The 112887-nt window shown below is 38.8% G+C and overlaps 1 protein-coding gene, 2 long non-coding RNA genes and 1 other non-coding gene across 13 annotated transcripts; 2 read left to right on the forward strand and 2 right to left on the reverse strand.

The window, feature by feature from the left end:
- The first annotated feature begins 633 nt into the window (after positions 1-633).
- Positions 634-16954, forward strand: LOC127060172 (uncharacterized). The gene is made up of 2 exons (XR_007778871.1): positions 634-11805; positions 11861-16954. It is a non-coding gene; the product is annotated as an uncharacterized LOC127060172 (long non-coding RNA).
- Positions 16955-26872: 9918 nt separating this feature from the next.
- On the forward strand, positions 26873-91705 carry LOC103817716 (uncharacterized). 3 transcript variants are annotated; one of them, XR_007778870.1, is made up of 5 exons: positions 26873-29145; positions 31280-31370; positions 71681-71831; positions 82616-82703; positions 87985-91705. It is a non-coding gene; the product is annotated as an uncharacterized LOC103817716 (long non-coding RNA). The 3 variants fall into 3 exon arrangements; XR_007778869.1 differs by lacking the exon at positions 87985-91705 and adding an exon at positions 87765-87960; XR_007778868.1 differs by lacking the exon at positions 87985-91705 and adding an exon at positions 84701-85659.
- Positions 28601-28672, reverse strand: TRNAT-CGU (transfer RNA threonine (anticodon CGU)). The gene has a single exon. It is a non-coding gene; the product is annotated as a tRNA-Thr (tRNA).
- On the reverse strand, positions 32948-100790 carry MRTFB (myocardin related transcription factor B). Of its 8 annotated transcripts, none has more exons than XM_050980258.1 (18): positions 100736-100784; positions 97610-97653; positions 96653-96745; positions 82795-82968; positions 59567-59632; positions 58521-58576; positions 57899-57974; positions 57232-57393; positions 56541-56725; positions 52294-52434; positions 50629-50876; positions 48924-49077; positions 45785-46807; positions 44274-44429; positions 41800-41958; positions 41374-41511; positions 39973-40033; positions 32948-38317 (listed from the first exon to the last, which is right to left on the reverse strand). In XM_050980258.1, exons 4-18 carry the CDS (start codon positions 82946-82948, stop codon positions 37779-37781), a joined length of 3318 nt encoding a protein of 1105 aa, XP_050836215.1. In that variant the 5' UTR covers positions 82949-82968; positions 96653-96745; positions 97610-97653; positions 100736-100784; the 3' UTR covers positions 32948-37778. The 8 variants fall into 8 exon arrangements, with proteins under 8 accessions (XP_050836215.1, XP_050836214.1, XP_030085381.1 ...); XM_050980257.1 differs by having other exon boundaries at positions 96653-96796; positions 100736-100767; XM_030229521.2 differs by lacking the exon at positions 96653-96745 and having other exon boundaries at positions 100736-100790.
- Between the last annotated feature and the right edge of the window lie 12097 nt (positions 100791-112887).

A 112887-nucleotide genomic window follows, 5' to 3' on the forward strand; every position in this document is an offset into this window, starting at 1 on the left:
ACTCATTTTGGATGATAAATATGAGAGTAACCACTAATGATTTTGACTCACTTCTGATTTCCTTTCAGGGCTTTCTCCTTTTATTTTCAGGCTTAATCACTGCTATTGTAGAAATATTTGCTGTTTTCACAGAAGTTCCCAAAGGATTTTTGACTATGACTTGGGTGTGTCCTGTTATATATGATTGATCCACCTATATATTTTGCTAATTAACTGCCAGTCAAGTACAAATCTTCTTATTTTTTTCCAAATATAAAATACACTTTTTTCCTGTCATGCTGTGCCACTCTTAAAATTGTGTTTGAGGAATTTCCCCAATCTTTATTTAGATATGCTCATCCTGGTAAAAGATAAAAAAATATAATTTTGGTAGATAAACATAATAGGCTTTTAATTGTTCTGCTTTTATTACACTTAGTATCTGAATTTAGTGCAAGAATGTAAATCTTTTCCTGAGATGCCCGGGATCGTCAGGTTTCCATATTGAAAGTACTTAGAAGTCCAGACAAATTTCAGCAATTTTCTGTACTCTGAATCTAGAGTGAATGTTCTTTTTCCACTTTCAAATGTTTAGAAATAGTTTCTTTTTCTTTTAAAAGTCATTATCTTATTTACTTCTAACAGAATACTTACCTAATCACATAGTATTTACTATGACTTCTCAACAGCATGTGTGCTTCTGCAAAAGTAAGTAATTTATTTCTAGAGTAGAGGCTTACTATTAGTCTGATTATCTTAAAATTTTCTTAGAATAATGTGTGAAAAAAGCTTTTTCTGAACAGAAATTGTGGTCATGTATAGCTTACTTTTGACCCATTCTAGTGTAGAAAGCAAGCAAATTTGTTTCCAATTTTTCATAGAGTTAAGTTTTAGTTCAATTTATATTTTTCATAATCCTTTTCACATGTTGTTATCTTTTAACTGAGTTGTATTATTGCCATTTATAATATCAACCCAAATAAGTGTAAGGAATAGAGGACACAAAGGAAAAGTAAGAATAAACAACTTACAATCTTAATAATTCTTAATTAGCTGCTACTTTGGATCCTTTAACCATGGTGATAATTAATGTGGAAAGCTCTGGAAGCCTTGGTAAGCTAGCTTGATCATCTGAAGAATGCCGGTACTTATTAGGGAAAGTTCATGATTCATACATCAGGATTAAGCCAGGAGAATCTTGTGACCTAAGCAGCCTGGCTCTCCTGTGGTAAAAATGGGATTTTCTTATCTTACAAAAAATGATAATTGTGACAGACAGGACACGTTTGGCTTAGGGGTGAGCAACACGCGGGCTGTAGGAAATGGCTGGTTTGGCACATTGCTGGTACCATGACAGAAATACAAAGTTAAACTGCAGCACACAAAGTGTTCCACAGAGATGAATCAGAACATTTCTGAGAAATGGTAGTGAGGAGAATTGTAACATGAAATGTGTGGGGGGTTTGTTCTCAACGTCTGAGTTAGCCTTAAGAAATTTTTCATAATTTTCCTGATTTCCATGGCATCTAAGCACTTAAATTCAAACACATGAACATTTATCACAGTGTGGTAGGTGGACGATTCTGGATGTAAGATTTGGAGGCATGACATGAAAACTAATCCTTTGTCTAATAGTAAATATTGACTTGACAGAGTCAGTCAGCTTCAATACTTCAATCTCCACAATTGAGTTATTTATTAAACTTTTGATATGTATGTTTGGAGCCTTGGAAAAAAAGGCCTTTGAAATATGAACAATAAGGGATTCACAGTGAGCACATTGCAAACCAACTCACTGAGACAGTCACAGAAACACACTATCCTTTTGCAGGGCTCATTGACATAAACAATCTTGGTTATATTTAGAAACCTTGCCACCTCTATTCTTCTCTCTTTTTTTTTTAGTGCTCTCACTGCATTTGACAAATTGAAGGGGGAAATGGAGGTACAAAAGCTGTAACCTAAATCGTCACTTTTTAACTGGAATCTGCAGTCACAAGCATGAGAAAAGTAAAATACATATTGCTTTCATTTCTTTTTAAAAATGAATTAATATCAGCAGGCAAAAATGTAATCATTGTATGTAACTGATGATCCTCTTGGCTTTTTTTAAAACCACTCTGGCAAATTCCTTATAATTCTCAATGCTGAGATTTCTAGCAGGCATTTGAGGGTTTCAGTGGTAGCTTTTGTGGGAACCACAGGGGTGGGGTCACAGCAAACTCCTTCCTGTGCAGTTGTGTATCATACAAAGCAGTTATAAGGAATGATGATGCAAGGGACATACACAGACAGGCCACTCACTTTAATATTACATCAGGGCGTTGGTTTGAGTTCTGTGGAGGAAATACATTTAAAACTTCATGGAAAGAGATGATTTGTAGGAAAAATTTTCCATCGTTACACTGCTGTGCTTAGTCACAACATCTCACAATTATGTGTATTTACACTTTCCTTTTCCATCCTGTTGAGTTGTGGTTAAAATAAAAAAGTCACACCATGAAAACTCTAATCCATAGCAGTACATACAGCAAGTTCCAGTGCTACTATAAATTATATCTTTGGGACTATTTACTAGAGATGTTTTATTTACTAGCATCTATTCATGTAATCAGTCTAAGTGCCAGAAGGTGTCTGCTACAAACAAATGTCGGCCCTAGAAGTTTTGTGAGGATTATATAATCTTTCAAAAATCTGTACAGTTTGTATTGGGAAAACGATTTAATTAATATTTTATTCTCATTCCAAAGTTATACTCATTATGAATATCACAAATGTACAGAATATACATAATCCTGGCACTTGCACAGACATGAATCACCTCACTTTTCAACACAGAATAGAACATTTTACCCATAAGAAAAGAATAAGCAAAACAAGAATTATGACAAAATTTAGATTTTTAAAATTTTCCCATAAGCATTGTAAAACAATAGCAAAATATACTTTTATTTCTTTTCAGCTGAGTAAAAAGAATAAAAATTCCTCAGTTCTACATGGCATTGTATCCAGGCAGTCCTGTTTCTCTGTGGAGTTCCATCACTGAATTATGTTCAATGAAGATTACAGGGCTCCGTGCAAAAGCACAGTTTGCACAGGGAAGAATAACACATTTATATATAATAAAAAAACCCCTACTTCTACAATGTTATACAGGTTTAGGATTTAGATTTTGAGCCAAAGCCTATACTGATTGTCTGCTTCTTAATGGGTATTGCCACTACCCAGAACTCAAAATTATAAAGGATTTCTTCATAATAGGAAATGGGCTGAACAACTCAATTTTACAAATACCTGGAAAATAGAGATTGTGGTAAAAACAATACTGCATTTTGCTGAGTTTTACCTTGTAGTATTTATTTTGACAACCTTTAAAAATTTGATGTAAGTAACTGAAACTCAGTCTTTATCAACATTTTAGGAATGCGGTGTATGGACTCTGTAAATTCCACCAGTGCCCTTAAATTCCACAGAGTGGGGTTCCCTACAGAGTGCTCTGCAGCAGGCTTGTATCAGGAAACAGCTATTTGCTTAATCTTTTCTAAATAAATGTAACTTGGGCATTTTTGTTAGCAGTAGTTAATTTGGACAATCTCATTCTAATGTGTCTTAATTAGGAGAAAACCCATTTTTCCCAGCTATAAGTCATTTTAGATGTTGAACCAGTCCAGGTTTTCAAAGCTCTGACATTAGGCTGAAATGCATTTTTCAAATGGAGCAGATTTCATTAATGACAATTAATGAAAATGATTTCAATAATGACAATTAAAGTCATGTGGTTATTTAAATATACTTTTATTTTCAGAGTATAAATATTTTTGCAGTGAAATTATAGCCAATTCTCTCAGAAAATTGTTGTAAAGCTGATTTTCTTGTAAAAGCGAGAGAGATTTCTGCATTATTTATATACTCCTACACATGATAAATGGTGTCAGTGCTGTCTTTTTTATTAGCATGTCTTTCCTACAGTATTTATGACATTTGAGGATTAATAGTATTGGCTGCAGTCAAGTGCAGAGAGCACCATGAAGGCTTCTCCTATGTATTTTAACTAAACTCTTAGGCTAACAACTGAGTTTGCCTTTTCCAGTAAATCCTTAAAAGATTTTCTATTGCAATTTGTCCATGCTAGTAAAGACTTGAGGAATTCTGATGGAATTGTGTATGTGTACTTCTTTGTTTTCGTGAATAAGTGGTTATCACAATTAATTCAAGCTAGTGAACATTTTGCCAGAAAACTTCAACCCAATAATTGAAAGATCTTACAGTGAACTATAACCACATTGTTTTCTGTCACTAACCACTAGTGATTCATGTAGGTCATTGTATGAAAATGTGATTTTTACATTATTCATTCTAGTCAAGCAATTGCTTATGGATAAACCTTATGCTACAGGTAAAAATCCATTCAACAATAGGGAGTAAGGGTTACATTAATAATGGGTGTGTGTGAAGAGTGTTAATATTGAGTGAAAATGTACATTTGTATAAATGAAACATATTTGTTGTGCAAAGTGTGAAATAACACCCACAAGCAATACTTTCGAATGTTAGTTTTAAGGACAAAATGCAGTTTTCCTAGATAATTTCTAGATTATGCTACTCATTTGACAGTGTTCTGCAGCTCAAAGCAAGTACCTGAGATGTGTCTCTGGGATTACATCACAGCAGCTTTTTAGTTGGTCCAACTACTGGAATAATGCAAAAATAATTTTCCAGTTATCATGCAACATGCTTTTTTATATGAAAGTCAAGTAATCTCCTTCTTGCCTGAAGTCACAGCCTGGCCCAGGCAGTGTTTGCTGTGAAGAGATGTACAGATACATAGCCATGGGGCACTGCCCTCACACACACAATTATTCATTGCAGAGGCATCTCCCACTGCACCAAAGGAGCCTGTTTAAATGTGGAATTAAGCGTAGGATTTATGGTGAATTTGTTGTGTCCTCTCCTCCTAAACCAATAGGAGTATTCCAGAGGAATGAGTACAAAGAAATTGCCATTAGTAATATCTAAAAAGTCATCATCCTTATTTATTCAGTGTGTTAATCCAGCTTGTAGAGTCTGTGTTCCAGAGAGAACCTCCCCTGGGACAGGCACCAGCCATTTGTATCAACCAGCATTTCCAGTCTCCAATGTTTAATCACTCTGCATTTAATAGGAGAGGGACCTGACCCTTCCTGTTCAGTACAGTTGTACGAATTGGGATTTTAGTTTTATGAATATAGCAAAACCCTTTCAATTTGGTACCTAATTAGGTATGAAAAGGTTAGCATGGATAATTCCTTCACTTTTGTACTGGTTTCACAGACTTCAGACTTACTAATTCTCCAGATTCTGCAAGAATCGTGGCCAAAATCTCTTGAAGTTTCATGTTATTGCCTGTCACCAGTACTGTTTGCTTTGTTGAAGTGAAACCAAAATCAGCTTAGGCACACTGAATATGTTAAAGGGAATTTGGTCTGGGCTTCCAGTTGATTTAAAAGCAAATCAGCCTATTCAAACCAAGACTCTTTTCATAGATTGAGATTTGGTTTTTAATTCACACTGGTTTCTGTGACACTTGTAATTTATAAAAGTGATTTTTAGGATGAAATATAGAAATAGGGACTCAGGATAAAATGTTCTGTCAAAAGAACATTTTGCTGTATTTCATTACAAGTAAAATGGTCTCACAAATCTACTTATTTAAAGTACATTTGTGAGACCGTAAACTTATGCTTGTGCAGATCAGTTTCTGATTTCAAAGCCTTGTAGAGCTGTCAGATAATAGAGACACCTGTTTCTGCTGGGGTTTTTTTATGACTCATACCACAGGGATTTTTACAACACAATGTTTAGTGTATACTTTTATACTGTAGAAAGTTTTACCAATATGATAATAATGACATAAAATCTTAATGCCAGTAATTTCACAGAGACAATTACTGACTGTTTTGTCATTTAGACTTTATTTTTTATCATGTTACTTCCTGTGAGTTAAATGTCAAGTTGCTTTATTTTTTTATGTGATATTAGCCTTGTCTAGTTCAATTTAAAATGTGTTTATAGGTGGAAATTACTTCTGCATGATAAATGCATTATGTTTTCTATATTTATGCTCAATTTATTTTGTCATTTAGAGTATCTGTAGGTTGCAGATTTACAGATTAAGAGATCTGTGCAGTTTATAAAGTGGTGTCATATATAGAATAGGCAGCCAAAATGAGACAATATTAGAATACTTTTTTTAAGGATTTCTTCTGATCTTGTATGTAAGAAAAATAATGTGCTAAAAATAATGTGCTGACTTTTCATTTTTTTAATCCTCTAAGGAACATAGTGACTTTAAGGATAATTAATACCTCCTTACTTTGGATGTCCAAAATCTAGGGACCATGATAAACAAGAGGACTATTTATCAGTGAAGAGTAATGGTACTGTCAAGGAGTTATTCATCCCCTCACATGATAAGCCTCTAAGGTAGGTAGGACTCAAAGAGGAATTTGCTGAGTTTTGAAAGATTCTACTCTGAATCTGGATTTACCTAAAAAACCAGACACCATCCTTAGGGGGGTTAAGCTGTTAAGTCACCCTACAAACATTAAAACATGGGTTTTATAGAAAAGAGGTATTGCCTTTGCATCTCCTAAAGCAAACCACAAGTGTGTATATGAATATACACACCTACATATATACACACTGGTTAGGTCTTGCTCCTTAAATGATCATTTGTTGCTATGAGGCAGAACCAGGTACAATGCATTTGCTGCATTCTGAAATGTTTGCTCATTATTTTAATCACTTACATTTAGACCTTGGCTAACAATCGATATGGCTGTAAATCTAAAAATTAAGCAGAAATAGATAGTTCATTTATAGGACTACATATCATGTACTTCCCATATTATCAAAAATCATTGAATAAAGATTTATTAAATTTTTAAAATTTGTTACTTGACTAAGAACTAAAGTAGTCATGCCCTGTAGGAATGCTTTCTAGTACTCTCCTCAGTTTATACTCCTCTGTAAAGAACTTACCAGTCAGCTCTGTAGTATTTTTTCCACAGAGAAGGACTGTAGTCTTTTAGTTCCATTCATCGTTACATTCCATTTGCTGCTTTACTAGGACATCCTGGCTTAGGGCACACAGGATTACAAAGTGTTCCAAGTATTGTAACAGGAAAGTAATACATTCACAAAAATTCTCATTAAAGTCCTTATCTTCAAGTTACAAAAGGCTTCACTTTTTAATGATTAAAACCCACATACTGAAGCAGCACATACTTAGAGAATGATTCTGACAGTACTTGGGTTGCATGGATTTGGGAAGATCCTCTCTTTGCTACCCCATTCTTGTGCCTTGGAGCCCTTTTACTGCAGTAATAAATACTGAACTATTACTCAGGAATATAATATGTGTTTAGCAATGCCTAACTAACACATCTCTTATTAAAACAATTTCAATATGGAAATGTACAGTTTTAAATGTAGAAGATCAAATTATATTTGGGGTTGTACAAGGTGAGTAAGGCTACAAGTACAACTAAATAGCACCTTTGCATGAAAGGTGTTATTTATTTCTTGCAATTTATATATTGCAAGAATTATGTTTGTTTCATAATAATCTGTAAGGATTCTTAATTCATACTATATTACTTTTAAAATTCAGAAGGAACTCCATGTAATTCTAACCACAACTGGAATACATGATGAAGGAGCAGAATAAGTGCATTAGCTGGGCAGCGATATATATCAGAGCTTGTTGGGATGAATTCCTGTGCAGTGCACCACCTCCTAGCCATTACTTCAGAACAGCTTCTCCACCTCCAAGTTCCCTACAACACATTCTGAAATGAGGAGTTTCAGAATCAGGTCCTGCTTCCAATATGCATCCTCCAAAAAACAAACAAACAAACAAACAAACCCCCTGCTGGCCTATTGTTTTAAATGAAGGGGTCCTTGAAGTGCCCTTGTAGATTACTTTTGCAATGATGTGTGAAACCCAACCCAATCTAATAGAGCCTGATTTAAAAAAAAAAAAAAATCTCCTTTGGCCAGGAAAATGAGTCTAAAGTGCTAGATAAGTGATCTTTTATGATATACAAGCTTTATTCTACCGTAAACATTGAATCTGTCAGACCCAATGTAAGACAAATGTTATCAAACAATATTCCTTCCATTTTATCTTCATTTTATTAGCTCCTTACAGCACAGACTAAGCAAAACATTCTTAAACCTCAGAAGACAAATGCTATCTGTCTGTTTTCTGTTTTCTGCTTGCCATATGTGATCTATTCATCTTAGGAAATACCCTCAGCTAAGCTGGTGTGAAGTTGAAAGACAGTTGATTCTTTAAGCAGTGTGATGCTCCTGTAGGCAGCCAGTCAGCTCATCTGGGACATTTCTCCTTGTTCCTGCATTCTCACAGGTTACTATTTATGATACAAGCCTGCATAAATTCCCATAATGATCCATTAGTAACCTGCTTTCTTCATGCCACAGTCAAGGTACAGTAGTTTCATAAGATGTGTTACCTGCTGATTATCACGATACAGACTTTGACAAAATCTGCTGATTGTCACACAAAGGTCTGCTGCTGTTAAATACCACACCCTTTGAGGAATTTCATTGCACTGCAAGAAGCTTTTAACTTCACAATAGACTTAAATTGAAATGTACACCTTATAGACCATCTTCTCAGACTGCTCATGTTCTGAATCTTAGAACTGCTCTTAGCAGCAGTTGCTTAATAGTGGAACTGTCTCCTATACCAAGAGACCTCTAATTTTAGTGTCCTGTTTTATAAAGGCCATATCCCACCCCTGAATTTACATGTATGTCACTGTCTGGTCTGTTGTCTAACTTTTACTATTCTAGACTGGAGAACCAGAGGAAGCCAGAATAAGCAAATAAATATGCGAATTTCATAAATAACTGAGTGAAAAATAATTTATTAAATTATTGAACTTGTTTAGTTAATGGAAAATATGTAACATGCCAATAGCAATACTTCTGTGCTATTAGCCTCAGAGTAGTTCAGCTTCAAAAATAGTAACCCCCAGTCGACTAATATTAATATGGCAAATAAATATGCTACCAAGAAAATTTAATATTTTCAAGGAAGCCAAGCATCTGCACATAAACAATTTCTGCCTTTTAGCAGATTGTGATTTAGTGTCTAAGAATACAGAAGGGGAAAAAGCAATTGCTCTTTCTCCTTCAAAACAGACAGGAGTGTGTTTACTTTCATCAAATATCTGAATGTGCGACACTCTGTCATGAGCATTCAGTTGTTATAAAACTTTTCATTCTTTTCCATAAACATCCTGCACATGCATCTCCCATGACTGTGCCCTCAATAAAGGAGGAAGGAAGCCCTGAAAGACTGTCAGTGTATTCAGTCTGAGCTCCCAGTGGGAAGCCAAGGCAAAGGACACAATTCTTATACAATGGGCAAAGGTACCTACATTCCACAGTGCCAAGCAACCATCAAATCCAGAAGTTCCTAGTCCTTACCCTTGCCCTACTTCAGGCATCTGGGAATCATTGAAGTCTTGGAAATAACTGAAAATATTACCTGACTGGATGCTGATCACATCTTGCTAACGTGTACATTTAATCTTATCCTAATTTTCTTGTCCCTTTTACCCCATATTGTGAGACAGGATATTAAAGTAAGTTCTTATGCCTTTGACAAAGTGTAACAGTATTTGCCAGACAAAATGTCAGAATTTTCTCCTAGATGCGTTGTTATTATTTCTCTAGAGCCATAAAAATTGGCATACCACAAATGTCAACGGTGCCTTAAAGTCTGTCTTAGTGGGGGAAAGGAACTATAGCATAGTAAGAGAATAAACCCCAAAATTTTTCTAAAATAATTGTTCAATAAAACAAATTATACAAAAAAGTCATTACAGATATAGGCGTCTTCCTGCAATCTAGTAAGACCTTTTTGCTTATGTTTTTATCATCTGTGATTTAATATAGCCACATTCAAGTTTTGCCAGTACACTCTGATCCTACATTACTGAGTTATCTCTTTGTTTCTCCTTATTTATATTATATTGCATTGCCAAACTAAAAGTGCCATTTGGGATGTATGGCAATATTTGTTTTGGCAGATCTTAGTTCAAATACAGATTTGGTAACAATATCAAAAGTCAAACACTATCAAGAGTAAAACACTATCAATTTGTTGTAAGGCATGTATGCCTACATCAGAAAAATAATCAGCAAAAATTTAATTAGGCAACTGCTAAATTAAAGGATACTTAAATACACTGTATTTAGTTTTCAATAACTACAACAGACAAAAACGTGGAGACAAGATCTCAACATCTACAGTTAATGTGAAAAGACACCAAGCAGAAGAGACCATGTCACTAAACCAAATTCTGCCTGTTGTGCCATGACTTTAACAGAGTTCCTTGTGAGTGTAGAATTCAGTCTGCTATATCTGTACCACCTGAAAATACAGACCCACAGAGCAGTGGTGTAAGTTTACAAAGGAGGCAGACACATTGAGGAATTTACTACAAACAGAAAGAAAAATTATCTATAGCAATGAAAGCTCCAGTCACTAAGAATAGAAACCCTTTTTTCAGCAGAACTGTTTTTGGCATTGACCAGTCATTTTTCATTTTTCAGCAGCACATCAGAACTTTCTACCATGTTTATCTCTTGTTCAAATGAACTAATAAACTCCTGATACAACTCTTAATACCCCTTATCAAATTGTCACGCATGGCAGTGTTTGTTAACTTGCAACAAGAAAATGTTTATCTTTTTGCTACAGTCAAAGCAAGCAGCAGAACTGAAAGTTGATGTAAGGAGCAGCTGGCAAGTGGCCTGAAGTCTAGAAACTTTGCTTTACTCTTATATTTTTCAGTTCCCATGGCTTTTCTCAGCCCAAATTTTTCTGTATTCCTGATGCTAAAGATTGGCAATAATAATTTACAGCCTAAAACATAGTCCAAAATCAGGTACAGCACCTTGACTTTATTATTTGTTCTTTCCAACTTTTTAACACCTGAGTGTTAAATGCATACATCAGGACTGGGAGATGCAGAATCATCATACAGAACAAAGTCCCTGTCTCCCAAATATATCTTAAACTCCATGTTTTTGCTGTAATACTGCAATAGTCTGGTCCTTTAGCATAAAACAATTATTTTCAAGTGCTCTGTAGGCAGAATAGGAAAATATATTTTTCTGTTCTCCATAAAAAGATGAAAACTTGTAATAATGTCAATATCACCCAATATCGTGCTTCATTAGAAATGTTTTGGTTTTTTTTTTTTTTTTTTTGCAATGTGATAAAACTTGCTATTACAGGAATTGTAATATACTCTGTGGATTTGCTGTTCAAGGATATATACAATATATAATACTCTGCTGGTATTAACTCCTAGAGAAATCAGATAAAACTGTCTCATTAAAGCATGACTGTTTTGTTTGCCAACCAGAGTTGTAGGCAGATTTTCAGTTCCATTAGTAACAGTGATAAAGGAAATTCTCCTTGCGAGTTGGTTGAGATGAAACTCAAGACGCAGCAGTTCACCATCTTTGCTATCTTGTGGGTGACATCTGAGAAAAAGTCAGTGAAATGATAAAATAGCGGTGACAAAAGTGCAGTGTGCTGTGCCTGCTGAGCAGCCGCAGCTGCAGCACAAAGGACAGAGGCGCAGGGCAGCCCTGCAGGAGCGACCGGGGTCCCCCAGCTCCCGGGGGCTGCCAGGCACGGCCCCAGCCCCGCCGCATCTGGGGTGTGCTGGGACAGCCTGCTAAAGGTGGCCTTTGGGACACTGCCTCCACACTGCGGTGTGCTGGGACAGCCTGCTAAAGGTGGCCTTTGGGACACTGCCTCCACACTGCGGTGTGGGGGGACAGCCTGCTAAAGGTGGCCTTTGGGACACTGCCTCCACACTGCGGTGTGCTGGGACAGCCTGCTAAAGGTGGCCTTTGGGACACTGCCTCCACACTACAGGCACGGCCGGGTCCTGCTTTACAGGAAAATCCAGAGGCTTGAGCAGCCCAACTGGTGCCATTTTTCCACTGACACAGCCCCCTCGGGGATGTTTACAAGGGCTTTTATCAGGAAATTGCAGCTGTGGCTCCGTCTTTACTTACCTCTAGTTTTGGGTGGGTTTTTTGACTTCTTGGAACGTTCTGTTTATGAACTAGATAATCTGGAAAGGAGGAGGTAGGAGTGGAGCTGGCACAGAAAGATAGGGTGTGTTTAAGGCCAGAGCTGACTATTCCAGATCAAAACACATTCTGGAATCGGGTGGCAGCTGCATTGCTCCCTCTGACAGGTGAAGTGCTGGCACATGCCACCTGCCTCACCTGGGTTCCAGTCGGGGCATTTGGCAGCTCTTTGTCACAGGTCAGAGGGCAAATCAAGGCCTGGACCTTGAAAGCAGAACCTCCTGCTGAAACATTCACCTCCTGCTCAGACTGGAACCAGAACTCTGGATATAGTTTCATTTCAGATATGTTTGAAGAAGGGATTTGTTTCCCTTTTTGTTTTAGACACATCCAGAGTCTTAACAGAATAAAATGGTGGCATTCTGGTACAAATTAAAATAAATGCATAAAAAAGGATTTTATATGAATTATCAAAATATTAAAGCTAGACTATTTGAGCATGAGCCCAGATTATATCACAAAGTCCACGTTTGATTCAGACTACAGTCTAGGGATCTTGTGGGCTCACTCAGTTCTCCATATTGCCAACTTCAGTCATGGGATGATTTTGTTATGGATTGTTCAGCACTCCAAAATGACTAGCACAGATTCTCTGGATTCATATAGGAATATCTTATTGCTTCCTCTGAATCAAAATTAATCTGCTGCAATCTTGTTTGGTATTTACACTGTTCTCACAGCAGAGATCTCTAAAAGCTTCAGACAGTACTCATAGCAAGGCTGTAGATTTTGCTTTTAAAGGAATATACAAAATACAATCTGTCATTGGAAAAGTATGGAAAATTTTGAAGTGGATTTTCCTTAAAAAAACCCAAACCCCAGTGTCAACAAAATTAATTTTGGCTAGGAATTCCAGTTTTTTAGTAAATTATAATTTACTAAAAAACTGGGTAATCTCACCTATTAAGTCTAACTACTGAATAAATTAATAATCTCCTAACATTTCAGCTTCTATTTTAATTTCTTAATTATAAAATAGGCCCTATCTTGATGAAAGTCTGATTAAAAATATGTGGTTTCTTTTAATGATTTATATTCACTTTCATTGATTCCTTGTGTTGCTAAAGTGTATATACACAGTTTTCTTCCAGCTATAGCTGAAATTCTGTCAGCCATGGACTTCATAACTGACATTTGCACTTGTTGATAATATAGTGATAAAGATCCACTTTAGTCAGAATCTTGGCTCTAATTATTTAAATTTGGGAATAAAGTTGTATATATTCAAAAGTTAAGGAAAAATAAAACCATTTAAACATCTTTAATCAGCCATAAATGGCAACAAATTAACAAAGTCTGAAACAGTTTAATGTAATTGAGAAATGTGATAGTAACCATTTATTCATGGAGCTTATTTTTGTATGCACTTCTGCTTCCATAACTAAGCATTCAATGAAAAGCTCCATTGCAGGTTGTGATGAATCGTTCCTTCCCCTTCTGGCCACATTCTTCTGCTTTATTCTGTATTTTATATGTTATTCTACATTCTATATTCATTCTGTTTATTATTCTATAGACTTATTTACAATATGTGAATAGTGGTTTCTTTCTTGCAGTTGCTGCTCCCTTTGCTATAGCTCTTCCCTTTCCCACCTCTTTCTCTAGCCCACTGTGGAATTAGGTGGCTTTATCTGAGCTTTCCTGAGCAGCCTCCTTGTGCCACAGCCCAGAGCTGCTGCCTGTGCTCAAAGCCTGGCTCTGGAGTCACCTCCCCCCAGGTGACAGCACAGGAGCTGCACAGGGACCCCTCAGAATGGACTGGAGCAGAACTGACACTGTCTTAATTTGGTAACAAACTGGATCTAACACACTGGAAGTGAAATACCATAGCAAATAAATAAAAAAACCCACTATTACAACGGATCAGCCAAGGTCTGTATTCTGAATAATGTTTTAAATAGTCTACATACAGTTGAGGCAGTGTTCAAAACTTGAGATAAAAATGGGTTTATTCAATACATAAATGAGATTAATGTCTCGTATTCAGTCTCTTTAATAATTACATGTCATTTCTTCTACTTTTGTTTCTCTGTTATGAGACTGTTGGTAATCAAGAATATTATATATAATAAAAAACTAAAATTTTGTTAATGCTCTTCCATTTTGTAAAAGAATCAAAATATTCTCTCTTACTCATTTCTTGGCACATAACAAATACTTAATATCTTTTCCATTGTGGAAATTCTACTCAAAAAATTACCTACTTGCTACTGTTCTAACTTTTAGAGCAATTTGCTTGTTCCTGTTAATGTCTCTTGGCCCCACAATTAAAAGAAACTAAAATCTCTAAGATGAGGCTAATAAAAATATCTGCTTACGTAATATTTAAGAAAACAAACAGAGAAAGAATATTATCTTTTACAAAATGTTTGACACTGAAACCTGCTCACAGTCTACTCCCAATGTGCTGTTAGCTGCAGTGGACATTTTTACAGATGAGTTTTGCAGTCCTTCCTCTGAGGCTATATCAGATCCAAAGATTTTTGTGACATACTGTTTCATACCAAATTATTTAAATACTTAAAATAAACAATTTGAAGGAAGTATTTGAATTCAGAAATTTAAGTACACATCTCAAACCCTATGCTTGATTCCATTTTCTAATGCTTATTCTTCAGTAATAAAAATGTATAAAACAAAATTAGTTATATGTTATTTGCTGTTGTGTGCTTTTTTAAAAAAAACATTTTCTTTTAGATGGAGAGTCTTTACCTAGGAGTGTCACTTGGAAATCAAAAGAATGCTGAACATACACCTTGGCATGCTTAGAATAAAAACATGCAAGAAACTCTAGTGAGTTTTTGACTAATGACTAATATTAATAGTTCAATTAGTTTCATACCTTGTAAGTAACTGTAATTATAAAGGCTGGATAAGCCTCAAGCCAGTCTGTGTTATACCTTCCATTTATGTCAGAAGGTGCTAGGCATCAACTTGTGATCAGTAGTCCAAACAGGAGTGCTGAAATATTGATATGAAAATTTCAAACTAATGTAATGACTGTTTTCTATTCTCTGTCTGTACATTAATTTGAAATGCTGTTGCATCTTGCAGTGTTTTGTGTTGAAGGATATATTCCAGCATGTTTTGACCTGTGAATACATAATCGTTCAATACTGCTCATTCTATCCTTCTAGAAAGGAATTTTCTTGTTACTGTAGTATTTCTCTGGGCAGCAAAAGTTCTGAGCCTCAGTCATATCAGCAAGGCTGATTTGGGACCTGTTGGACATGACTTGACCTGTAAGATTTTGCTGAGTGAAAAATGAGACACATTCCTACAGCAGAACGAAGAAAAGCATCTCCCTGGAGATTAAACTTTTATATAAAAGTGGTATGGTGAATCTACCCAGTTAGTTTTTTTCCTATGTTACCAAATATTTTGAAGGGTATTTAAAGATATTAGCAGACCCTGTCAGAGGGACCATGTGACACCCTCTATAGTTTATGTTAAATGAGTCAGTGAAGTCAAGAGTACATTTAACACAAAACAGTGACAGTGCTGTGTGTGCCCCACACTCGGCTACTGAAATAAATGTTACCAGCACTGCACGTGTCAAACTGATGATGTATTGCTCTGCAAGACCAAGAGAACAACAAACCATGTTTACATGTGTATGTTCTGCCTTCTCCTTCCAGAACCAGAAGATGCAGGCTCCAGGGGAACCTACCAGCCAGCAGGAATAAGCTGTACCTGGGACATCCCTGGCCATCTCTCCCTTGCTGGGAGGAGCCACAGGGCAGGACTGCATTCCCAATGGACTGTGCCTTCCTCAGAAGCCTCAGCAAGAGGTACTGCCACACAAAGACCTTCTGAGTTGAGTAAGCATAGAATACCTGACAACCCACAATGTCTTCTTCAGGCATAATCGTAAGTTTATTTTGAGACTGTATAAAATATGATTTTAATATTTTGGTGCATTTAAATAAATGTACTGGACAGATCTATGCATTTGATAAATGACCTGATGTGTGTTTCCAAAAGCAGTAAATATTCTAAGTGAGGCTCACTTACAACAGTCATTTGAGTTAGCCTGCAAAACATCTGTCATATTTTCAGATACATAAATGCTAAATTCTTACATAAAAAGTTAGTTGTACCAAAAAAATCAAGCTCTCACTCTTAAGCCAAAACAGACCCCTCTTCATAATCCCATGCAGTTATCAGCATGTCCCTTGGATTTATGACTTATGACATTTATTTACCAACAGGTGGTTGCATATCTTGCCATTTATATTTTAAGCAACAGTAAACACAACTAAAAATAATATAAGACAAGCAAAATAAAACTCAGTGGTGTTTTTAAAGTGTTTTTAGAGAAAAGCTGTATTTATAAGCTAGGTCTTCAAGTAGTTCTCACCAGGCCCAGCAATACAGAAGAATACTGCAAGAGCAATAAGGATTTTTAGGGGCATTATGATAGTGTAATGGAAACACATCTGCCCCCAAAAGTCCCTCATTTTCCCTGCGGTTAAAAGCCATGCAGGAAGTGGTGAATGCTGTGGAACATCAAGAATGAAACTATAAAGAAAAGATTTTTAAGTTAGAACAACTTTCCAACAATACCTCAGGATTTCATCATTTTCTGTTAGTCCACTGGATGGTAAAACTGTAGTTTTTCAAGGATCCTCTAATTCATTAGCTCTGGATGTAGAAAATGGTTCTGTCCATGCAATAAAGTGAATTTTGAGGCAGCTATCTTAGAAATACTATTTTAAAATACATTTTGCATGAAGACAAGACAGGACAAGTTTTCTTCTTTCAGCTATCAAAAAAAAAAAACAACAACCCACAACCAAAAAAACCCCATCAAAACAAAAGCCCAGGATAATCACGATTAACTGTTGCCCTGCATTTCTCATTTTCAAGGATACTTCGTGACAGAGTGAACATTAGTTTATAGAAGAAAATTTTACATAATAGAATTATAGAATCTCTTTCATTTTAAAGAATTTTGAGATATTTTCCAATTAACTGTCTAGGCAGTTTTCCATACATACAGAAGGACCAGTCAGAGTGAAAATACAAAGTGGAATCCCAGTTTAGTAGGCTGAATTATCCATATTTATAAATATCATTAGTAAAACAGGTAGCACATTTGAACTTAAAGTTATGCCCATTCAATTGGCATGCCCAATGAAAAGTTACTATTTTAAAACAATCCACACTGCATAGCACCTAACAGGCATATTCTTCACAGATTCTTGTAGTACAAAGCATAAAATATAACAATAATATTGTTGAAAAAAAGCAATGCTCAGTTCTTCACGTTATTTACTAATATGTTCTGTGTAATACATTTGCCCTTTGTTCATGTTAAAATATGAAAAATTAACTAAATTATTTTCTCAGGTTCCAGAAATTTTAACATGATCTCACTTGCATTTTTTATGGATGTAAATCCAGTGAATTCAGTGGAGATACTTCTGACTTAGAGCAGTATCCAGGCACCTACTGACAGAGGTGTGTGTGCTTTGTGTGATTTGAAATAGGCCTTTGATTACAAAAAAAATCTTTAATACAAACAGCAGCAGCATCAAAGCAGAAAGCCAGATTTTGCTGACCATAAACCAGAAATTTTTAACAGCAGCAATGTGTAACATCTAGAAATGCCCTTTCAGTACAATTACTGCATTCACTTATTTTTCCTGATACATGTGGGCCAGTCCTGAAACATCCTGAAATTATTATTCTCACCTTGTCCTACAACCTTGCCTTGCCAATACATGCCTTGTTGTAGATGACAAAACACATTTTATATCTTTTGTGCAGGCTCTGTGTGTTCTAATTCTTATCCTGACCTACAAATGAAAATCTTTACTTAAAAAATTTGTGTCTAGGTACTATTTTATATTGGTTCATATAGAAAGGCCATGATTGCAGTAAAAGATTTGGACTGTCTTGACTGAAGCTGAGATATTTCAAATAGAAAAAATACTACTTTTTACTGTTGAATTCTAGTCTCCCCCATTAACAGCTCAATTAAATTTAACACTATTAACTGAAAATATCAAAATAGTTTTGTTTAAAAGTTTTTCATTTATATCAACAATGTAAGTATTCATACTAGTAAATCAGATAGGACTCAAATTTTTAAGACTTCTTTTGAACTGAGCTAGGAGCAGGTATACTCCAAATCGGAAAAAAAAATCCAACAAAACTCTGGAGCCTATCTGTAAAGAATTACGATTCCAATATTTAAAAAAATGTTGGTAATTAAAGAGCCTTATATCCAACAGGGAGTCAGAGATCGGGGGTAACCTCCTGCAACCAACTGCTAATGTGTAGTCCTGTCAGCTATCTCACAAAGCCAGTTACCTCACTAATGCACGGGGCTTTATTTCTGTTGATATTATCTTTATTTACTCTGCAGGTGTTGTAAGAAAGGTCCTGAAAAAAATTCCCAAGCTGAATAAGGCCTATCCATTCACATTTGAATACAGAATTATTGCCCTTGCCCCCAAACCTTGGAAACAGGAACTATTTGGGCATTTTGACAAAAGGCAAAACCCCCTGATTCTTTGTTTCTTTTTTCCATGTTTATACCTTTACCAAATTCCCTCCATGTTTGCACTGTTTGACTGAGAATAGCATATGGCATTGCAGCAAGGGATTAGTGTAGTTATTAACTGATGTGCACTGTGAATTGGGCAAATGATGCTTTAAATTAATTGATTCCACCAGAAGCTCAAGCCACAGGGTCTGAACCACTTTTCTACCATGTCTTCCACTGCAGGTGCAGCCTCCAGGTGACAGCAGCGCTTTTCCCCAAATCTCTTAAACCCATTTACAAAAATCCACTTCTTTGTTTTGTTTTTGCTTCATAGGCTTCTAAATACAATTTCCAAGGCAGGTAAAATTATCTTTTGAGTAATGTGCCTTAAAAAATATGCCTGAGCAGACTGGTTTGTGTTTGCATAGACCTTTCCCGTGGCATGAAGTCCAGGTTCTCCACAGGGAAGCAGTGCTGGTGTGTAACACTGCAGCAAGGAGCAAAGAACAAGGCAGAGTTTAAAGTTCAGACCTCGGGGGTCTGTGTTCTTGCCCTGGAAAAACTCTGGATAACTTCCTAGGAAAGGACAACTGATTCTGTAGCCTTTAGTAAGGCAAAATTTTAATTGTTCCAGGTCATGAGTTTCCAAACTTGGGGTCGTTACCTCTCTGTCTCTTTTTCTGTGGCTGGATCAGAGGGGAGTCACAAAACTCTTCTGTTGCAACACGAGATCAGGAGGTGTCAAAGGTTGAGGCCTTGCTTCAGAAAATGCAAGCTCCAAACCATGCCACAGGATTCCAGTGGAGATCCTGATCTTTTCACTGCTTTCAATAAAATTTCAAAAGTAAACAGATTAGGCCATTTGGCAATCCTCTGCTGATTCAGTGTGTTTGTGAGCTGGTTTTTAAAGGTTTGCTTAAAAATGCAGAAAAGTAATTGTAAAAATGCAGTTTTATATTTAATCTAAATAGAATGACAGCTAGTAGAACTTTCAATTTTGTAAGTTATAAATGCAATAAATAATTGGGTTTGATATTTCTAATTTTTTTCCAATAATTAATGACATTTTTATCTGAAGAAAATTTAAATTTTATTGCAAACATACCATCTACTCTATATCTCCTGTAAATTTATTTTTTCATATCAAATAGCAAGATAGACTGATCCCAGGTATTTAATTATTAATACTGTGGATACACAGTGCACTTCAGTAGTCTCAGCTCTGAGGCCAGCACCCCAAGCTGCACGCAAACCTGCTGGGAAAACCAGTGTGAGGGAAAGAGATCAAATTTTTATAACACAGATGTTGAGGAAATCTATCAATGTTTTGTCAAATCATCATTATTGAAGTAGCGATGAACATACTTTAAGTTTAAAATATATGCATGATATCTATAGCAGCAGAAAATTGTCTGTTCTACTGCACACCAGAGACAAACAGGAGCTCTTTCTTTAAGCTTATTGATGGGAAAAAAATGTGAATAAAAATATTGTATGAGGAAGGCCTACAGAAGCATAACTGTGTTCTTTAACACTGCTCATTAATCATTTAAATAGTGTATTAATTCTATAGCTAGGTTATTGGTGCTAGGAGCAATGCAAGTGAATTTTATATATCCTCAGTAGAGAGCCAGATAGAATCTATTTTAAAAAATAATCTAAAAATAGCTGATTAACAAAGTGTGATCTTCACATCTTAGTGGAAGTAGCTGCACAAAATTACATTTTAATTTAAGAGCTTTTAAGTAACAGTTGGTAAGAAGCAACTGTGGTATTTCAGCAGAGCAGAGCTGATCTTTGCTGATGTGTGGATGTGTTTCTCTTTTCCCTTAGAGCAAGATCCTCACATTGATCCACTTTCTCATCTCTGATTCTCTGCTCTTACATTCTCAGAATACTAGAGAAGAGACCACAGGAATTAAATAAATCTAAATCTGACAACTAAGAAGACTGGACAAGTCTGGAATGTATTCATAAACTAAGTACTAATATACTCTAGTATAAGTAAAAAATAAAAAATTTCTACAGTTATGTTTTTAATTTAATTGGCTAATGAAAATTTAACCTTTCATAAATGCTCCTTCTGAACAGTATTATTTTCATGGAAAATAGTAGCTAAAAAGCATATTAGCACCACAGTTCTGACCTAAGCTCCTCCAAATCAGATTTCAGTCTTAAACAAGTGAGGAATTTGTTGCACTGAGGTTTGGACACATCCTATTCCACTTTTGTTGCAATTATGTTTCTCTAAAATGTAAAACGTGAGAATTCTACAGAAAACCTTGATAACTCATCCTGATATTCATTTGCATAAATGTACAGATCCTGCACATAATCATCAGATAAATCACATGCCAACAACTCTGCTTTAACAATGTGTCACTGTCTCACTTCAGCTGAATTTCCAGGCCTTTCTAAAATACTGAAATTGATTCAGTGGGTATAGGTCAACAGTTAAAATTAACCTGACTACAGTGACAATGTGATCACAATGTGAATGTCTGGATGTTTATGTGTAGCTCAAGCAGGTGATTAGTTGGCATTAAATGTCAAAACTATGACAGACACATTTACACTAGCTGAGCTCCTGCATGTATTTTGTGTGAATATGCTGCATATATGAAACACTGTATAAATTACATTGTGTATCATGTGTTCATTCAGTGTTAAATATCTGTGCAGTATATTTGGAACCATGAGAAATTTCAGTACCTCTACCAGTGTTTTCAAGACTTTCTAGAGTCCCATGAGGAAAGTACAGCTATGTAACTTTTAAGTAAAAATAATACTTCCATTCTTTAGGATATTGACACCAAAATGTAAATAATAACTGATCTTAAATAGCTCTACCAAGCTCAGGTTTACACTGCCTTACACACAATAATATATTTCACAACTTTTAACAGTACAAAAATCAGCAGTCTTTAAATTGAATCATACACACGTAGACACACATAGACACACAGAAAGGATACATTACAACTGAATACTTCGTGAGCAAAAAAAAAAAAAAAAAGAGGATTGACAATACAAATGCTACCAGTGTTTAAAAGATTTTTTCCAGGTTTAAACTGTCTCTCTTTTCTAGGGACCATCTTTTCTCCCAATTCACCTGTATTGCACCCTTTGAAAGGTGACTTTTTCTTCAGCTTTTGCTGGCTTTTTAAGAGAAAAACACCAATAGTTAGAAAACTTCTATGTTTAACTTTTGGAATTATTTTATTTTCTATTCACTTTTTTTTTGCTAAAGACAACAATAAAGCTAGAACATGATTATTTATTTAAAGTGTATAATAGCCCTTTACTAAATGCAGCAGTTTACTACTAAGTTTACTGTCCAATGTAAGAGCCATAATGTGCTGTTTTCTTTTGCAGAACAAAGTGACCACCAAAAGCGGGACTTTGTGGGCCAGTTGGATAAAACATAAGCTCATCTCGCCCCCAAAACCCCGACTCTGGAACCACAGCCTTCCAAGATTCAATTTGTAAGTAAAGTATCTTTGTAAGACATGCCCAATCAACTGAGTCATTGCTTATAGAGTGGGTAATTTTCAGACTAATCAAAAGAGAACGTTATAGCCCAGTCACAATACATCCTCCTTTATTTTCTGGACAGCAGGAATTGCTAAGACACACAAATTGATTTTATTTATATTTTATGAATTATTTATCAAGCAGGTAAGAAGTGTCTATAAAATGGCACAGAGTAACACCTCTTAGACCCAGCACTCAAAATATCTATTAAGACTTCTTCTCAAAGTGTGCTACAAGTTATTATTTATCTGTTTCACTGTATTTCAGATTAAAGTTGACACATTCTAGAGAAATAGCTGTCATTATTCTAAATTTGTTATTGTACAATAAACTAGAAATTATTTTCACTTTACTTGAAAACAGGTCTCTTCCTGCTAACAATGATAGTCTCAAGTATTCAGCTCTACATCATCTTACTACCCTCAGTATTATGTTTCATAAGATCTTTCAAAGATGAGAGGAAAAGTAGAAATTCACAGACAAAAGGAACATATATTCTAAATCTTCACTTTATAATTCCAACAGAGCTTCTATATAAAATCCATGTTTAAAAGCATGATAGTTTACACTTGGATGGCTGAAGTAGATTAATGCTGTCAGTTACTTTAAAAGAAACTAATTACTGTCCTTGAAAAGCCACTATTACGTTCATTCTACTTTTGATAATCATAAAGCGGAGCTGAAGAATGCTGTCCTAGCTGAACTGCTTTATAAACACCAAATACATCCTGAAAGGAAAACGCAGAGAAGTTGGTGGAAATTCTGGCTAAGTAGAAATGTTTAAATAATTTCTCTTTCTACAGACTATACATTTTAACTGACTTATTTACGGCTGTGATGATTTAGGAGGTTTTTCTGTCTTTCACACGACCTGATCAGACGGTGCGTATCGACACCGCTCCGCACGCGCATTTGTAGTTATTTATGCCTGGCGAAAGTCACCGCAGAAGCCACGCGAAGGCAGCGGGACGGGACCGGTGGCCGGACACCGTGGGGAGCGGACACCCTGGGGAGCGGACACCTGTAGCTCCCGAGGGTGCCGGCACGGCGGCGAACCGCCCCTTCCCCGCGGGGCGCGGCGGGCCCGGCGCCCCGCCCGGCGCGCACCCTCCGCGGCCTGCGGCAGGTGGGCGCCGGGCCGCGCCGGGAGCTGCCCGGGGCCGCGCGCCCGCCGATGCGCGGCCCCGCGGCGCCGCCGCTCGCGGGGCGCCTTTCCGCGCCCGCGCTGCCTCGGCCGCGCCCGCACGCCCCGGTGCCCGCCCGCCGCGGAGCGGCCCCATCCCCGCTCAGGGCGCGGCCCCGGCCGCCCGCGGAAGGGGGTGCGGGGCGGCGGCCGCACCTGCGGCCTCGGCGGGGACGTCGCGGGGCCGCGCTGCTCCCCGCGGGCGGGCGGGCGGCGCGGAGCGGGGGCGCGGAGGGAGAGCGCAACTCACCACTTGTCAGTGCCCGCGGCGGTGCCCCGGCGAGCCGGGAACGGGAATGGATCAGCGCCCGCAGCGAGCGGGGATCCCGCGCACAGGCAGCCGCTCGCCGGCCAGGTCCCCGTTCTTGAAAGGAGACAGCCCTCCGGTCCTCGCTCCGAGCCGGCTCCTTCCGTTGGCAAAATCCTGACTCATTACATAAAAAGATCACCCTGCCAGGCGCCCTGAAACATTTCTTCATCACGGTCACGCCACAAGCTAAACAAGAGGCCACATCAAGGGGAGGGGGAGAGGGGGGAAGCGGAGAGGAAAAAAAAAAATCCAGAGGGTTTTATTCTTTCATTAAGATCCTCTTCCTTGAAAAAAGAAAAAAAAAAAAAGTGCAGGGAAAAAAAAACCTCAAAAAAAACCCCAAAGAGCAGCAGCCAGGGAAAAAACTAGAGAAGATTCACTCATTGTTGCCACAAAGACACCTCTCCCCTTCCCACTCCTTCTCCATGCTCATTCCTCCAACAGTGCTACAAAGACGTGCAGTCTGCGCCGGGAGTTGCGAGCCCGAGCCGTGAGCTCCTCAACTCCGCGGGGGCCGTGCCAGGAGACCCGGGGCGCACAGTCCTCTGCGAGGAGGTGTGGTGAGTCCAAGACCGTCCGAAAATTATTTTTTTTCCTAGAAACTACCACCAAATATAGTAACAGGGAAGGGGTATTCCTAGAAATTCGGGAGACGTCAGAAAGGGAAGATTTGTGAAATTCAGCTTCACTTCCTGCAGAGGGCTCCTAGCACAGGGATAAAAAAAAAAGGCAATAAAGTGCTTTTCATGCTTCTCTGATCAGATAATGGTTAAAAAAAAGACGGTAAAACACTTAACTCACATTTCTCCGATACAATCTAATAGTTTTATATGGGAAGAATGCTAATCAGTAACCTCCTTTCCTCATTTTCTAATAATGTTTATTAGATGGTTATCTCCTGTATTTATTTTCTCCACATCCTCATATCAGACATATGCACGCAGCAAATAAAAGGAATATGCATGTGAGTGAAAAATGGGCCAAATGATAACCCTCCCACATACCACAGAAACACGGAGTGCTTGTGTGTTATTTTAAACAGGCTTTGCCGTTTGCATCTTTCATGCTACACTGATGTGAATAATTCATGTCCCCACTGTAGATGTGTGCAATATTGTTACTCACATGAATCGGAATTTGTAGGTTGGCTTTTATTTAAGGGCTTTAACACTGAGTACTGCTGAGCACTGTCAGTCCCCATGGACCTAATGGTATCTTAGGCTCTTAATTAATTCAGCTCAGCAATTCACAGGATCAGGCCCTGGCCGACAAACGCAGACCTGCACGCTGTCAGGAACCACATTATTCCTCGTGTGTCTCCTAAATCTCTGTTTGCTTTGTACTAGTATCTAACACCCAATCCTGACTCATATTTTCTTTAAAAACACTATTTCATATGTTTCATAAGAAATAGAATTGGATGTTTGCAAAGCAGAGACAAATGAAGATGTTATTATAATCTTACTTATATAAAGATTTGTAGTGCATTTCTAATAAAGCATTATTTATCCAGGAATAGCAAAGGTTGCTATAAAAACCACAAAGACAGCTTTTGGGGGAAGATAATAGATTTCAATGTATGCAACTCTTGCAGGTTAATTGGATTTGCTTAATGAAATTCCCCTCAGCCACATGAAATCCTTGAGTTTGTTCTTTGAATTTCATTATGACTTGCAGAGTCTTCTCTGCCCCCAAATCAAATGCAATAAAAACACTGGAGTTGGCTTCACTTCAGTGTTCTATGAACACTCACATTACAGACACCTTGTCTTTCTGCAGCTTTGAAGGGGAATTAGCTGAGTTTACCTGACACTCCTGAGTGTGCTTTTACTCCTAAGTGTGTAAACTATTATTGCAGTGCTCAGTAAACAATTGCATCAAAATGCAATTGCATCAAAATGCATGCAGGTTTCACCAACATGCACCCACAGTGTTTCGTTAGCAATAATGCCTGGTTAGAAGTAGATTTACTTTAAGTAATCTCCTGGAATTCAAAACAGCTCTAGTTAATTGCAAAAAGGCCTTTTTAATCTGGCTGGCTTACTTAACGGCACACTGCTCCACTCTGCCTGTCACTCTCATTTCCTGAGTGAAAAAGTGAATGGCAGCTTCAAGCTCAGGATCTTTTAATCATTAAAAGAAATGGATGTGCTGTCCTCTGTTGGTCATACTGGTTGTCACAAGTAAAATTGAATTTAAAAGGCAGCAAAAGGCTGTTATAGCAGGGAAAAAAAAAAGAAAAAAAAAAGAAACTAAATTAAATTTGCTTCACCTGCTGCATTCACCAATAACACTGATGTTAGCTCAGTGTAAGGGATTCTTTGTTTTAAATTATGCAGTGACAGCAACTGGATTATGGAGAGGACTCATTTCACATGACTGTAGTACAAATTGTGCCCTGGCATTCTCTGATCCCTGGCTGCTGGTTCACCCTCTGTGCCCGGCGTGTGGGTGCCACAGTGAGCTGCAGGTGGCCTTACGAGCCATGGCTGCAGGGGATGCAGTGCTGGCCACAGAGGAAGTTTGGGCTTTAAATTTCACATTCCCCAGCCTGCTCTGGGACAGGGCCGTGTGTGTCGGGCAGTGCTCAGTGTGTGACCCGTGTGCTGTGGTGCCGTGGCAGCCGGGCAGCCCCTCGGGGCGTGGTGGCGATGGCAGCCCGGCCTTTGCTGGGCCGTGTGATGCATATTCCTGCTCGGCCTCTGCCGGGGTCCCTGGGAGCCCTGCTGTGCAGAAATGCCCTCTCTGAGCACTGCTGCTAAGCCTCGCTGGCTGCTCACTTCAACAGTACTATGTACATCTGGAGAGGACTGGGGGGATTGTAGCAAGGATGACTGGAGGTGTAGAAAACCTGGACTAAAAGGAGAGATTTTTAAATTTGGACATTGTGTTGTCTAAAGCAAATAGCACAACACTGAAAAAAAGGTTTAAGATCAAGTAAGTGACTCCATTGTGGCAGTAGACCCGTGTGATATGTTAATTATTTCTACCTCTTAACTGCTGCTGGAGTTACTACTTCTGGGCTGCACAAGTTTCTCCTAGGCTTTGAGTGAACAGATTGTTTTTTAATTACAAAATTAATTTCAAGTAGATAACCACAAGACGTGTCTTAAAATGTTACTTAGCAACATTGTTATCATGCTAATAGTTCAGCAATGTTACTCCACAAAATGTAAAAGTTCTGTCTGCAAACTGTGGAAAAACAGGCTCTGTGTTATCTGATTTCTGTGTCATCTAACAGACTTACAGACCTCAAACCATCATTAAGAGGGTTGGACACAGCCACAGCTCTTATGCATACCTGGCTTTGTCCTAGAAATATATTATTTCCAAAAAACAAGCACAAATTTATGAAAGCTTTACTCATCAGTGGCAAGGTGGCTCATCTCCACCCTCCCTGAGAGGCTTATCCTTGAGATTGTAGTAAACAGAAAGCAATATTTATTAGATATGTGTTTTGTCCTTGAGTTTGATTTTTGCATTTAGTTTTTACAACCCTCCTATGAAAGCAGTTTCAGGGACATGGATGTACCTCAGTGTCGTTTGTATCCCTAAGTAAAAATATCTAAGAATATTTACAAAATCCAGTGTAAATGGTTAAGGACATTTATTTCTGTTCGTACAACAAATATACAGTTTATATTCCTGACAGCAATGGTGCAGAATATGAGAGGAAGATTTGTCAGGCAGAGACCAAAATTGATTGTGTAGACACAGTGATCAGTAAAATTTCAAATGGTAAGTAAATATCAAACATGAATCAATAAAGATTTCCTTCAATTAGTAATTCTTTTCCTATTTACACTGGTAGGATGCGTTTAAGTGCTGTCAACCCTTTAACTGTGTGTTAAGGTTCGGTGCCTGGTCCTGTCAGTGTCACTGGGTTGGACCTCCCTCCTGGCCACTTGCAGTGCTGCTGGATCAGCTGTGTCCAAAGCACCCAGTGTTTGCTTCACCTGGAGAAGGGGAGCACTGCTGGGCTCCAGTGAGCGTAAACACCACACCCTTTCCTTACCCATTTTCAGTGTCACAGGGAGGTTTTTTCTATTAGAAAATAGGAAATGTAAAGTACACACGAATCAGATTGCAAATAATCCTTCTAAGTGATTAGTGATAGAGATGAAGAAACCTCATGGTTTACCGATCAGAAGAAAGAACCAAATTAATAAATACTTAATTACATGGTGGCAGGGTGGGGGTTAACCAGTGAAAGAGACCTGGGGGATTACAGGATGATCTTCATAGCTGCAGCCTCTGGAGAAGGCTCTCTTCAAACAAGAGTTTGAAGGAGCTGGAGGATCTCTTCAAACAAGACCCTGCAGAGGCTCCACTTGTTCCTCCCAGGAATGACTGCATGGTAGGGTAGGCACCAGCACTTGTGCTGTGTAGAAAAGGCGTTTGACATGACTTCCACTAGACCTCAGCAGTCATCTTGGCCTTTCACATTTCAAACTATTTTTTGTTTCTTCAGGCTGAGCTGAAGGTCTCTTGAAGGCAGGTTTAAGCTCCAAGAAGAAACGAAGAAAAACTGCTCTGTTCCTGTAGATGTGAGCAGGCGATCATGCAGCCGCTGAGGCATGGGCAGGAATGACAGAGGTGAAGGCAGGGCTGGCACAACATCCACCAGAGCCCTTCGCGGCGCCCGGAGGACCCGTGCCCGGGTAACCTGTGTTCGAGCAGGGGACACTCCCCGTGGGCATGGCTCTGCTGTTGCCGGGTGCGCTGCGGCGGCCGCAGCTCTGCCGAACCGCCATGCCTGGAGCCGGGCGGGTCGGGGCGGCCGCAGCTCTGCCGAACCGCCATGCCTGGAGCCGGGCGGGTCGGGTCGGACGCTCCCTAGAGGGTCTCGGCTGCGGGGCTCCGCCTTCCCCTAAAAAGCATGGGGAGAGCACCCGCCTGCGCGGACTCGCCAAGGCACGGACGGGGTTCGAACCCGTGATCTTCGGTTTACGAGACCGACGCCTTACCACTTGGCCACCGCGCCTGCGTTAAGGGCTTCTCCTGATGCCTTTCTATCGCTGGCGCCACTCCCGCGCGCCCGCCCACGACCCGCCCTCGCGCGCGCCTGGGCTGCCACCTGCCGGGGCGCGCGCTGCCCTGAGGCGCTGAGGGCGCGGCGGCGGCTGAGGGGGCGGAACGGGAGGGAGGGACGGATTGGGACTGCCACCGCTCCCCGTCTCGTTCTGGCTCTCGCTTTCCCTTCGTCTCCCTCTGGCTCTCCCTCTCTCCCTTTCCTGGAGCTGCCAGGAGTCTCCCCTCCGGCCGTGGAGGCGTTCTGAGGGCAGCGCCCTCTGCAGCGGCCGCCCCGGGGCTGTAAGGGTGCGGTATCCGGAGACGGCACCCGAGGGGCTGCCTCACATCAACCAGCACGGCTGAGAGAGGGAGAAAAAAGCGGGATTAAAGTTTTCCTCCTCCAAGAAAAGAAGCAGGAATGCAAAACGTTGGGCTAACTAAATGGTAAATATTGAATTAAACACACTTGCTGCCTGGTACTGTTCCCTCAAAAAACTCAGTGTCGTGAATTGCAGAGGAGATACTAGATGTTTTCTAGACGGGATATCCTAGATTTTTACAAGTGTAGTTTTTTACAACTAAAACAAAGGTTTTAGTTTTCATTTAATGCGTTGTGGAGGTCTGATTAAATTCTCCATGAAACTGTTGCTTGATATCCAAGTTTTATATTCCTTTTGGTGTGGTTTTGGTTTCCTTGTGGAAGGCGGACGTGAACATATTGCAGAGGTGCCATTGTAAAGGGTTAGATCCGAGTACTGATTTGGTAATGCTGTAATGCAGGTGTGTTACAGGGTTGATATAGAACCAAAATAACTCGGCTTGGAAGAGACCTTCAAAGGTCCACTAGTTGAACCACCCTGCAGTGAGGAGGGAAATATTTATGTATCCTTTTGAGATGTTCTTTAAACTGTCATCATGGAAAGTCGTGCCTGATGCCTTGAATGTATGAAAATATTTTAGTTCTTTAAAACTTATGATTTGTTAGTTTGTCTCTGATAACTCTATGCCTGTCTGTATTTCAACAAAGTAATTTGAATTGGCTTGCCCTGCAGTGAAAAGTGTTTAATTTAAATTACCTTACTGGATAGTCAGCCCTTGTAAAGCTGCCCTGAAAGTCACCTGGTTTTCCAGTCCCTATCAGCATAACTGATGGCCTGGCAGTCTGAATGCTTGCTGGAATTGATCTGCTAGTCTTGTTCATCACATGCCCTCATCTGGATTATGGAAAGCTAGGAAATGAGAATAGCACTGTTGTATTCTGCTTTTGTCTTGTCAGTGTATCACGGCAGCATTTCAAAGTGGGATGGTGTGTAGGAGTGGAAACTGCCTCCCTCAACTCTCACACCTGTAATGCTTATGCACGGGTGACCTCAGAGAGCCACTTATCTCTCCTGGTTGAAGGAGTTACTCTTAGTATTACCAAGCTGGCAGCAGAAAGAAGTTCAGTTTTAAGCATTCATGTTTGGCTGATGATATGCCATTTCTGGCCTACTTGCTTATTACAAAATATCCTCTTTTATGTGCCATATTTGCCAGTTGTAACTTGTCATCACAGTTCCTGTGCAGCTCACATCTGTGTTTATTAATGGTTTTGGATCCTTTTAAGCTGAGAGGAAAGTTTGTGGTGAGTGCAAGGGCTGTTTGAATTGTTGGTGGAATTCATGTGAGTTTTATGTCTTCAACACACTACATTGTAATAAATGTATTCGCTTGGCATTGGAAATAGTATTTAATGGTAAATCAACTTCTATTGATCAAGTTCTTCCTTAACTCTATGGGGAGATGGAAACTTCAATTTGAATTCATAAAGATCTCCTAACTAGATTAAGAGGAAATTCTTGATAAGGTTTAAAAAATTTGTCTACTTTCTGAGCATAACTTCCTTAGTGTGTCTGGAGAAACTGTTTCTATCTAAACAAAGTGTTGTTTAATGGTGAGCTGATTTGTTGCAATAGTTTTTATGATTAAAAATTCACTTGATTTTAAAAAACTGAAATTGCCCTTTTGGTGTCTGGATACTTTGGTCTGGAAGTGTCTTTTATGCTGGCCCTTCCCCTTGTTTGAGTTGGGTGTTAAAGCCCTTCCTCCATGCTGAATCCTCCTTGTGCATTAAGGGCCGTTCTCTTCTGACCAAGCTTCTTTTAAATACGTGGCTTTTCAAAAGGGATGTCTTAGAGGACTCTGTTGCTGAAAAGATACTGTCAGTGATTTTGTTGGATGGAGAAATAATCACCAGTTGCCTTTTTTTTCTTTCTTTCTTTCCTTAGTCTCGCACATATGAAATGGAGGTGTTGCTTTAGGAGAGGCTTTAGTGTCTGTTTCCATGTGCAAAACAAGGCCTTTCAACACATTCCCTGACTCTTCTAAGATACATACAGGGGGACAATCCAATATATTTATGTATATATGGTGCAATTGAGTTTTATAAAGACTTGCTATGGGATGCTGAGTTTTGTATAGACTTGCTATGGGATGCTGAGGAGCTGAAATGCTCCTCAGTTGCAGCTACTTGAGCTTTGACTTTGTCTTAGCTGTATGAAAGAATGTTTCTGTTCACTATTTTACTTTCTAACCCCAGCACTTGTCTTGGAAGGGGTTCAAGAATGATGCAGTAGATGGCAGAAGGGCCCCACAGTCCTTTTTCTGCACTGAAGACTGGAGACTCACAGGTAATTTTTTTACATTAAGGGAAGTATTTATCTTAGAGTTTCTCATTTAATTTATGGATAAACACTTAAAGAAAAAAGCCCCAGCCCCTGGCTGTTGGTTCTCAGAAGCTCTAATTTGTTACTTTGATTTTGGAATGTCTTGGTGAAGTTGCAGACTATACTTTGAGGTGTGGGGAAATCCATGTGATTTCTTTGCCATCAAAGAAACATCTCCTGCTTGAGAGGCTACAAATACTCTAAGAAATGTGTCCCTCTAGCAACATCTGTACAATAAACAACAAGCCAACAGGCAGGAGCAAATGGTATTGAATGTGGTACAGACAAATGTGCTGATGGCCATCTGTACAGCATGTTTGAATAAACTGAGTTTTTATTGAAAATCAAGGTTTAGCCTGTGGAAGTTCACTCAGCATAATCTCAAGTTTTATCAAGCCTTGTTTTGTTTTTACATCAAATAGTAATATGAACATAGCTTGTGAAAGGTTATGTGTTTATATTTTGTCACTGTAAAACAATCAAGCCCCCAGACTGTCAGCTGGCAGCAAAACAAGTGCTTTATCTTTGTTATACTCCAGCTGTAATTTCTTTAATGCACAAATACATGGTCAAAAAGTGCTGCACTTGTTTTGCAATATTTGTGTTTGGTGTGTGATATCAAAGGTAAGTTTGTGGCCCATACAACCTACAAAATTTTACAATGGTTAAAGTTCACAGAGCAAAGGTATTATATGAAATTTACAGTGTTTATTAGTAGTTTTTAATTTTTTTTCAGTTTTACTCACTTAATTACTACTTACTGCTTTATGGAGTTTTTAATATTTGGCCAAGTATCAAAATTTCTGATGTTATCAGTGTAGAACAGACTTTAATGAGGAAAGGGTGGGTGATTAGTACAGGACTGCCTTCACAAGGGGAAGTGTAACACTAAATATTTAAATGAAACAGCTTCGTCTTTAAAAGAAGCTTGTGCAAACAAGCTCATTCTCCTGAAAAAATGCATTCAGGTGTTCCAGAAGCTGAGCAGAATGCAAATCAAAAATAAAAAATCTCACAACCCAGCACATCTTGAAAACCTTGGAAGAATTTGGGAAAGTCATGTATTGAAGTGCATTACAAGAGGTTTGTAGTGAGATTGGACAAGGAGGAACGGATTCAAATGGACAGTGCTGAGATACTGGAGTGAGTCACTCAGAGAAGCTGTGGCTGCCCCATCCCTGGCAGTGACAGGGCTTGGAGCAACCTGGGATAGTGGAAGGTGTCTCAGCCCAGGCAGGGAACAAGATGAACTTTAAGGTCCATTGGAACCCAGGCCATTCTATGAGTAAATGGTGCTATATTAAAAATTGTAAAAAAAAAAAGGAAATCCAAACCTAAACTTCAAGGGTTCAGGAACTCTCTGTTCTTACAGATTTTTGCTCTGATTTTAAAGACAAACCATAATTCTTTTGGGGTTTGTCTAAGTGCAGATTCATTCTTACTCCTTTTTGTGAGAAAGGTACTTAGAACACAGGCCCAAATGTATCAGACCCGTAAAAGAATAATATTTTCATTTTAAGTAGTAACCATGGACAAATGAACACAGTTTTCCTTTTTTATTTGAGACACTTAGCAAAAATGCTGAAATATCAAACATTTCCTCAGTAGCTACAATATTGCCACTATGTACAAAATATTTGATAAATGTAGTACACATATAAAAATACAGTATGCATTACATATATACAGTACAATGTGCAAAACATATGGCATTCAAACATATGGAATTGATCTTAGGGGTGCAAACAGCAAATACAAAGGCATCATGGTTCTAGAAAGGCAATACATAAACTGACGCCCTGATTGCCATAATTTGCATTTAGTAAAGTAGTGCTTAAATGAAGAGGGCCCCAGAGACAGGTGTTTATCTTCTTCTTTTCACAAAATGAGATGCTAAGACATAATGATGACTATGAAAAGAAGAAGAGAAACACCTACTTGGGTTAGCGTTATTTCTACTGCAAGCAGTACTGTGAAGAAAATCCTATCTGGAAAAAAAGCCTGTGCTATTATTTACTACAAATTTCTCAAACAACAAAAACAAATCTGTACTGTTAAACATCAAAAACAGCTTTGAAAATATCTACATCCTTAATTTTAAAAAAGTATGGATAACACTTTTGGGGACTTAATTTCCTATATTTTAAAATACAAAGTGCCTCCTTTGGCAATAGAAATGGCAATGCTTTGGTTCCTATTTAAATTTTTATATTATTATAATTTACTTTAGGCTGTCTTTTGAATATCTGAGCTGTATTTTATAAAAATAGTGTGATTATATAGTTATTAACCATTCCCGGCTTTTTTTTTTGAGAATTTGCTCTCATAGCTAGAATGGCTTTTTTTGGCTAGATTTCTACAAATACATTTATGCACTTTCAACTTAAAACCACTTTCTATTCAGTATTGGACACTACAGAATGATGTAGCTGTCTCTTTTTTGCACTTGATTCCTAGCAAACTGGTATAAAAGAATATTTGAGATTATTTCAGGTTTGAATGGATGCTCTTTATTGGCCATGTATACGCTATATGTAACTCAGTTCCACGGATCTCACATGAAATACTTTCTGGGGTATGGTCTAGAAGTCACTGAAAGGTGATTTCATAGACCACAACACAAAGAGTTTCAACAGAACATTTACTAGAGATAAGTGGAAGATTTTTTCCAGTTTTAATAGAGTTTGCTTTAAGTTTATACACTTAAGATGCCATCCAAATAATAATTGTTTACATCGGTGAACTTTCCTGTGTTTTGATTACATAATGCCCTTCCAGTTCAATGTATTCTGTAATTGCAGTTTCTCTGTCTTGAAAATAGTTCAGCAGCTTGTACTTGTGTTCTGATTACAGTGCCTAACTTTGGAGGCACCTGAATGTTTGAGATTATGTTACAGAAAAGGTTTAATATTGACACTTCTCTTTGGATCACCATCTTTGAACATGACTCTTGTTGGTGAATTTAGAAATACCTGGGAAATAAATGTCAGTATAAAGTAGTGATCATTTCTAAAAGCTGTGGCCTCAGCTTTTTAAAGTTCGAATTCTGCAGGTCTGCAAGCCCAAATTGCTGGATTACACTTTTAATTTCTGTAGACAACAACTGCCATAAATTAATTTTATTGTCAGAGAGAGTATGACAATGCTTTTTTAACAACTTCTAATGTTAAACAAAATTTTGCCTGTAAACTTCCTTGCTGTAACTGATGCTGAAGGGCACTAAAAGTGTGCAACACAGGATGTGACTCCTCTTGAGTAACATCAGCCTAGGAAAACATTGTCTGAGCTCTCTCTGTCTAGATGTGTAAACAACCAACTTTTGATTTTCATACTGATTCAAAGGTATTCTTAATTACTTTGAAGGACCCACTAACACCACATTTGATAGGATGCATTCTGTTAGTATACTGCAGCCATTAAATGGCAAATTTAGTGCCAGTGCATTCCTTTGCAACTGTTCTCTTAATGAGAAAGATTCAGTTCTGTGCAGTCAAACTGCACAGCCACGAATAAATTTCTAAGATGTATTTGTGCTACAAAAATTTCATGTAAAACATGCACACACAAAAGTCTAAGCAAAACCTATTTCTGCCATAAACAGGCATATACAACTATGGCAAACATATCACATTTCAGAACAAAGTCTAAAGCAAACCATTTTATATAAGGTTTAATACACAATTCTGAAATGTACAGAAAAGTAATCACACATTCCCTACACTAGAATATTTGTACTTCAGAAACTAAAATGATCCCTTAAATTTTATTTTTTTTTCAAATAGACGTTCAGAGCAGAAAGCTATACCGTACTGATAACAAGACATCTCAACTGTTTGGGTTTATTTCTGCACAAAGATTCCTATGGATTTATTAACATTCTACACTGCCAATAAGGGTAATTTTGTAGCAAGATGACTTTGCCAGTTTCAAGCTGTATTTACATGCACATCAAAAATGACAGTACAGTTGCTCTAGGCTAATTTGTCCTCTAAAAATTAATTTACTTGCCTCTCATTTAATCAGGAGGCAGGGTCAAAAAGGGATAACTCTAACCACACATATATTGTATGATGTCTGGTGTATCACACAGAATAAACTGACAGTACTGCAGAACACTAAATTTCATTCAGAGTTGTTCCTATCAGACCAAGAGTCCTTAATTCTTATTCTCGTAACAGCCGAGGGCACTTCGTATCTCAGAGTATCAGCTCCCAAGATAGGATGATGAACAGGAATGCAAAAAGTTGAATGTTAAGTGTTCACTGTTATTGAAAAAGTCCTATACCATCAAAGCTTAAGGCAGACAGTCCACATGTAATATTGTACTCAAGTAGTGTAGGCACAGCGAGAAGGAAAAAGGAATTATGTCTTTCAACTGTGTGTAGTGAAAATCTCCGAAGATTGTTTTCTTGTACTTAGTTTCATATTGCAGTAGTTCTTGGCCAGTAAAGCCAGTGAAGATACATAACAATTTAAAGTGCTGTAATTGATATGATGCAAACATATGGTATCATTCAAACCTTGAATCAATGATGTAATCCATTATTTTATCTGAAGCCAATGGAACTCTGTCATATCAGTAAACCAGACTGCGTTATATCTGGAGATGCAAATTTTCAGTTAACTCCATGACACTTTCTGACAGAATATTTGTTTGATGTTAACATGATTGTGTTGTGTTTTAATTTTTGAAAAATGTGAAGGTTTTCAGTGTTTCTTTGATACATATCATTATTCTAAGAAGTAGGCAAAAGCTTTGGGGCATTTTTTCATTCAATCCTACAAAACTTTATTTTTGAGGAGGAAAGAACCATGCAATGAGATCATTTTTCAGACTAGAAAACATACAATATTTCTGCATTTCAGTAAATGGGGAGTGTTTCCTTTTATCTTAATTTAGGAATTCCCTAATAGGAAATTCCAATTTTGTGTTTGATTATTAGCCTCCATCATCTATGGCAACATTTAACAGCTATTACCTGAGAGACAACCACAGAATGTCAAAGTATATTAGTTCGACTTGATTTTTCTGTTTTTCTAACTGCTTTTAAAATAGATTCTGAAAACAACAACTAAGGGCTTTAAAACAACAAAAAATATTCATGTGCTGTGCTGTGAGGTAAGAGCTTAATTTTTGCTATTCTCTGTTTCAGATATGCAATATGCCTTCTTATCACAAACAGTACATTCTGATCCTGGTATTTAGGATTTGCACTGAGCAACTTCTCTGTTGGTTTTCCCAGATGTTATGTAGTGGCAGACAAAGCTGTTCAACAGACAAAGTGTTCATTAAGAAATTATGGTTGTCCTGTCAGCACTGTCCCCTGCAACTTGATCTCATCCTACAAACATCTTTTATTGAGGGCATTGGGACTATTCTTGCATAGATGCTTGCAGGATTGTAGTGTACAACACTAATAATTAAACTTTTCTACTTCCTCAAACTTTTCTAGTATGCTGAGATACTGAATTCAATGATCTAACAAATATCCTCAAACACAAAGCAAAATAGGATATTTACTTCCACTATAATAATCTCTTGTTTGAAGACCACTGTGTTCCCCTCTGTTCACAAAAATAAGCTATATAAAGTTAAAAGAGTATACAAATAACTGTCTGATATACACATTAAAACCTAGCTATTAAATCCAGAGCATTGCTATAGAAAATTCAGTGTTCTCAATATTACCACTATTATTAGCTAATTCACTGGCATTAGCTTCAGTGGATTTCTTGCAGTTACACTTAATATCCCTTTGGATGAGTTAAATTCCTCCCTCATGATTAAAGAATGGGGGAAGTGTTTTAAAATCCACAAAAGCAAAATATAAAAACAATTTGAACAAATTAAGAGACTAGATATATGAAATTTCACTGAACCAGCCAGTGCTTCTATTTGCCTTTGCCCTCACAATTAGTTCTGAACCTGGCTCAGGCTTTCCACAGGAACAATGAAGTGCAGTGATACCTCCCCTCCCCCAGACATTTGCTCACTGGGTCAATACAGAGAACTGACATCTCACTGTCAGTTTAGTCATGTTGTGTTGCTCATTTAAGCTTTACAAAGTCACAGACGTAACTTCTTTCTTAAATATTTGCGATATATTTACCTTGGGGTACTTTTAATCACGAAGTACAATCATCCTTTCTTGACTTGTGAAATAACAGCTTTCAGAGGGCCCTGATCTGCATTACTGATAGGTGCATAAAGTGATTCACTGTTGTAAACTTGAAAATCAATAAGGAATTAGCTTCAAGCATTTGTTCTTCCAAACATTACTGTCTTAGTTTATGTTAACTGCAATCAGAATGGTATGATAAAGGCCCTCTGCTGTAGAGAGACTTGCAGGTCATGTTCTCATTGGCTATAGCTTAATCCCAGTGCAACTGTAGATCTTGTGGATCTAGAAAGTCAGTGGAAAACACGCTTGGGGCAGCAGAACTGAGAGGGGTGAGTCCAGATGAGGAGCTGGGCATTGTAATGTCCAGCCATTCCATATTGTCCAAATTTGTATCAGGAAGGTCAAGAGACAAACAAGAATTATTAGTAGTAAACTGTGGGTCAGATGTTTCCATGGGTGAATGAGAGTGATCTAAAATGCTGGAGTGATTAAGCAGATCATTCTGGAGGTCTTCAATTAAAGAAAATGACTCTCTGTCCTCATTACTGCTTGTCAGTTGAGGAATTTCATTACCTGATGGTAAAGTTCCATCCAAGAGGGCTTCAAGTTGGTTTTCCAAACTTATAGACAAGCTGGTTGTTGGTTCTAAGGACACAGGAGGAGGGGCCATTTGGATCTGTGGAGGTGGACGGGATATCACTGTGTTCACTGGCATTGTAGTGATGTTGGCTGTTACTGGTCTCATTTTAGATATGGGAGATGGTTCTTCTTTTATTGGAAGGGAAATCTCTGTAATAAAAAAACCCCACTGTTGAATTCAAACAGATATGACATAATATCCTCAGAACTTCCAGCCCACTTTGGGATGCATCCTCAGTGCATTAAGTGCAATACCAGTCACTTTGCTGCTCCACTCATATTCATATACATCAGACTCTGGCATGGCCTCCGTGAACAGCAGAGTATTTTAAACAAGTCCCAGAGTTCTGCTTTCAGTGATAGCTCAGGAAATTAGCATGAGTATTGATGAAAAAAGGAATGTATCTCTAATGTTACCTTAACCTCCTTCATGTTTGCAGTTCTTCTCATTAACTGGAATAATTATGGAACCAACACATTTCCTTGTATAGAACCAATTTTCACTTTCATCCCTGTTTAGTACTGTCCACATTGGTTAATTAAGAGTCCATGAGATGAAATTATGTGATTAAGAAGCATTTATTCCCAATTCTAGAATCTAAAACTACACTTCTGTTAAGAAGTTCTATGTAAGACAGTGGCAGTAACGATAAGGGGAAATAAAGCCTAAGTTCCAATTTACTCTTAGATGTGAATGAAGCCCAAAAACAAGACAGACAAATATGCAAATAAGTCCTCTAGCATAAGTGATGTTCCTAGCAGAAAAAATATACCTGATAATATATTTTGTGCTGGTTTTCCAAGCAAAAACCCACAGCCTTCTCACTCTCCTGAAGTACATTAGTAAACTAGACATTTTTCAGCTAAGAGCTTACTTACATTAAGTGCAACAGCCCTGAATGTTTTACTTTTTTTTTTCGTAAAGATGATCATTAATTCAGTTTGAGTTGTTGAGTACTCAAGTTACTTATCTCAGTCTATTCACATTTTCTGCAGGTGACCTTGCAATTTGCTTTGAAAAAGAAAAAAATACTCTGATGTTTAGAATATGGCCAATATTTTCCAATAGCCTAGAAGCAGTCCCTCTGCCCTGGCATTCCCTCCTGTCAAGATCCTTATATGACAGCAGTTACAAACCATTCCTTTAATTGAATCGCTTGGCACCAAAACATCTGCCACTACTGTAATGGCTTCTTAGGCTACTAAGCCTAATTATGGCTGAAAGTCTCCTTCTTTTATTGCTGAGCTACTCTGTTTATTACTTTAGCTATATCAGTGCCTTTCTGATAGCTCCCCTATTTTAACTGACATAAAGTTGTTATTCATTAATGTCTCCATGTAGTTCATGCACATTTTTCCAGTAATGTATCTCTGATGTTTATAACTGATAACACATGGTTATATTTAATGAAATTTTACTATCAACATGCTTTAACTCTTACCTTATTCTATTCTTTGTATAATTTCAATAAACATGTTAAGGACTTGCTCAACCTTACCGATTTTGATAAAGTATGTCTGTGCTAACCTAAGGTGTCATTTTAATCATTTGAATGCTGTAGAGATTATTGTAAAGGTCTGCCTGAGCTAATTTGCAAACATTAAGTTCCACAGCAGGTTGACTGTATGTGTTTTGGTAAATGTTTTCTTTAATAATGAACTAAGCAAACTTTCAAAAATTTAGTTTCATTCAGGCTACATAGATTCTAACTCCTGTTCCTAAAAGAATTCTCATTTGATTATAGCAGCGAGTTTTTACTACCAGGTTTTAAATCTTTATATCACACAGCTGTCAATGAGCTTACCTCCACTCTTGATGAGAATATCGAAAAGATCATCCATCTGCTGACTGTGTGCACTGGAAATCTGTAGTGCAGGAGAACAGGGTTATTCTCTTTCATGTGGTATTTTTTCCTACGCTTATTGTTCCTAGTTTCTATCAACAGTATATAAGTACTAACCTGTAATAGACTAAAATTCTTAATAGGAAATTGTCTATCTAGAAAACAGATGCTTTGGAGAGACGTTTGCAATCTCTGTAGTTGGTTTCAGTACAAAGGAATAGTGAAAAAGCATGACAAAGACTTCATGTAGGCAACCTAGGAGAGTGGAAGCTAGGGATCAGGAGAGTTACTAACCCCATTCTGTATAAGGATAATAACTGCCGCACTTGGGGTTGCAAACCCTGCTCTACTGTCTCTCAGAGATAGCCTGTAAATGTCCATCATGTAAGATGCATTTTACTAGGTGTCTTTGGGGGTTTTTCCCAATTTATAGATTTATGTTCTTTTATTTTTTAAGGGGGGAGGGGTAAGCTTTCCAGAACTGCTCATCTTTGTTTTAAACAGCCATCCCCTAAATAACTGAACCTTAAGCAAAAGGTAAGAAAACCCCCCAGAAACACACTCATTCAAACAGTCTAGAAAAAGTGGAGACTTTCATGAAGGTCTGAAGAAGTGTTTTAAACCATTGCTTATACTCCAGGGATGGAAAGTGATTTGTCATCAGGAGATCTAGTGGGGAGCCCCTGGCTGACCGGTAGGGATAGAATGACCTAAGACAACCTGTGTGCCCTCACTGTGGGATGTCCCACACATGCCAAGGACACAGGAAAGTGCATTAGGCACCCATAGCTGTGTCTGAGATCTGCCACCACAAAACCCCAACCAGCACAAGGGGCTACAAGGTTTTATCTTTTGGGATAGTTCTGAAATGCACGAAATTAGGAATGCTCATTATTACTCATACTGGCAAAGCACTACACAGGATTATGCACCAAGATCACGCAATACAGACTCTTTTGAAGCAAGCACCTATGCTCATGTTTGCCTGTGTATATAATCACATTCACACACATTCTCCTCATGTTTACTCACTTTGGAAAATACAAACATATTTCCTTTCTTAAGTGTGAGGTTTAGGTATCACATATTCTCAAAACAAGTCATCTGAAGACTAGTTACTGTTAGTGCCAACAGCAGCATTATCCCAATTAGATGTAACACCAACCAGGAACTGTAAGACTTTTTTTACATATATAAAAGAGTAATGAAACAGGAGTTCTGTAGTTAAACACAGTTATGAAACTAGTGACAGGGTTAGAAAATCTTGACACCAAACAAAAAAAATCAAAACCTAAAACAAGCAATGGTTTTGGTAATTGTAGAGAAAAGCTTTGTTTTCAACAGACTAAAGAAAACAAGTACCTCACGGTGTGATGGCTGAATGCTGCGGGTCTGTTTTATGGCCTCTTCGTATCGAGGAGGATCTTTTGTCTTGGACACTGTATTGTTGAAGAGGGGTTGCTGAACAATGTAAGGCTGGGCTTGAGATGGAGACCCAGGCTGCATGAAATAACAAAATAATGACTAAATAATGTGATTTAGTGAATTCAGGATGTATCAAGTGCTACCGATTATTCTATTTTGTCACATCAGTCCATGTATTAGTGTAATCAGAGAGATAAAGTAAGTTTCTTTCTCCCTCTCTCTAACACATATGCACATATCAGCATTATTTTAATCTACAAAACATTCTTCCTTGAGTGAACTGCCAAATGTAAACAGTCACATGTTATATAAGAATAATAATATAAACCTGAACTTTATGGAAGATTGTTAGGATATCCTTACCTTGTTGGGAGCAGCAGGTCCATTCTGCACAGAAGGGACCTGATTACCACCAGGGTGAATGTTAGAGTTTGATGTTTTATTAATAAAAGATTGTGAAGGTGTTGAAACTGGTGCAGTCTGATAGGAAAATACTGCATTTGATGTGGCAGGTGGAAAAACCTGAAAAGGATTAACAGATCAGTCTAAGATTGTGGGTTTTTTATTTTAAAAAAGGATAACATTGGATATATTACATTAATGAAATAGAAGACCTTTTTTTCCAAAATACTTGCTTGCTTAAATTCCCTATTCAGTGAATGTTATTTATACTGATTTTTCCTTCGGTGGAATGATTTCTAAATTCAGAACAGTTAGTTTCCGAAAGAAACTCCATGCTCTGACATACTTTCATTCATCACTCATTACTAAAAATATTTTCCTGCTATTTTCCAGGAAGCATGAGGAAAGTGTATGGAACAGTTCAACAGCTTATCCATGATTTCCCTAACTAGTGGACAGTCAATAACATGAGCTTATTTCTGACCTGATACAAATTGTACATATACCCACATTTGCCCTCGCCTGCCAGTTTTAAGACAGAATGGTCTGTCTGTCATGTAATTCTAATTTTTTTTTTTTTGAAAGTAACTACAGGTATCTATGAGGATTGAGGGACAGGCAAAAGATAAAACTGATGTACATGGGTATCAACTATAAGTTTGGTTACTGGTATTTGAAACTTTTTGTTTCTTCAACTGGTAGTCCACATACTCATTGCATGATTCCCAGCAGTATCCTATTTCTCATACTTTTGAGTTAAAGGGAGATTAAGAGAAGCTATGAATGCATCAGCATGTAAGGCTGTTGTAAATTCAGTATCACTCCCAAATACTTTTATAACAAAGGTGACAAATCTTAGGTCATGGATGGAGAGAGGTAGATCTAATGCTGAATGCATGAGGGGTGTCCTGATCTGTTGTATCCCATCAATATTTTCATTCTGATGTTAAAACCAGTGCAACAGCTTGCTTCAAACTCTGCTGGGAACTGTGGTCTTCATGGCTGATCTGAATAGTAGGGAGGACTGGAGGGCACAGATCTGGATTATGTCCTACAGACATTTCAAGGAACTTGGAGGCAATGGCAGCAAGCTGCCAGTCTCTGGTACAAGTACATACCTCAGGATGACGGAAAATTTCTCTATAGGACCTGTTACATTAACAAGGTAAGATTAGCCCCTCACCAAATCCCAGAGAACCTGCATTAAATCTGCTTTTTGGATGTACGTTAATTTTGACTAATGGGGGAGAACCTCAATGTCCAAGAAATCACAGAGATTGAACAAGCAGTCTGAAAAGTATTGATGCTCCTCTAGCTGTGTCCCCCTTTATTACCCAGCTTTCTAGAGAATGGCAAAGCACAATAATACATCTTCTAAGGTAAGTTCTTATCTGCAACAAGAGCCCAAGCAGAGGCAGATAAGGTTACTCAGGTACAGTCCCCAGATCACAGCAGAACATGGGGATCATGATGCACTTTTGTAAACTGAAATAAGAACTTTGAAGGCTGAGATGTGTAGTTACATAATATACCGTAAAAATGACCCTCTTCATCTTGAAATTTGAGTTGTTTCTGAATTATCTGTCCCTAGGGGCAGGCTGAAAAACCTTGCTGTCCACTGATAAGGATGCAATAAAGGTCCAAAACTAATCTCCACATTCCTAATAATAGAGGTCAGTCTAGAAGAGGCTCAGAGGAGGAGAAAACCTTTTCTTCTGTGATGACTGGTGCTGATGGGTTGGTATCAGTTCCCATATGAACATGACTGGAGTGGCAGTCACAGCTGTACATCCAGTGCTGAGGAACAAGTGTTGGAATGGGATGTTACAGAGCTGATTGGTTTTGGTAGAGAGGAAGAGAAGGATCTCTCTGAATCATACCCTCCATTCCTTAGGAAGAGGTATGGTAGGGTTTTGACTCACTGGAATTACCATCTTCAGGATCTGAGTCCATAGCTTTCTTCATAAGGAGGGATGAAATCAACAAGGAAAGTCAAAAAATCAGAATTAACTTCTATAAAAGAATAAATCTTTGAAGTCATAAGTAAAAGCTTTCTCTTAAGAACTGCCTATGAGAATCTCCCATTTAGAGTCAGTGGCAAATAAGAGAAACTGACTGGAATGTACCTGGTACACACCACTTGTGCCAAGCATGAGGAAGGATGTAGTACGAGTCATGCCCTAAGTGTACCACTAAGATAAAAAGTCTTTAGACAATGTATTTATCTGCAACTGAAAAATAAAGTCGTGCACAGACTAAAATTTTGGAAAAGAAGGAGTTACAAGACCATTGTATCACACAGAAAAACATGGTACAGATGTTAGGTGACTTGATCATTTGTATATAACACAGATGACACAAAAAAGATTCTCAAAGCACTGCCTAGAACTAGATTATACAGCTATTTATCTTAATGTTTATTGCTATCCACAAACCTTTCTGATTTGTTGGGTCTGACCAAGTGCGTGCTGCGTGATGGTATTTTGTTTTGATTGTGGAGCATGCATCTGAGGTGCTGTCTGCACCAGGCCAGAGGAAGAAATAGGAGCAGGTATTTGTGATGGGGTCTGTATTCCAGCTTGTGATTGAGCCTAAAGGATGAAGATAAAATATTTGAATTATTTGTATTTCACACTAAGTTACATAATGTAAAAATCTACTGCACACCTTATGAAGAATAGCAGTAATGTGTCCTGGCAGGGATGAGTGGGAACTGTACAGGAAACCAAACTTACTGTGTTTGGTACTGGGGAGTTCCCAGCTAAAAGGTGATGTTTATTTTGCCAACAGAGTTAAAGACAAACTGGAGAGAGCCCAGCGGAAATGCTAAAAATAACAGGGCACAGAGAGAGCAGATATCAGTAAGAAAGGACTATAAGAACTGGCTTGAGTAATCAGAAGACAAAACTGATAATGCAAGAAAAAGGCTGCTTTTAAGACTATGGTAATTTTTAATGGCCAATGAAAGGCAAGAAGTGTCCAACCTCATTAAAACCAATTTTAAGTGATAGTGAGAAACTTTCTGCAGTATAGATGAAGTAAAATATTAGGACAAGCTGCTTAAGGTTGTTACAGAATTCTAGCAGGATTTTAGAACAATTCAGGTGGAGATCTGGGTGTATAACTCCCAGGAACAGTTCTTGCACTGCAGACTGGGGCCCATCCTCACCAGAATTTTCCATGCCTCATAAAGGTTGCTTGATGTGCTGCTGCACAGGCTTGCAGCAAGCCTAGGCCTACAGCATTCACAACAGCCAGGGACACTGCAGCTGGAAGAATACTTTGCTACCATGATGGGTGGCAGGAAATGTTCAAACAATGCCACCGGGAAGTGCATTATTGCTTAATTCTACCATTCTTAGTTCAGACCAACAGGTTACATTGATTCAGCTTGGTCAGATTACTCCTATACCTCTGTATTTATAGCCTGTCTTGGTTTATGCTGTATTTATTCACTACCCATAATCAGCCCAGAAATAATATTTGCACAACCATGGTTTCTTTTTCTAAGTTCACAGGAGAGTTCTACAATCTGGCATTCACATTTTTATATATATATTGAAGCACCACATAGTAGGTAGTTCAGATATGTTTTGCAAACAGGGCTATCTCAAAATAAAGTATTGAAAGTATAGCTCTCTACTGCAATTTACAGTTAACAAAATGATGGTATATGCTACTTTATATCAAATTGTGCATGGAGGCAGTAAATGGTAACGCAATTGCTTTTCAGAAAAGAGTATCTAGGAACAAAAGTTGCAAAGAAACAAGTGTTAGAAGCAGGTATTACAAGATCAGCTCAAGCTTTTGACCTGTTTCCCTTAAGCAGAAACAGGCTAAGCCTGAGTTTTAAGTTAATCTTACAAGCAGCACATTTACCTATTTACACTAATTATGAAATACTGCCATGCAGGTTACACGATAAAAAAAATAGAAACACCCTTACCTGCAACTTGATATTTCCAACCGGTAACTGCACTGCAGTAGCAGCATTCGGTCCCTGGATGGACAGTGGGAGGAGCAGCTGGGCAGTTCCTTGGGTAGTTAATAAAGCTTGAGGCTGAGCAACAACTGCAGTTTGTGGCTGCCTCTGTGGACTAACATAAAACTGAGAAATGGCATTCTGAGGTTCAGCTTTGGCCACAGGTATCTCCTGCTTGATAACAACTGCCTTTTTGGCAACTGGATTCTGGCCAGCGGTGTACACTGACTGTCCTAAGGAATGGCTGGCTACAGGTACAGACTGACTGGTACTTGAGCAGTCAGCAGGAGCAGTTTCATCTTTGACAGCAGCACCGAACTGCTTCTGTTCCAAAGCAGCTGAGTTACCAAAAGTCTGAGACTGTTGCTGTTGTCCTCTTTTTTCAACCTCAAGTTGCATTTTCAATACTTCCACAAGTTTTTGCTCTTGTTCCAGTTTTCTTTTGAGCTCTTCAATTTGTTTTTCTTTTTCTTGAAGCTTGCGGTCCTTTTCTGCTACATCAAACTCCATGGTTGAGATGCTTCCACTGCTGCGATTCTGATTATCCTCGTTTGTACTTGCCCTCAGTGGTGAAGTACTTAGGAACTGGGATGGTGACATCATGGTCATTTCTGGGAAAGTGTCCGCCATACTTGTATCATCTGTGCTTAGACTGGACTGTTCAGAGGGAGAGGGAGATATAGGCAGGGGAGAGCTGATGTTTTCAGTATTTACTGCTTTGCTGCCAGGTCCAGTAGATGTTTTTTCTGGAGGGAAGCTGGATGTTGTATTAACCACTGGTTTATTTACTGTTGCAACAGGAAATGCCACAGTCACTTCCCCAGTGTTACCTGTGGCCCCACTAGAAGTGGTCACTGTCACAGAGGTACTTGTAGCAACCCCATTGTTGTTAAGATCTTGATAGGTTTTCAGACGCTCAATAAGATCTGTTTTTGTTCCAGACACTGGTAATCCCCTCAGTTTCAACTCCATTTTAAGCTCTGCTACCTGAAATAAATTAAAATAAAACACAATAATAAAAAAGGAAAATATTAAAACTTACTGGTATGCATTCTTATTACATCTTAATAATGAAAATTATTTTCATTCCCATATTTGCTAGTTATTAAACCTCTGGGTTCTGACAGCATGCATTATCTATGAACACATTTCCATGACCTCCTACTTACTTCAGTGTTTAAGTGGCCAAAATCTTAGCAGTGTTCAGTTGTTCAGTGAATAGTAGCAAACTGATGATGTTTTTTCATAAATATGCAACATGGAAAAATGCACCTACAGCTCCAGTTCTAAGCTAAAAACCTCTGTAGCAAAACAGCAGACAATGGCAGCAGTGCAGATAAAAGCAGTGAGCAGCAGTACGCTGAGCCCCTTTGTTACACCATCAGGACAGACAGATCTGTTTCTGAGAAACTTTATCAGGTCAGCTGATGATTCAATAGACCCATCAAACACAAAAGGCTCTCTTGCTAACTAGCAACCAGTCACCCTATGTGCCATCTGTGTTTTCTTTACAAAAACAGTATAAGCAGTCAAAATTCCCTTCTGACAGAAAAACGTTCTCATTTTTTCCCAATAAGCTTACAGACAAAATAAAGTGCAAATAAGTTGAGTGTAAATTGATTGATTCTATGCTTCAAAATATCAGTTAAAGAAAAGCAGTCACAAAGATGACTTCTGTTTATCATAAACATGCAGCACAACTAACTGCAGAGTTGGGGCTCCCTGCATATTAAAGCTACCTCTAATAGAACAAAAGGTAGTGACCTACCTCAGTAGTACTTCAGTACTCAGCCAGCCCAGAATTTAAGTTGGAGGTATTTTTGATTTGGAAATGATGAAAAGTTCACAGCAATACATTTTACATCTCTAAAACCCACAGCAATTTTATGTTAAATAACTCCCTAGCCAATGACTATCAACTGTTTCCCCCAGTCTGGTACCCTCTGCACTTGAGAGTGTGTTCTAATTTTTCTCTTTTTCAACAATTCATTTCTGAACTCAGAACTGATTTAGCTGATTCAGTGGTAAAACCACCAGCAGGTCTGCAAGGAAAGCTTATGTTAGTGTTACCACATCAGCAGGAATACCAATGAATTGTGCCAAGAAATAAATAAGTGAACAGTTTTAATCACTGCAAAGCACAATTCCAGGTATTAACTTAAATATCTTCACAAGTTTTTAACTAAAAATTTAAAGACTGCAAAACTGATTTCAAATGCTGTTTGAATTGAATTTTATAGACTTATTTCATATTAAAAGATTGGCTTTAACTTAGGACAATATATCTAGAGAATCCAGTCCTCTGAAATTTCTTCTTTTTATCCCTTCAAATCTAAAAGAATCCTCCTTCCCACCCCTCACAAACCTTGGTAAAGGCAGAGAGAAAGGAATTAATTGCCCACTAGATGTCCCTACGCGGCTGCTGAAGTTTGGCACATTCCTACCGCTGCTGAATCCTAAACCCCCACAAGCTGCTTCAGATTTGTTCCTCACAGTCTTTATTCCTTCTCAAGTATTTCTGAAGGAAGAAAATCTACAAAGTTAGTTATAACTGCAAGAAACTTTGGAATTTAGCATTCATTTTCAGATGTGTTGAACTCTGGTAAGAAGTTCTTTTCTGTTCTCTCTTTACAGTCTTATTTCTGTTTCTATTTATAGCAGTGACCTCTCAGAGTATGTTTTTATTAGGGCATCTTCTAATTTATATTGCTTAACTCAACCTCTTCAGTGATACACTGAAATTGTCATGAGGAAATTACAGCTCCTGTGTTTAAATCTGCCTGAGCTGAAAAACTTCACACGAAGTGAACCTCACAGCTTACCCAAGGTGTCAGTGAGGGACCAATACAATGTGTCTGAAATTCCTCCTCTTCTAATTATTTGGGAAAGAAATGTCAGTTCTCGAACATATGCATATGAGGAATCAAATGTTTCAGTCCAGGAGAGTTGTATATGAAAACTTTGACAATCTTCTTCTAACCAATTAGGAGGAAAGGACAGTTTTCATTGGTACAAATTACCAGGCATATTTTTGACAGTAACAGTTCACAAGTTATGAATTACAGTCATGCACAGGAATGGACAAATCCCTCTTATCTTTTACCTTCAAGTCATCCAAGCTTGAAGGTAGAGGACCTGGTTTCCTGCTAGGAACATTACTGTTCTGTCTTGGTGAGCTGGCAGCTGATGTTGGTGTACTGTTGTTCAGAGTATTCAGTGGTGAATTCCCATTGTTGCTCTGTTTGTCATTCAGTGGCCTTCAAGTAATAGGAAAAAGAGGGACAAGAATGTCAATGCTAAGTATATTGTGTTTTCAATCAAGAGGCTGTGATTCTGAATCTCACGTCTGTGAAGATAATGAACAAATTAACTTTTTTTACAAATCCATGCTTAACCTAACACATTACTGTTAAGTATTTTCAGTAAAACAAAACAGACAGGAAAACAGAGAGCTATTTTGGTTTGGTTTTGCAGTTAAGCATACCAATTTATGCTTCATAGTTTTGATTATTGTCATGGTATCTCCGAAGAACACTATGGACTGCAAACTCTATTTACACAAATGAATCACCAGCCAGGGCAATTAGTTTTTTTGTCTGGCATCAATAACCACCTCTTAATACTGAACTCTGTGATGCAACCCTTCCATAGCTGTCCAATGTTCACACGCAGTATGGACTGACATAAAGCAGTTCACTTTGAAGATGATGCCTTTTTACCAGCTGTACTCAAGAATCTCATATAAAGATTCTGAAGTAATCGTAAAAAATTAAAAATGCCACCATTTACATTCGGTATCAGCTCTTTTATTTCGTTCAGCTGATTTATGAAGAAATGTTTCTGAAATGTCAGTAAATGGAACATAAGAAGCGTGGGCAAGCAGGCAGAAACATCGCCAGTCCAAATGTTAGGATACATGGTAATTATAAATACAACCACAGATGGTAGCTTTAACTTTTCTAGCCTCACTTGCTAAAGAAAAAGAACTCAGTGAAAACTCATTTAAAAAAAATAGCTCCAAGTCAATTTGAATTTAGGGTTGTGTGACTGTGGCATGTTACACTTTAAGCACTTCTAAGAAAAAATTGGTCTTAAGTGATGAGAATGAAACTCTGCAGACAGTCAACTTCTTGTTTTGTTACGGGATTCTGGCAATTCTTTAAATTTAATTTTTTTTTTTACTGTTTCTACCTATAAATCAGTGAGTGTACTTCTCACTGTAAAAAGTGCTAAAGATCAGTACTAATGAGGAACTCATATAAGCATTAGAGATGAGAAACAACAGACATATCTTATCAAATCTAAAATAACTGTTATGTCTTATTTGTAAACTGCAAGAATGTGGTTTGTGAATTTGATGTAAAAAAAAAATAAACCCACAGGAATAGTGCATGACTTTGTTAAAGACATGGTCTGCAAGCTTCTCTCCTGCCTACCTATCTCACATTTGAATGAAAACAGTGTCAAAACTTTCTTGATTTTGCACAAATGCTTTTGAGTTTCAAATATTCATTTGGTTAGAAAAAATACATCTGACAGGTAAGTTGTTCTGTTTCCAGGTCACATAAAAATAACTAGGACAACCTCAAGGCTTCTCAGACCTCAGGGTTATTTTAACAGGAGAACAACCTCATCACCTTGTTAAATAAGGCAAATAATACCCACAGTAATGCATAATACCATTTAAAGTTTTCTTGGGTTCCAGCTGTCTCTTTGATGTTTGCAAACCATGTTTACTTCTAAAGCCCTAAGCCTATAACTGATGTATTTGTTTTTTCTTAAAAGGACACAAACAATGTTTCACATACTTCAGCAGTGCAGGTAGAATTGTCTGGTAGTTGTAGTGTTGTTGCTGTTGGCTCAGGATCTGCAGCTGCAAAAACAGTTGCTGCTGTTGTAGCAGACGAGCATAGTTGGAGTCCATCTGTGGCTCATTTTTCTCACCTTTCTGATCAGGTGGAATATACTGATGATACTTCAGTTTTTTCACCCTTGGCTTAGGTTCTTTACATTTCTTGCTCCGATGTTTATCATTTGGGTTCTTTGGGTGGCTTTGCTGTTTATGGATGGAAAAGATTGAAACAAAACCACAACAGATGTCATTTAAAGCAGTTGTGCATGGCTCAGAGATGCAGCAGACCAGAGCACTTTTAGTGTAGAGAGCTGCTGAAAACAATTGTCCTTGAAAACATCCCCAAATGAACCACCTTTGGCAGGTTAACGTATTCCAGTTGGCTTATCCTCTGCACATGTAGGGGTAATCAAATCACAGTTTGTGAATGGTTTTTCAAAGGTGGCATGGCTAAGGGATTCTACTAGTCATGACTTGTCATTAAAAAGAGCCATTCTTCTTAAGCAGGTAAGTTCAAAGCCACTTAGCAGTTTGTGGAAGTAAAAGCCAGTATTCTAAATTCCATCTGTAAACATCTGAGGTACTTTGAGGTCTAGACTGAAAGCATGGACAGACACTCCTATAAATTACACACAACAGTATCTTCATTAGCAATGCTCTAGTGGTTAAAACTCTCTTCCTTTACAAACTCTTTGAAATTCTTTTGAGGGAAAAATTGAAGGCAGTTACTTAATCATACAGAAGGTATCAAAGCAGAAATGCTGTGTTGATCCATGCCTGTTCACTACACAGATAGCCTCTTTAGGGGCACATCTGAATTAAGGTCCTGCATTAAGTAAGCTGGTACATATCCAGTGATTTCAAAGGATATAGCCAAGTTTATATTAGAAAGTAACTGCCAGAGGTCATCCTTGCACATTTAACTGAGTTAATTTCACTTAGGTAAGTAGAAGTCTACATACATATATTCATTAACACAGCTGAAGACAGTGAAGCTACTGAAATGAAACATAATGGACATCTAAAAGAAATCCCTCTGTAACTGTATTTGAAAGGGTTTTCAATGCTGCTGGCTAAGTCAGTGCAGAAAAGAGAATTGAGTATGTTCTTCTGATCTTTAACAAGGATACAGTAACTTCTCCCTGACAATGCACTCTGCTTATACATTAAACCAAGTAAGAAAATGTGGAAAAGGAGCAATGCTGTTCACCACTTTGGTTATAGACAGACTATGAATGCAGTGACTCTTTCTATTCAGCTATCCTCCACATAAAACTAGAGTAGAAGGCAGATAGAAAGTAAAAACTCTGTATTGCAAAAACCCAATGTCCTTATTTCTTAAAAACTTCCATAGCAATGTAATGCACAATTCTGCCTGAAAACTTTTGTCAACTGTACTGTAAGGACCTCTTGGAATAATGAGCTGATCTCTGGGCTACTGGCTGACCTTAGCACACAAAAACTTAAGAGTCACCAGCCCAGTATGCTCCCCTGAACAGCAGCAGAAGTTGTTCTTAGCTACAGGCACTGTAGGGTTACTTGTGTAATTAAACACAGCACTGTGTGTTTAGGACATAGATGAAGAATGTTGTCCTCAGGGGTCACAGTTGCAGGTACCCACCTTCACTAACGTTGGCCCAGGCTTTGCTGCAGATACAGTGGTTGTGGTCAGGGTGGTTGCAGCAGTGGAACGAGTCACGTGCTGTTCGATTGTAGAAGGAGTTTTGAGGAAATCAGGAACTGGAGAGGTTAAAGGTGGATACTAGTATTAAAAAAATATAAGGAAAAAGAGAAACATTAAAACCATCGACCACCTGAGTAACTGGAAAAAATGTGAAAAAGTTAAGACAATTTACTATCACGTCAAATTCACAAAATACTTTTTTGGAGGAATGGTGAAAACGGAACTCCTGTACATGTGTACAATATTCTATAAGGGCACATTTTGGCACACTTAAAACACAGCAAATAAAATAAAATGGTTTCTTACTTTGACTTCTTAGTTAGCTAAGAAAACACTGCTTTATTACTATAAAATTGAGGCCTTCAGTATTTTTTGTCTGTGAAGTCAGATTTCTGTGTATACAAGGAGAATCTTACCACCCAAACAAGTACTGTCAGAAAAGCATTGCTTTCCTAGAGGTCAAACTTCAACAGGCAAACGAACTTCTTGCTTCAGAAAGATCACGCAGCAGGACAGAAGGTGTATTTTCACCCTTTTTATGGTATTTTCACAGAACCCCACCACTGCCTGTGCCAGGAGGTGCATTTCTTCTGTATCTTATGCCAGCAGAAGTGTAAACCCAAACTTTGCTCATTTTAAATTTGTAATACCAATTTTTATTGAGCTGAAATTGATTTGTGATTTTAAGTCTTAAAGAAACCTTATTTTATTTCCTTCTGTGGTGGATATCCCTGTTATGGAATATAGACTCTACATAAACAGATCTCAGTCCTTGTGTTCCTAGATATACAAAGAAATCTTTACTCTTTTCTCAGAAACAGATTTTTCATTCTCTGATTATCTTCCTGTTACAGTTAACTGTGTTAACAGTTTTCATTAGTCTTTCTTGAGTATAAGTAACTGAAAATGTACAGGATATTCCACGTAGAGTCTCACTGCATCCTTACAGTGGCATTAGCACTTCTACTGGAATCATCTCTTCTGACAGGCTTGCAATTTTACAGAGGATGTCCACAGTAGCTCCCTGACTCCACTGCTGAACACTGCACCCCAGCTCTCTTCTCAGTTTTCTCGAGTCAAGAGTCCCCAGGTTTCCGCATTTCTCTGTCATGGGAAAGAGGGGCATTGTGTATTTTTCTTTCCAAGAACTGTTCATTCTATTGGAATTGCATTTCTCTCATAAAAGCCCAATCAACCAGTTCTTTTTGCGTAATAACAATCCAGCTGTGTGCTGACTATGCCTTCCTACTTTTGTTAGGTGATCTCTTTTTACGTCAAGGTTGTTAACGGTAACATGAAACCAGAACGTCCCAGATCAACTCCCGCAAAGCACTGGTACCAGCTTCCTTTCAGGCCAGGACTTCCCTCTTTCTGTCTCATTTCTGGTAATCTCCATCCTCATTTTCTTAATGTTTAATATCATCCAGTAATAAATCCAGCCAGATGACATCAGTTGCACTTCCATTGTTTGAGAAAGCAATTAGATCACCTAGTACAATGCTCCTTTTATAAAAGCCTCTTCTTTATATTCCTATCAGTAAACATCCTTTTTCTTCAAAATTAATTCCAAGACTTGCATTATAATTAAGTCTGACAGGTACTTTCTGTTTCATTTCTTCCTGTATTTTCCTGTATTTTTCTATGAGATTGTACCACAAAGGACTTGGTACACATTTTGCAACTCTATGTCCTGGTTCTTTTGTATTTCTGGGATAGCAGTTCCCAAGGTGCCAGTCTGCACGAACAAAGCTCTCCGACTTTTGCTCACAATTAATTTGTAAGAAATTTCCATTTAATCTTTGTGTTTCATTTAGACATCCTGCTGTGTTCCCAACCATCAGCTGCCAAGAGGCAACTATAGCTGCCTTCCCAGAACCCAGCAAAGCTGAATAGCGGGTTTGATCCCTGTCTTGCAGCCACACAGAGGAACAGCTCCTGATGATTGCTTTATAACATAGCAGATTTACCATGCCCTCCCTAGTCACTGAAACACTGTGCACATGCCTGGCCTAGGATCCTGTCAGTTTATGGTTGCAGGCTAAAGATACAAATGTCTCTGTTTTTATATCCAAGTTTCAAAGTGTTTGCTCTGGAAAGCATCTGAAATCTACACAGTGTCTGTTATTTGCTGGACTTGCACAACAGAAAAATCACCACCAAAACCCCAAATTACCTCTTTTCACATTGTTTGAAAATCATGGTGTTAAACATTTTCCTCTTGCCAGAGAGTAAATTATCTTCCCTTACACTAGTCATTATCCTTACCTACACACAAAGCTTTTTACAGACTTCCCAATTTCACCTGCAAGTGTTAGATGAGGCAATGAACTATGCACATAATTTATTTTTAAATTCAAAAACTTAGATTTAACAGGTCTTGACTTCTTCACTTGATTACTTCATAAACTAGTTGTTATTTAATCTGAACAGATCCCTATTCCAAATAATATGATTTCTGTACCTTTCCTGCTAGATGCCATCAAGAATCTAGCTGGTCAACAAGCTACAGAGAATATATTAGGGAAACAGTCATTCTGTCCCATCAAGCAAAATTCTTCAGCTGTTTTGAAGATAATTATTTAATATCTTCTGAACTGTGAATACCCCAATGTGATCTGTTTAGAGTATGACTAAAATGCCTAATCCTTACCAGATGCAAATACACTGAGTTTAAGCAAGTTTTAGGTCATCAGTCAACAAGAGCTGAAGGTTCTCAAAATTATGTTACATCCTCTGATGTCTGGAAATGTGCGGAGGAGGAAGCCTTGAAAAGAACTCTGGCTGCACTCTGCTTTATTCAAAACTTTCTTTGTATTTTTTTTGTTGTAATAAAATTTAAAATTTATCAGAGGAAATTAAAAAAATAAAGGAGCCATTCCCAGACACGTCTCCTGTAGAGATCTGCTGTGCTATTATTCTTTAATTCAAAAGGAACAAGGTGAGCATCTGTTTTATTCTGCAGAAGAACAACTTCTCCTTTTAGATGATGTGTGCACAGAAGTGGCTGTTATGTAATACAAAATCCAGAAGCAAAGGCTTAAAGATCTATCTGAAGCGCTTTTTCAATCAAGTTCAAGTGCCTTACTTTTTGTTTCTGCAGTCACAGATCTCTCTTATGCTTCCAACTTGAAAAGCTTTTGGCATGCATTGCTTTGAGTATGTTTATTTAAATCTCCATTAGGAACCTAATTCCTTACTCAGGAATCTAATTTCATGTGGTTTCTTTTCAATTTTTTCAACACAAACTATTTTCTCTCAATTTGAAACCCAACTCTTATCTTAATCTGTATGTTAGGGAACAATGAAATAAAATGGATGTGCTGTACTTTGCGTCCAGCATTGTTTCTGCATATGAACTTTACAATACTTTTTCCATCTCCCGTGGTAATAAGAAAACCAAGGAGAGAAACACCAGATCCTGAACCATTCAGCTGTCAAGTGTCCATGGTCATAAAGACAATATAGTCTTTGGAGCATCAACAAGAGCTATCTCTTTTTTTCTTATTTAACAGTTGACTTTTACATTACTTTCTGCAGTAAGGAGCAAATCCACAGCTCTCTAAATCCTCACACATTTAAATGCTCTGCTATAAAGATAACATTTTATCTGCCATGACACAGTTACTTTCCTTTCTTTTTAAGTACCTTGAGAAAATACTAAAAACCTCAGAAAAATCAACGTAACTACATTGATTTCTTAAATATTAAATTCCTTAGGCAATATTTAAAAACATATAGGAAAGAATATTTAAATTATGTGGGAAACCTTTTTTATGGACTTTTCTGAAGGTAACTGAACTGACATCAGCTGTTGTTGTTTCAGCTAAGTTTAATTCTAAATGAGTTCAAGACCTTGCCCAGAAGGAAGACAGACATTAAGTAATCAATAACAGCTGGAGTAAACCATGGCCATGACCTTTTAAACAACTTCTGGGAAAGCTGCAGATCCTGTATGGGTCATAACGAATTTCAGGGAATTTATGGCTTCACTGCAGCCTATGGGAATTTCATCACTGCCACAAACTAAGCCAGGGTTCTACTCTATACACTCCCAACCAGAAAAGAGAGTCCCAGATACCCCTTTGTAGCAGCAGATGTATTCATTCAGTTTGAAACCATGCCCCATCTCTACAGTGCCAGACCAAAAACCATACTGTGAAGACCTTAACATTTAAAAACTGTACCTGTGTGGATGTAGCAGCATTTGGGGTTATTGGTGAGGGTGAGTCACTTGTTTTTGGCTCACCAGGGGAAGCTGCTGAACCCTGGGATTCTTGGCTGGCTGGTTGATCTGGTGATAAAGCATCACTGCTGTCTTCATCAAATGAAAAATCATCCAAAGCTTGAGGGTAATTCTCTTGTCCAACTGCTAAAATGTTTACATAGAAAGAAACAATGGGTTTTTTAATTGCACAAACTGAATTTAGACATTCATAGCAGAATCAGCTAATTGCTGGAAAATGATCAGTTTTCAGCAGTCTAAACATATGATACCTAAGTATTTACTGTGTTTTTAATATGAGAGCCACATTCAAGGAATCAATAAAACCAAGTGTGGAGCAGAAGTGGTTTTAGTAAGAGATTAAAAGGTATGTTCAACAGATGTGGAGTGCACCTACGACAGGCTGAGGAATGGCTACAGATGTTTGATTACTTTGTATTGATTTTTATTTAAAAAAATGTATTTTCAAAGTTTCACGTAAAAATAAGATTACTTTATTTAAATGATAACAAAGGTTAGGTCTCAAAAGCTGAAGAGTAAGTAGTAATAAACTTAGCATATGCTATCTTCTAGTGAACTTTACCCTCAAGAGTTAATTTCTTTTCCACAATGCCATGTAGATCACAAACAGAAGCTGTGGGACTTCTACTTGCCTATAATTGCTTCTTTAACGCTGGAGTCTACAGGAAGAATATTTTTTTCTACCAGTTCCATAGGGCCAGGTCTCTGAGCAATCTTCTCATTCAGATCATCTGCCAACCGAGCTCTCTTCAGTTTCATTTGAGTGGCCTGTAGTGAGGGCTCTGCAAAGGTCTCTAAAAGGATATATTGATTCAAATATTCTGTTCCAATTGTTCCCCAATTTCATAACAAACAACATTGTCTTGTCTTTGCAATAACCATTCCACTTGTATCAAAAGCAGCCAAGTATAACAGATAACAGGATAACAGTCATACTTATTAAAGGTTCTTTAGGGCCAGGGGAGAGCACAAGGCTGTCAGGTCCTTTTAGGCCATGAGTAGAAACTGAAGCAATAGAAACACTCCATGTACAGACCTCATGCTATAATTACCATTATAGATCAAGAACAATATGCAATAGCAAACAAATAAATACACTGCTGAGAATACCTTCACTGCCATAGATGTACCTCTTAATATACAGATTTAGAATACAGACTACCACAGACACTGTAGAAGTAGAGAAATAGAGCAGATAAACCTTTAGAAATAATTCCCATCCAAGTGTCATTCAGGGAGACAACTGAGGGCATGAGCAAGGCCCTGCTGTGAGCAGCTGTGACCAGAGCTGGCACGTACCTTCCAGGATGTGCATTCTGACCAGCTCCGAGCGGTCCGGCCTGCTCCGGATCTTGTGCTTCAAGAAATTTTCAGTCTTAAAAAGGAGGAAACACCATTAGCTACTGTTCACTTAAAAACTCGAAGCACTTTGACAAATTACCCATGTCCAATCAATGAACATTGAAGTTTACTTCAGATGGGTGGGCAGCACTGTAAGAACACAGGCAGTACAGGGCTTTGTTCTGTTTTCCTAGCAGTTAAGCAGGGCTTATGGATTTCCAACTTCCCCAAACAAGATGGGAATGTTTCTGGATTTGATCCCACACCACCACATAATCACAATAGTATAGATTTGTCATAGAAAAAACTGCACAAGCATAATTTCCCCAAGTATCCAATCCTTAAGTGGAGGTTAACCCCTCCTATGTTTTAACCCCCCATAAGTTTAATCCCCACTGATCTGTGAAGGCTCAGAGAAGTTCCTCTCAGATTTGATATTTTAACAAATTCTCCCAAAATAAAAGCACACATTATTACTGTAATGGTAAGAATTTTTCCATGTACTCAGGGAATTTAGTATCACAAAAAACTGACTCTCTATTTCCAGATGTTCATCACAAGTTTACACAAAGTGGTTTACCCTGGCTCGCTCCAGGCTCTTTATCTGCTCATGGAATGCAGCTGGACTTTTCAAAGCTGTGAAGGGAGAGTAAGAGTTAAACAGGCAAGAAGTAATTTTCGAAAGAAATATGCTAACCAGAATGTGTGTATGAGTGTTTAACACCACCTCAGAGTTGTGTTTGCAGGATTGCATTTGATTTGTGCTAGTTGTATCCACCTATATTTAGCAGAGATGAGCAATACTCCTATATAGAATACTTGGAATATTTGATTTTAACAGATTGTTACCATGTAATGGTTAACTTTTTCGCTATCTACGAAGATGTTTGTTTACTTATCAAAACTGTCCCACAGTGGAAATTTTGTGAGGTAAGGTTTAGAATGCCAAAATACCAATTTAATTTAATTTATTCACTGAATTTTCTGGCTGTCCATACCTCATACTGGCTGTTATGAGAGAACTGGACCTTCCCTTAAGAACTATGTGTTGATTTAAAAATTATATAGAAAAATGTAGAGGCCTTAAATGGTCATCTTAGAAAATAGAATGATGTCTAGCTTCTAAATAACCAAGAAGAGTAAAAAAACCCCCACTGTTCACCTAGCAATAACATAAATTGTAGAGTGCTCCACCTCAGTGCTACCCACTTAGAGATCCTCCATGTTTTCTGTGCACCCCTCATTTGTTTGGCAACCTTTGTCATTCTACTCTTTAAAAACTGCTGGTATTATTATTAATGTCAAATCATCTAAGTAATTCAGTTTATTTAGTAAATTAGTCAAAATTATTTAAATAGAGAAAATAAAAGCAGACTCAGACTATGTCTACAAGTCCTTTAATTTCTGCCACAATGGCTATTTTAACTGAAACATGATGTACAAGAATTCACTGAAGCACAGTGAATTCACGACACACTCACTTAGGTTATCAAAAGGATCCCACAAGTCTTTTCAAATGCTAAAGTTATTTTTAATGATCTCACAGAAATGCTTATCTTCATCATTTTATATATTCAATTCATAATGAACACTACAGAAATACAAATTACTAGATGTAAGTCTTACGTGGCATGATGCCCTGGTCCACCAGCTGTTCTCGTGTCCGTCTCTGTTGCAGCCTCAGCTGAAGTACTGACAAAAGAAAACATTGATTCCTGTGTGAGCAGAGTCTCCTCATAGAGTGCAAACCCCCCCATTCCAGTGATACCAAGTACTACAACCTTAGAAATACTTTCTGCCGGGTATTCAGACCTGACAGTAACCCCCCAAGAGCCATCCTAGGAGCAGCTGCTGTTAACAGTTCCCAGGGATTACTTCCATCCCCACTTTCACTGGAGTTTGCTGCTTCTTCATCTCATCTGATGTCAGGACTCCATTTCCCACATGCATCCACTTTTCCTATCAGTCAGGCGTCATGAGGAGTGTTGAGCTTACATCAAGAAAACAGTGAGGTAAAAAGAGTTCAAACTATAAACTGGAGCCCATAATGATTACAGAGCCTTACTGCATGTCCTAAGCCAATCTTACATGACTTCACTGTGCTGAAATAGAAATTAACTGTGCAGAGCATTTTAGAAGAAAAGCTCTGTGTGTGTCTCACTGATTGTTTCTTCTTAAGTTTTTTTTTTAATATAAAGACTGTACATTTAAATAAACCTTGCTGAAACACAAGAGACTGAAAAGAAGCAGAATTTTATCTGCCTTACTTAAAAACAACAAAAAAGTGTTACAATCAGGAACACACCTTATTCTCTCTCTGAACATCAGAAAATGTTGTGGTTTTTGACTGAGATATGTGTTATCATAATTATTTAAAGGACAGAATAAATCCAGTACTGTCAAATGTGGAAAAACAGCTTATAGAGCTTCAAAGGTAACTTCTTACATTTAATTACATTTAATAACATTTTTCTCACACATTTCTGTGTGTCAACCAACTGTGTTTCTGTGTGACATTTAATAAATACTACACCAGAAACCACAAAACCTGGGGGAAGAGGCAGACATGAAAGTTTTATACTTTTAAAGATTATGGCTCTTTGTTGCCAGGGGGAAAAAAAAAGGGAAAAAAAAAAGTTGTTTCTTTCTTCTACTCCTCCTTTCCCCTTGTTTCTATACCAATTTATCATAGTGCTTCATTATCTCTTTGACACATACAGCTACTACCCCAAAGTGAATTTTCATCTTCTGAACAGGGGACAGTGAAGAGACAGAGTACATTAAAGATGTGATATTTACATGCTGAAATTCCGCTTCTTATGGGTGTATGATTAGGGTATGCTGTTTCTATTGTATTTCACAAGGAAGCAAAACAAGCTAATGCATTGTCCAAAACATCAAAATGAATGTAATTTCTAAAAAATTAGGCTAAGGACAAAGTTCATTGTTTCCAGAATTTAAAAGGAACCAGCTTATTTCCTGTTCTGCAGTACAGGAAGGATATTCCTCTGGCTAAAGCATTAAGACCGGGAATAGCAAGTCCTGAAAACAAGGACATTATTTTCTTGTAGCACACAAACACTGAGAGTTCAAATACAAACATTTCAGGGCTGTGGCACAGCAGATCTTTTCAGACTTTACAATTTTCTTTTACAATTTTTTTTTTCACTAAGCTTTCTCATAAAGCCCATTTTGTAGGTGGAGCTGGTTCAGCTGGAACTCCTAAGCATTGCTAGGGATGTGCTTTCAATATTAGTAATCACAAGTGGGAAAGAACATTATTATTGAATATATTAAACTGAACATTATTTCTAAATATAAATGATGGGAAGCCCTGCTGTGTAGTTTAGGAATGTATCTATGATTTGTGGCTTCAATTACGGTCAGATATTTGGCTTAAACTTTACAGAAAGACTAAAAACTGAGCCATATCCTAAACAATGTACAGTGTAAAAAGAGAATAGGCAGTGGCACTAGAGCAAAAGGGAGAGGAGAACAGTAAGAATGTACCTGCACACAAACCTTATGTGCTCATGTGTGAACCTTTAGCATTTTCTAAGAAAAACATGTAACAAACCTTTTTGTCTTTCATAGCATTACTTGTCTGCCCATCATCTGTTCATCTACAATGGGCATTACAAAGCAATAAGGGAAGATTTTGAAGTTGTCCCATCTGTATCTGGACAAGTCATAGAAACAGTGAGAAAATTAGAGATATAGAAGACATAGAACATGTAGTTATTCACTTACTGGATAAATATCATGAACTTATATATTACATAATAAGGAAAGGACAGCCTGTAGCATGACTAATAGGAAAGCACTGCAGGGGGAATGCTAAAGAAGAGATGACTCATAGTTAGAAAGATGGTATAAGATAATAACTGAAGATTTTGACTTGACCAGAGCAAGGAGGTTAAACAGAAACCAAGCTGGATGAAAACCAGATGTTTGCTTTTGCAATCAACTCCAAAACTAACGTTGAAAAAGTGTTTCATATCTACACTTTTTAAAAAGCTAAATATTGAGCAGTCAAATGCATTATTAAAGAATAAAAAATTCTCGAATAGAAAGCAATCTTGAATAAAACCCCTAAATATATTATTTTTTAAAGCTGGAAAGCTAAAAAGGTTTTGCTATTCCAAAGCAAATCCACCAGAAAAAAAGCCAATACTGACATCTCTATAAAAGAGATACAAGGATCTAGAGGATTTAAAATACTTCCAGCCCCTACAGTGACACAAAGTAAAAAGCTGAGCTGTTTATAAGGAAGAAATTGAAACACCCGTCTGTGAGCTGCAAAACTTCCCACAGTCAGAGCACACCGGGGTTACAGGTCAGGGTGTCAGAGCAGGTGGTCACACCACAGTCAGGAGTGACCCTTCATTGTCTCTGTAGGTGCAGACAGATGTGTCTCTTTATACTGAGGGGAAACTGGTGTGGGTATGAAGGAAGGGAACAGGAGTGAGGTCTGTGAAAAGCTCAGAAGGAAATGGGCACTCACAAGAAGCGGCTCAAAGACAGGAGGATGGGAGTCATGGAAACTGAATCACACGTTTTCAATAAGGAAAATAGAATGAAATTATCTTCAGAGACAAGGATGAGCCATACGAGAATTCCACTTATGGCAAAGAATTGCTCATTTATTTCTGTGAGAAACTATCTAGAACAGAACACAGGTTGGTTTAAATCTAATGTAATTAAAGCTAATACAGACTTTACTTATCATATATATGGAAATCCATAGAGCAATAGATTTCTAGAACAGTCAGTAACACACAAAGTGGTAAATCTAGTAAAGCTGGATGAGATAAGAGGACACAGACTAAAAAAAAAAAATACCCCACCAAAAACCCACCAAAAACAAAATCTAAAAACTACTGAAGCATTACCCAAATACAACATATATATATATGCATATATATTTTTTACTCTTGTTCTAGTGTGGGTCAGGGTTTGGATTTTTTTTCCTTTTGTTTTTTCCCTCTCCCCTTTATTTTAAAGAACCATTTACAGACAAACCATCATGGAATGCGGGGACGGGAGAACTCGAAAGACAGGAGGTGAAGTTACAAAGCAAAGTTGCCCTTGGAATGGTATTTACTCAAACATTGTGTTTTACAGATGGTTCTTATCAGAGTAAATCCATTCACCTTGCTGCCAGATAGTTTACCTTTCACTTTTAAACTTTCAAAATCAGGAAGTTACCTACATAACATCTAAAATCATAAGTGATCTCCAAAATGAAGGCACAACATTAACAAATATTTACATATGTTGATACACTATTAATGTTGTTAATACTGTTCCTCCTATTTAAAGTACACGTGCAAAAGAAGGGCAATGTTAACACCACTGAGCAAATGTAGTTGTTAAAAGACAGTACAAATATTTTGCACTTCACTTTATCTGGCAGGAATCCTCCTTCACACCACTGCAACTCTAAAAATTGTCTGTGAACTGCTTCTGAATAAAAGCCATGCACGGAGAGGTCAGACCAATTCCTGCTTTGACCGAGGGAGAATGGAGGATATTCTTTTTTGTTTTCAACTAAGCATACAATTTTAACACTTGAACACCAGTGGAGAGATTCCAAAATTTCCATGTGTCTTCTTAAGTCAATAAAATGATCATTATAGCTTGAATAGCTTATTTAGTACTTACTGACAAAACAAAAAAGCATAATCCCTCCTCACAGTAAGAACATCTGGTTATCTGACTCTCAGAGTCAGCAGAAGTCTTGTGACTGCACTGGAGGTAGAGTGTTTAACCAGCACAAAAGCTGAGTGCCAGAGGCTGGTGCTCCCACTCTTCCAGCTCCTTCCAGTGTTAGTCCACCAGGGAATCAACACTTCTGACCAGGGAATGGAGATAATGGTGCAGAAAGGGGAGCTCATCTGTTAACCAATGCACTTGGTTACGTGGAAGTGTATTTCTGTAAAGCAGCAACTTTTATAAAGCCAATGCCTTGTTCTCACACCAGGAGTCCTGCTCAGGTTCACACACAGTGTGCCCCAAAGGGGCAGAGATTGAGGATAATCAGAACCAGCAGCTCCTCAATCTCCTGCTGAAGCACTCTGAGGGGGTGAGAGCAGGAGAAGTGCCACCAGCAGGCACTTAAGGAGACACAGCACATTCTGTATACCTTGGAAAGGCAGCAAACAGAGTGCTCTGGGCATGTCTTACTTGCTGTGAGTGGCAGAAGGAGTGAAATAAAGTGTATTATTAAATCACCTACAACAAACAGCTTTTATCAGAGCTAAGCAAGTGATTCCTGTTAGGAATCTGTAATGTGTATCCTATAGAAGAGCAGTCTCAAAGTAGTACTACATAATCACAAGCACTGGAATGTAAAGAGGCCAAAAATAAATCAATAGTTGTCCTGCAGGAACAATGCTATCTACACTGATTGACAAGCTTTCACCACTGCTTCTTGCCTTGAAAAAAAACAGAACACATATTGTGCACAGGTCCAGCAGTTCCAGCTACTAATAACACATCTAACATAGTTCATTACATAGCCTATTAATTTAAGATCAAATTTTAATCTTTTTATAGAAGGTTCTATGAAACAGCAAATAGTTGTTGCCATTTCCCAATTACACAGCTGAAACAAACATTTCACCATGGACACAGGGTCCAGCAGACACCACACAATCCTTTCAAATGGCAGCAAGAAGAAAAACAACACATTGAGATTTTTTTAATGTTCTGTATGTAATCATCTCATTATTATCTTGAAGTTAAAATCCAACAGATATTACCTATTTAAACACTTAAACTGCAGGTGGAAATGAGAAAATGTTATGTCCAACATTCCTCCATAACCCCTTGGAAATTTCCAAGAGCGGCAGAAACTCCAGCGCAGGCTGCTAGGCTGGCTGCCATGGAAACAGACAGTGCTGGAAACACGGCCCTTTCCTTTCAATGAAAAGCTGCTACACTGAAAGCCTCCATTTCTTTCTGCCAGCTGCCAACAGCTTTTCTGCAGCCAGTGCCCCTTGGAGGCTGCGGCACAGAGGGCAGAAGCTCCCGGCAGAGGCTGCAGTGGCACTGGGCACTGCGGGGGCACACAGCAGTGTCCCCTGGGCCTGGGGCTGAAGCAGCTGTACCCTTAACGCAAGGGTGTCACCAGCGTGTGGCACTGCATAGAGCAGAGAATTCCACCGGGGCAGGTGAACTCCAGAGTGATCCCAGCATCGCCTTTGCCCTGGAATTATGGCCCAGCCTCACAGGGTAGCAGCTCCAGCCCTCAGAAGCTGAGCACTGACTGCTCTCTGGGCACTGCATTGCTGCCCTGCACCCCACACCATGTCTGCTCACATCCTAAAGTCTGTAATTTTCTAAACACTGTAACTTTATGCTAGGTTAATCTTCCAGAGATAGGTTTTCCTTTCTCCTGAGGTGAGATTTCTACCTTAACTCTATGATGAGGTACTGTACTCTATCTATTAAAAATGGTTACTTTTCCCACTAATATTTGTTCTGCAAATAAAATAAAAAATAGTAGAAAGTATATTTTGTGTCGTAAGTAAAAGAAAGAGCAGGTGATATGCAAGGTTCATAATTCAGGAAGGTTATGGAAGTTTGCAGATTCCACCAGTCCGAAGTCAGAAATTTGTTAATATAATGTTCACTTCATTTATATGGCATGTCAAAGAAGGAGAGGAGGGAAAATCATGGAAGTAGCTACTTTAATTTGTTGGAAATTATTCTAAGTTGTATGGAATTTTAAGATAAATTGCATTTTAAATTGTGTACTCATTCCCCATCAGCTGAAGATGGTAATAACAGCATGTTAAATACTCTTAGTTTTAAAACAAAAATGATTTATCACCAATTCATCTTGTAAATGTATCAAAAATCATCTAATCATGGGTGAATGCCTTCAAAACTTGCATGCATGCCAGGATATAATTTAAAAAAGGAACTATTTTACTTAGTTTAACTTGCTTTTGTAAAAAAAAAACCTTACTTACTTGTTATATAATTTTAATGTTCTTTTTCCCATTATTGTATAAGTGATTTTTCTGCTAAGACTGTATCCAAAATAATTAAGAAAAGTTGAAGCACCTCTTTTGCATATTCATTTCAAATAATTATTCAGTCATACTTCCATTTCAGCTTAGAAACGTACTGCGTAAGTGTAAAGTACATGAGAGGAGACTACTGAGGGCCATTTCAGATCATCTCTCCAGAATTCTGGAGGGAAGCCCTGCAGGACGTCCAGATCTCTCAAATGACACCACTGTGATTCAAAGCTTTTGTCTGCAGCCAGTGCTGATGCTCAGATGAGTGCTTCCAGCAGTACCAGCATCACTGAAAGCAGAAAATGAAAACCTAGATTGCAAAGAGAGCTGCATGTAAACTCAACATTTCAAACGAACATATGAACTATAACAATATCATTAGCTGAGAGGCTTAAAGGCTGGGATATAGGACAATCTGTATTGTATCCTATTGCTATGGAACATGTTGCTTAGAAACCAGGCAGAACATACACAAGCCTTCAGACAAATTACTGGGATGTCTGCTGGGATGAATATATATGTATATATATATGCTTGGATATGTAAAAAGCAAAATCTATACTTTTCATTATTCTGTTTACATCTTTAAAATGAAAAAAATCATCATAATATTGGGTGAGAAGTCTTAACAAACTAAAGCTTATATTTCCCTTTTCTGTAAAATTGCATAACTTCAGTATATTAACAATACTATTTTCTAAATCTGCAAGTATTACTCTGCTTAGTGCAGACCTCTGATTTTTAAAAAATAACCTGCATTTCCTCAAATACTACTATTAGCCAAAAAGTGTACTGTGAAGGGACTCATGAAACTTGAATTTAAATTCCACATCTATTACAACTTCCTTTGTGATTATTTGGAGTGTATTACATAGAATGATAACAGAAGATTTCCAAGCCCCCTCCATTGTCCCTGCTATTCCTGGGCACAGCAAACAAAAACACACCCAAGCAGATTCTCCACCTCAGGAGAATACACATGAATTCAAAACAGAGCAAGGTGGATTGCCACTGAGCTGCCTGCTTGCAAACGGGGGTGTGAGCAATGGTACTGAGTCAACTCTGCTGCAGACAGCTCCAGACTCTGCAGATGCTCAGTGGGTGAGTCCAGCTGATCACAGGGATGGGGAAGTTGCTGCATTAGGGAGGACCTTGCACTAGAAGCTGATGCTCCCACGTGTTGTGTTGGATGTGACAGGAAAGAAGAATCCCCCAGCAGATCAGCAAAGCAGACAGTGGTTTCAGAGTGTGGTTTCATAACTCAGTATGATCTAACATGATCTAACACAGGATTACCAATGAAAAGCCAATGGTCTGTGCCTCCCTCCACCCCCAGCTGCTTCTGCTACTTTCACACTGACAGAGGTGCCTGTCAGGTCTGTGCTCTGGCCAGGCAGCACCATGAAAGAAGTGCTCTTCAGCAATACCTACTCACTTTGGGCTGTGTGACTCCCAGTGCCAACACGAGAAAGAGGCTGGCAGTAAGCAGGGTAGGGCTGGATGGGAATACCCCTGGCTCTTGGCAGCAGCAGTTCTAATCCTTTTATAAAAACTTCAAGAAGTCTTATAGTGGCCGTAGCAAGTTTTTTAAAAGCTCTTGGTTAGCCACCATCGTCTTCTAATTGTATACAGATTACATACAAAATCAAATTAGTACACTGTAGTCTTGGTTTATTGAAGTAGTTAAGCAGGTGTTTATTATAATTGTATTACAATTTATTTATTATTAATTCAAGTGCTACACTGAAAAAGAAAATTCTGTGGAGTAAGTGCTGATTTACTTTTATGACATACAATTATCCCATGACATTATAGAGACTGTTTATGGTAGAGTTTAGCACAGCCCCACAGGATCAGTACACAATGTAATTCACAGTGCTTCCTTTATTAACAAAGTAATAACACTTTTTTCACCAGTATTTTTCTCATTATCTGTGTCTCAAGAAACATACCTGATGGACTACCACTGATAAGGGGTCATAAAAACACCTCTAAACACCAGATAACACAACTTAGTGCTTTTTCTTTATAAAAACCAACCAACCCAAATATACCAAGAGCAGAATCTTTATCATGCCAGGGCAGGAGAGCAGAAGAGGTCAAGAGTATCATCAATACTCAACATGCCAGCAATAGCAGGAAGTCTGTTGAATAAACAATTCTCATGCAACATGGATTTGATTGCAAGGGATGAGGGGCAGAAATCCTTCCTGACTACACCTGGCAATCTGTTACTCAGGCAGCACAAAGACAATTCCAGTGCACACCTGAGAAATCCACTCATTCCGCCCTGTATCCTGTTTCCAGCACTTGCCAGTCTCCAGTTCCTCACAAACCAGTAAATTTAAAATGCATAACAAATCCCGGAAAGAAATTGTGTTTCAAGGTGGAAATAAAATTTCCTTCCTGGCTGGTTTTTTTTTAATTAGAGTAGCCTACAGGCAACTGGTAACTTTGAAATTCAGATTATGATATGAAAAATATGGTGCAAACAAACTTGGATTCAGCCTCCTTTTAAATCCCACCTAAGAACCAGAGTGATCTGTTTCACCAATTTAATACTGTCTCTTCAAGAGTTCTGTATGGTCATACAGCTCATCCATCTTTATACTGAAACAATTCAGGGTATAAAACAAGATTTTCTCAACTCTCTCCAGTGCTGTTGGAAACCCTTCAATCTGCAGTCCAGATATATTCCCAGCTCCTAATACATGCACTGTTTGATGGCACTGAATGTTCCTTAGTATGTACATTTAAGGCTTTTCACTTGAATTTTCCAAATGTTTTGGTTGCTTACTTGACAGTCCTACAAGAAGCTGCAGGAGGTACAGTCAATGGTACAGGAATTTCTGAAAAAGCTGTTTAGTTAGCACTGTGTGGTTGACCTCAGAGGCAGAAAATATCTTTTGATCCTTGCTCATACAAAAGGTAATTTTGATCAGACAGATAGAAGAACTTTTTTCATAAAAAAGGCAATATGCAACAATAGTATCTGAGCTGTTTACAAGAAAGTAGGATCATTAAGAGGATTTACTCCCACACTACAGGATGCTATAATGTGTATCAATAGCCTAAGGAAAGAAAAAAATTCAGCTTTGCAATCTAAACTGCTAACGTCCTTAATATTAATTTGCTGAAGACACCGTTATTGTTTTTGCTTCCATCGAAAATCCCTTTCCCTATAAAGAAATGCTAAGTAAAAAAAAAATTGCATCTTGCAGTTCTCTTAAGGTACTCATTGCTGAAATAAGCACTGCACTATTCATGATTTTTAGATTTATCAAACCTGTGCAAAGTAGCTTATAAAACAAAGGCACCTTTTGAATTACTGGATCTCTACATAATTACATTTTTAATTTTTGCAAGATTTATAATTCACATATCATATTTTTAAGTATTTTTATGTCCTAAGGAAGAAACATTTGAGAATTCACATGGCAAAACCAGCCACATCATTTTAAAAAAGAAGAAAGGAGGAGAAAAGAGTAGGGAAAAAAAAAGAGAGACAGAATGGCACAAGCTAATTTAGAAGATGCTGTTCTGTAAAATAAGTTGTCCTACAATTTATGTTTTTTAAAAAAGTAAAATCTGTTACCTGTAGTATTATTTAAACAGGACTAACTAACAACTGCAACTGAATTTTTAAAAATCTATAAAATGTCTGAACTACATATTTCATAACATAATGAACTGGAAATGTGAAGCTCTCTTTCAGTCCCTCTAGATGTAAATCAAGAAGATTTGGAGTGTTTTCAATAATTCATTCTATATACCACAAGAAAGAAAATTATTGTTTTTCTAAGCTTTAGAAGGAGGAAAGGCTGGAAGAGGAGATCCTGTAGTCAATCAAACTCTCAAGAAGAGGTTAATTATTTTAATCATTACATTGCCAAACTTGGGAGAGATAAAAGAATAAGCAATATTCACTGGGGAAAGTGAAAATGGAAAACAGGTACTAAAACATAAAAGGAAGCAAAGGTAGTGATTATGAAAAACGTATCTTCTTGTATGCACTGAATAATTTAGGCTCTAAAATATTAATGAATTTAGACTGGCAGAGTATCCCATAATTGCAGGTTTTTTGCTACTCTGACAGACCATCATTACTGTAATGTACATTCTTTCATCCACTTTCTCCATAACTGACATGCTTGAAGAGGCCTGAAGATAATCATTACTGTGGTTACTCATCAGCCCACCTACACTACCCACCCTGCTGGGTTTGCCATGGTTCTCTGCCCTTTATTTCTTGGCAGCTTACCCCAGACAGGTTTTGTTTCCTACAGCACTGCCCACCCCTCTGACCCTCCTGGCTTCCTTCTCTCTCGCTGCTGTCCCCCGAGCCTCAGCAGCAGCAGCAGCAGCAGCAGGGCTTTAACTGGGCCTGTCTGAGTTGAGAGGCAAAACCGCCCCAAGCCAGAGGCCACTGCTGGCCCTTCCCTTCAGTCACTGTCTCCCAATCAGTTCTTTTCCTGCCACAAAGGAGGCAGAACTGTTCTGCTCTCAGCCACTGCCACAGGCAGCAACACTCAACCTCTCAGTACCTTCCTGATCACTAACACACCTTCGGTATCAGTACACTGCACAAAGATCAGGGTTTACTTTAGCTCAAACTTAAAGCTGAGTAATGGGGGTTTTAAACTAACCTGTCAGGTACTGAGTTTAATACTGAATATGGGCTATCTTTTTGCCATTTTAAACAATATTAAGGTCCAAATTTAAAAAAGAAATGAAGAAAACCCCCAAACAAAGCCAGCATTTAAATTCTGAGAAAGGTAGGCTCTCATATAGAACTCTTGCCACCACACCAAGGGAGAAATCTCTGAGTCACCAGACAATGCAGAGATATCTGGAGGAAAAGCCAAAGCAGGAATTTTGTCTACTACAAATACAGTTTGTGTCCTATTGATTAAGCAGCTGGAGTTGAGCCCAGAGCTGCAGGAGCCTGGTGTGTGAACTTCCCAGACGGCTCAGGGCAGGGCTGGCAGCCGACCTCCAGAGGTCTCTTCCTTCTCCTCCTTCACGCAGGCCAGCGGGAAGAATTCTGCCCGCAGGAGTAAGACAATTTCCCTATCTCAGCAGCACTGCTGCCTCAGCCTAACAAAGATTGCTTTAAATTAATCTCGTCTAGTTCTATTTGTCAGCTTTAAATGATGTTCCAAATATCCTCAGACTACTGCTATTTTAGAAACTAATGCCCGTGCATTTTATCAATTTAATGCCCAGCTAAAATCCATTCATTTAAAAAGACATAATGTGGTTTGAAAAGCACGCTTCTCAAAACCAGAATCAAATCTAATTTAACGTATGAGGGGAGAACAGAATTGCAAAGAAAGAAAAGAGCTGAGAAAAGCACTGTTGAAAATGAGGTAGCAATATGTCTAACACTAAAGGTGTGTGGGGTTTTACTTTGACATGCCATATTTAATGGTGTTTATTTCATTATATTTATTTCAATAGAGACATTTTGAAACACTTTATGCAATATTTACAGGACAATTTCAGAGTCCTTCATTAATTCAGCACTAAATGATACCCTGAAAAGACTACTTGATTGCTCATTTTTTTTCATACTACAATTCCTATCAAGCTATCATCATCATTACTTTACTAGTCTCAGGAAAAAATTAAATTCAGCTTTTAGAGGTTTTTTTTTCTAGAGGGAAAACAACACCTCATTTAATGTACAAAAACTCTTTCTGACCTACAGCATTACATCAGGCATGCTGGTGAACCGATTGTGCCCAGGACTTCTGCATTCTCTGTCCCCCAAGCAGCAAGTGACTGACCTTCCTTGAGACTTTTCTGGCTGTTCACCTCAAGGCATTCCTTCTCCTTCAGTGGCTTAAGATCTCCTGCAGGTAAGATCTCGGAAAAGCCCTGCTGCTGTTTCTTGGAGCTATCGATCATGGTGGGAATCCTTTAGAATGGCAACATCCAGCACCGAAAAAAACGCAGGCCGCAGTGGGCAGCGGCGCAGCGCGGTCCGCACGGGGCCCGCCGCGGACTCCTACGGCAGCAGCCCGGGCGCCGCCGCGCCGCCCATGGCGCTGCCCCGACGGCTCTGCTCGACTCGGCTCGGCTCGGCTCAGCCCGGCCCCGCTAGGCTCGGCTCGGCTCAGCCCTGCCCACCCCGGTTCGGTTCGGCTCGGCTCAGCCCGGCCCGGCTGGGTTCGCAGTGCCCGCTCGGAGCTCCCAGCCCGCTCTCACCACGGGCACCGAGCATGTGAAGCACAACTCCCAAACCCCGCCTCTCTTCGCAGACAGACACTCCTCCTCTGCCTGTAGTTACGCTCGCTTCCTCTGCACATTGGTGTTCAATGTGCAGCTCGGTGGTCAATCATCTGACAAAGAATGAGTCAAGCGGTTAAAAATAAATCCAGCAGTTGCTGGAGAGCATTCGCTGATACCTAAGACAAACTACTGCTGAGGTCTCTCTCCCTTTCCCCCCTTCCTTTTCCCTGCCCCCACTCCTCGGAACACTGCTGCAGGCAGCAGAAATATTTCATCTTTGCCTGACCGGCACATTCATTACTCATTAAGTTTCACCAGTACACAAAGCTGCACAGCGGCATTTGAAAAAGTTATAGTTATGTTAAGGGACCTTCCCACCCATCAACCCCAGGACTGGTTCCAGTGACATTTACTGAGCAGAGGTAACTGGGAAAACCAGTGATTATTTCCATGCCTTTCCCTGCAGTAGGAGAGCCTCTGTTCCTTGTTGTAAAAATCTAAGCCCTGAATATTTTATTATTTTCCTTTCTGCATTAGTTACACATCTCATTATTCCCAACAGTTTCAGGAGTATTTCCTCCCACAGCTTCTGATCTGCCATTCTCTGCAGCATATCCCATTTATCTTACATGAGTCATCAACTTCAGTGTCAACCTGGAAGATTTCAGGGAAATAGATCCCCTCTAATTACCTGGCATTGGCCATAAGGGAACAGCAGAAGAGTCTGCATTTAATTTCCTGTACTTAGAGAAAAGAAACTATACAAAATGTTAAAGAGTCTCTACATGTCAACTAGGAACTCTGGCAGGTGTATTTTCCCTTCCCTTTGGCCTAAAAATGCTATCATTGCACACATTTTCCATGCCTCTACTTTGTATTTTAAATCCTTCAACCTTAAATTATAAAGGACATCTCCATTCAGATAAAATATTTCACTTCCATAGAATCAGATTTGAAAATACCTATATACATTGAGATACAGAATTTTTAGAAGTGGAAACTAGGAAACAAACCCCATCTTTTCCTCTTTGGCTCTTTCTACAAGACAGTCACTGAGCCCTGACTCTTCACCTTGACAGTGCACTCCCAGGGCAAGTGACACCACGGGGTGTGAAGCTGCCTGGCCCAGCCAGCAGGATTTGGAAGCCTCTCCCTGTTTGCCTGCTGCTGGGAGAAGGAGACCTAGATCTGCTCTGAACTGCAGACTCCAAGGAGGAGTGAGCTCACCAGGCTTTAGCAACCTCTTGACATGTAAGGAGCTGACAATACAGGCAAAAAATTCTTTGCAGCATGAATGATTTGAGGCCATTCTCCCAGCCTAAAATCAGTTGTCTGCACATCATTTGTATAAAAAGTTATCAGCTTAAATTATGTTCTGCTTAAATACAAGTTACAGACTATTCCGATATATTTGCTTTTGCAGTGATTTTTACTGAACACAAGGAAAAAATACTGTGGAAAAGTTCCTTCATAAATCAAATTAACTTCTTCACTGCCTGCAGCTGAACACTTACTGTGCCTAAGAAACAAAACTACTGTTGAGAAACACCACACATTCAGAAAATAAAAACAGACAAGCAGAATACAAACACATACTGCTAACTCTGCTAACTCATAACATTAAACTCTGACACAGTCAATAAACAGAGTATTACGCACTTACTGATATAATAGATTATAACTCCACATTTTTCTTGTACCAAGAGAGAAGTTAATTGTTTGGATTGATGAATTATATTCTAACAGTGTAACAATATATAACAGCACAAATTGTTTTATGAAAAGGGTACAGTGCACTTCACACACTTTGAACTGATTTCCCAATGATTCAGAAAGCAGTATTTTGAAAATTTGAAAAATTCCATGCCCTAATGAGGAAGTATGTAATTAAAGAAGCCAGAGGAAGACATTTTTTTTCAAACACCATATTCTGAAGGAAGTTCTATCCATTTCTATCCCTTTATAGTGCTTTATATAAACTGAGAGTGCCCAGTGCTCAGCTGAAAGCTGACCACAGTAACAGCAGCTGGGTGGGAGCAGTTCAAGCCTTCAGGAGCATTTCTCTTGTTCAGAAAGATGAGCTTAGCCAGGAGTTGGTGCTATCCACTCCTCCCCCTTTCCAAGGGTAGCCACCCCACAGCAGATCAATGTGCTTATGCCTCAGCTACTTGAAGTTATACCTCATATTTTGCTTCAATTTCACCTCTTAGTTCAATACAAGCTTAACACAGAGATGAAAATTTTAGAAGACCTTTAAGAAGTCTGATCAAAATCTCAACAGTAACATGCAAAATCTTTAGTATGAAAAGCAGGAATTACAGAATTTATGAAAAATAAGAATGAGGAAATTCTTGTACAGACTAGGAGAGATGAAAGGTCAAAATGATGCTGTGGATTTTTCATGTAACCAAATACTGCTGTTGCAAATAAATGCTATACAATATGGAATAGTTGGGAGAGGGCAGACATAACAAATGAAGACAAAGAAAAGATGCATTTGAAGAAGGAAATAGTTCTGCTCCAGATTCAGTTATACTGTGAATATGGAGAATATCTGCATATTCTGCTTAGGGATAAGTTTCTCTTAAATCCCTGCATGAAGAATAACATTTATCTCCCACATAATGAAAAAATATTCCTATTCCAACAACCTTTTGTTTTCCCAGCAGTCTTGAATATACCTTAATCCAAGCTCAATTGATAACTTGGTTTTACTGGCTATTTGAGTGTGCAACAATACAGTTCTTAAATTTTTAGTGATAAGGCTTCAAAAAAAAAACCAAACAAACAAACAAAAAAAAACCTAATCATCACCTCAACATGTCTGTTGAAAAGTCTAAAACTCTGGGACAGCTTCACAGGCACCTGGAGGCATCTCACAATTCCCAGTTCCACAGCACGGCAACATGGGAAAAGTGCATGTCTTATGATGGACTTTGTCATAAGACAAAGTGTTTCTCTTCCTTCACTAGAAGGAAGAGAAACACTGGTAGCACATTCCAGTACCAAATTCACCTGCTCACTACCAACACCCAGGTGTGTTCAAAGGTCCCAGGAGCAGGACCCCTGTGAACCAAGGCAGAGTGCTGCCTGTTGTCCCCAGTGCTCACCCACCTGCCATTTAAGGACTCCTTCTTCCCTGCCAAATGAAATAAATTTGTAACTCCTCTAGAATGGTTAACATGTGTTCTTACCTGTGACTGCTAAAGCACCACAAGGACTCCTCAGATTTCCTCACACACTTTCAAATCTGATGGTAATTTTTTAAGCTCTTATGAAAGAGCAGAATTTCTGTTATGAACCACTACCACCACACTGATACATTGATCACACTGCCTATGTTTGGGCAGTATCTGCCTTGAAGATTGTTTTGACAGGTAAAAACTGCTTTGTATTTCAGTTACTTTTGTTGTTGGTTTTAAAGGACCCTAATTCTACATTTCTCTGAAAAGAAATTGTGAGTTTACAGGTGGGAACTTAACACCTTCCCATTCAAATCACAAAAAAATCCTCTAGTGTAAGTATTAGCGAAACAATAGCAACTTGTTTGTTCTTTGACTGCTTTTTATTTTAGCAGTAATACAGTTAATAGAACAACCCATGAATTACACAATATAAATCAGGGACAGAAAAACCTTGGGATCTTACAACTCAGTTTGAAATGATTTTGTGTTCAGTGTCTAAAAGTGAGCAGGAATTTGGACTGTCATTTGAAATTGATGGCATTGTTAAAAACAGGCAGAAAACTTTTTCAAATTACAAATTTTTCATCTTCTCTTTCTGCAGCTAACTAAATAGAGAATGTTTTGTAATAGAGAGAACTACTCATTTCCAAACTAAACACTGGACATAAAACCTCTGCAATTTGAGCATATACCTGTTTCAAATGAGCTGATTTTAACATTACAAATAGCAAAATGAAACTGAGAATCACAGTGAAACTATAATGACCTAGAAACAAAACTTGTGGCTGAGAGACTGGTTTCTATCAAACAACAAAACCAAAGTATCTTTTTCAGCTGAAAGAAAATCTTGAGTCCTGCATGTAGTATTTTTCAGTTACAGGTTTGAACTCCAGTTACAAACTGCATCAGTGTATCCAAACCAGAAGCTGAAGTAAAAGACACACAACAAGCTCTTGGTTTCAGTGAAAATGAAATGTTAGAATTTGCATTATTTTCAGAGGGCAGAAGTACCTCTCATTTGAATTTCAATTTCAGTTGAATATACTGCATAAGAGTGGGTGAAATGAAGAAAAAAGGCCTCAGAATGGAACATTTCTGTCAGTTTCATAAGCCAGAATCTCATTTAAGAGCAATGTATTGCACAAGTTTTTTCATAAACATTTGCTTTACATCTAAGGTCATCAGCCCTTGTTCCTTCCATTCTTCTGCAGCACAGACTTCCAAGTGTTCTGCCAACCTTCAGCCTACAGCAAAAGTGTTATTTAAAAGTTGGAAGTGTCTAGTAGATATAAACTAAAATTCCAAAGTGCAGGAGGAAGCACTGCAGCCCCATGGTACCTCCCCAGTGCCTGCCTGTCTGCCCCTCACAACAAACCCTTATCTGGGTGAAGCATCAGTGATGTGCTGAGTGACATCACTGCCTGGGAGCTGCTTCACAACCTTATTAAACACCAAGTAACTAAGCAACAATTGCTTTAACAGTACATTCCAACTCTTCACATCATATGGAACTCATTCCTTTGCAATCCCATCAAAAAGAAAAACAAAACCAAACCAAATGCCCTTGGGTGTTTAAACTCTTTCACTACCATAATAACATTTTCAAGTGGGAAAAAAGCCTAATTACTCAATATCTATTTCACCTTGGCTTAACATAAACCTTGATGAATATCTTGGTGCTTTATATTATGTTAGGATAATCTAGTTTTTGATCATGGTGTAATAATTTCTCCACATAGGAAAATAGTGCTCTGACTACACAAACTAAAGCATCAGTTTACATAACCCCTATTATAATTTATTACTTCTATAAACATCAAGAACATTACTTCAAATTATTAATTAAGGGGAATTGTTTTGGGGGAGCTCTGTTCTGCCTATATTCTCCACTACTGTGGCAATAAAGACCCAAACAACACAAATAATGGTCACCATCTACCTCAGTCACCCTTCCCAGAAAAATACCCAACACTTAGAGTGATGTCAAATTTATAAGTCTGCATGTTCTTCTACTCCCACTAAAACCCACACAAATTCCTTTTAAGGGAGGACATATGTTGGCAGTGTTCACTGCTTAAAGGAAAACCACCTTCCATTTGGTCTTACCCATATACATATTTAAATTAATAAATATTTTAAAATGTGTATATAGAGTACATAAAAATGTGCATTTTTGTATATGTTTAACTACACAGATCTACATTTAACTGCATATATATATCCTGTAGAGGACAATATTCAGTCATCCACTGTTCTACCTCTGATTTGCAAAAGTTGCCTGTAATAAGTGCTGCACAGCAATTACCAGTTCTGTTTGCTCCCTGTTACCTTCTTGTAGTGGCTCTGTCACAAACTGACACTTCAACGACAACATCTGCAGCTAGGACTTAGTTCTAACAAATTAAAACAATTATACAATGGAATTTAAAATTAACTCAACATTCTTTTCTAGCTGTGCATTTAGTTATGCACAAGGAATTTCAGGAAAAAAGGTCAGAATAAGACAGTTTGATCAAGTGATCTCTTTAAAGGAAAACATGCTTTCTGTATCTCCTGTAATTACTCAAACGCCAGGCCCTCAAACAGGATTTCACATATACCAGATGCCTTGAATTGAGTCAGTCACAGGTCATGTCTCCTGTGTTAATCTCTTCACAATAAGCAGATAATTAAAAAAAATAATATCTATAAATCAAACTAAAATGATGGAATGTTTGTTTAGAAGTTTACCAAATGGAATGACCCTGCTGGAATTCTTTCATGTAGCCTGTGAAAATGTCAGAATATATTCCATTTAAGAGGTCACAGTCCCTAGAGATCTCTGAGTTTTGGCTTGTGTGTCTTTTCACATGCTTTAATATTTGAAAATTGTTCCTTGTAGACACTGACTGATGGCCTGGGAATGCTAGGATTGTGGGAACTGGCAGTACCAATGACAAAGACAGACTTACTGGGAAATCAGTACCTACTCAGTTTGCGTTCTCCTCTCGGAACAGATAGGATGACATTCAAATATTTACAGGGAGACCAAGGGACTTCTGGCTTTTTCTACAGACATGTTAAAAAAACCAAACAAAACCCCAAAAACAAGCTCCCCCAAAAAACAGAGCACTACCAAAAAAACCAAAGTACATAAAGACAAATATATATTAATTACAATATGCTGCGTGTTCTTAGCAAAGATTATTTAATAGAATATTTGCAGTGGATGTTCCATGGGCTACTAAAACCTTAATGGAAAGACAAACCCCAGAATCACTGAGGCTGGCAGCAGCCTCCTGAGATCTCCTGGCCCACCTCCTACTGGAGCAGGGTCAGCTGGAACAGGCTTGCCCAGGAGAGTGACCAGTCTGATTTTTAGTATTTCCATGGGTGGAGATTGCACAGCCTCTCTGGACCACCACTGTACACACACACATTAATTATGACTACACTATAAATGCACACACACTTTTCTACTGTAAGCTTACAGAAATTGTGCTCTTCTTTATCTAGATTGGCCTTTCAGGATACACTTCCTTTGAGGTCTGGTTTGTGGTGGATTTTTATGTTTGGTTTGTTGATGTTATTGTTGGTAGTGGTGCTGTTAATCAGAATATCTGCATGCTGTTTTCCAGATCTCACTGCTTTCAGCTTAGTGATTATGAAACTGCTGAACTGAAGATGATTTTTCAATTATATTCCCTGCCAAGCTATTACTTAAATCACAACTAAGTTTTCCATTTGTTATTCTCTAGTCTTTCCATTAGCCATCTTTTCTACACTGTGTCTCTCCCAGCTCTCTCAAGAAAAATTCTAAGCACAGTGACCTACCTATATAGCATTACAAGAGGAAAAAAACACACCTAATCACTGATCTTAGAGGAATGGAGAAAAACCTGTCACACACAGATGCAAGAAGAATGTCCCAAATCTCACCCGATTCCCTAATATCAAAATTGCAGTTCACGTCTATTAATTGCACAGAGGACTGAGAATTTGTTCAGAAACCATAAAACTATGCCAAGAAGGCATGTTACCAGTGCTACATACTGAGGGAGTGGAAGATAAGAGATAACAGGCAAACTAATATACCACAACTCTTAGATGCCAGAAAAAAATCCCTTGGATCATCAAATTTATTTAAGTAATACCATTAGGTTAAGTGGGATGTGGATTTCATTGAGTTATTTTAAGAACTATGTCTCCCAGCTGACTTGACTGGTCCCTTAGGAGGACACAATATACACCATTTGGAGTATTTGTTTATGTTTGGGTTTGTGTTGGGTTTTGTATGTGTGTGTTCCACCTTCCCCTGAATTCCCCACAGTACCCCACAAGCTCTCCAACCCCACAGGAAGCTGCAATTCTCACCTGACCTTCGGTGCCTCAGGGGCTCTGCTGCTGAGTGTTCTTATTCTTACAGAGACAGGGTCACTGCTTTCTCCTAATTGAGATTTTACCAGTCTTACTTTTACTTTAAGATGTTTACTGTCCCAAGGCTTTTTTCCTACAAAATATCCAAGACTCTTGGCTCTTTTCTCAATTAGCCCAATTCTGCTGGAGAATAGTTGCTGCCAGCCATGGGAGGCACAGCACCACCTTCTCTCTTCTCCTCCAGCCCCAAAGGGAAGCAGAAGCAATCCCATTCCTATGCTGGCTGCGAGTTTCGAGGAGCAGACACCTCACAGCTCCCACTGCCTGGAACAGAACTGCTTCTCCACACCACACAAAGGTCAGGGAACAGGCACACTCCTTCTGACAGGATTTATAGCCAAAATGCAGAGCCAAAGGGCACTCCATGGCCTGGACAGGTGCAGCCACTTATCCACTCGTTTTACAAGAATATAACCAGGCTCCCACCTGTGCACAACAACTGCACAAGAGCAACTTGCATGTCTCTTTTTCAGAAACGTGTCTCTTTATCAGAAACTAGTAGCCACTGTCACAAGAAGAGTTTGGCACAATGAGATAGTCAAGGAAGCCACTGCAGAGCCAAGAGAGGCTGCTGTAATACACAAGCTAGGAGCTTTGTATTTTACATGTACCTGGAAATAATGATTGCATGGCTCCTCACACCCAGCCCTTCACAGCTCCCTCTTCCAGCCAAAGCAGCATGCTCACCAGCTCTGGAAAAGTATTAATTCAGCATGCAAAAAGCTCTGGTCATGCACTGCTTCCTTTTTTTTTGATGGCATCTACATGTGCAATCCCTTCCCATCATTTGGCTCTGAAACAGCAGGTTGGAAAGCTGCAGGCAGCACCATTCCCATCCACCTCCTGCTGTCAGCAGCAGACAGCCTATCCTTCCCTCCCTTGCCACCTCCTGGCTCTCAGACAGAAGCTCAGGAAACTGTGGTACAGAGTGTGGGCAGCACATTGTTCTGACTGGTACTTGGGCCGTGCCACGCTGCTGCTACTCTTGTCAGCCTTCCTCCAGTGCAGCCCAACTCAACACCCAGGCATCAGTCTTCTCCCTCCTGCTTCCAAAGAGCCTCATCCATGTCACTTTTCCCCCAAGCTGTCCTTCCTAAGGACATAGCATCTTGCCTAAAAAGCACATACTGGACCCAACCTGGCCTTGTTCGGGCAGGGATGCAAACACAGAGCCTTTTCCCAAACTCCATGTATGTGAGCAGGCTCACTGCTCGTGAGAGGGACTGTACACCCATGGCTGTCATGAGACTGCCAGGATCACAGATACATCTCTGTCATCACTCAGGAGGTGACAAGTGTGAAGAGCAGAACCAATGAAATAATAACTTTTGCTGCTTTTTAGCAAGTGGAGCAAGAGTTGCCTCCAGGGAACAGGCATGGTAAACCACTGCAATACACAGGGCACATACGTGATCAATGCACGGAATGTACTGCCTAATTATCCAGAAAGATGCAGACTAATGACAACCTGAAATTAGTTGCATTAGCAATACAGTATTGCCCACAGCCATGAACTTGAAAACAGCTCAAATGAAATAGGAGAACCTTAAAATTACGACAGTACAGGAAACTGACATATAACATCTACCTCCCAAAATTATCCATTTGTCTTTGTTCGGGGAGTAAATACCTGCATGTAATAAGTGACTGGAAAATCTTAAGCTCCTAATGCACTCCAATTGTTCTGTTATTGATCCTCTGCTGGAAGTTAAAACCTCTTTGACAGAGTTGGCACAGCATATAAATGTTCCTTTGTAAACTCAAGGGACAATAATTCCACTGGAGCTTAAGCTAACCATGAGAATTTGCAGCAAACCCACCAAGCTCTGCCCACCCGAACTCTTACTCCTGCTTTGCTCTGTGACTGGGATCTCTGGGGCAGAGGGCAGGGGAGAGGAGGAAAATGTGAAAAAGGAGAAGGTAGTAACAGCTCCAGTGACTGCTGGCTCACCCAGGAATGCTGTGATTACCTCCATGGTAAACAAAACCAAACCAGAGCAGAAGCCTCCTACCCTTGCAGTGACATTGGAAAAGCTGGAAACACAGTTTCTGTACTAACTTGTGCAAGTCAGCTTAACAACACTGCAGAACAACACTAGAACAGTTCAGTCTCCTACTGGACTACTGCCAAAAGACTCATTCAAGTAAACAAAAGGTTTAAAGGATCACTACCAGAGCTCACAGTAAGCATAATGCTTCCTGCATAAAAATATCCTACCAAAAAAATACCCTTAAACATTTCGGGATTTTTTTAAGTGCCACTGTATTTCTGTGAACTGCAATTTCTTACGCTTATAGACTTTATAAAGTAGTAACATGCTAAAATACTCTTGCAAATATCCAATTTTTGGTAAAAAGTAAAAATACTAAATTATTAAAACTACTTTGAATGTGAATCCATCAAGTTCAAAGTTCACTTTTACAAATTTGCTTCTGACTTTCATAATTTCTACAAATAATTGTTTCTAGCCAAATTAACCAAAATTACTAAATCTGAACTTACAGATGAGCAATAGTTTGGCTCTGGAGGTTTGACAGGACACAGATACCTACCTCATCCATTTTAGTTTTACAGGAAACTAAGAAAAAACACCTTTTCCAGAAGTATTCGAATATTGAATTAAAATTTGTAAGATAGAATAACATAACTTGTGTATTATTTATGCAGAAAAAAACTCCATTATTGAAAATTATCCCTTTTTAACTGATAATAATACAACTCTCAAAAAATATATTTCACCAATACTTGTTGTATACACCAGCTGCAGTTTTTAAACTAAAACTTAAAAATCTCCTCAACTCCATTCTAGGTTCCAGCGTGCCTGCTGCTCCAAGAGCTGCCCTGGCGAGCGAAGCTCCCGGGACCGACTTCCCAACATCCCGCAGCACGTGGACGAGGTAAGAGCGGGCGAGGAGAGTCCCTGGCGGTCCCCGCCCGGTCCCTCCCGCGGCTCCGCATCCCCGGGCACTCAGGCGCTCAGTCACTCACCATTCTTGCGCTCGGTGAGGGGCGGCAGGCAGGGGCTGGGCTGCAGCGACAGCCCCCGCAGCTCGTGCGCCACGGCCTCGCTGTGCGGGCTGGGCGCCAGCCGCGCCGGGGGCCCGGGCTCGTCCTCGCCGTCCGCCGGCCCCGCGGGCTCCATCCTGGGCACGCCTCGGCGCTCTGCGGAAACAACGCGGCTCTGGTCACTCTCTGCTCCGGCAACACCGGCCAACGCTTCAGACACTGCTCTGCCTTCACAGCTGGGCTTTGGGCAGTTCCTTCGCGCGCAAAATTCAGCTTCAGAATTATGCACATTACCTACTGATTTCCCACAAATATTACGGGGTTGCCAAAATATAGTCAGGGAATGGATTCAGAGGCAATTTAACAGAAAGCAGGAGAGTTTCTCTGCTCACACCAACAGAAACATCACCCAGCGTTAACCCTCACCATGGATGTCCAGAAGCTCCTGTGCCCCACCGTGTGTCCCCACCCGCCTATCAGCACAACATCCCTTTTTCCCAATAGCTTCTAGTAGAGAATGCTGAACTAATATATTGTGATAACATACAAATGGCTTTTAATATTTTCAAGCTCTGCACAACTCTAGTTCAGATCCCAAATCAACGTCAGTATTTACAGAGGATTTCATACCACCAAAGGAGTATATCAGAGCTAGTTAATCCTCATTCTCCCCAGTAAGGCTTTTGGCCATGAACATTTTAAAATTAATTTTACTGCACACTAGCTTTTTATTGAATAGTAGAAGAAAAGTCACAATTTACTATATCCTTCCTTTCTCTCATTAGTGTAGTACTTCATCTACAGTAAGGAGAGACACAAGTATGAATTACTGGTACAGGCTTTTTATACCTGACAAAACTATCAAGTCATTAAAATTTCAATAAATCAATATGGACGTCAATGAAGTCCCATCCCTGGACTCTTGGAAACTTGAATGACATGAAATATTAACAACTCAGAAAGATCCACAAAAATGAAGAAATATCTTATTATTGTGAGATTTTTTGTTAGTTTTAAATTATTTTTCTTAAGAAACACATCTGCTTGCCATACTCAGCCTTAAAATTCAAATATTCTGAAGATAAACACCACATGTGTTGGAGTGTGTATTCAGAATTTTGAAAATGCAATATATGTTTCAATTATCAATACCAAATTATTTCAAGTGTTAACATGACATTTAAAAAACCAAGATGACAAAAGATTATCATGACCACCAAAGAATGGCCTACATTACAGAAGAGTAGAGAATCATGTTCTGAAAGTGTGAATTGAAAAATAAGAAATATAAGCAACTACTGCTTGATATACACCTAAACAGAACAATTATCATGGTTAAGTGCATATTTTTCATTATTTTCCCTAGTTACCAACTCGAGTTTTCACATTAAATGAAGACACATTAACTTACTGTTATGCAAGATTTTTCTTCTTTGTTCTTAGCTTCTAGAAGCATAATTTACTCAGCTCACTCGATTTCCTGACATTACACTCTCCTCAAACTCCCACTCACTCATACAAATTAAGTACATTATTAACCAAGCAGGTCTCTTCAGAACAGAATTTAACTGAAAATTTAGCTGCTTATCTGTTCATATTCACAGCATTTTATCCACAATTTACTAGTTATGAGTTGCCTTGGAGTCACTTTTCAAAGAGATTAAGCCACGTGAGCTGTATTCATGCTTTTAAACCAGATGAAATTAATAGAAACACCTTCTTGTACTAAGGCTCAGCATTTGTTATGCTGCAGATTTGCTTTGACTCATTTTTTTCCCCATGACAGATAAGTAAACATCATGCTTTGAATGAAACTAGCTTGACTTTCACCACATCTACAATGCCCTGCAGAATTGGTAACATGTCCATCCCTTAATTTTTGTTTCAGGAATGTACAGAAATGTTGGTTTATTGTCCAGATCCAACTGAGAGCACAGCATGCAATTAAATTATGTTGATTGCAGCACAGCAGCACAACTCAAAACAAGTGTGACTACCCACACAGCATGTGCTTGATCTGTGGTTTGAACATTAATAGATCAGGTTGGAAGGGACCTTTTGGAGGTCATCTAGTCTATCCCCCTGTCTCATGGGATTACCAGCTCTCAGGAACTTGCCTTGTCAGCTTTTGAAAATCTCCAAAGCAGGTGATTTCACCACCTCTGGGTAACCTCAGCATGAGTGCTCTGCCCACCTGTTTCACACAGAATTTCTTCTCCTGCTGATCATGACTCTCAGGACCCTATTTTCACTGTGGTTTCATACAGTACATGAACATCATAATTAGGAAACCTCTGAATCCAAAGTTCTCCAGTGCAAAACTCTAACCCTAATTTTAAACTTTGCAATTCACAGTGAAGTCCCAGATACTGCACTTCCCTTTTCCTAAATCTTTTAGATAGGCTGCTAAAAAACCAGGTATGTTCTCAAATGATCCTTTAACTCTACAACTACCCTATTGCTATGTTGCTACATAATCGTTGAACAAAAGATACTCTAGAATTCCCAGAAAGTCTAAATTCTTCAAATTCTTTACTCATATCTTGTATCACATTTTGCTCTCATTTCATTATTACTTATGAACTGCTGCTGTATCAGACTACAGAAATATTTCTGAGCTAAGAACAACAAATTCTCTTAACCTTCCCCAAAAAGGAAAACACACAACTCCACCCAACATTTCCAGGGTTTTTTTGTAGGGGGAAAAAAAAATCAGTGACCTACATCATGAACATCTGGCACAGATACACTAGGATTCTTACAGCTCCTTACTGAATCAACAAACAGAACTTCTAAAAAATATTATAAAGATGACTTGCAATAATAAAATATAAACAATTAATTTGATTCTTAGATCTTGGTTTATTATAATCTAATAAAGAATTCATTCAGCTGTTAAACTTTCTGAAGACAACTCCTGAACTTGGCCTCCATGAAATTAAGAGTTTACCTTTGGCATAAGATTTTCCTTGTTGATTGAAAAAACTAATTTAGGAACTTAAAAATAACTTTTATAAATATCTTTACAAACAAACAAAAAAGAAATAAATGAGGACAAAACCCATCTGTAAACATCTCTGTAAGTGCATTTTTACACTGCTGCATATATGATAATAAACCATTACCATTTTCTAGCACACTCATTTGAACAGCTCCAGATGAATACAGCTGCTTTAGCATCAGGTGCAGGCTACAACCAGCAGCATTTACTTCACATAAAACTCAACTAAAGATATGCAGAATCTCCCATCTATTTTCAGTCTTCAAAAGCCATTTCATTCTGGTGTTTCTAATATAACCAATTGTTTGTACATCAACAATCCAAACAGGAAAATGAGTAGTAGAAAACACCTTGTTTTAAATCAAATCCTGTACGACACTTTATCCAGCAACCATCTGCAAAACCGAAAAACCTCTGATGTAGAATGTAAAGCCCATGATACTCTCACATTTTATATTAAAGATAACAATTTGCCTCCCCTTTCTCATTTGTTTGAAGCCTCCTCAATCCTGAAGAATTATTTCAGGTTTTCCATCTGCATTTACAGATGGTAACTATTATTTGTGTAACCCCTGAGTTGAAGCAGACCTACACACGAAGTATATTAATAACATAACTGAAACTCAACAGTTGAAACATGTACAGGAAAATACAATTTTTAAAAAACCATTCTACTAAAGTTTCAAAATTCTACTTAACATAATCCAAGAAAGCACCTTTTATACCAGGCTGATCTGATAAAAATCAGATGTCACTCAAGGGGTTTCCACTTCCTTCCTTGCAACTAAGACACCTGAAATTAAAGTTGTGTGAGCCATCACTCTGGTCCATTTCTGCTTATGAACTGTTGGAAAGCATAATACCAACTTATTTCGAGAAACTAAAAATCACATTACTCAATTGTTCCAATAGTCTTAAATGATTACAGGTATCTGGTTTGGGGTTTTTTGTTTGTTTGTTTGTTTGAACATAGAAACAGCAAAATGTTTAATAGCAGAGTGAAAATTAGAAAAAAATATTTTCCTACTTAGTCTTTAGAATACATTATCAAAATAGAAACTGCACCAGCACTGCTAGGAGGCTTTGGTTCACATTTCCCTGACAAGTACATAGGAACAGTGTTCCAGCACTGGCAAACCAGGACTCCTGTACAATGTATGAGCCTTATGTAAGTGTTCTCACAGATTGTAGGTGGTTGCTATCTTCTTAACTGCTGAAGACAAACGCTCCTTTTATTTTTAAACATTTTATCTTCAAAAGACAAAATGTATTTCCTTGGAAAAATTTTATCATCTTATACTTCCCTGCTACTTGAGACACCAGAACTGGTATTTTATTTGGCACAAGCTCTGAAATCTGGATGACACTTCAGTAGTAAACCAGCTTTTATTTTAGCAATCTGCTGGAAAATAACAGTTCAAGAATGACAATGCATTCAAGCTTTGGCCAAGTCAACTGGCTGACATTAACACTGTTCACTCACTCACACCTGCAAGGAACCTGGGTCACTGTACCCAGTACAGTACTGAATTAACAATCATCAGATATTAGCAACATCAGCTCCAGGATTTACAGAATCATGGTGTGAACATGGGCACTCAGTTTCTCCATTTATAAAACTTAGCAAAATTTAAAACTCTAGCAGTTTGTAATACACCAGAATCGTTAGTGGGGAGAATACTAGAAATGTAAAATGCTGGGTTTGTTTTCTTTTTCTTACCTTTTTCTTCAATGTATCAGAAAACACTAAAAAAGATCCTAAAAAAGTGTGAGATCCAGCAGGTTAACTAACAGCTGCCAAGGTAGGCCATTGCATTAAACTTTTTAGTCTCCCTGTCAGTGCCTGGAAAGACTGGGTGATCTGTGCAGGGGGAACAGTGATTTCTGACACTGAGGCCAATAAGCACTTTGAGGGTTGTTACAGTTTTAAATATTCCTCCTATTTGAGCAGTGGGCACTAACGACCTGAGAGAATGTGAGAAGCCACAATCTCAGACCGACTTGGCAATTCCCCTCCCTTCTCATGAAGAAGGGCAAGGACTGTGCTTCCAGAATGCAGCAGACCCTACCGATGCCTACACAAGCCTACAGCAAACTTCCTTCCTAGGCTACAAATTAGTCCAGTCCAGTGGTCAGACCCTTGGAATGCTCTGTCTCTCCTTTCCTCCAAGGATCAACACACGTCAGGCCCGAACATAAACAAAGTCGGGAACATTCAGCTCACTGAAGAGTCCGGGAACTGGAAGCTCCGGGAGTCACTTCCCGGAGAGAAGCCCTGGGGATGGAACACCGCTCCAAGGAGAGGAAGAGACGCAGGGGTTTAAAGGATGGCTCCTCTGGGCATGCTGCCTATCAGCAAGGGGTAAAGAGAAATACAGCAACCAATCATGGCTTGGCTGCAGTCTCCATCTCCATCAGCTCCTGGAGCAACACCAAAGAGAGGCTGTGCTCCAAAGAGGGTGACGCTCCTCAGCCCAGCCCCAGCAGCTGCTGGAGCTCAGAAACAGAAAAGCAGCAAGGGCTGTGGGGGCACGAGCCCCGATGGGACGGGCACAGCCTCACCTCTGCTGGGCTGACACCCTTCCTACAGACACCATGTTACTGCAGCATGGGAACTTGGACATGAAAAGTGACATTTAATTACCATATTGAAAGAGAAACTGCAATCTCACAGTTAAAACACAGCGTCGATAAACCTACTTAATTAAGTTTTGTGGTCAAACACAGGGCAATAAGGATTTAAATCATACAGCTATTTTTATTAAGGTAATTATACAAAAGCAGAAAAAGATGAGAAATATCAGCAGCTGACTAACCATGAGTAATCACCTTGGATTATGCATTATAACTCACTATTACTATTCATTTCTTTAAAAAACAGTGTGCAGAAGTATCTGACAAAACTGAGGTCCTGTCATGCTTCTCACTGTTCCAGTACCTGGAATAATGTGTTTCTTCCAGGAGCACAGAGTCCTCCTGGACTGGTTGATAGTGCAGAAAAATATCCACTTTTATTAAATAACTGAGATTAAAATTTTGTAACTGTCTGCTCTAGCTAAATTAACATCACTGAACAGACACCAAAAGACGTCCAGAAACTCATTTAACACTTCTGCATATTTTGATGACAATGCTACATTGAGATGATCTTTACTAATTCTTCAGAGGAAATCATTAAATCTTAAGTCTTTGGACTGATCCAAAAATGAAAAATGAATAAGCTACAATGGCAAATGCACATCATCCACAAGGTAATGTATAGAGAATTACTTGTACCTGGACAGAGGCTGGGGATGAGTCAGGAGAATCCCTGATGATACATTCCCTCCACTGCTACCTCCAGGCAGGAAAAAAAAATCACAGTAATTGGTAATGGGAGCTGAGCCCTGCTAAGTGCAAATGAATTACCCTGCAGTGTGGGGCTGTGAGGAATAAAGGCAGCCTCCCACAGCTCCATTAAAATGTGGGGAAACTAAAGCCTACCCTGTCGCTGTGCAGGGCCATAGAGATGATTTATGAATTCTTTTCTTACATTACTGCCTTCTCAAACTAACCTGTTCAAACAAGAGTTTGTGAAATCTGGGCTACACAAAAACCTTCACTGGAAAAAATCTACCTAGGAGCAATGCTGTGAAGCTTAGTGTTTAAATACCTTAAGGTTTCATACAAATGTTTTAAGTAATTGTAAATATTACAACTATCTTCTGTATTCACATTTCAAGGGCTTTAAAATTATAATAATAGAATTTATTCAAAATGCTAAACTTTTTACAAATATTTTAAATATAGCAAGCAAAGGTTCAATATGCACAACAGTCATCACTGAAACAGAACTCATACCTTCAGACAGAAGTGATGTTTAAATTGTTTACTGATTATATAGAACTGTTCAACTATGTCATTTACCTTTAAGAGACAGTTGAGAAACTCCATAGTGTGCCCCAGAACCAATAAATCGGTCTGAGGGACCAAAGAAAAAGTAAGTAAAGTCTAACAATAGCTGCCTCTTAAAGGTACCACCCAGTCAACACCCTCCACTTTTAAGGAGAAGTCTGAACTGCAATTCCACCCTGCATGAGAGATGTCCATCTCTAGAGAGCTGTTTAAGACAGGCATGGAAGCAAACCATGCTGATAACCCACCCTGATAACCCAGGGCAGCCTTCAATTCACCTGCTACTGACCCGAGGCTTCATAAACAGAAGCTATGCTGTGTTAACTTGCAGTGTTTGCAGCAGAGTTCATAAAGATTTGTGCTGAAAACTCAGAATCATGAGAAGACAATGATTTATTTAATCTACAACTAAATCCATCATCCCTAAGAGCTGCTGCCTGAGCACTCAGCAGCAACCAGAATTCTGGCCACAATACCTGAAGTGTAGAAAACATTGACCCATAACTTGTTGTAAGTGAAGGACTTCAGGCACAGTCCTCAACAACTTTTTACTTTTAATCACCATATGAGCAGGCATAATTTGATTTAATCTCATATTTTCTGTGGATATTCTTAATAAACAATGCTCCTCTTAAGGCAACATTAAGTGGTTCAGCTGGTTCCACTTGATTAAATAAATACAAAGCTGTCATAGCACATATCCTCACTAGTTCTATTAAAATAAAGAGCTTCATAAAAATACTTAAAACTAGATAGGCAAAACATGAACTTGTTTACATGTTACTGTATGTGGAAATACGTTGTATGCAAATGGTCAGAAAAATCTAAATATGACATTCCTATTTTTCAGTCTGTGAAGATAATGTTGATTGTCAATATTCTAAATTTGTTTTTATACTCTAATTTAAAAAGCTGACATTAACACTTGGAACAAATACATTTAGGCTGAGTTTATAAAGCAACACAAGGTCAGTTTTACACCTAAATTTAGCAGGGCAAAGAAACAAAAAAACCAACCAAACAACAGCTATCTGCATTAGTGTGGTGTGCAAACAAATGATGCTCCTAGTTTCTTACCCTCATAAATATCTACATATTTAAATAATGTTTTTTTTTTCCAATGAAACATTGTGACATATGTCTTCCAAAGCAACTTACTTGAATTCCAATTAGCAAAAATCCCAAAGTTGTTAATTTCAGTTTTAATATGAAGTGTTTTGCAGGAGCGTTTGAGTAATTGCGACATCAACTCAGATTAACCTGCTCAAAAGGAAGTTTAGTTCTTCTGGCCTATGACAGAACTTTGTGAAAGGAATTAGTAAGGTCCCATGTGCTCCATGATTTTCTGTGGCCAGCAAACATAAGGGGTAGCCTGAAGAATCTTTTTATGTAATTGAAGTTGCCAATATAGGAAAAAATCAAAACCCAAATGGTTGTTTTAGTATAATAAAGGCACTTGATAGCTCAGACAATACTTCCTAACTTTTATCCATGTAACAGATCATAATCTTTCCCTATGTGTTCAGAGACCTCTGATATCCAAAATAGCGGTCCATCTTAAAAATGAATGTTGGTCAAGTTCTTAAGGCATTTCAGGAAAGGTTAGATGACTCCATGATTTCATTTGTTTGCTTGGATACTGCGAGAGGTTCCCATTTATGACTAAGCTGCAGGTGCTACTCTGTTTATTTTACTGCCTGCAAACCAAGCCTTTGAATTGAACAAAGCAAGGAAAGCACAAGGATTCAAACCAAAGAGGAAGGAACTGCAGGACTGCCTCCCGTTGAACGTGCTGCTTTCTACCTCCTGTCAGAAGTGGGACTGAACACTGCACAATCATTTCTAGTAGATGAGATTTCTAGAAAAATCTATACTTTGCTTCTTTTTACATCCACACACTTTACAAAGATTTGCAAAGTTTTATTACTGAAATTTGGTTATTAATTATTGTAATTAATTTATTATTGTAATATTTGGGGTTAAATTTGTCTTTAAAAATACAATCAACTTCTATTGGACAGAATTTAACATATTATTTACATTCAGCAAGAAACGAAGTGCTAATTAGACATTAATTCAAAATAATGTAAGTGTAATTAGAGAATGCAAGCAACTTCAGTTTAGGGGATCTTGCAAAAATTGGAATCATAATGTCTGAGATGAAATTCAGTGACATGTGCAGAAGGTCCTCAATTAACCAGTCCCTACACCCAACTTTAGGAAAGCTAAGAAAATCTCTCTCACACAAACCTTTTGCTGCATATTGACTTGGACCAACACAGCTACTTTGAGGTATTAACAATGCAAACAGTAACCAGAATTAGCTCCCATGGAAACCAGTCAACTTGTTGCTCCCAACTTCTGAAAATGAAACTTTTAATATTTAATCTGCTAATGGACAAAAGGAAAACTTAGAAGGTGACACATTCATGTTTAATTAACAAAATATATAAATCAACTTGTGGTACATCTCAAGCAGCAGCTGTTTACTGTACATTCTTTACCTGATTAACACCAAGTGCTTAAGAGTTCACCTACAATATGCTTTCCTGTTTCTTACTTCTAACCCCACATTGTGTTACATGGCCTCATTTTTATACAGCATGACAAAAGGTCACAATTTGAAAGTAATTCTATCACTTCTACTAGATTTACACCTTACAGCATCTTCTTAAGAATTAAAGGTAGGGGTTTTTTTAATAGTTACAACAAGGATGCAGATTGAAAGAATGCTGCATTCCATACAGTTAAGCAGACTTCCAGGAAGAAAAATCCCACAACAAACCACAAAATCCCAGCCCTGACACTCCTAAACACTGGAAATTAAGCACAAAGATATACCACATACATAGTATTATGACTAACAGCATAACAAGTAATTTGATAAAGACAAAATTACACTCTTCACTTAACAGAAGCCAAATTTTTACTTTTCAAATCAAACACATTTCTTCTAACAAGGAACAGGGTAAGACCACAGGAAGGAATATAACTTATTGCTTCTTTATAAATACAGATCCAAGATCGTAACTGATGAAGCCTAATCTGCAGATCAACACCCATATTCTAAAATAATCAGAACAAGTATGTTATTAGTATGGTGCCTGAAAACTCTGATGTTCCAAACAGTTTAATGCTATAATCCACAGTCCATGCCCTCAGTACTTTAAGAACCAATTTCTCACGATCTCCAAAGCTAAAATGAACTTGAATTCCATTTTCCCTACTGAAATTAGCTAAAGACTAATAGAGCAGAAACTCTGGGTCAGGAGAGTTTATGTTGCCTAAGGCAGTTTCAAAGAAGTCTTATCTATTAAACTATTGTGTTCCAATATTTCATTCCATACAAAGCTACTTGTTTGAAAATAAGTAGGAAATAGATGGTAACATAAAATTGTTTACAGTAGATTACAAATTTCTGCACTTAGCAGCAGTCACACATTTACTTTCTGTAGTTCTTGTAGTTTGAGCAGCACTCAAAATATTTTAAAAAGATACTACAAAGCTTTATTAGAAACTCTGTTGGAAAATACCAATTATGTGATGAAAACAAGATATTCATTACATATAACCTGGTATCAGATATAAATACTGTAGCCAAGGAGTTTTTTCTCTTGGTTTATTTTCATTGTTCTTTTTCTAGTGTCAGACAATAGTTATTTTTTCCCCAGATCACTTCAATACCCACTTTCCTGATTTCTGTTCCTGTATGCTCTATTTTTTTTCTATCCTCCATCTATCACTAAATCACCTCAACTCAGTTTTACCCATCAAAAATGCTCTGTATACCATCTTCCCTTGATAACCTTTTCTTGACCATGTTTCTCAGCCAGCCAGCACAAGGCTTGCCTTAGGCTTTCCAAAGTCTACTACCTATGCAAGAACCCAGAGGCAGATGGGAGACACTATGGAATTCTCTTCTGCCAACACCTTCAGCCCCAGCTGCCCCAGGTATTGAGGAACAGTTGGTGCAGAACTGTGTCCAAGGGTCTCCAGTGGGTGTGGTTTACTCTGCAGCAAAGGGAAGCAGTCCCAGTGTCCCCAATGTCACATGGCTGGGCTGGCTCCACATTCCCACCTGTGCTCCTGTCCACAACCTTTCCAGGACAGCAAAGATGAACTATGGGCCAGAGCAGATTCTCACCACCTGCATTTTACCCTTTCCAAGAGATTCCACTTTTCTCTTTTACCAATTTTGCTAGACAAGTTTTTAAAATCAGGCTTCTGAGGCAGGACCTGGTAAAAGAGTCATCAAATGGTTTAACTGGCAGAGCAGAGGAAGGGTGGAACATCTGGCAGAGGAGAGAGGATCTGATTCCAGAAGAAATCAGAAATTACACTCAGTTATTCATAGAAGCAAAGAAAGTTGGTTAAAATTGTCTAAAGATATAGAGAGAATTATTTAGGCCTTGATTCACACTGGAAGACTTATAATTCCCATAACCATAGAGACAGTTTATATTTTGCAAAAACTGACAGTATTTGCTCAGTATTTTGTATTTGAGTGCTGCTGTATTATCTGACATTAAAACAAAGAAGCATTACTGTAATTAACCCATACAAATTCAGAAATAATAAAGACTGCAAAATAAAGCAGTAACTTTTCTTTAATTAAGAATTTACTAGAAAGACCATAAGTGAGCTCTACCCTCATAAACTGGGTATTAAAAACCTTCTGCAGTCCAGACACTGCAAACGAAATTAGTGTTGAAAAACTTACATGGAAAATGGTGAGGTTTCTAGTTGTTTCTATAAATTCCTAACTCATACAGGTTACAAGTCTTTAACAAAAACTTATAAATATACTAAGTATACTTATAAAGAGCACAGCTGTACAAAGAGTACAAATTATTGAAAAACATTAGCAAAACCATTAGCCAAACATTAAGGCTTTTCTTTTTTGGTACCTTAGTTGTACTTTCTATGGAAAAATATGTTAAAAATTTTATTTTTAAAGATGAAATCCTAAAAAAAATAGTGTACCAAATGATATATAATGAAAAAACACACTCAAAAAAAGTTCAGAGAGATTTATTAGTCCATTAAAAAACTTCTGAAATAACACACAAATGGTGTAATTCAGGCCAACCTTAATGAACAGTTTCTGTATAGCCATCCCAGTATATTCAGCAAGCTCCATTCTCAGAATTCACCAATCCTAAGACCCTCACCTGCCTGAGCAGCAAGGTTATAAAAGCACAAACACTCCTTTGCTTTCACACTTCCAGCCACTCAGTTACAAAGGAATGTGCCAAGACAGCCAATGCACAATGCACAAAAGGACTGGTAGCACACTTAGCAGCATTCTAAAAACACAGCCTGAGATGAATGGTGACATCAGGCATTCCCAGACAACAGCCAAGTACAAACCCCTAACTCCCAACTGACACCGAGCCCCTGCCAGTGCAGGACAGCACCTGCACACAGAACTGCACCTGCTCCAGTGCAGTAAGGACCAGCAGTAAGACCTTTAAGGACACAGCCACCACAGCCACACTCTCACACGCAGTGCTCTGCCTGTGTCACACCAGGGCTTTCCTCAAGCTTTACTAACACGTGGTTCTAAATCATGAAAAGCCTTAAGGGTGTGTTCAACTTTGTGCAACCCATTTAGTGTCAGAAACACATGCTTAAAGCTTTGCTGGATTGCAACTTTACTAAGCTATACATTTTCAATTTTAAAAATACGGGGAACAAAATTAAGCATTGCAGCAATGTAATTAAATAGAATTTCAGTAGCTGGAATTCTGTGTCTCTTCTAGCTTTTTTGTATAGGAAATATTGAGAAATTTGCCTCTACAAGAGATGTAAGAACCATTTTTAAGTATTAACTGGACTTAATACACTAACAATTTGAACTCATTTTAATGAGTTTCTCTGCTGAATTTTTATGAGCTACCTCTTTTACATTTAAAGAATGACTAAGACTCTAATTTTAATGTCTCTAGAATTTGTAAACAAGTTTTTAGCAACAGTTCCCTAGCCTTCCAGCAGGCTTCCAGTATTAGACACAAAATGTGAAAACATGAACACAACTGCATGTCCTTCCTAGGTAGGTAACTAGGACTACCTATGTCATAAATTCACTTAGGATAGAAAACTAGTGGGTTTCCTTTTTATGTTGTGTTTTGTTAATTCGTGTTCCACTAGTTGGTGTAAAGATCAAAATTGAGTGTAACTAGCACTTCTCTCTCACTGTGTTGCTTTTGGCACCATGCCCAGGTAAAAGCCCCTTCTCAAACATTTAATTAACGCTTAAGCCAAGTACCAAATATGAAATCTTAAAATACTCTTTACTGAGTCAACAATCAGAGAGATCCAGTTTATTGCCCAAGTGCAAAACTGTTACATTAACATCTGGATTTAATAACAATAATCTGAACACTTCAATAAATTCTGTAATGTGCATTTGCTTTGGAGTTTCAGGATATGGAAGATTTTTGTGGTAGACATCAATCTTTGCCACAGAAGGAAAGTTTGAAAAAAGTTGTATTCTGTAACTAACACCGGGCAATTCTGACTCTTGAACTTCAGGAGCTAAAAATGTTTAAAAACAATGCTAGGAATACAGCACAGCATGGAAAAAGAAGAAGCATTTCTTCATTTGAAGAAGCAAACATGAAACATTCATGGCTGTCAAGTGCAAATAGTGTTATTTTCAGTGGTTCACCTTTTTTTTTTTTTTTTTGGGCATGCAGCTAAAAAAGCAGCAGATTTATTCACAGTAAGAACCAAAAGTTGTAGATTTACTAAAGGAGGACACAAAGTGAACTGGTTTGCCAAGTCTAATCAAACCTGCTCTTCATGGAGCCTGCACACAGCCCTAAACACACCTTGCCTTCAGGTTAGGGGAAGCTCCCCTACTTTTAAGTGTTTCTAGTTGGGATTTTTTGCCAAACACAGTTCTGGGGTTTGTTGGAATACATCAATGCTGCAGATACATACCCCCTTCTGTGTATATCCAGTTCTGTACATCTTGTTCTTCCAGTCTCTGCAGCAGCTCTTAGCCATGACAGTCGTGTGCAGTGTCTGCTTTTTCTGTAGAGGTGGAACCAATGCTCTGGTTCATCTAGGAGGCCTCAGTGGAAACTATCAAGAGGCTTTAAGTCTTGGTTATCCTGAAAATCAGGCAACTTGTCCCACCCTCTTTTTCCCACAATGAAGATGAGGAGGGAAGAGCAGGATCAGAATTTCCACCATTTAGGGACCAGCTAAACTCCAGAAGCACACAGTTCCGCAACTGAGAATGTGGTAGTCAATGTAACCCAACTTCCTTGTTTTACTAAGCTGCTTGACTTCCCTTCCTAACACCTCCTGAAACAGCACCATCAGCAGTAGCAAACACCCTTGGTGACTCCCTTTGAGAGAGAATTTTCCTCATCTACAACTGGATTGATTTAACCAAACCCCACGGGGTCTGGAGTCCTTCTGGAGGTGCTGTGCTGGTACAAGCCTGAGTCACTGCAGAAAAACTAAGTAAACAAAAGTAAACAAAATGTTCTACAGGCCAAAGTTTTAATATCAAAACTATTCACATTTGGAAAACAGCTAACATCTATGAAGGCTTGCAAGCATGACAGCCCTTTAAAAAGAGAAAATATTGTTTAATCAGCATATGAGTAGTTAAATCATAATCTTAAGAGGTGATTAAAACCCACTCATATCAAAGGCCAAAGCATAAAATTACAATAACTTGCTCTTAAGTTTATGTAATACAAGTACTACATATAACCAAATTTCTGTTTGTACAGGAACAGATCTCCTGGAAAACCTTCCATTTTAACAGGATTATAAAACCTTAAGCACAACTTAAAGGGATACACTGCTCACCAAAAACATAGCACAGCAGCTTTATTAAAAAAATATTTAAAAAGTTAAAATTTTTCAAGATACAGCACTTACCTTGTATTCTAGCACCCTTCTACAGTGTCTGTTTCAGCACATTCCTGGTTGGTTGGAAAGTAAAAAGGAAAAACAAAAATCACAAAGATGTCTCAAGGATTCATTATTTAAAAAGTTACGTATTTTGTTCTACATGGGAAATTAAAGCCTTAAGACTAGTTCAGCTTTCCCAGGTTCTGCAGTTTTTAGATGTAAAAGTGTGGTTTTGGGTTAAAATCCTGAGAGTAAAGTGATTTTTATATCCTTTATGTGCATCTTTTATCACCTTTCATATTCCTGCTCAAATTCTAAGATGATATTTGTCTTTCCAATTACCTCTGGCAAGAACAGCAGTACTAGAGGTGCATCATCTGCTCCTCTTAGCTCAGCTGCAATACACAAACTCAGCCCTGGTTCCTTCAAGTCTTCACACTTGGAAGTGCCAATTATATAACAGAAATGCATTTTAGTTTTCTATAGATTCCGATACAAGGGAATGTTTACAAAAAAAGGAAAGTGCTCCCATCCACATTTTGTCTTTTTGTTATGTTACCAACTCAAATGGACCTGTTCCAACATCAACATTTCATTTACTGGAATATTTCAGACTTTGTGTGTACATATATACATATACAGACACACATGATTAAGTCAGCAGAAACCTACTGCTCACTGTATTTAACAAAGGTTAAAAAAAAATCAGTTATTTTAAAGTTCTGGCATTTATCAAATGCAGTTTCATACAGTAACACTAATGGAGTTTTTCAGTTTTGGCTTTGAACCCACAGGTATCAGATTTAAAATGTCCCTGACATTCCTCAGTCACACAATTTTACCTTTGATCCCAGAGATGAATCCTAACAGACTACTTTTAATTCTTTTAAGGGCTGAAGCTGATGTTATGGTTTTTGTACATGTCAGTGACAGAGGTTAAAAGCTGCACATGTAAAAAACCAAAGCAAAACACACAAGAGGAAGAGGTTACAAGATGGAAATGCCAAAAAGGCCCACAAAAATAAATGGCCTATGATAAAATATATTCCCTCTTCCTTCCAATAATCATTTCATTAGTAATCTAACTGCTGTTTAAAAACTCCCAAACCTCAACTAAGCATATTCTCTATCCAATATTGCATTAATCCATTGTGTCATCAATTATCTAATTTCATTGCTAGGCTAACAAGTAAAGTTCAAAATTTTTAAAGTATTTTATGCATATTTACCACCAAATTTGTCTGAATATCTATGTATTAACCCTCACTATTAAAGCTGTTTGATACTACCTTATAGTTCAACAGAATCTGACAAACAAAAGGCAAATATAAAGGTGATTTCCATGTTATTGTGCAACTGCTTCTAAAAACTCATTTGCATCTTTAAGTTCAGTTTTCTACACTTCTCCAAATACTGCCAAATCCTGAAAGATATTCTGTACTCTCAACAATGTACTATGGACGTTCAACTTCCAGGTGGTTTTATTTGCTTAATAACTGGTGTCATTACCAGACAACAATCTTGTCAAGTTTTAAATGCAAGTTATACCACAAAGTCACATCTGTCCTAAGCAATCACACAGGACAGAAAACTTTAAGAAGGAACAAGATAAAATGTCACACATTAAGAGAATAATTTTATGAAATGCCAGCTGTGCCTTTGTTGAAAGCTTTAAAACCTCAATCAATTCAAAACCTGGGCTTTTTTGTCATAAAGGAAAAGATGCAGCATGAGGAGAAAATGCATACACCTCCCTATAAACAATAACTTCAGAACATGCTGTACTCACAGCACAGTGAAATCTTGGCTTTTTTTTTTTTTTTCTTAAAAGGTGAGTGATGTTTAAGCTTTAAATCTTTTAGACATATGGACATACCAGACTTTATGGAGGTGTTTTTGAAACACTCATAAAAAGATAATTTTTCCTGATATTTACTTCATAGCTAAACAAGTTATTCACTTTAAATCCTTTTAGCCAATTGCCTGCAGCAGGCAGAAGGCCTGGTATCTCTTGACTGACCGAGACTGACTAACAGCAGTTTTCTGCACTGCACACTTGCACACCAATACAAAACCCACATAAATGGAACAAAGGCAAATGTATTTGCTGGCACGGCAGGCAGGGCAGCACAGCTCTCCACCTGGCTCCCCGAGTCCCCAGGAATGTCACTGCCCCAAGTGCCAGCCAAGTGACCTGCACCCGCGATGTGCATCTGTGCATACAAGTGCTGTGGATACATACACTTCTTAACAACGCTGAGTCTGGAATCACAAAATCACCAGGCCTGGAAGAGACTTTTTATATCATCCAGTCCAACCATCAAACCAGCACTGCCACTGAAACCTCTAAACCACATCACCCAGCCACATCGTCTTTTAAACGCCTTACGGACGGTGACTCCACCACCTTCTTGGGCAACCTATTCCACGCTAAAAAGGATTGACCAAACGCCATCTAAATCCACGCATGTCGCAGAAAACGAGTCGAACTCGTCAACAGTCCCTGGTCTAAGGGTCGCAGCTCTTCTCACAGCCCAGTGACCTCCGCTGCAGCTCCACGATCGGGGACACAGAGGGCTCCGGTCTCCCCCGGGCGCGGCGCTTCCACCTCACCGCCCGCAGGGTTCGGGCCGGGCCCGCAGCGCCGCCCTGCTGCCCGCAGCCCCGCACCTCCCCCGGGAGCGAGTGTTCCTCACTACCAAATAACAACACAGGACACATCCACCAGCGGCCGCACGGCAGCGGCCGGGCCGGTGCGAGCCGCGTCCCAGGGCGCGGTGCGGACACCGGCACCTCCACCTGCTCGGGGCCCAGAGCGGCCCGGCGGGGCTGGGGGGCCGCCCCCCCTGTGTCCGGCTGCGGCCTCGCGGGGGCCCTGCCCGTCCCCGCCAGAGAGGGGGCGGCCGCCGCTCTCGGCACTCCCGCCCCCCTCAACCTCCTACAGAAGGCTCTGCGGGCGGGGCGGCGCGCAGCCCACCCCGGGGCCGGGCGGCGATGGCTGCCGGCGGTACTGCTCTCGCTCAGCGGCCCGGCGCGGCCCGGCGCGGCCCATTCCAGCGCGCGGCAGCGCGGCCGCCCCGTGCGGCGTGGACCCGGTGAGGCGGCGCCCGGCCGCGCGCGCCCCGCGCCCCCCGCCCGCGCTGCCCCGCTCACCCCGGCCCGCCGCGGCCATGTTCCTCTCGCGAGCTCTGCGCCCGGGACCGCCCTCCCCGGGCGCGCGCTCCGGCGGTTGGCCCGCGGGCGGGGGAGCCGCGCGCGCTGGCGCCGCGCACGTGCGGGAGGCGGGGCGGCACATCCGGGCACTCGCGCCCTCAGACAGCGAGGCTGGGGGCACCCGGCGCCGGGTGCCTCCGGTAAGGGGTTAGTGAACCGTTGAGGTTGGAAAAGAACTCTGAGATCATCGAGTCTAACTTATGACCGAGCACTACCGTGTCAGCCAGACCATGGCACTAAGGGCCACGTCCAGCCTGTCCTTAAACACCTCCAGGGACGGTGACTCCACTACCTCCCTGGGCAGCCCGTTCCAATGTCTAATCACCCTTTTTGGAAAGAAATTCCACGTGCGTCCCACCTAAGCCTCCACTGGCGTAGTTTAAGACTGTGTACTCGAGTCCTGTCGCTCGTTACCTGGAAGAAGAGTTCGACCCCTACCCCTACAACCTCAAGTACTTATAGAACAATAAGGTCCCTCCGAGCCTACTTTTCTCCAGGCTGAGCCCCCTCATCAGCTCCTCATAGGAGTTGTGCTTCAGACCCTTCCCAAACCTCGTTGCCTTTCTCTGGACACACACCAGCACCTCAAGGTCCTTCCTGAACTGAGGGGTCCAGAACTGGATGTAGCACTCTAGGTGTGCCCTCACCAGTGCCAAGTACAAGACAATAATTTCCCCGGTCCTGCTGGCCACACTACTCTTGGTGCAGGTATTTTCGAAAGTTCTCTGGGATCACTCCCCAGGCCCAGGCAAATCGCCCCGTCCCCCACAGCGGTGCCGTGGCCGCGGCGGCCCCGCCGCTTCCTGGGGGCACCGGGCCCTGGCGGGAGGGCCGGACCGACCCGGGGCGGGGCGGAGGCTCAGGATGCCAGTGTCTCTTCTCGGGGTGCTGCAGTCACACGGATTTGAAATTCAAAGCCGATGGATTGGGTATGGCTTCAAATGTTGGCTGTGCAAACATTCACAAACAAGATAGGACTCATACCTCGTGTATTTCACCTTCAGGCTTAGCTGTCAGTGTCTGAGGTGACTGAACTTGATTCAACATCAAACCAATCACGAGGAAAAGAAATTCTTCAAAGAAGTTTTGGAAACCTGATGACTTACACTTGAGAATGTGCAATAGAGAACGCAGGCATTTATTCTGTGATCAGAATATGATCATGCATGCACGCAGTAATTTATTGCACCTATTGTGCAACACTATGCTCACAGCAAATATCTAACAAATTGACTTTTACTAATACCGAGCCAGTCCTGTTCTGTAAGTACATACTGCAACAGGCCCAGTATTATGCAACCCTGCTTTTGAGTTTTGTGGGGTTTTTTGGGTTTTTTTTTGTTTTGGTTTTTTGTTTTTTGGTGGGTTTTTTGTTTTGTTCTGTTTTTTGTTTTTGTTTTGTTTGGGTTTTTTTTTTTTTTTTTTGGCTCACAAAGTAAGTACTAAGCTGCTACTTGGTGCTATGGTCTAATACAGCTTTTTTATTATTTGCAATTTGCTGATGTCCAGGAGCTTGCTAAGAGACTCCATTGAGCTTGCGCTACGTGCTGACCAAGCAAAACATGGTTCCCTGCTCCAAAAGTTTTTCAGTGTTCGTGTTCAGCAGTGATACCACAGGCACAAAAAAAGAATCAGTTATGATTCCTTATGATTTTAAGACAACATTCCAATACACTTCACTACTGATGGACACTTTGACATTGAAAGAATTACTTGTTCAAATTGTTTTAGATGGATTGGAAGGTTATTTTTTTGTTAAGCTTTGTAAAACAGGGTAAATTTCTCCTATATTTCAGTAGATTACCATTAGCTAATCAGATTTTATCCAATTCCAGAAGCAAACTAAAAACAACAATGTACAAGAGCATTGTGCAAGAGGTGGAAATCTCTTTAATATTGCAATGCAGCCGAGATCATTCTAGTTGTTCCAACGCTGCATTAATGGGCATTGCCCATTACTGATTAAAAAGGCATAGACATGGATCATATTGCAGAACACATGGACTATTCCTTGCTAAAGAATACTATAGAACTTGAAAAGCCTGGAAAAAAGATGTCTGAGACAAAGGTGTGTTAAAGGGTTTGGCATTAAACACAGATGGTGCTCATTTCTTGAAGGTATTTGTGCTTTATGAAACCACATGGTGATAGGAGTCAATGAAAAAGACATATTTAAAGTGGCAATTAACTACTTATAATCAGCTTCTTCCATAAAATCGCTCTATGGAAATTGTCCAGCTGCACACAATTGTTCTTGACTTTTGAGCACCACCTTTCCTGTCTTGGGCATGGACATGTACAACACTTCCTTCTTCTTACAGAATAGTTCAACAAGAGCCCTTGGCATATGCCTCCAAGAATAACAATGGATTCTATATTCCCCTTTTTTATAACAGGATAAGGATGAGAAGCACTGGTACAGTGGTTAAAGCTGGCAGAGCAATGCAATGCTCTGAAGTGAAAGGATGGACCCCCCTTTCCCTCTCACTTTCAAACCAGTGTTCTGCTGTTAGGAACTGCAGAACATGAAAAGCAGATAAATGACACAATATCAGCATTTTATTATTCCAAATGATGCACAAATAAAAACACTTGTTGCGATTTATAGTGAATATGGATTTAATCATGCAATTATAAGCTGCATGAAGGAAGGATTGTTTGTTTAATGAAACAATGCAAATATCTTTTGGGAATTATTCAGAAATAACCTATGCTTTTCAATTCTAGTATAGGCTTTATATAAAGAATTTGATTATTCTAGAGATGTAAACACTGTGGTTAGATTTTTAATAAAGACTTCATTATTTAAAACGTACAATAACATATTCTGTAGTAGTCTCAACTCCATATTCCATGGGGGTATTACATTTCTAGATGAAATTCATTGAGTAAAGACCACCATTTTGCCACCTAACTTGCAGGATTACAGAATAGTAGTGCAGTTGGCTTGCAGTTGAGCAAGCTACTTTGAAAGTAGGGCAAGAACTACTACAGCTTCTCCTGGAGTCATATAATTTGTAATTATTATGTTTCAATATAGTCCTTAATGGCCTAGATCAAAAGATTGACAAAACATGCGTGGAAGGAATAACGACTTTCTCCACAGAGCTTTCTCCAAAGGGCTGTAAGTGAGGGGGAAGTGGATGAGTTGTTGGTACAGCGTTATTTGCATTTGTATCAGCTTTTAACACTCTAGTTACAAAATGGCAGCATAGTTAACAAGGGGTGATTCTCTCACAGTGGAACAACTCCTTGTGTTCAATAGAAATCAAAGGACCGGAAGGTCTTTGTGAAGTATCCTGTTGTGGCTACTCTTCAAGGGGACGTGCTGGACTAGATGGACTTCCAGTGTAAAACACAGAACCAGTTCTTATTTGAGAAGGAAATTGAAAGAGGAAAAGGGAGCATTTATCAACATCATAGCTAAAAACAAAAGCAAAAAATATGAAAACCTCTCACCAGCTTACAGGTTAAATTAGTAGATTAAATAAACATTATATATCATTATGACATTGAAACAGCCATGTCACAGAAACATTAGGCTGACCTTATCTCTGTTTTTGGTATTCCCTAGGGAAACTTGCAAACATCTGAACCCAGTGGTTCTACAGAAGGGACTTGATGTCTGAGAGCAGCTTTCCTGCAGTTTTGGTTTCCATTGCCAACTATAGTCATGCTGACCTTACTGAATGGAGCTCACTGCAGGTCATCAGTGGCTTCTCATAAAAGAAAACAGATTACACTTCAGGTTACATCTGAGAAAATAATATAGCTGATCACCATTGGCTGTTATTACATTAGGTTTTAACACGCCAAACAGTGGTTATTCATACTAACTGTAAAATCAGTCTTGCACTGAAGCTTTAATAGTCTGCCACAAGAAATGCATATTTATTTAGTTTCTATTTTTTCTTTTTTGTTTGGCCTTTCCATTAACTTCTTTCCTCTAATTCTCCTAATAACTTTGTTATTGTTGTTGTTGTTATTTTCTCCTATGGGGTACTTGTATCTCCTCTATCAGTCCAATTTGCCTGCATCAGACCTTTCTGCCTGTTTTTCCTCTCCTGTAGATGCATATGTGTATATTCCATCTCTGCAGTCTCCTCATGCCTCTTTTCTCCTATTTGCCTGTTCCTTTAAGCAACAGGACACATGCCAGAGACTGCTGTTCTTTCATGGCTCAGCCATAGTCCTGCAGTTTTGCAGAAATTGGAGACTTGCAGGGAGGAGATTGAGTTGGTAATAGGAGTCTGCCTGCCGACCCCTAGGCTGCAGGTTTTGTTACCTGCTCCCTGACCTTTTACTTTACAGCTGGTAGAGACAAAAAGAGATGAACAAAGGAAAAAAAAAAACCAAACCCACTCTCTGTTTCTCTTTCCTACAGATATACCAAAAAGAGTGAGAAATGCACTGTCAACTGGAGCTAGTGGAACAAATTTGGCTTTGGACATATCTTTATGTAGATGTAAAGTATAGATCCTCAGCTACTCCTGGGCAATAGGTGAATATAAATGCCCAGGTCTTTAAAGCTATTCTGTTTATATATGAATTTATGTGAAACAAAAATCTTCTTCAATAAGCAATACTGATTGCCAAAATAGTGATGGCTTAATCAGTGACAGAACACTGCAGCTACTTCAAGTTTGAGGTTTGTAACTCGGGGTGTGGCCAGGTAGAATTGTTGCTTTGGTGAGTGCTGAGGCATCTGGAAGGATATGAAAAGTCATAGACCAATGTGTGGGTTTAGGCCAGTGGCTGTGTGAGAAGCATTCATTGGCTGTGGTGCTCTAAAGGCTGCTACAGTTAGCCAAGGAGACTTGGGAAAATTTTGGGCTATCCCTTTGGGAAATGTTTTTTTAGAGAGTTGAGGGTACATCCTCTAGAGAGCTGAGCATGCTCCACAGGATCACCTATGTTATTCAGCTTTATGATTTGTTCATTTCATGAATATTGAAAATGGAGCTGATGGTCATTTTGCACTTTAAAATGATTGCTCATTTTGTGTAACTGAGCTAACAATGTAGAGTGGTTAAACTGCAGACATGAGCTGTCTAAGTGTGAGGAATTATTTCCCCACAGTTGCTGAAAGATCCTGAACTCTTTGTCACTTACTTCTTTTGGTCTTCAAGAATGAGGATTTCTGAAATTTCTGGTGTGAATAATTTGTGGAGAGGGTGTTTGCAGTGGGCATGTTTGTTATTAGTTTTGGAACACTGGCAGCCAGCCCTTTACTTCTAATTAAATGAGAGAGAGAATTTCTAACAGAGAGAGCTCCTTGATATTATTTTAATTTTTGTCAGAATGCCCAGAGCATTGAATGGGTGTTTGATCATTGGAACAACATCCTTTGCACAGATGAAATGAATAAATACAATTAATTTACTACCACCACAGGAAAAATTCTGATTTTGTTTATGTAGATTTAGACTGATAATGAATATACAACCCCAAATGTATTATACTCTTGCCTTTTCCATGATGCAAGTTCAATTTATCATGTGAGGCTCAGGGATGAGAGACAGAAAGCAATTCCTTTGGTACATGTGAGATGGAGGCTTTTCTAACTCCTTTTTGGGGACTGGTGAGTCCTTGGGCTGCTGGTCCCAGGTAGTAACTGAAGCCTTTTCCCAAAGATTGCAGCTAGATTGGCACTCACCTTTGTTTTAAAGCATTTTGAAATATAGTTAAAATGCAAGCTTGGTAAAAGAATGGTATAAAATGGAAAAACAGCAAAATATGAGGAGACTGTTGTTCATTTTATAAGACAAAACTTGTGACTTAAGAATGCTGCTTAGCAACAGATGGGGAAAATCTGAAGGTGATCACATTATCTTGCAGTCCCTGAAAATTAATTATGCATGTTCATTCTGCCTTTTAAGTCCCATCCTTTTCATACCCCTGTTCTGCTTGTTCCTTGGGATGAGGACTGAGATGGCTCAGCCATGTAACCCAGTTTTGTCATCCCCCATGCTCATGCTGACACAGCGGGGATTCAGCTGCAGAGCTCTGGCTCAGGCTTCTCCAGTTCTCTGCAGCACTGAGCTGGTGCTGGACACAATGCCTTCTGATCCCTAGGGAGTAGGACCCAGAGGTGTCTGGGAAGGAAGGGAGCAGTTTCAGACTGAGGAATTTCTGTGGATGGCTGTCACTAAGCACACACATCTGTCTGTCTTTGCACCATTCACCACCAACCAGGTGCATCTCCTCTGCAACTTCTTCTCACACCTTGTTCTCCAATGGTTTGACTTCATATGTCTTTTTCATGCTTTCAAAGAACATGGGGTGGCTTTTCTTTTTTAAGTTTGATTTCCCTAGGAAATTCTCCAGACTGAAAAATTTATTTTATGGCATTGCTAATGAAATTGGCAGATTGTGGCATTTGGGAAGCTGTAAAGTACCCATTTGATTCATGTGCCACTGCCATCATTCAGCATGCACAGGGTAGAAGCATAAATACAATATTATAAATTGGCAAGTAGGGTTTGATTTATTTATCTGCAGATGCCTTCCCTGTGAACCAAGGCTTATGTCGACCAAGTCATTAATCAACTTGATAGGCTTAAAGTATAAACATCTCATACCCAACTGAAAGATTAATTTGCATAAATAGTTAAGGAAGCAGTGATTTGCATTCATATTTAACAGGTGTATGCCACCAGGGATGTTTTTACTTTTCCCTGGGGGAACTTCAACTTTTCAAATGCAGTTTTGACACAGTATAACATGGGAATTACCTAGAACAGTTACTTTTTTTTGTTGTTGTTTTGTTTGTTTGTTTGTTTTTTAATTAGCTGAATAGCAAGGCACTTTCAAGGAAGGGTACTGGTTTTCTCTACAGAGGGTGCTGAGAAAACTTTAGGGTAAATTATTCAAGATATTGACTAGGGATAAGACAGCAGACTAGAAGAAGTTTTGTTTTGTAAAACTGTCACCATATATTGATTATTCTTATTACTTAATAAAACCACATTTAAAAACTTGATCATATGCTTATATCCTCTAGTTGGCATCTACACACAACCTGGAAAAAAGCTACCACCATATAGCCGCTAATTTGAGCTTCCAAATTGAAGGTTTCAATGTTCAGTTAAGATGCAATTAGTTGAAAATGAGGCATTATGTACCAAAATCCCTGTGTCAGCTTTGAAACTTAAGCTTATGATGAAGTAAGACATTCCCAAACTGAAGTTATGGCTGCATTCTCTCTTCCTCTCTATGCCAAACGTGTTCGTAATCCTCTCTACTTACTCATTATTTCTTAACACAAAATAGCAAATTAGGTCCATATGAGACTTTTGGATAAATAAAACCAGATCATAACTGATTTGGCCCTTGGCCTATTTTGATATCTGCCAGTTTAAGCAGCATAACCCTAAAAATGAGGGTCAAGCTAATTACATTTGCTCAGAAATCCAGATTTTCCAGGTCTGAACTGGGTCCTGCCTGCCAGCTTGAATTTCTCAGTATTCTTGAGTATTTGAAACCCACTCTTAAAAAAAGGATTTGAATTGAAAAACTGTACCAAACAGTAACTTCTTGATTCTTGACTCCACTCACTTAATCCGAAGTTTTCCTGTCTTACAGGGTAGTTAGACACAAGAAGGTACCCAGAAGGTAAGATTCAACTGGCTTCTAGTCAGGTTTTTTGCTGAGCTCCTGCCATGGAATAGGTGTCATATTTGGTCCCAAAGCTGTACTGGAGGTGGCAGAATGTTTTTGCATGTGACAGAATGAATCGGTGCCTCACTGCTAGGAATCAAGACAAACTTAGGCGTAAGCTGCTCAGAGTATCACTACACTCCTACAGAAATAAAGATTTCATCTGAAACTGGTAATAAGCAACATCATATGAGAGCTTAAAAAGCATATGGAAATAAGATTTCAAGGTTTTAAGGTTTAACTGACCTATGAGTCAGTGGTGAGTTTCAATTTCACACTTCATCATGGACTTGCTTTATCAGCTTGGGCATAACCCTTTGCCTTTAGTTTTTCTGTCTCCCTATTTGTGAGATAAAATGAATAAAACACCAAGTGCATGGCAGAATTCAGTTCTTTATTTTATAACTTAGCAAAGAGACACAGTACTCTTCTCACAGTGCCTGGTTGGTATTTGACTAAAGCTTGTATTCTTTCAACCACAATAAGCCAAGTTAAATGAGATCCACTTATGTCCATAGTCATTAAAAGGACAATTGCTGTATTAATATTATTAATCATCAAGTCCATGAGCAAGCCTATTCTGTTACTGGACAGTCATTTCACTGCACTCTGACCTTTGTATGTTACTTTGTACCTCATCTGTCTGCCTGTGCACTCACTCAGACACAGAGACCTGTGGACACTGCTGGGGCATTTGAACAAAGCAAAATGCAAGAGAAGGTTTTTTTTTAAATTATTATCAAACCTTTATAACCCATTACAGCTAAAAAGTTAATGAATATTTTGAAAAAGGAATTTCTGTATCTGTTTAAATATTTTAAAATTATTTTCTGAGATAAAATTTGTAGTTAAGCTCCTTGTTTTTAAATGTTATCAAGGAAGGTGAAGAAGGTATGTACAATACATTGGAAAAACTCTGGTGGTAGTATTCCTTAACTGACTTTTGTTTTGGTTTGCTGGTTTTTTGTTGTTGTTGTTGTTTTTTGTTTTTGTTTTTAATGGAAGAAGCTTCATCTCCAATCTAGTTAGAATCTTTGATCCAGTTTTTAGAATTTGAACTTTTAACTAAAAAGTTAAAAAAACACTGTAAAACCTCACTCATGCAGAATGCTTCATGCTTGAAATATTGTACTGTTCCTACAATTGCATTTAGATAAAGCAGTTCACTTTCAGATAATGAAACCATTAATAACACCAAAATCCAGAAAACCCAAACAAAGGAGAGGAGAGAGTTCTAACTTGCAGAAAAAAAATCCAGGCTGGCTGTTCTGGGAATGATCTTCAGAATTAGCTCATTATTTATTCTTGGTGCACTCCACCAATTAAACAAACAGTTTTAAATATAGAAGCGGGCATGGCCTCAGCTGGCTTTTTCAGGGTCAGTGCAGACACGGGCGCTGCAGATGTGCAGGCTCGGGCCACCCCCCTGCAGCCACTCCGTGTGTGCACCTGCAGGTGCTGATGTGAGACAGCACAGGCTGAAGCTGGTAAGGGTCCCAGGAAAGTCAGGCATTCCTGGTGGACACCAGCTGAAATACCTCTGTTTGGGTAATACACAAGAGTTGTTTAAGCCACTAAAAATATGTCAGAGATCCCTAAGGAGCTGGTGGGGCTGACCAAAAAACCCCAAATCTCTACATTTTAATACCAACGGTACTTTGTGGGAAAGAACTCAGATACCTTAGTATGTGATTCAGTCCTTCTGTCAAGAAATATTAAAGTGAAAAGGAAGAACTTGGTTATGACTTCTTTCAGCTAGTGATGTGCAGTATAATGCAAATATTTAAGAAAACAGCAACTTACTCTAATAGTTATATGAACTGTAGTGCACCAGATTTAATGCTGCAGTTCAAGGCTTGGCTGAGACATCTTCTGAAGGACTGTCTGTGTCGACAGTATTTCATGCACCAAGATTTGCACAGGATGTGTCTTGAAGATTTTAGGGTTTTTTTTGTATTTAGTATGGGCAGGACTTTTCTTGAAGGATCTCTAGATTTTGCTGTTGGGCTATAGCTGCAGGTGATCTGAACATTTACATCCTGGTCAGCTTTTGTTAGGAGTGTCTGCCCCCCTTGCTGTCCCACTGCAAGTGTTGGAAAGACATTGTGTAGGCTGTAGAGAAAGTGGATTGATAGATTTCCAAATGCTTCTGTAACAAATGAAACAAGAGCATTACAGAGACTCCAGAAGTTAGAATCATGATAGCTTAACACAAACAGATGTTGATTTTATAGACTGTAGTTCTTCCCAGCACTCAACATTCAGAGATTTAAGATGATGCAGAAATAAAGCATATTTTGACAATAGGAGGAGTTAGAGAAGGGGATAAATTAGATGAAAGTGGAATACATGCAGTTAATATTTTTGCTGTTGCAGATCTCCCACATCCTAATGTAAATGCTTAAGCATGGAATAAGAGTTTTTGCAGGATCTGAGAACTTGCCAGTTGTAGTACTGCAGTATGTAAAAATGGTCGTAGGATATAAAGGCCACAAGAAAATTTCCAACTTCTGGTATCTATATGTAAGATTCCAAGAATTTTGTGACACATAAAAAATACTTCAAAATTTTGCCAGGGTGGGAAAAATTTATAAAATCAACCGATTATGATTTTATTGTATCTGTTATTTGGACTACTTTTAATCTGTTTCAAAAGAAATGTAAGACAAACCCCCGAGAATTTAACATTGCAAGAACTGCCAACCTGCTGCTCTCTTTTCCCTGAGTGTCAGCTTTCCAAGTGTGGCACACCTCAAGTCTGGGGCCAAAATGAAAGCAAAGTACAATACTTTTTTTATGTAATCCCCTTGATAATAAGTTCTGGACAAGGCTCCAGTGCAGCCAGTCTTGCAAAGAATTCAGTGTTATTTGTGCTCAACAGACATCACAAATTTAAGCACCTCAATATTTAAGCAGCATTCTTGAGGGGAAATAGAAGGACAAGAATACAGACAGTCATGGTTAGGATAAGAGATGTAAAAAAGAAATAAATCAGAAAATTCTAGAGGAAAAATAGAAGAAATATATACGTTGAATAGAGAATCTGAGAATAAAGTAAATTCACAAGAGTTTACATTTTCACAAGAAAAAAGTGATGAAGAAACTGTAAAATGTTACTTAATTCAGTGCTAAATGATACTGTGAGTACAGGACACACAGATCTCCACTGCAGCTGCTCAGCTGGGACATTGCTGGGACATCCCATTGCCCTGAGGATGTTCAGAGGAGAGGTAATGCACATGTCCCACTGTGTATCCTCATGGAACTGCAGGGCTCTATGCAAAGAGCTCAGACTAGAACTATGCTGCCTATTTTTAGGGTGCTGAAATGCAGCCTTGTCAAGTTTAGGCTTCCTGTGCCAATTTCACTGGGAAAACTCCTGGGCTTTGGATCACTTGGAAGATGGTTTTTATGTGCTGTAATTTGAAGGTTAGCATGTTTCTGTGGACAACAGCTAATAGTCACTAAGGAGACAGAAACCAGAGCTATTGCACTGAATTTACAGGTGGGAATTTGTTTCTCTTCTAGCTAATTCAATTATGTAAAATTCCAAGTTTTCTGAGTTCAGGTAGATGAAATTTGAATTCATTGAACTATTAAAGTGAAGCTAAAGATATGAATAGTGTTTTAAAACAAAACCCTTATATATTTATTGTACAAATGTGATAGATTTAGTAGTGATTCTGAAAATTCTACCCTCAAAATTATAAACATACTCTCTGGCTCCTGGCTGAAATCCTTTTATCAGTAGTCCCAGCTTAATAGTTTCTTAAACTCTGGGCCTAGCCCACGGTAAACCTTAGCATCTCATAAACAGGAAGACTTACATGTGGTTTTACTTTGACTATTGATTGTGATCTGAACTTACATGAGAAATTAAAAAAGGTTACATTAAAAAAGGCAAGTCAGTTCCAAAAATTTTGCCGTGTAGCCACTGTGAGGCTCCTGTTCTTTGATATGAGATGATCAAGGTGAAAGAAAAAAAAGTAACAATGAGGAACTGAGGACCCTAGAAATGAAAACTATGCTTTAATTTATAGAGGGAAGCTCTCACAGACAGAACTAGGATAAAATGCAAGCTGAGAAAATAGTATCTATTTAGCCCTGATTAAATATTCCTAGGAAGACTGCTTTATAGAAGTTGTGGATAAAGGTAATTTTATCAGGCTTTAAAAAAAAACGATGCTAAAATTAGTACATACACAGGCCCATTTTGACATATTGCAGCAACATTTTCTGTTTAGACAAATCACCATAGCAGTGTAGCAGCCCTGGTTACCCTCACTAACTTCAGTAAGAATTCATCTCTAAGTCTTGGCCAGCCAAGCTACTGAACAGTTCTTCCCTGTTTTAAAGACAGTGACAGAGGATATTTCTTCCCTTTAATTTATTGAGGAGAAGCTTTCAAAATACAGATCAGAACTCAAATAAAA

Source organism: Serinus canaria, chromosome 14, assembly GCF_022539315.1.
Source record: "Serinus canaria isolate serCan28SL12 chromosome 14, serCan2020, whole genome shotgun sequence".
Lineage (NCBI taxonomy): Eukaryota > Metazoa > Chordata > Aves > Passeriformes > Fringillidae > Serinus > Serinus canaria.

Excerpts from the sequence above, each read along its gene's own strand:
- MRTFB (XM_030229521.2), bottom strand. The coding sequence starts at position 82,948 with ATGGAGCCCGCGGGGCCGGCGGACGGCGAGGACGAGCCCGGGCCCCCG. Across the intron at positions 58,577-59,566 it reads GGACCAGGGCATCATGCCAC|CTTTGAAAAGTCCAGCTGCA; the intron begins GTAAGACTTACA and ends CTCCCTTCACAG. Across the intron at positions 52,435-56,540 it reads ATGCTGCTACATCCACACAG|TATCCACCTTTAACCTCTCC; the intron begins GTACAGTTTTTA and ends TTTTAATACTAG.